The following is a 144,179-nucleotide window of genomic DNA, read 5'->3' as shown; positions in this document are numbered from 1 at the left end:
AGAACCGAGGCTGGTTCTGCAACTTACAGCTCATTTCCTTATAAAACTGCACTAATTCTACCGGAGACTTTTTCTGAAAAAAATTCTTTATTTTATTTAGTCATACCACATATTGACTTTCATTTACTACTGTTTACTGCTCTTTAGGGTATTTTGTGTGTGTGTGTTTGTGTGTGTATGTATATGTGTGTGTATATATATATATATATATATATATATATATATATATATATATATATATATATATATATATATATATGCACACACAGTACTGTGCAATCCACTAATATGGGCACCCTTTTAAATATGAGCAAAGAAGACTGTGATAAATTTTCTTAGGGTTAGATAATTTACCTAACCTACATCATCACAAGTTGGGTTTGGAAGGGTTTCAAGAAAAAGCCTCTACTCTCATCCAACAACAAACTCAAGCATCTTCAGTTTGCCAGACACTACTGGAAATTCAAATGGGATCGGGTTCTATGGTCAGATGAAACCAAAATAGAGCTTTTTGGCAATAAAGGCCAGAGGTGGTTTTGGTGCACACAGAGAGGTAGCCACATGGAAAATTACCTCATGCCTATGGTTAAATTTGGTGGTGGCTCTTTAATGTTTTGGATCTGTTTTTCTGCCAGAGGACCTGGACATTTTTGTAAGGATACATGGCATCATGGATTCTTTCAAATATCAACAGATATTAAATGAAAACCTGACTGCCTCTGCCTGAAAGCTTAAAATGGGCCATGGTTGGATCTTCCAGCAGGACAATGATCCAAAACATACATCAAAATCAACACAAAAATGGTTTACTGACCACAAAATCAGGGTCCTGCCATGACCATCCCAGTCCCCTGACTTGAAACCCATAGAAAACCTGTGGGGTGAACTGAAGAGGAGAGTCCACCAGCATGGACCTTGAAATTTGAAGGATCTGGAGAGATTCTGTATGAAGGAATGGTCTCAGATCCCTTGCCCTGTATCCTCCAACCGCATCAGGCATTATAGGAGAGGACTCAGCTGGTATCTTGACAAAGGGAGGTAGCACAAAGTATTGACTAAAAGGGTGCCAGGAATTGTTGCACACCTATATTTAACAAAGATATATATTTTTCTTTTTTTCTCTTGACCACCACCTGAACATGACGTAATAAAGTTAGATCATGACCCATTCCTAAAGCTCCTATTCAGATATTTTCAGTATATATATTAATAACTGTTTTACAATATTTGTGTAAATTATACCCTTTGCTTCTTTGGCAGGTGAGAAGAAGTTTGTGTGTCCCGAGTGCTCAAAGCGCTTCATGCGAAGTGACCACCTGGCCAAACACATAAAGACGCATCAGAAGAAGGGCAGCAGCGGCGCAGTGGTGGCAAGCGTGGAGACCTCTGCCTCCTCTGACAGCATCATCACCTCAGGAGCTACCACACTCATCCTCACCAACATCCAGCCAGGTACCGTACAGGGCCTCGCTACCGTTAACGCTACTGTTAACACGTCCAACTCGCAGGAGCTGCTCACTACAGCAGAGATCCCGCTTCAGCTAGTCACCGTCGCAGCCAGTGAACCTGCAGAGTGACGTGGACGCACAGGAGCTGTGCAACTAACACAGATGACTTTCTCAGTTGTCAGGAAAGAAACTGCTTCACAAGGATTCAAGTACACTTTTTATGAAACTGCCAAGGTTATGTTGCTTTGGGCATAGTGTCATTATTATCTTCTCCTGTCTCTTTTCCTGGATATCAGTTTGACCACAAGACTCCTCTCCCTCAAATTTATCCTGCTTTTTATACCCACACAGATTATTCTCATTTACGTAAATATATCCATTTACGTAAATGCACATATATAAAAATATATTTTACAAATATAGAATATCGATTTATGTTTGTCTGCAGTTTTTTTATGGCAAGAATGGAACAGAAGAAAAGCGTCGAAAGTGGTTTCCATAAAAAAAAAAAAAAAAAACACTGAAATGCCTTATTTTGTATCATACTCATGTTGTGTACAAAGGTAGAGTTGCTGACGAGCTTTAAAGCAACTGTTATGACATGGATTTGTTTGAATGGGAGTAACCTTTATAAAGGAAGCCAGGTCTGGTCAATGGGAGTGATGTTAATCTAATGTTGTGGCTAGTGTAGGGTATGTTGTGGCGTTAGTTGGCCGCACTATAAGGGAGGATGTTCAGGGTAGAACATTAGAATGAAGTGTGCCACTCTGGTGCTGGGCGTTATGAAGTTCTTCATGTCCAAATGTGTCTTTAATGTACGTGTTTCTGATGCTTTTCTCTGAAAACATGCATATATATATATATATATATATATATATATATATATATATATATATATATATATATATATATATATATATATATATATATATATATATATATATAAAATTTTTTCAATGTGGTCCTTTTTATTTTATTTAGTCCAATCAAGGCTCTGCGAAGCTTTTTCTCTTTAAACTGAAGCGTTGTGAAGAAACTTATAAAAATGAAAAACAATCAGTGTAATTAAAAACATTTTTTTTCTTCTTCAACCTCTTACAGTTGATCAGATGTTATGCATTTGTTAAGTCTTTTTGAGCAACACAATATTTATATGAGGCTTTGCATAGTAAATTGGTTTTGTGGTGTCTACATCTCTTCAATGAGCTTTTTATTATTATTATTATTTTTTTTATTTTTTTTTTTTAAATATGTATAATAATTCCAGTATGTCATTTTTTCTAAGACTGAACTATCTAAAGTGAATCATTATCAAAATCATTGGATATGTAATGGGCAGATTTGTGGTCTAGAAATTGGTGACATGTCAGTGTCGCATAAAGAGGATGTGATTCGTCTGGACGTGCCTGGAGTTTTATCTCTCTGGGTTGTGCGTGTGTAGAGCTGTACCACATGGTGATCCTTTAGGAATAAGGAGTGCTCGATTACAGGGGTGCTGTGCTGCCGGTGTTAAAGCTGTTTGGACCAAATTCAATCAAATCACTTTTAAAATGCTCAAGAGACAATGTCTGATACTTCAAACCACAATGTAACGACAAGAAATATCCAGTTTATTTTTAGGCCAGCCAGTTCTGTACAAGAAACACAGAATTTCAACCTGTATCGAGATTTCTAGCTGCATGATGGATCTGATGGGTTCTGCAGTAATTTGATTGACTTTGTTCTGATCTGCCATAGCCATGTTAGGAGGAGGCTGGGGTACTCCTGATTTAAGATCCTGCTCAAAGAGGAAAAATGTCCATTTCATGTGCAAATAGACTTGTTTATTATATATATATATATATATATATATATATATATATATATATATATATATATATATATATATATATATATATATAAAATATGTTATATACTCACAGTTTGATAATGAACTTTTTTTTATGAAGAGAGCATAACTCTTTTATATATTTCACAGGTTGCTGAAGGACATATTTTTTGCCCTCAGTATGCAGTTTGTTCTTCAAGCGATGGTGTAGGAGTATTTCCCTCTTTATCTCCAGGATTGTTTTGCACTTTCATATGATGGATTATTCCACATAATCCAGACATGAATTATGAGTTCACTTGCCAGTCTGTTTTTAGGAGTTTCAGCTATTAAGGATGAGAAATTTGAACATGCTAATGATGATCCATGCTAAACTACCCAACCTTGCTGAAACGGATAACGTTATACTTAAGTGTAATTGATGAAACACTATTTTGTTTTCTAAATAATATTTTTTTTTCTATTTCCTTCTATTTGCATTTTTAATATGTTGCCCTAGTTTGTGAGGTCAAATATAATTTCGTTCACTATAAATAGCATTGTAACGTTGCTTGTATTGTTATTTGGTCTTTTTTTTTTTTTTCCTGAAAAAGCTTCAAACTATTGTACAATGCCCACTTTTGAGGGCAGCTTTTTATTTCACACTAAAATGACTAAAAAGAAGTCTGGTTGTCAGGTCTCCTATTTTCTCTCCTATCTGAATTTATATGTTTCATATAAATTCAATTCATACATATTTATATGATAGCTTTTCATTAAATAGCAGGTTTTATTACAGAACATGAAATGAAGTGTTCATTATCACACACACACAGTAGGTGTTCTGTAGAGAACCAAGACTTTCCATGTAGGTGTTTTTAAAAAAAAAAAAAAAAAAAAAAAAAAATCTTTTTTTCTGTTCTTTTTTTTTTTTTTTTTTATAAAGCCTACAAGGATGCTATGATGTTCCTGTGCATTGTGGAATTTGTTTTTTTATGTCTCATCAATCTGACCCTATTTAGTGTGTGTGTGTGTGAGAGAGAGAGAGAGAGCGAGCGCGCAAGAGCGAGCGAGCGAGAGTGCGAACCCCCTGGGTATAATCCAGCAGATGTCACTACATCCACAGCTACAATGGAGGAGGCCAGTTGACCCTTCGACCACATTGTACCCTCAGGTGACCTGAGCTGATAAATCATCTTTTATAAAAGGTGAGAATATTATTGATATGATGAAGATCATGATTAGGAAATGGCTACGGTTAGAATGTTGGTAGAGGAGTGTAATCCTACATTTTGATTTACTTTGACATTATACATATGTTTCTTTCTGGATTATAATTCATCATGAACAAAATTAACAATGTACTTGACTCTCTTGATGATTTACGTTAATGAATAATTAATCTAATATTACAGACGATTTCCCTGGAAATACTTGAGAATAGTCCCCCCCCCATGGGCTCTATATCTGTGTCTTCATTCTTGATGAAGTTTTCATTTGGCATCTGCTTATAGTTCAAATGATGGTGAGTTTCTGAAGTCGTCACTAATATTCTGTCGCTCAGTGGGTGGTGTGTTCTGTATACTCTGCCTTTCCACAGGAAAAAAAAAAAGAAAAGAAATCAACCACTCCAGTATGAACAAAGCAGCACAAATGGTCCACGTTATCTTTTTCTTGGTGTGAAGGTTTGCTTGATTGAAAGTATGTCTACTAAAATCTTTTATCTGTCACATCAAAGTGCAAAGCACATGTTCCTGTATTAAAGTCAATTTGCCATAGATGTGATCCGGAGAAAAGCAGGTCTATGAATATTGAGAAAAGGACACGTCCATTCCCTGCCACCTTTCATTTGCATAATTTAATGAATTCAATTCATTGTAATGCAATATGGAGTGCACAGCGAACATGGAATGACAGTTTGAGTTAATGAAATGTGTTAACGGTATCATCATTTACTTGTATGTTAATTAGTCCAATTAATTTCCAGTGCACGGTAATCTGAATATTGTAATAGCGCTGTGCAGGCCTGCCGGAAGGGTGGTGGTGGTGGTGGTGGGGGGGGTAACAGTGAGGGGTAGAGATGAAGAAAAGGGTGATTCAGGGTTCATGAATCATAGCCTTACCTTTCCACTGCATGAGCACAACCATTACTGCAAAGTCTTCAAGAGTTTCCACTAACTACACTGTCTTCTATGGAGTAAAGAATCAACTGTTCGGAATATACACCAGCTCACATGGCCTTCACCTGCATTCTGACTGATAAGGCTCTTGCATCCCTACTCAGATAGGTGAATTTTGTGTTGTGAGTCCTTTTTTGCCTTGTGTGTTGTACAGTGTTTGCCTTTTCTTTTCCGATAGCGGAATGAGAGGCAGAATGCTGTATACCTCAATAAAGGCAGTGCCCACGGTGCGAGGAGATCGATTTCGGCCCTGCGTGGAGCCCTGACCACACAGCCATACTGATAAAGTGGAATTGCACCGGTGTGGATGGAGGAGTACAGGGAAGAGTTTCTGCTGGACTGGCCAGATAAAGGCTAGGACGTGAAGTAGGTAGGGCGAAGTGGTGGAAAACAGCCTCAACGGGTGAGGCATATAGGTAGGTGTCTGTAAATCTCACAACTGTTGTATTTGTTGATATTTTCAAGTAGTGTGTTGCTTCCTGACAACACAATATACTGAATGGTTGCCATATAGAAAAAGAAATCTGATGGAGTGTTACTGAAGAGGTTTGTTCCTGTCCAATTGTTTGGGCCTGCGGTCTCTTTCTAGTTCATGCGTTATCAAATCTTTCACATTTAAAGATTTCCATTAGGACCCAACAAGTCTTTTCTCGAGTCTTGTTAAGATGTTAACACTGGTGTTGTACAGTGTTTGTATAATACAGAAGAAAGCTGCTCAAGAGATCTGAACATAGGCCAGTGGAAGAAAATGGCAGGTTTTAATTTAAAAGTGAAAAAGCATTCAGCACCCCCAATTTTAGGTGTGATTTGGGATAGAGGGCTATAATTCCAATGGCCCACTTATATCTCTGAGACGTTATGAGGTTTGTGGTGGTAAATGGCTTTTGCATATTTCTCATTCGCTGGCCCACTCTTCCTGAATTGCAGAGTAATTGCACAGTCTCGTACTTTTTTCATTTCAAAACATGTGCAATATAAATAACTAGAAAGATTCCGTGAGCCAAGCAGAGAAATCATGGTATAATAGCATAAAGGCATTTTTGGCTGCTGTTTTTATGACACAGTTTGCTGTTTCTCAGTGTGGTGGGGGGGGCAAGAAAAATGTTTTATTTTTTATTATCTTTTGTATTTGGACCATTTAAAAAAGAAAAAAAAAACAAAAAACAACTGGTCCTCATGTATTTCACATTTAATCTATTGGCATCACTTTTTCAGTCCCTCTGCAATTTACTAAGATGACCAGCATTCAGTCAGACTGAAAGCGCCAACTGCTTTGCTGACTCTAAAGAATCATTGCTGTAATTTATGCACCATTTGAACGGGATCTTATTCAGAAACACCCCCAACTGCAATTCAAACTACGTAGCTTTGACATGCCTAGATTTTAACATGCTATTCACGCAAGGTCTATGTTATGTATGTCCGTGTTCTCTATGAGGCACTTAATCCAAAAGAGTTTTTGCTTAACTTGTGTTTTTGTGTGTGAATCACAATAAATAAATGTAATCAATTTCCATGAAACAGTTTAATTTCAGTTATTCAATGAATGACATTAAGTTAGCACAGGATTGTGTCAAAATGTTTAGTAATATAAGATGAAATGAATGTGTTAAGATTTATAATCATTTCTCTACGCATTTCTAAATTGTTCATAATGTGTGAATGGGTGTGTGCAATTGTGCCCTGTGATGGGATGTCCCCCACCCCCCCAGTCTTGTACCCCCAGACCCCTGGGATTGGCTCCAGGATCCCCTCAACCCTGCGTAGGATAAGTTTTACAGAAAATGGATGGATGGATAGACTTTTAGGTTGTTAAACTGTATTCTTTTTTTTTATGTTTGTTTTGTTTGGTTTTTTTTTTTTTGTCATTTTTGTGACTGGAAGATAATCTTTTTTTTTATCCTATAATTCTAACAATGAATGCAGTAATTTGGGGTATTTTGATATTGATTATATGTGTCTATTCTTAATTTATTGTTTAATGCAGTGTGCATTTATTGTAAGTTCAATACTGCTTAATTGGAAATATCTTCGTCAGATCAAATGACATTATGCATCAGAATAACAGTTTTGTTGTTCTAACTTTTTTCGGCCCACGCGAAGTGCTTGAGTTATAGAAGTTACACTGTCAGTTTGACACATTGATGGCACTGGAGCTGAAAGTTTCTCAGCCATGCTCTTCCATCTCTTCTATCTGTCTTTAGAAAGTGAAAGCTCTTGGCGTGTCTCTTACCCACTCGCTATGCATTCACAGCACACTCCTGCCCTTCATCAGCTGCAGAACACACACAAACACAATGAAGCAGATCATTTTCCATGTGTAAAGATAACTCTGCATGGATCAACTCAATAATCTGATATTCCCCTACTGCTGAATATGGCCAATTTTGCAGCAGGTCAGTGATCTCCCCCCACCCCCCCTCCCCCTTTTTTTTTCAAAATAGAGACAATTTAGTGACCACCTCTACACTGCCAGCAGGACTCAAGGAGGTGTGTGTGTGTGTGTGTGTGTTTGAAAATAGTGAAGCAGCGATATTGGAGGGTGAGAAAATAGATCTAGATAGAAGAGGATAGTGACATTGTGGTCAGGGTAATGTGCTACCTGAATGAGGTAAGGGGGCTATTTATGCAAATCATTCCCTCCAAACACAGAGCACATTGCTTTGGATTGTTTTTGTCCAAACGTTTTCACCCATTATTTGTCATCTGCATTTAACTGAGGCGTCTTTGTGGATGCAAGATGGAGAGATGTGGAATTTGAAAACAGGGGGAGCAGAAAAATAGAAAACACCCTGAGCTGAAATTGTTTGATGTGTTTTCTCTGGCCAATAGAGAGGTGTGTGATGCTCACAGGGTCTAATTAGGTGCTTTCTTGTTTCAGGGGAAATTGTAGGTTTGCATCTCTCTCTGCTCTTCCAAGGAGAAAAATTTAAATAATTTTATTCGTTGTCATTTTTTGTTTGTTTAAGAGTTTTAAAATGACATTTCATTGGCCCATTTAGGCTTTTTCATATGTTTCTTGCTGAACATCTATTCAAAATGGTGGTAATTCAAACGAATTCTAAATGGTGTGTTTAGATTTTTTTTTTAATTTAGATATATTTTAGAAATGTATTTCTTGTGTATGTAGAACTCATTAGTCGTTTAAATGTTTCTGTATTATACGCTCATTATCATATACTGCTATCTAAGTCTCACGGTTTATAAAGCTCTTCACTTTCCAAAATTATATACAGGTGCATCTCAAAAAATTTGAATATCGTGGAAAAGTAAATTTTTTCCATAATTTCATTCAAAAAGTGGAACTTTCATATATTCTAGATTCTTTACACATAAAGTGAAATATTTCAAGCCTTTTTTTTTTGTTTTGTTTTAATCTTGATGATTACGGCTTACAGCTCATGGAAATCAAAAATCCAGTATCTCAAAATATTATAATAAAGAATTTATAATACAGAAATGTTGACCTTCTGAAAAGTTTGTTAATTTATGCACTCAATGCTTGGTCCGGGCCAATCAAGCACAATAATACCACGGTCAAAAAAAACAGTTTCTAGTAGGTTTGACACTGTGGATAGGTGCCAAGTCAGTGCATTTTCCTGTCAACTTACAGCTATATAATGCTTGTTCATTTACATTTGCCTACCTAAAACCTCTGCATTACTTCCACCCTTCCTCACTGCAATCCTGTGAGCTGCCATTCACTGTGAGAGTTCAGACTCTGGGATTGATGAGAGATGTACTATCTGTTTTGCAGAAATGTATATTAACTGGCATGTGCCACTAAATCAAGGGATGGCAACAGCAGGTCCCCTTGGTGACAGTTGCCCACCCTCCCAACCCTCTGGAATGGCAGGTGTCTGGCTCTCTGTCTCCCCTGTCATACCTGTGTCAGGTCTGCCTCAGGTAATATGCAGAGGGGTGCCATGCCATCAATAGCACAGGTGATATACATATCATTTTCCTGGCTGACTGATTGAAAACTGTAATCTGGGTAGGACTGTCTCTCTGATTACAGCCATCCACATGAGGCAGAAAAAGCACTGAGGAAGTGCTGCAGCTGGATTCTGTGCTATGTCTAACGCCGCTGATGTGTTTTCCCTCTCTCCACATCCTTGAGAGGGCACTGCCCTGAAGGCCATTGCAATCTCCATCCCATTTGTACTCTGCTTACGTGTGTTGATGAGACACACCGTGCGCTCAGTGGTCAAACAGTGGCTGTCTGCAGGCATCTAACTCCTACATCTATCTGACTTCCAAGGTCACTGCACTCCCTGGTGAGAAAACACAAAATCCTCTGCAAAAAAAGGAGAGGAAACTTCTCCTAATACCTTGTTTTTTTTTTTTAGTTATGTTTCACTATTTTCTCTGACTAGCCATGATTACAGGCTAGGCCTCTTTACAGGAGTGACCCCTGCAGCAGTCTACACCCGAGCTCACAGATTGCTGCAAAGGCCAGCGAGTAAGTGGCTGGAAGAATGGGTGTTTTACATGAAGGAACACTTTTCTTTTGAAAGCCTGTCACATACACGCAATTGTCCCTCCTCACACATATGCACACTCTTTCAAAAGAGTGCCTTGAATCTGTTTTGTCAGGGATGTTTCTGACAAAGGCACACTGCCATCCCTGTAACCTTGTCTTTCACATTAGTCTTGTCTGTAAATGAGGGGAAATTTCGGTTTTGACAGTAGGGCGCTGCTCAGCAGACGATATGTAACACATTAGCGCATGTGCCGTAGCGCATTAGCATGGTTTCCTGTGGGAGAGGTGATGTGTTCAGGGCGATTGCTCCCGACACGCGTTACTGCACTTACATTGCGTTAGAACTGCCATCATTACCACTTCCTGCCCGTTCTCATGGCAACTCACGGTCATGCAGAGCAGCATTAGCAGGTATCGCCATGGTGAAATAAATACCATCAGACTCTGCTGAAAGAAGCTCTCTCCTCATTATCTAACTGGGTGCCTTTAAGTCAGTAAGACGGCTTAGTAATATAGAAAGTTGAGGTCTGAGTTATTTGTTTGTTTATTTAATGAAAATCCTGTTATAACCACTGTCAGTGATTGCTGAGGTTATTATCTCAGTTATTTAGGCCAAGATGGATGTTAAAACTATTGCATTGAGTAAAATTCTGTTTGGCCGTGCATCATTTCTGTGTCTTTTGATTATTTTTTTAAACTTGTCCTTCATTTTTTAATTATTTTTTTTAACCCACCAGGACCAATGATACAGCGCGTTCCTCTTTGTTTTAGTTGACAGACATCTATCAAGTTATCATACAAATATCTGGCACGTATATTTGACAAAGTATCTGCTGAAACTATTTATTCTTGTAAAGTAAGCATCAAATTAGTTTTTGACTCATGTTGTCCCGTCCACCCCTTCTTCTCCACCCTACCAAACCCCCCCATCCCCCCCTTCAGATTTTCTCGTCAAATTGTCTCCTCCACCCACTCTTGTCTCTCTCCTTGTTTTTGCCGTCCAAATGAGCGGCTTGGGAAATAAAGGAGAGGAACTTTACATTGTGCTGGAAAAGGAAGGAAAATTACGGGCAGTGTCAGATAATTGAGCTTGTCTTAAGAGACGCGCTAATAACAGGCGGAGACACGGAAGACGTGTCAGTCGGCGCGCGCGCTGACAGTCTCTCTCGGTCGCTGATGAGCTGTTTAGAGCGAAATTGTTCCACACAAACAGCGTCGTCATTACGAGCTGGCAAGGCACTCGCATGTGTGTGTACCCAATTCGGCTCGAACTGACAGAATCCAATTGACCGGGGGGACACATTCATGCACTTTTATTTTCTTTATCCTCGCCAACAATGCATATAATTACTGCGGCAAGTAAAACTGAAAATAGAATTTCGCAGCGTGCGGCGCGCGGCAAAAACAATGCGCGCGCTGTCAGCGCAAACCTCCGCGCGCCTGATGAAGCGGCCCGCTCAGTATTTACTCGCAGTTGGGGGGAAATGTTTCAGACTCAGACAGCCTCCCACTCTTTCTCTCTCTCTCTCTCTCACCTTCCTATCACAAGCCAGCAGCACATGCTAGCATTTGCTCACTCGCCCCTGCGCTCACGAGACTGACAAGCGCGGTAATGAAGAAGTAACGTTGTTAAGACGCAGCGTCCAAACTGCTCTTTTTCCATTTGCTCTGCGTTGTGTGTGTGTGTGTGTGTGTGTGTGTGTGTGTGTGTGTCAGGACGACACTTGTTCTTCTGAAAAGTTATTATTTTCTTATCGAATGTGAAACCACAATTGGTAACAGAGTGGGCTCTCTGTCCACCCCCTGCTGACCTTTGACCTGAATTCCCTACTGTTGGGTAAAATTAGTAGAAGGAGTGTTGTGCTTTCTAACGGGTATTCAATTTCAGTTTAATGTGGATTCCTATAACACTTTTGTCATACAGAAATTTGGATGTAAAGTAGATTTAGATCCCTATTGAGCAAACCAGACACAACAGTGATAAAGAAAAAACTTCCTAAAGACGACGCGAGGAAGAAACCTTGAGATCTAGGCTACCAGTCTCGAAAGGGAACTCGTCTAAGTCTCTGTGACACCGATTAGTAGGATTGTAAATTGTTACTCATTTATTATACTATATAGTCAAAAAGTACTGAGATTGTTGAAAGGATGTTCAGTATGTGGATCAGGGCCTTTACGATCACAGCAGAAGTTTAAAGGTAGTACAAGCTACAACATAGTCTACAGTAGGCGAGAGAATTTATCCAGTGCAGAATGGGCGAGTCCTGCATGTAGACTGTTTTATATGAGTGTAATCTTTAGGATATTCACGTGGGATCATACACGGCAAACTGCCAGCCCACTGGATTCCCTTACACAAAATCTCATCAGAATGGGTTTTCAAGAGTCCACTCAGTCAGTTAAAGATCCGGGATTTTTTTTTTTTTCAGTGTTCAATTCAGTGAATTGTTGTACATTTTCAGGAGAAAAAGGGTACTAAGCTGTACCTTTCCTTGTGGCTGGAGTTCCCTCAAAAAATCTCTTTTGTAGCTTTAGTATGTATATTTTACCTAGATAGGTGTTCAGAGTTTTACACTGAAAACTTATTTAATTTCTACCTTTAAAATGATCTATATAACTTAAATTATTTAAAGATACACTATATCCACATTTACAGGTGGACCAGCAACCAGGAAAGGTACAGCTTAGTACTGTTGTTTCTGAGAGTGCATCTTAATGGGATATTTCTCAGTTCGTTCTAGTTCCTGGGTTTTCAACTCCATCCTGGGGACCCACTACCCTGCATAGTAAACGTTTCTTCCTTCCCAAGGAAGGATCATTACAGAAGTCCATTAACTCCATCAAATCACCAATAATCCACAGACTATTACCTTGAGGTCACTATCAGAGACCACCATATTCTTCTAGAATATCTCAGGATCCCATTGGATCAGTCTTTGAATCTGTCACAGATCACCTGCTAAAATATTAGGACACTTTCGGTATAAACCTATATAGAAAGCACAAAAAGTCAAAGCATTGCGAGTCATTGTGAAACCATCAGACATAAGAGAATCCCGTGGTGGTTCTTTTTGCACATGCTTGGACTTTCTCTGTCTCTCAGCATGCAGCAGTTAGCTCCTTGAATCTGGTCAATTCAGTTTTATTGTCCTCTCATACATGTAGACTCAGAATCAAAATACAATACAATACAGAGCCAACGTGCATTTACATTCATCCCGTTGGCAGATGCTTTTATCCAAATGGATTTACAATTTAGGCAAGATACAATGCAAGTGCAGCACAGTTTATAAAAAAAAAAAAAAAAAAAAGTAGACAGAAGTGGATATGCAATTCCACCGAACAAGAGCACTATCAGTATAAACTATTCAGTGTAGTTTGTCCTTGTGTCCCTTCTTGTCTTTGCAAGGCCTATTCAAGTCCAACAATCCAAGGATCAATTTCTTTCATACAGCTTCTTTCAATAGTTTCATAGTGAGCATCTAGTTCAGTGAGTATGTGAGAAGTGTGTGCATGTGTGCGAGAGGACTCCTTGTCTTCCACTGCTACAATACAAGTTGACTGCTATCAAAAACGGAAATGTGTCTAGCCAGGGGGATGAGTGCTGCTCATCTCTCTCTCTCTCTCTCTCTCTCTCTCTCTCTCTCTCTCTCTCTCTCTCTCTCTGTCTGTGTGTGTGCTTTGTAGCACTAACAAGCCCTGCTCAGGCTCCAGCGAAGCGAGAAATTATAACCTCTCGGAGAGGCCTGGTGTAGATAAGCTGTAGTGTGTGTGGTTCTCCCACTCACAGAGGGATCAGATAAGCGCGAGTCCCGCAGAAGGCCGCCACTGCTCAGGCCTGCCTCTCTAAGGAGAGCGATGTCTAATCCCCATGCCTTTTTATTCACTTGCAAATCCTTCTGTCAACATAAATATTTATTAGAACCTCCCCAGACAGTGCTCAATAACTGCTTTATAAATTTGATCAGATTTGGGCCTTTCTCACTCATTTTCCCCATTGTGTCATCTGGCATGATCGGTAGGAAAGCTCATAAAGAATTTTTTTTGCAGTCATACAGATAGTGACTGGTTACATTTGCTTTAGTGTTTTGCCTTGTTCAACTAGAGTTTGTGTATTTCTTTTTGTGTATTTCCATAAACCTGGACAAGGGTATAGGATGTAGGTGATATTTACACACACAGTAAAAAAAAGAAAAGAAATATTATTGTTTATATAGTATATCTATTTTGAAGATAAGAATTTAATTTTAGTGCATCTGTTAGTCTCAGCTGATGGAATCATGTGAACCATATTTAGATCCTAGTATGTCAGTAATTACCAAAATGCAATTAAACAGGTCACTACATCTACCAGTGTCCCCAGAGAGTATTCAAGTGCATGGTGTATTTACCCTGAAAGCTGGATCTTATTTTTTATGAACTGGAAATCTACATATAATGGCGATAATCCTTCAAAGGCTGCAGGATTCATACACCCCTGAAAGGTAGTGAGCCTACTTTGTACACTTATAAATCTTACTGTTGCCAGCAGAATGGCTGATAATCACAGGCCTACACACCAGGCTCTCTCTCAGCCCCTTCTGCCTCTTTCTTTCTTTTTTTTTCTTTCTTTTTTTTGGCAGACGAGCCCAAATCAAGCTGTCAATTTCAGCAGTTTGTTTATGGAAATTACATGTTTGTTAACATGTGAGGGAAATGTGCTCTATGCTCGAGAGGCACAAGAGCCCAGAACAAACTCTCTCTCACAAATCACCTCTCTTGCAAGGCAGTAGGTGAGAACACTGACTAGGAGGGCTCTTTAATACACAATTATTTTAGAATATAGTGGGAAACAAAAGAGCCTAAAGAGGAAAGTCTGTCTTGTGTTTTGTTTTTTGTTTTTTTATCAGTATATAGTGTGCAGGTATTTATTTAATGCACCAAAAAATAATGATGCCCTTTTATTTAATTGTTGTAATATATTTATTAGTAGGACATCTTTTCTGTTCGAACCATTGGGAATAATTAATTTTGTTTTGTTAAATATACAGATGCACTAGAAGGAAATTATATTTATTATACTATAAACTATGTGTATTGCTAAATATTGGGATAATCTTTGTGAAATTCATGAAAAAGCAGATTTTTAAGACTAAATCAGGTATATTTCTGCAGTTATGTTTTCAATTATTTCACAGAATGAAAGAGAGCGGGATCAATTAGAGAGAAGACGAGGAGAAATCCATGTGGCAAATGGCCATCATACTGTACATACTGAGAAAGTGTGTGTGTGTGAGAGAGAGAGAAGGTTATGCCTGTACTGTAGCCAAGGAGTGTTCGAGAAAGAGCTACACGTCTTAACCATGTGTCCTCGGTATGACCAAATTCAAAAACAATTCTATCTCAAATGTGAAATTATTTGGCCCGACTTCAAAAAGCTGGAGAATGACACACAACTTAAGTATTTGCTTGGATAAAAAAAGAGACTGCCTCTCACTAGTGTCACGGGATATCGATGCCTGCCACAAAATTAGGGAAGAGTCGACCAAACAGTGAAGCGCTCATGAAATCACACACACACACACAACACACACCGCTCATAGCCCATAGACTGTATTTTACTGTTTTGTCATGAATGTGTGTGTGAATGTGAGAGAGTGTGAGAGAGTGCGAGCTTCTGTGATTCCACCTCTACCCTCAACAGGACAAGTGAAAGAACAGCACAGCACATGTTCTGCAAACTTTAGTTTGTAATACAAACAGATTTCTATGACGACAAATCATGCTTTGATTAAATCAATGAATGTTTTGTGCTTATTAATATATTTGACAGGCAGAGATGTTTCCATGTATTTTTTTGTCAGGTTAAACCTTAGACTTGCGATAATTAATGTGTTGGTATAATTATATACTCTACATACATCCCAGGGAAAGAAACAGGGTTTTGTTTGTGGTGTCATTCTCTGACAGCATGTTTTAAATCAGTTAGCATTCGGTGCTTCCGAGTCTGTCCGTGACGGTCATAGTTGCTGCTGAAGCGGCCGCTCACTAACATTATTATGACACCAGTGGCACCAGTTGCTTGTACAGTATATTTGCACATAGCTGTGTGTATGTGCATTAGATGCTTGTGCACCACCACCATGTGCAAATCTATTCAAACCTTAGTGATGTTTCTGTGAAGTGTGTGTGTGTGCGTGCGTGCGCGCACACATGTGTGATAAGTAATTCTGCTATATCTATGACAGTGTGTGTGACTTTATGAAGAATTGAGCACCACTGTAAAATAAGGCAGTTTCCCACTGCAGGTGAATCACCTGTCAGAGATGATCACAATACCCTGAAGATCCCTGTGCACTGAAACTGTCATCACACAATTACTCAGCCTATTACAGCTGTACCAAACACATCTCTCTCTCTCTCTCTCTCTCTCTCTCTCTCTCTCTCTCTCTCTCTCTCTCTCTCTCTCTCTCTCTCTCTCTCTCTCTCTCTCTCTCTCTCTCTCATTCATATATATACACACATTATTTCAACTGCTGCATATTCACCACTTACATGCCTCTTGCTTTCTCTCTCTGTCTCTGCTTTATGAAAAGATAAAGATCTGTGTGATCACGGCTGGGTCTTTGTATTCATGACAGGTTCAATTTTTCCATCTACCTGAACAGATTTCCCAAAACGTTCACCTGCCTTTATATTCAGATTTTTTTTTCTTCCAGCTTTACACATTGAAACTGTGTTCCCAGATACGTACATGATGTCCAAGGCAGCCATGAATTAAACATTAGGTTTCATTCTTTTTCTTTGTAAGATGGTGGAATTGTACCTCAGTTGAGTTCACATGTCTATTCAATATGCCTATTTTTCATGGACAGATTATATTAATAAGTGAAATTTTTTTAAGGGCTCCTTTTTTCTTGTTACTCTTTCAAATAGTAACAAAGGTTGTACTCTGTACATTTCAGTCCATGTTTTTTTTTCCTTCTGTTTTTCCTAATAAGGAATTCAGTTTTGTTTAATTAAAAATGATAGAATAGAATAAGCTTCCATCTTGTTTCTTTAAGTAGTGCAACTAGTTTTGACACCCTACAATTAATATTTGGTGAAGTCTCAACTGAAGAGAGTAACAGCATTAACAGAGTTCGACCTGTAGAGAGATCTCAGCATAAAATTTCTCAGACACTCCATAATGCACAAAATTTGAAGTCCCTTTTATTCATTAGTTGGCAGTTATGGATTGTTCACTGTTCACTTCAAACCACAGGTTTTCAATAGGGTTTCAAATTCCAGCGAATGAGATGGACATTGCAAAATGTTGTAAGGGGCTACAGTCTAGTTAAAAGATCCATCTCTGGCCAAATATTACCCTTCTGACAGAAGCAACCCAGATTTGGAATAAATTATTCTGGTACTTTTCAGAATTCTTACTGCCATTATTCTTTACAAGAGCTGTTGGACTACTCGGACTATTGGACCAAGTTTCTGACTGCTTGATGAAGTCCAGGTGCTTATATTTGTGGGTTACATTTACACGCAACCTGTCTAAACAACTTATAAGAAATGTTGTCTCATAGTTAAGCAAGAGTGAACTAAAATGTTTTATTCTGAAACTGTCTTGCTTGTGGCCTTCTTTGCTGTCTCACTGAGCAGGGAGGGAGGATTCACTTGTGTCCAATTTCTAGCAAAAGTTCTATAATGCCAAACATATTATGGCCAGGAATGGGAACATCTGAATGAGATGTTCAAAAACACATATGATCGAATCACGTGTGATTGTTAGGTGTCCGAATACTTTTGGTCATAGTGTTTTTTACTTGTATATCTTTTTATTTTAATTGACTTTTGCGAGTCAAGTTATCAATTGTATTGAAACCTCTTTTTTATGTGCAATCTTTCTGTATATTTAAACACCAGGAACATGACAAAGTTAACACTCATTTCCCAAAGACAGAGGAAGAAAATACTATTTTTATTATTATTATTTTTTAAGTTCTTGTAGGGGAATGTACAGTTAAAGACCCAGATGGGACCAGATAGGATCAATAAAGACCAGGAGTAAAGAGATGCAATCAATTGAAGAAAATTTTTACTGAAGAATAGTTTGCAGCTTCATCAGCAGGATTCAGTTTCAACACTCAGCTAGGAGTTCATAGTCCATTCTGTGTACACACTCATTACAGCCACAATAATACTCTCACACAATCACTATGCTAGACAATACATCAGGTTGAATGATTCTGATTGGTTAAGGCGTAGACAAACTTGGGAAATTTCCACATATGGGCTATGTCAGAAGAATTTCCTCATCGCTTATCTGGATGTCCAGTTGTCTCATCAGATGGTCAGTTCACCTCCTCTGTTCACCTCCGAAGGTCCTGTGAGCAAAGAGTGCTCACACACACACAGAGAGAGATACACAGCACTTCATGGTTGGATTTGATAGAGCCGGAAACTTTAAACAAAACATACTGATTAGATAACTAAGAATAGTCAATATTCACTTTAAGTCTCATAAGCTTGAAGAAGCCATTCAAATCATTTTATATTTTGAAAGATTAATATTGATTAGTAACCCATTACAAATCACTCAAATGATATATAGCTGCAATCAAAATTATTCAAACCCCATTGCAAATCAAGTTTACCGTCAACATTTACAGAATTACAGCTGTTTGCAACAAACAAATCAAACAAAAGCAATTGAAATATTTCGACACAATGAATGCTTCAAGTGGTTTCCCCAAATTCAACTGAAAATGCTAGTTATAATGATTTCTCCAGTTTTAAAATTGTTCAACCCTCTGAATAGTATCCATCACAACAGCACAAACATGTAAAACAAGTGTTGTTTCAAGCACACCTGATGCAACTAATCAAGGACTTCATTAGTTGTACCAGGTGTGCTTGAGCTGGAACACATGAAATACCTGAACTGGCTAGGGCAAGAAAATATATTATATACCTGGATAGGGCTGAAAAATCAGCCAGAAAAGTTTTGGGATTCTGTTCTGTGGAGCGATGAAACAAAACTGGAATTTTTCGGCATGACGGATCAGCGGTATGTCTGGAGGAAGGAGAATGAAGAAAGAACACTCTGTCCACAGTCAAGCATGGTGGAGGCTCGGTGATGCTCTGGGGCTGCTTTGCATCGTCTGGCACTGGAAACCTGAAGCGTGTGGGAGGGAAGATGGATTCATTGGAGTATCAGGAAATCCTAGGAGAAAATGCCATGCCGTCTGTGAGGAAGCTGAAGCTTGGGCGTCATTGGACCTTCCAACAGGACAATGATCCCAAGAATACTACAAATTTTACCAAGGCTCGGTTGCAGAAGTCGTCCTGGAAGATTCTATAGGGCCACTGAAGTCAGCTGACTTAAACGCCATAGAAAGTCTCTGGTGGGATTTGAAGAAGGCGGTTGCAGCACGCAAACCCAACAATATTACTGACCTGGAGGTCATTGCTCATGAGGAATGGGATAAGATTCCTCAGGAACGCTGCCAGAAGCTGGTGTCTGGCTATGCATCTCGTTTGCAGCAGGTCGTACCAGCAAAAGTGTGCTCTATGAAGTACTGAAGATGTTTGCTATGAAGGGGCTGGATAATTTTGAAACTGGAGAAATCATTATAAGTTGCATTTTCAGTTGAAGAGGCAGGGGATTCCAGAATCCACCCTTCATTCTTAAGAAAATGATTTTTGTTATATGAAAGGTAAATAGCTTCTCCAGTCATTTTGAGTAGGAAAAAATGTAATCATTGTGTGTAATATTTATTTTATTAAATTATTTTCTATAATTTTATAAAATCTAAAATCTATATTTTCAATAATTAATTTTATGGGGCAGCACAGTGGCACTGTGTTCAATCCTAATGCACAGATTACCGTCGATGTAGAATTTTGTATGGTCTCTCCATGTTCATGTGTGTTTTCCTTTTGATTCTCCAGTTTCCTCCCACCTCCCAAAAATGCCAGTAAGCAGATTGGGCTATGCTAAATTGCCCGTAGATGTAATTGAGTGTGCATGTGCTGTGTGATCGACTGTTGTACCATGTAGGGTGCATTCTCACTTCGTACCCAGTGCTCTGAGAATAAGCTCCAGATCCACCACAACCCTGAAAAGGATCAAACAGATACTGAAAATAAATAATTTATTCATTTTTTTTACTATTCTCTGGAAGGATGTCTGTACTAAATCACTGTCATTGACTAGGCTTCTCTTCAGCAACAAATAATTTGAGTGTGTATCTGTCCAGTACCTTGCTCTCCTATTAATGGGCCAGAAATACATGGGCACTCACCTGAGCTCATGATTGTACCCCAGATGCAGAAATGTTTTGCGTCAGTAAGTTGACAAAAAAAAGAAAGAAAAAGAGAGTGTGAGTCTAGCAGATTGAGTTTAACAAGCCAGATGGGTTGTAATTGTCTGCTTAATCCAATGTTTGTGAACTTTTATGCCTTTTATTATGGTTTGTTTTGCTTCTGTGTTACTCAGCCTGCAGATTCTAGCATCCCTCCCAGGGGACAGCCTGTGTGTTACACTTGCACCCACACACACACACACACACACACAATTGGCATGCATACAGGGTTATGCTGTGGCGCATGCCCAGTATTCCAGGTGTGTATCTATGGCTTATACACAATGCCTGCCATGCCAGGCCAGTTTTAGTGCCCACTGTAGAGGACTGCATACTGTGGTAACATATGGCTAATGTATTCACTTCACTTTCAGAGCCTATGCTTATAAGAATAGTACAAATAAGCTGATAGCATTCACTTACGTCATTGTATATTAGTCATGTTGTTAAAGGAAGTCTAGGTGCACAAGAAATTCATATCAATTGCTAGAGGTGATTAGCATTAGTATAGAGGGCTATAAGCTGTGTAGAACACTCATTACAGACATGTTTAAATGGTTCAGTAACTTTTTTTTATCACCTGCTTTTATCTCTCACTCTCCTATATCTGAACTTGTCCTCCAAATTTATTTCACAGCACATTTTTAAAAATTTCACTATGTCCCCTGCAGTAATAACGTACCTTCTAAAATGTCCCCTGTTAAACATAATGATGTCTGAGGAGAATTGACAGGTTAATACGAGCATAATACTCAGGTATGTGTTTCCTGGTTTTGATATACAGGAAGATTGCTTTGCACTTTAAGATAAAGGCAAGCACACCTGTCTAAATGATTGAAATGTAATTCAGCTTGCCATATGTCCTGGTGTTATATATGATTATATAGACTTTCAAATGATCAGTGATATAATTGAAAAGTTGATGGGAACGTGAGTGCATGTTTGATGTTTAAAAGTTCTTTCAGTTTACTTGGTGTACAGAGAGCGAAATCATATCACGTAAACGGTGAGTCTTATTCTAAACAAAACCTGAAATTAACCTCAGGCCAAAAAACAACTTTTGTTTGTGGTTGTACTCAGTACAACCGAACTCAGTCTGGTGTTTCAGTTTTGCCTAATGAGGAATTCAGTTACCGTTTAAACTAAAAAGAATCTCAAATAGTGTAAGCTTCCATCTTGTTTCCTTAAGTAGTGCAACTAGTTTTGACACCCCACAATTAATATTTGGTGAAGTCTCCCCTGGAGAGAAGAACAGCGCTGAGCCTGCTGAGGATGTTTATTTTCTTTTTTCTTCTTTTTTAGGGGGATGGGGGGGGGGGGGGGGTGATTAATTTCAAGGCAGTCACTGAATACAAAAGAGTTCATATACTGTATGCACAGTGCAGTGCCATATCTGCTAATGTGAGTGTGGTAGAACTTAATGTACTAGCTTTCATGTCCACTAAAGTATTTTTCTTTTTATTTTACCACATACTGGCTGTCTCTAAGGCTTGATTCAGTGGCTGGCCCCCTGCAGTAGTGTTAGCTCATTTATGGTAGTGTAAGTGTGAGTTTGAGAGGAGTGAAGGGGTTAATCCTCCACTCGGAGTCCAACGGCTGGCTTTGTCGCTCCACTCTTTATGTGCGTAATTGAGTCAGTTTAAACCGCACTTTTGTTTCTTTTCTTAGGTGTGTAATGAGTGAGATTGCTCCTTCACGCACCCAATCAGAAATAGCTAATCTGACCATATTGTTTGACAAGTGTGTTCCTTACTGCTCCCAGCTATGGAGATGTAATCTGAAACAATTATCCCAATTCCCTACGAACAGTATGGTGCAGGTAAGTAGCGTGTTTTTAACCTTCTTCAGGTTAAATTCAATGGCCTTTCCATTTCCTTCATTTTAAAAGTGAATTTTGAGAGTTAGAAGTTAGTTAAAGTTTGTATAATCAAAGTTTGAAAAGCACGCTGCTTTTTCATGCCAGTCTTCAGCACAGTGCTGCTGTTCATATTGGGTCTTTGGTTCCAGTTGGATTTTCAGATTCAGCCACTGCCGCTATATAGTATACTAAATTAAAGTTTACCATGCTTAATCCTTAAAACTTTAATTATTGGTAGCTTAGAAAGGTATCTAGCAGACAAGCAATAACTTGTGATAGCAGAAGTACCAGTCAGATCCTACATATGTTAACAGCTTTTATTTACTGACGGTAAGCAGCTTTTATTCAGTGTTATTTCAGTGAATTAATGCTCCAAAGAATGTTCAATTATATTCATAATTAAGGTAGTTTACTTTTTTTATTTACATCAGTAAATGAGATTGGAGTTATCTGCACATGAGAAAGTCTATAAGAGGCACAAAAATTTATTTTCTAAATACATTTTGCCACATAGTATTATTTACTATTATATTGTATGTATTCTACTATATCTTAGACATGTTGACGCACCTTGGCAGTCTCTTTTCCTAGTTTCTGTCTATCCACTGGGTGGGTACAGGGCTGCCTCCTTTCTTAATTCCATTGATGCACTCCCGTTACACTGTACTATAATTCAGGAATTCAGCTACAACTCTCTACAAAGTAGACTGATGGTGGCTTAACGTGTTCTTTTAACACACATGCACGCATACACAGACAGTGTTAAGCTGGACTCAAGGTTGTAGAGGACTGCCGTTCACCCAGGCCAAATTTTACTCCCTGTGGAGCCTTCAAATTTTATCACTCCTGGTATTTGTTCTCTATGGCAAATTAACAGCCTTCACTCTGCCGTTGGGTTTGGGAGACAAGACTTAAATTCTCAATAACTGCTCCAAATTTACTACTTTTCTATTTTTCACACAGCGGAATCAATACCAGGACTGAAGTAGAAGATATAAAAATTTATGGTATCTTACAATTTAATGGTTGAAAAGATGCAATTTGAAAGATCATAAATTGTGAAGGAGTGTACGCTCCATTGGGCTTGATTCAGTGCTTGCTGTTAGACCTTGATTTGCGAGTGTCTGCAAAGTGTGATTAACGAGGCGACGAGCCCGGGCCTCCGCTCACCATGCCACCGTTAATGCTCCTCATTAGAATAAATAAAATAAATTGACTGCAGCTCTGTGAAAACTCTGTAATGGTTAAAAATCAAAGAACATCGTCTGCTGGCGACGATTTAGCTCCTGGAGGCCTGTGGGCACTTCCATCATGTCGGCCATGACAGGACTGAGGGAAGGCTGCAGGGGCACACAGGGAGTGGAGAAATGCTGGCAGGGAGGAGAGAGGATTGTTTAGTTCACTGGTAATCATATGTCAGGGTGCTTTGTGCGCTAAAAACGTTTTGAGAAGAAGGGGGAGGCAGTATATTCGGTATTAATGCATAAAATTGCATTTCAAGCTGATAATCGGTTTGTGGAAAGGGTCCTGTGTGAAGATTGCTCTGGTGCTGTTGGGTGTTTTTATTTATTTATTTTTATAGCTGGGGCCTTGCGCTCTCTAATAGTCTTTTTCATGAGCTTTTTAGTTCTCTCTTCTGTGGTACATTTGCACAGGAAATGCACTTAAAGCATCTATGTAGATGTTCCTGTTTTAAACTGATGATAGTCTTGTCTGAGTTGTTGCTCACATTAGGAGACTATAGATTGATGTAAAAATGTGTCTTTCACACGACTGAAATGACAGACACATATAGGATGAAGGGTAATGTTTAGAATAGTCTTAGTGCAAGGAAACATGGTGTCCATCTATTGTTAGGAATACACTGTTGAAAATAAAATTTGAATATGATTTTATTTTTAATTCTAATGAGATGAAATTCCCAGTCAAATTTTCTTAGGATCGTTGTCCATTATTTTGTGCTCTCTATTTAAATATTATCCCAAAATGTGGCCAAACTATAGCCTAATTATATCCTATTGTAAGACAGATATGTCCTCATATTCAAACCTTTCACACATAGCTGATTACATGCAATTGTGCAGAAATAGTGAATCTTTTCTTTAATCTCTTGAAGTTCATGGTTTAAGTGCAACCTGATGAACATGATCATCTTTCTCTGCTCTTTAATCAATTTTATAATATTTTACCTGTATTCATTTACTTTCTTTCCTTCACCCAGTAGACTGCTTTTTTTGTTTTGTTTGAATGCTTGTTGATTGGTTTCTTGGATTAATTTTCTATCAAGTTGTTGAAATCAATGACCAGTGGAGCAGAAATGATATTTTCATTTTTCCTTATTAGTTGACTCCCAGTGACTGAGAGTTCAGGAGGTCATGTTCCCTATCAAATATAAGACTGATTGTTATTACACCGTTAATTATGTATGGATATATTTGTCTATAAATCAGATGAAATTGTTATAAATTGAAAATGCATAAAAAATTCCATAGAAAATAATCTCTAAGAGTATTTATAAAAAAATAAAAATAAAAAAAAGAACTTTTCCTTCAATCTATTCTGTTTATCTGGACAACTTTATTTTGAGCCGTTATATATTTATAGTTTCTATTATAAGAAATAATAAGTCAAATGTTCATACTTAAATAATTGAGGGAAAAAGTCACTTTAAACTTGATTTGTATTTACTAAAATATAAAAGTCTATTAAATCAGACTGAGAATTTCCAGGTTAGTAGTAAGGTTTAAAGTCCAAGAGATTTGCACAGTCAGTGTACACAGTCATAGGCAATTAAATCAAACTGTTTGCCCAGCCAGATTTGAGAATTCAACAGTGCTGTGGAATACTTTTTATTTTTATTTTTAAACGAACTAATATACTTCTATATACCTTTTGATATATTCATCTATAGAGTATTATAAGACTAAGGACCAACTGGGGTGAAATCAACTTGTTAGAAAACAATATCATGTACTGTGTAAATATTTCATTCCCACAAACAGAAGAACAAACTCGCTGTGCAGTTTGTGTTGCATTGTTTCATTACATTATTAATGTGCTTCGTCACTATAGAGCTTCCCCCCCCCCCATAAGAGGGGCTTTGTCCCAGTGGTAGGTATTTAAATGTGTATGGTTTAAGAGAAGTATTCATTTTCAGCCATGACAATTCACTATTACATACACATGCTGACCCAGTGAATATACAAGTGAACATCTCAGCTACACAGAATGGTCAGCTGCTGCTTTCAATTGTGCTAGGTCACTAACAAAACACCAATTCTGGGATTTAGTTATTCACTAAACCTGGTTTTAATCTCTGAACACACAGACATGCTTATAGCCTGTCCTCTCCTAACCACATATGCATGACCACAAATGCATTACGCATGAAACACATGCCTTCAGAAAAACTCCTACCTTTCCTACTCCCCATATTATCCCTTTCTCATCATCTCATTATCAGCTGAAGGAACACTGTACTTATTTAAACAAATATGCTAGTAGCCTTGTGTAACTTACTACTATGAATGCTTTCTGAAAATTAACACTGATGTTCAGCGGTTTACAATTAATCAGCACTGGAAAAAAAAAAATCATAAGTTTTTCCTCATTCCTGATTACAAAATAGTTTCTGTAGCCATGCTAATCATAAATGACCACAAAATCAGTGGGAGATATTGTTTTTATTAAATGCCCTGGTTACATGTCAGCAGTATTTCTGTTTCTGCACCACAATCTCATAATTATTCACTGGCATACTTTGAATGTTCACAGAAATATCTAGCCTCTAGAGTTCTAAGACTTGTTTATGAATAAATAAATATTCATATCAAAAGTGTGTGTGTGTGAGTGTGCGTTCATGCACACGTGACTTGAAAGTATCAAGGTGTTTATCTTGCTATATTTTGGTATATTTTGCTCTCCCACAACACATTTGTGTCCTAAATCTCGGACACAATTGCTTCAGAATTATGTACACAGGAGACTTTCAAACCCTGAAGTAATTACAGACTAATTCATTTGAAATGTAGGTGTTTGTGTTTTTGATTATTTCCCCTGATATTTCCTTTCAAAATCAGAACAATGTGCTCAGTGACTCGATTCTTTGTTTACACACTTTGTCATTAAACAGGCTGTAAATAAACTGTGTCCATTTACTAATGCCAGTCTGTGACTGAATAACTGAGTAGAACAAAACATAGGAGTTAAATCTGTATTAACGCTGATTAAATTATGGTTTAGCCTTTGTTGAATTTAGTATAATGACCTATACTTACTTCCATAGAGCAGGACTTTTCTTCAGTTATATAATTTCTGTAATTGTAGGAGGGCACTTTTCCTTGAATTAATTTGTGTGAACAAACTTCTAAGAGCCCACTATCTTCATATAAGGTTATTACTTCTTCTCAACTTTTGAGTCTTGAGAAAATGTAACGTGATTGTATTTTTTTTCAGTCAGTGATTTAATTTATACTGTTTTTGAAACACACAAGCATTATTCAGCACATGCTGTTGAAGGTATGAGGGCATGAAATGTCCAAAAAAAATTTGAGTTAGCTGATATGAGCAAATAAATATAACCTAGCAAGCGTGTCACTTAAATATTACAGATTATTACAGTTTATAGATAGAATTTTAGATCCCAAATATTATGCTTATAAAATAAGGATCGGTGTAACTTAAAATAAAACCAGTTTATGATTCACTGGATGAAGTTGGTGAAGTTGGCTTATTTTGGAGTCTTGTGACTTTTGCGAATCACAGTGTTTATTATGCGGGACACATTATTTAAAAAAAAAATGTGTGTGTGTGTGTGTGTATGTATATATATATATATATATATATATATATATATATATATATATATATATATATATATATATATATATATATATATATACGTACATACAGACATACCTTTTTTTTTCCAAGGAGCTCAAAAAAATAAGAAAAACAATTATATTGCAATTTTTCTATATATTTTTTGCTGATCATGCATGAATAATAACCTAAATGCATTTTTAAAATCTATTTAAATATGAAATGTTAAATATGACCTATTGTAATATATAGTCTTAGAATTTGTCCAGAAAGCATAGTGGATAGATATGTATTGCTATGTCACTGTCCTGCACTGCTGAGCATTGCTGTGTGCTTTCTGCTCCCTCATAGAGCTGAACATCATTTTAAAGCCTCTTTTACTGACATAGACTGCAGTGTAACAGTCTAGGGTGAAAGGGGAAGAGGGGTGTTGATGCAGAAAGGCCTGTGTTCTTATCGCACCTAGCTTCAAACGTTAACTATCATACTCGTGATCACAGTGAAATGGCAGCGCACCGGGGTGTGTGTGTGTGTGTGGGGGGGGGGGCCTCTTGGTGAGGGGGTGCAGGTCAGCAGTGCTGTGAATAGACCTCATCAACGAGGGCCACAGATCAAATCCTCGTATTACTCATGGCTCAGTCACCTCCACGACCCCGCCAATATTACACGCCTAACGCAATTATTTGCAATCAGCAAATGTGTGATTCATTATAAAAGATTTCTTACCCTGATATAATTTCCTATTGTTCACAGGGGGAAAGAGCCACACAAAAGACCTTTTTAAGTGTTATTGTGGAGAGTAGGCGCCTTTGTTTAAGACACTTTCATATTGCCACAGTTAAAGTCTGATTAAAGTTTGAAATGGTGAGATGAAAATGAGCTGGTGTAATGTAGCTGGTCTTGCTGAGAAGGAAGTGGCTGGTGTTCGAGTACCCAGTCTCTATGGGTCTGATTTGTAAATATACTCTTTTTTTTTTTTTTTGTGACAAAAATCATACTGTTTGTCTGTTCTTTTCACAGGTTATTTTTTAACCTGATTGTAGTGAATAGTACTACTGGGATCTAATCAATCTGTCTGAACCCTTTAACCGTTTTTAACAAAAGCATTCACTTATATAAAATGTGATGTTTGTGCAGAATTATGGTCAAAATTTTAAACTAAATCCAAGTAACTGTTGCTTCCCAGTTTGCGGCCATCAATACATTTATGTTCCTGGGATAATGAGCAAGATCCTTTATTTACAAACTTAAGTTAAAGTTTGAAAGCTGCTATCTGTATTGTTTTTGTATTTCTCATTAATGAGGAATAAATATCTGCCTCATTAGCATTTCCCAAGCGTTACCATACGTCATTTTTCTCGCTCTGCATATTTCTGCCTACCAGATAGTAATGTAATTAACCTAAACACGGTAGTAATTAATTGTATAAGTAGATGCACTTAAGCTGAAATATTTGCATATAACAACTCGGATTGTATTTTTGACTAAACTCTTGCTTATATGCTTATATATATATATATATATATATATATATATATATATATATATATATATATATATATATATATATATATATATATATATAATATAATATAATAATGTATTTCATTATTGAGATCTAAAGGCCTGTGACTTTCTCTCATGAAATGAAATATGTCTTGTGAATATGTATTAGTGAAACTTTTTAGAGCTTAGATGTCGAAGAATTCTGAATCACTAAACTCTTCTCGGAGATTATATAATCAATCAGTGCCATCTTGGTCTGGATGTTGTTGAAAATGTCTGGCTGTTTATCTTATTCAGTCTGAAAATCAGCAGAGGTATCTGATGGATTCATCAGTTCATTAACTTCCTAAAAGACTTTCTAACACACACATACCCACACACTGGTGGAGACATAAACTTGAGGGGACATTAAAACATTAAGTGCCAACATCAATGATCAGTTACACTTAGGCTAAAGACCACATGACAGGAGAAATGACTCTAATTAACCAGCTGCTCTGGTCGTGAGAGAGAGAGAGAGAGAGAGAACGAGAGAGAACTTCACAGTACAACTTCCACTGTAGTTGTTGCAAATATCCTTAAATGTGCATGTGATGTGATTATGGGAGACTAAGACAACAAGATGCAATACTGCATCTATACATAGTCAGGTGCCAGTTGTACAATACAGGTGCACTTTGTAGGTCTATTACTGAGTGTAAATGAGTGGCCACCAACACTGTTCCTGTAGATCAGCTAAAACTGGTGTTTAAGATTTTGGTTGGAGATGAAATCTGAAGGTAGATCTCAAGGAAGAGTGTTTGTGACCACTGGTGTGAATCTTCTGCTGTCTTACAGTTTATCAGTCACACTCTATCTTGTCCATCAATGCTACAGTCTCTAACCAACATAAAGTGTCTAATAAAGTGGCCAAGTAATGTACACCACCCAAATAATATCTGTTCTATGGTGTTGGTGCCTTTTATTGACGATCGGGGTAGAGAGGACGCAACAAATTGTGCATAGCAACAGATGGGCCACAGAGTGTAATAGTATTGCAAACTGTATGGTACTTGATGTGTATGTGTGGATCTGGATGTAAGATAGAATGCATGTGTTGAAGAGTGCACATGCTTGCCTTTCAGAGAGAGAGCAAGAGAGAGAGAGAGAGAAGTGTGTGTGTGTGTGTGTGTATGTGTGTGTGCGTGCGTGCGAGCGAGCGTGTGTGTCAAGGCCCAGTAATGCCCGCAGTGCCACGAGGACATGAGTGGGTGGGGATTGCCTGTCAGTAGAGCACTGGGAAAGATAACAATAAATGGCTAATAATGACACTTAATGAGCTTGATTAAGTTGATTTGTTATGGAAAAAAATGAGAGAGCAAAGGGGCGATGTAGGCAATGTAATAAGAGATTCATTTTAATAGATACAAATTCAGTGGGGTTTTGGAACACAATGGGACTGCATGGAAAATTAGCAGCAAGTACAAAGGGACACCAAATTAATTCTTTCACAGACATATTTTTCATAATTGCACCAACGAGGCTCATTACGCCGTATACCTGCCGTCGACGACAGACAGAATTTTGAAAGGGGGGTTAGCAAGCAAACTCGAGGGTGCAGTTCATGCTTTTGTCGTGAATTTTCTAAGCCAAACCACCACCTTCAGTTGAAGACAATGTTACATGTAATGACATTTTTACCTCTCTGAAGAACACATGTTCAGGCAGTGTCATTTTCACATATATAATTATGCTTTCTATGATCACAATGAATAGCTGCAGTTCTTTAAAATGTTTGATGACTGAATATGGATGTATGGAAACCTTGATCCACATTGTACATCACCAAGAACTTTGTGCTTTAGAAGCTTCTGACGCAAGTTTCAACAACTTCAAATGTTTCCACATGAACTTTCCTCTTTTGTGGAGTAAAATTTCATTGAAAAGGTTTGTTTATTAATTTATTTATTTCCCAGTCAAAACGAGAGGGTCTCAGCTCTTGGGAAGTTTAATTAAGAAAAAACCTGTTGAGAGAGATTTCTAATCAGCAGGCTGAGAATGAGAGTATTCAGAGCATTCTTCTCCAGGCAATCGTGTCTCTTCACACCAGTGTATTTGTGTGTGGGTGTATGTGTGTTTCGCCCATCTCCAGAGGGAAGCAGTTTAATTGAATACATTAAAGGAGAGAGGAGCCTGAGGCCTTATTTATTTCCTCTTTCTCTCTCAGACTTGTTTAAATGAGACCCGCCGCTGATGTGTGTGCCGTGCTGCTGTCCTTAGGGTGCTGTCCTGTGGGTGAGCACTTGCTTTGTTGCTCTGGCGAGCTGTGATATGCTTCTTGTTATCCAAAATCTTATTTATGAATGTTGCACCCTTGAGCAGGGAAACTGCAGTCACTCTGGCAGTCATTCAAGTGATAAGGCTTCATAATAGAGTGTCAGAATGCACAAATAGAAGAAACCAGCTGAAATAAACTTATACACGCTATCCCTTAATGTTGTTCCTTGGCTGCTTAATCGGGATCTCATCTTCTTACTGAAAAACGTAATATTACAGACCAATTCATTTTTAAAATCTCATGATTTTAAATTGATTAGATTTAAAATATTGCTTAGAATATGGCTTAAGAATGAGGCTTGGAAGTGACTTTAATCAGATAAAGTACTGTAAACCTTTAAAGTCCGTTTAAACCTTGTTAAATCCCTTAAAGTCCTGGTCTATTCAGTTATTCATCTTAAAACATATAATTTAGTAACAACTATAAACCAACTTTAGTTATTAGAGAATAATTTACTGCTGCTGTGGGAGACATGAGGATATGTACAGGTGTATCTCAAAAAATTAGAACATCGTGGAAAAGTTCATTTTTTATCAGTAATTTAATTCAAAAAGTGGAACTTTGATATATTCTAGATTCATTACACATAAAGGGAAATATTTCAAGCCTTTTTTTTGTTTTAATCTTGATGATTACGGCTTACAACTCATGAAAATTAAAAATCCAATATCTCAAAATATTAGAATAAAGAATTTATAATACAGAAATGTTGAACTTCTGAAAAGTATGTTAATTTATGCACTCAGTACTTGGTTATGGCTCCTTTTGCACAAATTACTGCATCAGTGCAGCGTGGTATGGAGGCAATCAGCCTGTGGCACTGCTGAGGTGTTCTGGAAGCCCAGGTTGCTTTGATAGCGGCCTTCAGCTCGTCTGTATTGTTGGTCTGGTGTCTCTCATAGATTCTCTAAGGGGTTCAGGTCAGGCGAGTCGGCTGGCCAATCAAGCCCAGTAATACCATGGTCAGAAAACCAGTTACTAGTAGTTTTGGCACTGTGGGCAGGTGCAATTCCTGCTGGAAAAAGAAATCTCCATAAAGCTTGTCAGCAGATGGAAGCATGAAGTGCTCTAAAGTCTCCTGGTAGACGCTGCACTGACTTGACATTGAAACTTTACACTGGACTTCAAGCAACTTGGATTCTGTGCCTGTCCGCTCTTCCTCCAGACTCTGGGACCTTGATTTCCAAATGAAATGCAAATTTTACTTTCATCTTCCCCATGATTGTGGTTGTGTGTACTGAACCAGAATGAGAGATTAAAGACTCAGGAAACCTTTGCAGGTGTTTTGAGTTAATTAGCTGATTAGAGCTCTTCTCAGGTCCACATTTCTGTATTATAAATTCTTTATTCTAATATTTTGAGATACTGGATTTTTGATTTCCATGAGCTGTAAGCTGTAATCATCAAGATTAAAACAAAAAAAGGCTTAAAATATTTCACTTTATGTTTAATGAATCTAGAATACATTTTACTGGGGGGAAAAATTAACTTTTCCACGATATTCTAATTTTCTGTGATGCGTGTGTGTGTGTGTGTGTAGCTTGTAACAGCTGTGGTGTGGAACTGCACACTGAATCTTGTACTTTGACAGTGACAGTAAAGGTATATGTATATTCAAGTTATGCTGGTGTGTGTGTGTGTGTGTGTGTGTGTGTGTGTGTGTGTGTGTGTACAGTTTGACATTAAATTTACAGCATCCAGCAGAATCCCTTATCAAGAGTGACTTACAGAAGTGCTTTATAGTCTCCAACAGAAACATATCCTCTTTCTAGTTCAGGGTCCAAGAATACCATCAAGGTAAAATCCCATCAGAGAGAGGTTTGTACAACAACAAAAAACACACACAAGCCTAGGGATTTTCTGTAAAAGTCATAGGCCTCATTGCAGGACAGCTGATTTCTGTTTTATCGTAAGGTCATTACTCATGAGCAACCTCTCTGGGTCCTTCACATTCATCACAGCTGAACACGAAACTTATTCACCAAACAACTGTGCATATTAATGAGCCCTTAAACTATTCATCTTATTGCTGTGAATTAATTCACGTCACACTGAGTTATGATTCTTTCTTCTCAGTCTAGTTTTTGTTTTTTTTTCTGAACTGTTTTGTACCCTTGAAAAGCTCATACATTGGTTTAATTTAAATTATTACCAGAGTATGATAAAATAATTTTTACTGTTTGGTTACAAAGGACTTGGTAACATTGTTTTAATACATTTCACACTTTTATTCGTTAAGTGCTTTTGTAGGTAATTAGTGAGTTAGACAATTAGTATGCAGCATATGTAGAGCTGTAATAATGCGGTGGTCTTCAGTCTCAGTCCTCTGATCGTTTCATGTTTGGCCTATTTTTACCAAACTGAATCAGCTCATCAGCTAATTATCAAGCCATTCATATCATGAATCAGATGTATCAGTGAAGATGGGGGAAACAGAAGTATGGGACTTGAGAGCCACTGTAATAATGCACTCATTAATGTATTTATTATTCTAATATAATCTGAGAGCTGCACAAGATGTTCTTCTGCAATAATATTGCTATATTGTGTCCTGTAATTGCGCCAAACACATACATTTGTGATCAGAGCTTGGGTGTGGTTAATACGTGGACATGCTTAACACGTTCCTAGAGGTTTCTGCAAGATTTCTATTTGCTTTCATGTTTACCAAAAAGATTCATGTGTAATTCAGCAGCCCATGTATTAGCATGTTACAAAGTGGCTTTTCAAACCACTAATGGCCAGTTCAGAGTGTCTGTCATCTTAAATAAACTAAAGGCGCAATCGTTCCACACAAAAACAAACCTGTCTTTCCCTATTTAAAAAGGAGCCTTTGAAAAAATCCATCACAGTGTCACTTCTCAGTTCCTTATGTGAGAGTGTCTAAAACACTATCATTTGAAGGTTTTAATCCTTATTTTAGTGTGGTAACAGCGGGCAGTTTTAAAATGAATGCAGTGATTAAGAGCGTATGTGCTGAGCATTTGGACAGCCAGGCTGTGGGATAATGAATGAAGATTCATGCTTTAGACCAACTTTTAATTTTTCCTCCGAATGTGCCTGATCTAGGCAACGTTTAATCACCCCCACTGACAGAACTGAGCGCTTTCATTTAACCTTGACTGAAGATCATGAATTCTAACGCTTTTAATTGGGTACATCATTTAACAGCATGAGCAGGGGAAATTCCTACAATTCAAAGCTGTGAGATTGACAGACAGGGGCAGTGAGGCCTGGCACAATTAAAGAAATCTGTATGCACTGCCCCTGTCACCACACACACACACACATGCTTTATGTGACTGTTTGATCACGATAACTTTATAGATTTCACCTTGTTTTGAGTAGGATGACTACATTAATGGATGAGGTCAGGTGAAATGGTAAGGAGGTAGGGGTTTTACACACACACACACACACACACACACACACACTCTCTCACTCACTCACTCACTCACTCACTCACTCACTCACTCACTCACTCACTACCTTTGGCCTCCAGGCAGTTACCATGTCTACAAGAATGTGACAGCAGAAACAACAATGGAACTCTTACACCATTATGTTTATTACCACTCTGTCACTCCTAATTGAAATGTTACCGAATGGTGCGAATGACAATGGCGTCTTTCGGAGACACTGAAGTCATCGCTGTCTCTGACCTCTTTGGAGACAATTGCCCCTTTTATGAGCAAAGCTGTATCAAGTGGCACACAGTGAAACGCATTTTAGACACCTAATTGTTTTCTTGCCTCCGACTCCACAGAGAGAGAAAATTAATCTGTGCGTCAGGCGTCTCCTCTGTGACAGAACCTAACCAACCACAGCATGTTTGGTTAAGGAACTAAGCTCCAGGGTTCAATTTCCTATTTGCCAATTACATTTTTTTTTTCCCGGGACAAAATTTAATGTATTATTTAAATTATCTTAGCTTTGGGATATTTTAGGGTTTTTAAACAATACATTACTTGTGGGATTTGGGGGAATGCAAGGTGGAATTGAATGAGTTCACTGTAGATTCCATGTAGATTAACTGGTGTGTTAAATGGTGACGCAGTTGAACGTTGCAGATATTCAGGATTACAAGGACTTTATAAACCTGAATAATGTGCTAGATATTTGTATAAATCACAAACCTTCATATCAAGATTCAAGTCCCAGATTGTAACTTAATTATTGATTTTAAATATAATTAATGTTGTAAAATATGAAACTATTAGTTAGGTATGTAGTTGAGGAATGTAAGGCTGGACCTGTCATTAGAGGTTTTATTCTATAAGTTTAACAGTTTATTTTTAGATCTCCTATACAGATACAACACTACATCTAAGTCATAGAACAATTCAATCATTGTGGTAGAAATTGTATGCAGAAAGTTCAAATAGAAATTCAGAATTACATTTAGAAAAACATGCTCTTGTATATTAGCTCTCTCTTACATTAGGTGTTATGCTTAGTTAGGTTACATACTGAACAGGTATGTATCGTAGAGGTCAAATTACCCTTACGGTCTGGATAATCCGGGAAAGAACTTGTCAGAATTAATTGAGCATAAGCCAAGATGCTTTGCTTGAACAGATGCTGTATCAGCCATACACGTGTTGTACGTGAAGGTGACTAGATCACAAGCCCATGTTATTCATTCACACAAACCAGCACAAATGTCTGAGTTTAAAACGGGAGGTACAGGTAATGAAGGCATTCCTTGGAAGAGTGCATGAAATCGTGCACACGTACTTTCATGACTGATTGACACTGCAAGGTTAGAGTACGGCATTAAATAAATGGTCCATGGAAGAGGAGGAGGCACTGTAAACGCTGACATCTATTTCAGGAGCCTCTACCAGGTAAGAGATGTCTTCTTATTCTTCAATCTAAGATCAACTAAAATCAGTCTGGGTCTGCAATGGGCGGTTATACATAACACCCAGTGTACTGTGTTGCAAGGTGAAGTATTTTGCCTATCTTCACTGAATGAAGTAAATGAGCAAAGAAGGGATAATTAGATGGTAGAAAAAAATAATTAATAAGACTTAACCGAGACTTGCTTTATGAATAATAGTCAAATAAATAAATATTACAGAGGACTATTTCTGCTAATTATAATAATACAGACCCTGGATATGCAGTTTGGTCCTAGTGGCCACCGTGCCAACAGTTCTACAGGTGTTTATTATAACCTGCTGTTTCTGATTTCACTAATCACTAATTAGGTTGTCTTTCCGAGAGCTTATTAGGGAATTCAACTTGTGCTGTGCAGAGTTGGAACAGCAACCAGTACGCACGGCAACCAGTTCAATTTGCTTTCAGCAGGCTATTAGGATATCAATATCAACATAACACATCTCCTATGGCTTGCGATTCATGAGAGAAGCTCCTGATGTAAGGATGTGCCAACGCTTTCCTACAGCCATTTCCAGGCTGAGCCAAATTGTCCTTGGAGAATAAGAAACTGCTCTATAACAGCCTGTCATGTTTCACAAATAAACAGCAAATATAGCCACTAAGACTGTAGCAAATATAACCACTATGATTGCTAATAAAGGAGTAGAAAAGAAATATACACCATAATTCTAACATGCCATAAACAAACAAAACTGTATTAATTAACAACTGTGAATTTCATGTATTCATAATTTCATTTATGAATTAAATATAGGAGATATTTGTGCATTATAGACACAGGCCTCTGGTTTAAATGTTCTGACTGAATCTAATTTGTTTGCTTGTTTGCATATCAGCATGTCTCTGTAAAACATGAATAAAATTGTATTATATGAATCAAACCACAATTCTCTTAGTGGGTCCAGTGAGGTTATGTGCGAGCAAATTAATGAGGTAAAAACTAATGAAGCTTATGAGAGCCAGCACATCACAGCTGAGAGACTCTCACACACTCTCCTCATAATGTATGGTCTCAATAAAATCAGTTCATTCCCCCAGTACACTCTTATGGCCTGATTAAATGTACACATTATAGCCTGCTACCTGGATGGGTTACAATTAGAGTAGTTCCTGACCCCGTCACACTCTGGTCAGAATATGCAAGGTATATCATATGCTCTTTGTCCTGTGGTCTACAGTGCAATGACCTCTACACACAGAGCTGAGACAGACATTACAGTGCATGTAACTCGGGCAAAGCAAAGCAAAATAAAAGATTAAGAAAATAAAAGAAGGTTTAAAACATTTCAGAAAACAACAGTTACATAAAAGATGGGGGGTGTGTGTGAAAGAAAGGTAAGCAGGAAACAAGAAAAGGGAAATTAAACAAGTAGAAAGAGAAATAAGGGGAAAATTTAAAAATAAATAAATAAATAAAACAAACATATGAATTCAAATGGAATTAATTAAAGAAAGATCAAACCTGAAATATGACCACTGCTATAAAGATTAAGTTTGAAATTAGAAGAAGAAGAAGAAGAAGAAGGAGACGAAGAATTATTTACGCTGAAAATATTGAAAATTGACAGTTATTCATGAGCACAATACCGGAGGTTACCAAATGACCTTTTTTGTGTACTGAAGCATCATATGATCCAAACAACACCTAATGGAGTTGCTGGTTTAAAAACAAATGATGAGAAGGTGCTGCTGTGAGGCCAACTATAACTCTAATATATCTACAAATGATAATGGCTGGTCTCCACCAACACCCAGTCAACACTTACTGAAGCCAGTGCAGAGTTTGTTTATATGGCTGGTTAGCCAGAATTAACCAATTATTTAAACATCACCATCTCAATGCCCTAGAGCTCTACCTCTCAAAGAAGGGGGGGTGGCTACATTGATGCAGGGTGACAGCAGCATGGAGCTGAGACATTGCTGGAAGGATAAATGGACTGAGCACCATGCCAGCATGTATTATGTGCTGTAAAAAAAAAGAGAAAAAAAAAAAAGCTGTTTCCGTCTACTAAACGATGTTTTAAAGCCTGAAGCAAGCCGAATGTATCCTGGAGTAGCTTCAGAAAAATGACAGAACACTAATTGGAATCTTATGAAGAATATGTTGCAAGTAGTACACCGTCTCTAAGAGTTGACCAAGGAAGTATGACAGCTTGATCACATGTCAAAAACAGCTGAACAAAATTTTCACATCTTTGTGCATGAATGACAATGACCACAAAGAAGGACTAAAACTCTTCCTTCAGAAGATTATAGGTTTTAATACTATATGCAATGTTTAAGGTGTTTAGGAGGCTCTGTATCACATTTTGTACTTGTAAGCCACTATACATAGGCCAACATAATATCATAAGCCACCATTTCCTAGGATACAATCAAAGATGTTATGATTACAGTGTTCAGTTACACTACCCTCTTTTACATACACACTCAAAAAGAAAAATAAGCTGGACTCCAGCACTGCATAACTGCCCTACTTGCTGTCAAAAATGCACTCTCCTTAACCTAATCAAAGGTTGAAATCTGAGGTAAAGCGGCTAATGGATTTTGCATTATGTGTGAATTACTGTTATTTTAATACAGTGTGTTCTTGGTGCATCCTTGGTAGCCATGACACTCCTGTCCAGTGTCCATCAATTTAGACAATACGAACTTTAAATGGCTGCACCATGTACCCTCACTCTCTTTCAGGTGCAATTACACTCACGACAACCTGGGATGCCTGTATTAGAGCTCCCTCCTCAGGAACAAAACAGGACTGCACTCATTTTCCCAAGCCGGAAATTGAGAAGATTTTAAAAAAAAAAAAGAAAAAAAAAAAGCCTCAGACTGTGTAAGACCAAGCCTAAGTGTGATTGGAAGGAAAAAAGATCTGAATGTTCCTTCACACTCTAAGAGTTCAGAGTAAAATACATGAAAACCCTTCTGTCTCAAATCCACTTTTTTAAAAGCTGAGAAACTTCTCTCACTGACTTCATATAGGAAAATTACAAACCAGTACACGATTACTGTCTTAACAAGCAGAAATCAGATTTCTGATTTCCTAATATTTTAAAATAATGAAATCATTACCACTATGAAATATTTCATATTTTAAATTCTAAACAGTATCCCTGATGAAGCTTTGCAAGTTCACAAGGAGTTTCATCCAGGATGCTTTTCATAAAGCACAAATTTGAAGTACAAATGACATTTTTAATGAAATTGGCTTATACAAGGTTATTTACTATATTTACAGTGATCTTAAGCATAAAAAATAAGCCTAAAACTATTTATTCAGACTAGTGGGTCTAGATTTTGGACTAGTAGTGTTAGTAGGCAGTTTAAGATGATGCCCAGGACTCCTAAGATAAATAGTGCCCTCCACTAATGTTAGCACCCATGCTAAATGAGCAAAGAAGGCTGTGAAAATTCTGTTTAAAAAAACCCCACAAAAATACTCTGCTCTCATGGATATCAAACAATTGCAAACAACACAGTTTTATAAAAATAGCAATAATAAAAACTTTGTTAAATATAGCTGAGCAGCTATTATTGGCTCCCCTATGAATTCGTATGAGAAAAATATATTTGAAGTATATTCCTATTGATATTTTTAAAAAAAATATTTAGTACACCTGGGTGATGAGGAACAGGAAATTGTTCAAACATGACTTCCTGTTTAACAGGGGTATAAATATGAGGTAACACATAACATCATTCATAACAATGGGTAAGACCAAGGAATATAGCTGTGATGTGCAGCAAAAGGTTGTTGAGCTTCACAAAATGGGAAGTGGCAATTAAGAAAATAGCACAAGCATTGAAAATGCCCATTTTTACCATCAGGGCAATCATTAAGAAGTTCCAGTCAACTGGAAATGTTATGAATCAACCTGGAATTGGACGTTTGTCTGTATTGTCTCAACGCACTGTGAAGAGGATAGTTCAAGTGAGCAAAAAATCTCCAAAGATCACAACTATGGAATTTCAGAAGTTAGTCGTGTCTTGGGGTCAGAAAGTCTCCAAAACTACAATCTGAAGACACCTACATCACCACAAGTTGTTTGGAAGGGTTTCAAGAAAAAAAGCCTCTACTCTCATTCAAAAACAAACTCAAGCATCTTCAGTTTGCCAGACACTACTGGAATTTCAAATGGGGTCGGGTTCTATGGTCAGATGAAACCAAAATAGAGCTTTTTGTCAATGAACACCAGAGGTGGTTTTGGCGCACACAGAGAGGTAGCCACATGGAAAATTACTTCATGCCCACGGTTAAATATGGTGGTGGTTCTTTAATGTTTTGGGGATCTTTTTCTGCCAGAGGACCTGGACATTTTGTTAGGACACATAGCATCATGGCCTCGAATATCAACAGATATTAAATGAAAACCTGATTGGCTCTGTCAAAAAGCTTAAAATGGTCAGTGGTTGGGTCTTCCAGCAGGACAATGATCCCAAACTTACATCAAAATCAACACAAAAATGGTTTACTGCCCACAAAACCAATGTCCTGCCATGGTCATCCCAGTCCACTGACTTGAAACCCATAGAAAACCTGTGGGGTGAACTGAAGAGGAGAGACCACCAGCATGGACCTCGAAATTTGAAGGATCTGGAGAGATGGTCTCAGATACCTTGTCATGTATTCTCCAACCTCATCAGGCATTATAGCAGAAGACTCAAAGCTGTTATCTTGGCAAAGGGAGATAGCACAAAGTATTGACTAAAAGGGTGCCAATAATTGTTGCATTTTTGTGCTTTTTGAACAAAAAATTAAACAATTAAGACAATTTTCACAGCCTTCTTTGCTCATATTTACCAAAGGTGCCAGTATTAGTGGAGGGCACTGTAACACCCTTCAGCACCACTAGCAGCAGTTGGATAATACGTTATAGCGCCATAAAATCCTACCTTAATCTCCAGGAGCGGCGGGTGGGGTTAGGGGACTCGGACCTCCTCCTCTTCCTCATGCAGGTAAGACCGTGTGGACTGCCGCCGCTCCATGAGCCTCATTTAGCGCTACGCTGCTTTTCTTAATTAGCGCCGCAAGGCCTCATTAAGTCCGCTCTAATGAATAAATATTGTATTTCATAGCCTGATTGCCAGATCGTCTCAATGCTCGAGCGTCGTAAACAATTATTTCCCTAAATATTCATCGCCCTAAAGTGGATGATCGTTTGGTATTTAATGCCAGTATTTTTCAAGTGCATCTTTATTATGCAAATTAAAATAGTTTTTTTGAAGCATTGGTTTCCTGCAGAACCCGAGCAGTCACACTGGGAAATACAAAAAAAACAAAAAAAACCCCTTGGATATTCTTTAAAGTATGACGCGAGATCACTCCGAATAAAGCCCACTGCCATTGAGGGTCTCAAAGCCTGTCTAGTATGAATAAACACGCCTGTTGAGAAAATTAAGTTCAGTAACATCACACAATTTAAAGCGTTCCCACCAACACCACATTCTTTGTCACATAAATGACAACGAGAGCGCAAGCCAGAGAGAATATGCTAGGGAAATGATTTACAGGTATAAAATTTCCCATTAGAGTCTGCTAATTATTTCCACACCATTAGTGGCAGCTCTCTAATGAAGGATCAGAGAAGGCGATGCAGTACATCAGTGCGCTCTAGCAAAAGCAGGACAAGTGAGGAGATGAAGCACTCTGCCTGCAAGGGACATGGAATAAAACTCAAACCTCCATTAGGAGTTTAAACACTCCAATAGAGTAGGGAGAAGCAAAAAATACACTCCACAAGCTCTGGTTTTAAAAATAAAAAGCTTTTATTGGTCAGAGGAATTGTGCTATGATTAACATTTGAAATGATTTACTCCTAAGGGAGCTACTGGCCTGCTTTACCTTTCAGAAGTCAGAAGCAGCCATGCCTGAAATTTCAACAACACTTTACAGTTCCCCAGTAATAAAAAGTTCAAGCTTAAAAAGATAAAATAAGCGAAATTACAGTACAATCACTAAAATGGCAAAAAAAAAAAGTCACTACAATCAACGATGAGCAACATTACATTTAAAACAATGTAAATGAACACCTCAGGCAGTCCATTAACAAGTGTCATAAGGCACAAATTTGCATAAAGAGAATAAAAAGGTCCTAAAGCAAATTCTTCAAAAAAAAAAAAAAAATTATAAAAAACAAAAAAAACCTTCCCAACAGAACCAAGACAATGAATGCAAGACATGGATTAAAATCAGCAGGATCAGTATTTTCACTCACTCTCCTCCAGCTCCTTCCTCAAGCTGCAGAGAAAAACAATTCCATGAATTTCAAGCAACATCTGAGTTGCACTGCAGCTCTTTCAATTGAGAATACATGTGGGCAATATGCAGGATAAAAAGCCTCAAACAAATAAATCATTACCTGTTCAGGTAAGCATGGACATTATCGAAGCCATGGTATTTAGCCAGGTACACAAGCACACCTGTAGCACAGCGCCCCTCTCTGGCCCTGCAGAAGCTGCAGTTACAAATGCCTCTGCATGGAGGACATTGCCACTCCTGGGGAAAATGATAAATAAACAGCCTCATTACTATGTGCATACATTTCCATTTAAAAGTAAACAATTCTGTTTACAGGAATAGTGGTGTCTGAAACATGTTAAACCAGAGGAACCTCAAAAGTTCAACCTTACATTTAAAAACCTTGCTCGCTTATATTGGAGATTAATGCAGACCCAAGCATGTACGTACCGGGTTCAAAAGTGCATCATGAACTTCCTCTCCATAACGGTTCCGCAGACAGGGACCACAAAACTGACCTCGGACTCCAACGCACTCAGGGTTACGACAATTGGTCTTGGTGTCAGTTGTCTTTTGACGACACTGGTGACAGGTGCTGCCCTGTGGGGGAAAAACAGACATCAGAACGTGTCCTTTCAAGATTAAGCCAATGCCACTACTGACCAGCATGACTTAAGGCCTCAAAAGTCAGGCAGAGGATAAATGAACTGCGGTACAAGTGTACATGTAAACTAGATCCATAAGGACCACTCACCGTGGCACGATTGTAGACCTTCTCCCGGACATTAGTGCAAATATTGTCCAGCTCCGCCCGAGTAATCTCCTCCACAGGTCTTACCACATGAGGGATGGTAAGGGTGCCGTTGTAGGTGCGCCGACGACGTGGCTCCTAAATATCCACAATTTTTTAATCAAATACTGATTATACTGAGAAAGGGATTGGAATTTTATCGAAAAACAATTCTGATTATTAACACCTCCCCCTCCCCAAGGCTCACCGGTTCTTCATCATCGTCATCACACCTGCGCACCAGGCTGAACCTGTCCTCAGGCTCTTCTTCTGGAGTGGGAGTCGGGGGGCCGTCTACCAGTGAACGGGAGCGTGTGTGAATCCGTGACAAACGCTCTGGGTTCTGCCTGCGAGTTCCAGGGGTTCCCAAAGAACGACGGGGAACACGGCGAGGCTAAAAGTGGGAAAGAAAACACACCAGTTAAATACAAAATTAAGACAAATATCCTACAAGCTTTCAGGGAGTAATTGCTGATGCTTACTGTATCACTCGCAGGAAGAGAGGTCTTCTTAGGGAAAAGTCCAGGGACTTTGTTCAACTCTGCCATTAGTTTAGCCAGCTACAAGACAAAAGTGACAATTCTTAAATTCTGCATCATTCTATAATCACTGATAAACAGTTCACAGTAGTATCTGCTGCATGTTAAAAAGTCTTTTAAAAAAAAATTTCAATACCAGACAATTAATCAAACACCACAAGAAAAATTAGCTTGGCCTGCTACCGATGACTTTTAATCAAAGCTTAATGGCAGCTTCTTGACACGTTTTCTTACCATAGCTTTGTTCTCTTTAATATTAAGTGCTCTCTTTGCTATGAAGTCCTCCTCTTCAGCATCTAATTGTCTGCCTTTGGCTTTAGGAGCAGGCTCAGGACTTGGAGATTTCTTCTGTGGAACATTTTTGGTGGGGTACTTCATGGCCACTCGAAGAGTGAAGGAGCGGCGAGTTTTCTTGGGGGGTTCTGAATCAGAGTCTGAATCCATTTTCTAAAGCAGCACAGAACAGTGAAGAGAAGGGATGGGGGAGAAGAAAGAATAAGCACCCAAGAAGTGAAACAGCATACAGAAACTGAAAATAACACTGCTGGTATGTGACGAACAGTAAATGGTAATTTTATTGCCACTCACCATGGCGCTCATCTCATTACTGCAGTCGCTTTCCTCAAAACCGCTGCAGCCTTCCTCCTCCGACACGGACTGGGTCTCTAAGAGTTTTTCCTGCCGAGCTGAGCTTCTCGTCTGCCTGAGAGGTCTTTTCTGTGAGGGAAATCTACATGTCAAAGTCTGTTCAATTAAGCTTTACTCAAGCTGCTTTCGTTTCGTCTGAGAAGGAGCGTTGCTTGAAGATACGATTTTAATCCTGTGTGAACATACAACATCTAGTTTCTACAATCTGGCAAGTAATCACCAGCACAAACTGAATTCCACCAAAGACTGAGCTTTATTAGTAAAAGGAGTCAAATAATAACCAGAGCTGGTTTGAGTATAGTGTTAGCATCACCCGTGTTAAGCTGAGTGCACACTGTACAATTAGTAATAGTCCTTTGCGACTGTTGCTTGTCAGACTGTACGAACACGATCCCCACTGTATGCCGTGTCACAGTGTAGGATCTCAGCAGTCATTAATGTCAGACTGTACGACGGTCACGACGAGAAAAGCGGGCGCACGCAACAAGACTCGTACTGAGTAGGAGAAGACAAACTACAGTACTGTGCCTCAAATCTTCTGAGATTGCCAGAATTTAATCGGAGGAAAAATGATCACAACGGCAGTTACTCGGCTGTTGGGGAACACGGTAAAAGTAGCCATAAAAGACTACAGATTTTGGCCTCAAATTATAGGAATCTTTCAGGATTCTCAAAATTTGTCTTCAGCGACTGAATTGTGGCCAAAATCGTACAGTGTGAATCCAGCTTTAGTCAACACCAACACACACATTCAGACTCTCAGTGCTCATGTGTGTTAAGTTTAATCACTTAAAGCATACACAACTGCACCTTTAAACACGTTAATGAATACTGCAGCGAGGTGAACTGAAACGTTTATTTTCAAATAAAAACCAACCACTAAAGTCCAGAAATAGCTACAGGCTTTAAATGTAGATATTGAAGTCTGATACCATTGATGCAAAACCATCAGATGCAAAGCTGTCACAGCTGTCCTCTGAGGAAGAGGTCTCCATGGGGACCAGGCCCAAGTTCCGGTAACTCCTCAGGTTCATTCTGGTAGAAGGGGGTGGGGCTTGCTGACGCTGTGGCGGGAAAAAGAATCAAAGGGAGTTGGTGAACACACGCCAATGATGGAGTTTGCCCTTTGCGGAAAGATACGGATTGCAAAGTAACTGATTACGTAGTAAAACAAGTTTATCAGGGCCTAGATGGTACTATCAGCAAACTCGAATAGAATAAAACTAGAAACATGCCGTGATTTAATTTGTACTGATTTTATTTGTGTTGCAATTTATTTAACATACAGACGACACGTTTCCACAAGCAATATCGGCTCTAATGCTCAAATCTACAGACTTGTAAAGGTTTTGGATGCTAACAATGTTTGTGCATTCATTCGGAAGGATACGGCCAACAAATATGCATTACTGAATACAAATCATTGAATGAACAATGTAACTTTTCTTTTAAAAAGCAAAACAAAAAAAACCCCTAAATAATAAGCTCGTGAAATAAACAATGCTTTAACTGAAACTGACCAAAAAAAACCCGGATCCAAATCGTTACATACCTGGGAGCGCATTGTCCTACTTTTCTGCCTTGTAGCTCTCACTGCACTGGTGTGAGTAAATATGAGAAGAGGGAAGTCTGCTACAGACTACACACTGTGGAAGTTCGCGGGAAAATTTCTGGGGGCGTGGACTTATTCGCGCCACCACGGAGTCCTGTAAGATGCCTAATAATTTTATAAATGACTACACCTAACGAACACACGAATCTTGTCTTTCCAAATACATGTCTCCAAGTTACGTGCTTCAAGATGAAAACACTAAATATTATTGAGAGCATATTAAAGATAATAAAGAAACATAGGTTTATGAAGGCGTCCTTTCAGGATCTTCTACGGTGGCGCCAAACGTGTTTATTAGTTTTACATAAGGGGCGTGACGAGCGACCAACATCCTTTACTTTGTAGTCTCTCTCACACACTCACACAGATACACAGATACACACTAGTCATTTTAAACCATTTTTATTTTGATGATACAATAGGATATGGTTGGCAAAGTTATATATAAAAAATATATAAAAATGCTATAACAAAACACAACCTGTCTGAAACCTGAGGCAAAAATAAACCTTAATTCATTTAGTAGTGGTAGTGGTGTTTGTGTGTGTGTGTGTGTGTGTGGATGGGTGGGTGTTTGTGTGTTTGTGCTCAACAACAGTCATATAATTCAAATCCCAAACAATATTAGTAGTTTAGAGCACTAAAACATTCGTATTTCTGGAGTGTCTTGTGGAAAAGACCCTTGTCACAAGCTGGAAACATATGGCTCACGAGGATTCAAGACCAGAGTCAATTATTGTAATAATAATAATAATAATAATAAAATAATTAGGTCCTTGGTCTGTTCTCAGGTCTAAGGCAGTAATTATATTCACACCCCCATTTTAAAAAGAACTGCAATTCACTTGATTGTAACATGCAGATAGACAGTACAGTATTGCTTTTTAATCTTTAAATACATTTCAGACACAGCCCCATATCCATATTCCATAGGTGTCATCATTGGATGATTTTGTTATATAATAAAAAAGACAAACATGAAATATTGAACCTCTTTACTGGCTCACACACCCCAGTTTAAAAACCAATGGTTAAAAGGTTGTGTTGTTAACATTCACAGATTTGACTGGGTCAAAGAGTATTAAATTGAGGTTTTTGGTTAGTTCAAGCTATTGTGCACAAAACTTCTGTTCATAATCCTTTGCTAACCAGTTCTTATTATACCAAAACCACGACTCCATCTGCTGATTCTGTTATTTGTACATCTTGTGAAAATGTTTTTTTTTTCCCTTTGGTGTAATAATTTAATTCCTCGATCCACATGCCCACATATATGCAGCATAAAAACCCTTAGCTCCGCCCACGCCCCCCTCTTCCTCCTTTTCGTGGACGGCCTCTAAGCTGTCTTTGGTCCTGCTGCTTAAGGTCCTGTTTGGGAGGCTTCTTGCGTTCTACTTTAATCCATCCTCCTTCTGCAGCTTTGGCATCCTCTTGCTCATCTTTCTGTTTTTCTCCTACTGTTGCTGGTGACAATCCTGGGATTATCTGCAATTGATTTTGTGGTACTACGTAGTTGGTACGGTGTCGTGCTCCTCTAGAGCTGCCATGATACGTATGACTGCCCCCTCTAAACATTCTGTGGTCTCCTCGACCAGTCACATTTATAGAGCTATAGGAGCTTTTTTTTTGGTAGCTGTACATGTGTCTACTGCTATGAGAACGGTCTCTCTCTGATGTGCTCTCAGAAGTCGTACTGGAGGGGCTGCTACCCTTTGACCCCAGGTGGATTGAGGACAGTTTGGTTGACAGTGTTGGAGAGGAGCTTCGGGAGTCGGCCAATTGTGAAAGTGGACTGCGACTGGGTGATCTTCGCACAGCAGAAGCATATGACGACTGATTACCGAAAGCGGACAGGAACTGTGGGAGGGTCATGCTGTCTGAGTGGTTGCTCTGAGTGGCACTGTGGCGCTCCTGAGCTTGGTCCTCTCTGAGCTGCTTTGATCTCAGACTGGAAATCCACTGAGGATCAACACCTGTGAGATAATTCAAAAGACAGTTGAGTGCAAAAATTTTTGTGTGTTTCACATATGTTCATTCAATATCACTAGTAACAAAAATAGTTTGTTTTAAGAAAAAGAGTATTTTTAAAATATGATATAAATATTCAATAATAACTACTCCCTTTGCTTTTATAACTGTCTTTCCTATCATCTCAACAGTTTTGGGTCCAGTAAGCTTTAATATACAGCTCTGAATATGTCTAGAAGTAAATGTCTGTTAAAATTATTTCATATGTCATTAACTGCCTTTCCATGACAAAAAGTCTTCTGTTGGTTCTGTTTATTTTGCATTGTTTTGAATTGGTGTCTTATTAATGAACACACCCACATTTCATTTGTAACATGTTTGAATTTTATTTTTAGTAGATACTTTGTAACATCATGGTACATTTTCCTATTTTTCACCTAGAAACCATACATACTTTTGCACTGAACTGTCCATTATACAGGCACCTTGTATCCAAAAGCACAGAGATCAATATAGTGTACTAGCACAAGTAAATTTTTTCTGTTTAACTGCAGAAAAATATGGCCAAAAACATGGCCAAAAGTTTGTGGACCCCTGACCATGACCATCACTTATATGTGGGCCTTCCCCAAACTGTTGCCACAAAGTTGGAAGCACACAATTGTATAGGATGTATTTGCATGCTGTAGCATTAAGATTTCCCATTGCTGGAACTAAGGGGCTGAGACCAAACCTGTTCCAGCATGACAACTCCCCTGTGAACAAAGCGAGGTCCATTAAGACATGATTTGATAAGGCTGGTGTGCAAGAAGTCAAGTGTCCTGCACTCATCCCTGACCTCAACCCCTCTGAACAACTTTGGGATGAACTGAAACACAGGCTGGCCCAGGCCTTCTCATTTGATACCATAGCCTGGCCTCACTAATACAGCTCTCTTGGCTGTATGAGCTCAAATCCCTATAGCCACATTCCAAAATCTAGTCAAAAGCCTTCTCAGAAGGCTGTTAAAAAAGGTGGACCAACTCCTTATTAATGCTGCTGGTTTTGAAATGGGATGTTCAGCAAGAACATATGGGTGTGATGGTCAGGTTTTTTGGCAATGTATTGTATAAACTTTATATTACCATGCTTTAGGAAAATGATGAGACAGTTGGTGAATGCCAAAAATAATTCAAAATTAGTTTTGTTATTTCCCCGCAAGTTGTACTAGGGTATAATAATTGATTTCAATTCTCTTTACCACTTCTGTTTCTATTTTCATTCATCATCGTAATTAAATCCAGACACTTAACATTACATACAACCTCTATATTAAGAGAACCTTGCTCTAATTTTTAACTCACAGTGTCTATGGTTCCAAAAAGTAAAGATTACTATTACCAGAGTTGGAAGCGCTCCTGTAGTCCCCGTCCCCATTTGTTGGTGCTGTTTCTATGAGCAACTCTACACCTCTGATTTCATCTACCGCACTGACCAGGCTCCACCGCACTGAGTGCACATGTCTTGTGCTCCTTGGAGACCTGACATCATTCTGATGAGACAATAAGCACAGGGTGGGTTATGCATAGATCCAAACAGGAACCAAGCCCTACAATCTTCTTCTAGTGCCCTACTGAATATTTGACATGCCTGGATAGATATATGGAGAAAAGTCCATACTTCACTTGATGTGGTTGAACAAGCTGTTGGTTTAATGGCTTAAATCAAACAATCCAAGTGAAGTGTAAGGGAAAGAGTGATTCTGGTTTGGTCCAGTAAAGAGGAGAGACATCTACATTCACTCTACTACAGATCCTGCCATTTTTAAAGTATATATCAGTGTATAGAGAAGCTAAAGCTTGAGCATGTTTGCAGAGATACGTTATGTTCCTTGCATGTCTTGTGCACATTTTATGTTTTTTTTGTGAATTTCAATTACCTCATAATTTACAATGCAGTCGACAGTCTGTTTGTCAGATATCCCAACAATCCATTTCTCCATTACAAATGGTGGCTGAGAAGAAAAAGTACATATGTTCATTCATCAGCTCACATCCTATACTGTGTTGTGCATTATAACCAATATGGACAAACAGAATGTACCTTGGTCATCTTTGAGACTTCCACATCTGGTCTGTTTGCATTAAACGTGACATCTCTGATATAGGTTAAAGCGACTTCATCTCCGTCAAGCTCCAAGTACATTTTCCATTTGCAGTCCTGCAAAAAGGCATATCGAAGACAGTCAGAAGCTGTGGTCAGTTATTAGCTTGTTTTTGCATTATCATTGTTTTTAATAGGCAGGAGCAGAAGCTACTTGTGTCACTTCCTGAAGGGCCTCAAGTACAATGAATAACAGGGATGGACAATACTGTGCAGGCACAGGCATAACGGTAGCAAAATAAAAAATACTGTGTATAACCTTTAGTGTGGCTGTGTCATATCTGGACAGCATGGTGGTGTAGCAGGTCACAGCTTCAGGGTCAATCCTGAGATTGTGGAGTCTGTGTGCTTGTAGGTTTCTCCAGTTTTCTCCCACTTTCCAAAAACACACCAGTAGGTGGATTACTATGTTAAAATTGCCCAAAGGTGTGAATGAGTGAGTGAATGTTTGTGTGCAATGGACTGGCATCCCATCCAGGCTGTATCCTGCCTCATATACAACGTTCCCAAGATAGAACCATGCATTGTGTATATACACACTCATTCCCACCTCATAATAATGAGTGACATTTATCAAATTTTATTCTACATGGATAATGTATTGTATGTTACCCAACATTTTTCCCAGTGCTAAAGAGCAGTACTTTGCTACCTTGCCCTATGTATGAGGAAATCTCCTCTCTTCATACACATGGAAGACTACAAACATGTGCATTTGTCAAATGTGGGTTCATGCCAGTTCAGTTGGTGAGTGAATGAAGGAGTGACAGCTAAAATGCTTTCTAAAATGCAAATATCCCATCGCACTACCACAAGTACGAATTTCATACTGCTCACGTAGAGGTTACTGTGCAGCCTGCAGAAAATCATACATAGGCCTACTGCATCGTATAGCTCTACAGAAGGAGTTAGTAAGCAGTATGAGTCGTTGGTTTGGTTTTGGTTATTGAGGATGGGCATTGTAACTGTTTAGCTATTTAAATATCTACATTTTAATATTAATAGTATTCAAATATCCAAACAAAAAATGTAAGAATTGTTTATTGTCATGTAACCAAATTTAACTGGAAAAGTCCAACAGAGATGGAAAGAATAAGCTGATGTAGCTTGTATATCCATTCATTTAATCGTTCATTCTTTCATCTTCAGTAACCGCTTTATCTTGGTCAAGGTTCTGGTGGATTTGAACCCTATTCCAGGCACCCGGAGCATGAGGTGGGAATCCACACTGTATAGGACACCAGTTCATCGCAGGACACTATGCACACATTTTCGCACTAAAAGGCAATTTAGAATCCACCTATTAGCATGTGGGAGGAAACTGGAGAACCTGGAGGAAACCCACACAGACATGGAGAGAGCATACACAGAAACTCCACACAGGCAGTAACCTGAGCTCACGATCAATCCAGGGCTGTTGGCAACAATGCAGTGGGTAGCACCACCATGCCACCCCATAGCTGGTATAGTATTTCCAAATAGAACTTTGCCTAGAAATGATAATTTCACTTGACATTAGATGTAATATTAGCTGTCCCAACATACTCTGTATCTGATACAACATACAATGTTGTTTGTCATTATGAATTTTTTTTGCTCCAAAACCCGATCAAAAAGCCAAGTACTGAAATGAGCTCAGAGATCGGCATATGTGAATAACCAGTATATCATCCAACCAAGCATATTGCTCATTAACTCCATCTAAATGACACTACGAAGAATTTTAGTGGAATAAACAAACCCTTGCAACAAAGGGAAAAAATCAGAACCAACCATGAAAGCCTCAATAAAAAAAAGACAAAATGTGCAAGTGAGCTTATAACATCCACTCTCGTTCCCATCATCAATGCAAATGTGCTCCTCATCACAGGACAGGTTACAATGTGCTGGCTGGCTTTGGACCCGGTGCACATGCTGACGGGGCAATAATGATTCCTCCATTCACCGGTCATTACTTAAAACACACTGCTCCTGTTGCAAGCCAATCTACTGTGTACTAAGATCAGAGGGGTACACATCACAGGAGAGCCAAAACACACATCTTTACATCCTCACAAGTGTGTGGTGTGAGTGTTAAAATGAGGAGTGTGCCATGGATGAGAGTGTGTGTGCTCTGAGGGTGTGTTATGTGTTTAGGACTGAGTATGTGTGTGTGTGTTTGCTGGATGGATCTCAAAGCAGCAGTGTCAAAGGTCCTGAGTGTGTGTATGTCAGAAGCCGTGTCTCGCTGTAAAGGTGCCAGACTCCTCCTCATTGGAACAGGCTGCTAGCGCCTTGGCCTGGCGCTGTTGGGCCTGGCCTAATCACACCAGCAGAAACAATGCGCCGTGATGGCGGCCAGCGCAGCGAGCGTCTAATGACGCCTCATACATAATTCAGCACCTTTCCCTCGACTCAGTGCTGATATCCTCATTAACAGCACACTCGCTGCCTGTCAGATGGCCAGTGCACAATCGCAGGCCCCTCATTTAGTCTTTGAGAAGTGCAGCTGCTACCATGACACCGCCAGAGAGAGAGAGAGAGTGAATGAGAGAAAGAGAGAGAGAGGGAGAGAGAGAGGAGAACAAGAGACAGAGAGAGGAAGAGAGAAAGAGAGAAAGAGAGAGAGGGCGGGGGAAGAGAGAGAAGGAGAGAGCGGGGAAAAGTGAGCAGAGCTGGTTTGTTTTATTTAGTCCAAAAGAACCTTCCAGTTTGTAAAAACAAGGCTGACACAGAGCCTGACACCAGGCAGGGGAAAATAATTAGCTCTCATTTTCTCAGCCTCCTGTTTCCTTCTCCCTGCTGAGTTTCCTCCCCACTAAACCACCACATGTCAGGAGAAATGGGAGGCAATTAGCAGCCTCGCTTCAGCCCTGCTGCACGCACTGAAAGGGGACTATTTATGATGGGACAATGAACAGCTGAAAGATTAAATAACATTTGCCTTTAAAAAAAAATAAATGACTTCTGGCTAAATGGGCCATTTTTGATTAAATTCAAGCAGCAAGTGGAGAAGCGGCCTTTCTCCCCTCTTTGAGACCTGAACAAAGCCTTCGCAAGCAAGAGGGGGTGGATGCTCTGTATCACTCTAGATAGAAGATTTATTTATCTTTTTTTCTGTTTATTTTTAAAGGAGGGAAGAAGAAAAAAAATCAATCTTGCAAACAAAAAAATGTGCTCAGTGAGACGGTGGTCAATAGCTGATGGGAGAATAACAGGCATCTTTACTTAAGGAAATGGCAACTTCAAGGTGAGTGTTGCCATCTTGACATCCTAAAGAGTCTCGGTTCTATACACTGATGACAAGTCATCACCCAGGGAACGAAAGACCTCAGTCTTCAGTGCAAATAACAATTCAGAATAATGAATGCAAAAACATATCTACGCACTATGTGTGGTGTGAGGTGAAAAATAAATGAAGTATGAATATGAATCAGCAGTTTTAAAACTCTGATATAGAGCTAAGGGCTTTCTAGCTGTAGACACCAAACATGTGTCTTTAGGCCTGGAACTTCTAAAGTTCCTATAAATATAGGACTTTGAAAATAAAACGTGCATGACCAAGCTTTGTTTTAAATTTAAAAAAAATTAAATACTTAAAAGTATTATTTTTAAGAAAAGACACAGATGAAATTTTGAAACATTAAAGTAGGGCTGAATTAACAAGGACTTGAGGATTCGACTAAGTGTACTTAGAGCTAATCAAGGATCTACAGTTTCTAATGTTGCGTTTTAATTCAAGTTGTATTGCACCATTTTTTATTTTTGCACCAGTTTCAAACATCTCAACAAGTCAAGAATTAAACCTCTTAATCTCTGATTGTCAGCAAGTCTATGTTTCTCTTGTGATCAATCATTATCAAATTATCATTTAGGAAATTTTGTGTACAATAAGACTAAATCCAGGATTAAATGGCATCTTAAACCATGCTTTCTTATGAACAAGGTTTGTTGCAATAAACAAGTGTGGTGCAAATGAATTAACAGACAAACGTTGGTATAATCCTTATTTGCACAAATGTGTCAAACAGTAGGTACTCTTAAGGCATTTGTTGTACCTTTGGACCTGTTCCTGGTTTCCAGTGATAACCAAATACCAGCTCCAGATTAACAGTCTTCCTCCAGCTTTTCTCCTCCTCTTCTCTGTCCCATTCATCCTGAGAGAGGACACAGGGAGATTTCAACAGGCAAAACCCTACTTACATCATTAACAGTATATTAAAAAATGTAGTTTCTTGGTAGAAAAACCCAGGTAAGGTTCGTGGTCACACAGAATAGGAAACAAGTTATAATAAGACACTACACAGTGAATGTTGAACAATTAAGGAAACACTTATTTACCAACACATTATCAAAGCCAATTAAGAAATTGATTTCAATTATTAACCGTAAATAACAAATCTATGCAAAACAGAGCTCTTAAACAAAACTGTCCATACCTTTGTTAACGGAGGGAAATGGAACAGCGCCAGATAATCATTTCTTAATTTTTCAATTTCAGCCTGGAAAAAAGAATGAATGTTGTCTCTCAGGAACATTATACACAATACATGATACAATTTGATACAAATACACTATTATTATGGAATATCTAATTTTCATGCACAGAGAATTTCATTTTTGGATGAGAAAGGCTTTGAACAACAACAAAAAACCCACATAACTGCAATATAGAAGGAATAAAACACTTCAGAATGTGCTGTTATAGGAAAATATTCAACGATGGGGTGGTGTAATTTTAAGAAGGGCAATTACCAGAGCAAAGTTGATTATTTTCCAGTAACCACAAATCCCGAAGTGTTCAGTTTCTCTTATTCCACAGAAATTTGCCAACTAGTAAATTTTTTATTAATTAAAGAATGACACATTGCACTTTTTTTCACGTTAATGTTGTGGAACATTTGAGAAACAAGTTAGCTCCCATGATCAGCTATAAACAATTGTCTTTGTTTTATACTTCTAAGAATCTGTATCCCTTTTCATCGTGTTATTATACCAAACGGCTTTCCATATCGTGCCCTTGTGCAGCAGTTTCACTACACTACCTTCAGGTGTATGATATGCCCTTTAGAGGAGATGCCCATATCTCTCATGTCTGCCTCAGAGAGGAGCAGCAGCCTGCGGCCAGTGATATGGTTCTTCTTGAAGACATCAGCATAGCGCTGCATCTCACAATCTACCCCACCTGCAACAAAACATCCACAAACACACACGTACAGCAGGAAATCGTACTTATACTACATGTACCGCTACCACTCTGACTGGTACGTATGAAAAGCTGGGAAGTATTTCTGAAACCAAAATGAAGAAGTAAATAATCATCTTATCAGAACTTCTTACCTGTCCCAAAAATCTGTGACATCCAGAAGTACTGTGAAATGGACGACCTTTTAGTAAATAAACCTGTTACAATTCTCAAGTCCTATGTTCTGCTGTGTTGAATAATTACTAACATTTGATCAATTTCTACAGGAAAATTGACATCTTTATACTATAGACATTACAGTTGAGATCAACCAAAAGATGCTCAGTGGATAGAAAAAAAAAGTTGAAGACCTTTATAAACACAATTTAAAAAGAGAGATGGAAAGTGTTGAACTTATATATTATTTTATATATTATATTATTTTGTTTATCCCATTTTGTACATATATTAATAATAATTTAAACTGATTAATATCTTGACATTTTGTGTTACTTGTGATGAAGAAACATGTGAAACTCATGGTTTGTCTTATTCACGTTGTCACTTACTTAAACTCACACATTTTATACTACTATCGGGACAAATATAAGCTATAGTAATTATTTAAAAAAAATCACTTAATATAAAATGACTATCAAATCAAAAGAGATGCCCTGGGTTGTCTAAAGAAGACGTGAACAGAACACAAGAGCTAAAACTGTCTGTACTGTCTTAATCAATTCAATATTGTAATGCACATTTAACACTGATACTGACCACATGCTCCTCTGTCCAGACGTGGATGGCCAGGTTCGGGAGCAGCTACAGAGAGAAAGAGAGAGTAATGCATACAAACAGTGAACTCTTATTACAGAATGGTTTGAATTTACTCTTGAATGCTATAATGTTAATGTTAATGCTATAATGAGTTTACTCATGAATGCTATAAAGCTAACATAAATTCCATCAATTCTTTAGGAAGCTAAAATGCATACAAAATATAATATGCAGCACTTTTGTATGAAATGTCCTAACAAACTCCAGGGGGACAAATGCATTAAAAGTTAAATGCCAGTCAAAACACAAATCGCATTATTAGCAGGTAAAATTATAGCAAAATAACACTGCTGTGCAAAAAGATGGTGAAGGAAATCAAAATGAATCAGTAATCCATGCATGGAGTATGTCAAACCTCTTACACGTGCATGAAAAAATATGGAGTGTGGGATGGAAAGAAAGAGAAAGCACAACTGTTGTGTTTTCCCACTGTGTAGCCAGATGGGCCCTCAACTCCCCCGTCTGTGTACGACACATATCAGAGGATGTAAACAAAATGATAATATTTTTTTAAAAAAAATAAAAAATCTGCCACACGTCAAAGCTCCATGACATACATTTGCCTAATTAGAGTGACATAACAGTGCATTTCGAGCAGACATCTTGTATTTCACAACTGGCTTGCATGGTTTTATAAGGATGGGAAGCAGATTGTTGACAAAGAAGAGATGGGATGAAGGGAGGCGTGGAGACAGTCAGCACAAATGACTCTGTAATTGAAATTCCTTTAAGAGCTCAGCAGAGTTCAGCAGGGTGCAGAGTGCACTCTGTCCTGCTGGTGTTATCCGAGAGAATATGGCCATGATTTGACCTTATGTTCAGATGACGCCACAGGAGCACATCCACACATCACGTCCTGAGATCACATTGAAACCTGAGCTTATTCCGGGGCACATCAATGCAACCCCAAAAGATTTTTGCCATTCCTGATCTAAAAAAGTTGCAGTTGCAGTGTATATGTGCTTTATAATGTGTGCTATGTATAGTCAGACACACTTGTCTCCTGAAATCATGTCATCTGAATCATCATACATTTATGTTTACCATTAAAACTCACAACACAAGAGCTTTATATTAGATTTATGCAAAGTATAAAAAGCAAAATATGGAAGTAAGAGAGTTTAAGCATATTTTTTGTGACAAAGTTTATTGCAAAAGGCAGAAAGAGACAGGATCAAAAAAAGAAAACAGAATATGAATAGAATGTCAAAGGAAAACACTGGATCTAAGATAAACTGCGAATACAAATGCAAAACCTTCTATAATATATATATTGTATGTGTGTATGTATGTATGTATATATGTGTGTATATATATATATATATATATATATATATATATATATATATATATATATATATATGAGAGTTCTAATGAATATATGTTCTACATTAATTTGTTTGTTAAATGCAAACGTTATCAAAGTCTGGGTAGGAATAATAATGTGATACCGCAAACAAGGGCACTCCAAGTACAAAACATAAAAGGAATAAATATTAGAATGTGAACATTTCATTGTGTGTTTTAATGAACAAAAGCAAAAAAATGACTTCATATTCATATCTGTGTATAGCTCATATGCGAGGTATTTACCCTAATAAACCATGCAGTTATTAGTATGCATTCTTTCAATTAGAGTGTAATGTATACAGTACATCTAAACTGCATCAAATCCATGAAAATTTGTAGGAACAAACGTGTTCAGCAACATATTAATGTTATGTTCTAGATTGTGTGAATTTTGTATATAAGGATTTTCTTTTAGATAATCCAAGAACGCAAAGACAGGTTTGCTTAGTCTTTTGTATCAAAGTTTCATAAAGTTTTACCAAAGGAAATCTCTCTCTCTCTCTCTCTCTCTCTCTCTCTCTCTCTCACACACACACACACACACACACACGCACACACTTTCTCTCACTCGCTAGCCTTTCTTGCCTATGTGAGTATCTCACAGCCTCAGTGCTCAAATTGGCCAATCTTAATGTCAGCAAAATGTCATGAATCTTCACTAGGCTGACACGCGGCTCGCTCGCCCCTCAGCACGCTGCTATACGTCCAGTTCATTTGCCATAAATTACATCCATAAGGACTCTGTAGGCGTAGGACCAGCAGGGCTAAGGCAGTCCATATGTAGGAGTGGGAAACAATTACTACTTTCACCTCTTAGCTCAGTCAGAGGTTTCTATATATGTTTATTCGTGTGTTTTGGAAAAAAAAAAAAAACAGTGTTATTATTAGAAAAATAAATCAGCAAAAAAGTGTAATAATTGCAATATCAGGACTACATAATAGATATTTCCTACAAATAGATCTAAAACCTTACAGACAACATTTGTTTTTAGAATTATGAGTAATATCGATCAGTGAGGAAAGCTGGTATAAGACCACAGTTTTTGAGGCCGGCTAATTAACCGAGAGGAGCTACTCCTAATCGCTGTCACTGTCATCGGACCAGCTAAAGGCAGCCATGCTGATTTTGTGTCCTTCTCGCATGGAACAGGTCTTGGAGGAATTCTGCGTGGCCTGCATGCTGACCTGCATGTCCGAGTGCAGGACAGGGACAGAGGGGGCATCCAGGCTGAACACGTCCTCGAAGCCTTTCATCACAGCCTGCAGAGCCAAAGCGCCCAGCTCTCCGTTACAGCATCCCCTTATCTCACACGATAGCTCAGAGCTCTTTGATTCCTCCATCTTAGTCTCAAAATATGACTCTGAACTTATCTTAGTGGCCAGGGGGGCAAAGAGCTGAGAGGAGAGCGGAAAAGGCAAGGGAGATAGAGAAAGTGGGAAAGGGGAGAGGATGGGAGAAAGGCAAAAATGAGACAAAATGAGATAGGAAATGGAAAGAGGGAGAGTAAATAGACAAGTAGACATAAACAAATAGCAAAACCAAACTCAAATACAAGATGGAAAAGGAAATTAGTGATTTTTTTTCATGATAGAGGAATGGTCATACAGAACAGCACCAGGTGAAATGTGAAAATGAGGAAACAAGTTTGTGCCACTAAACATTCATTCCTGTCTCCCTGTTTGTGCTCTGCAAGCATTCTGTAGCAGGCCATGTGAACACATCCAGATTAATATCTGTCAGCATGCTGTGTAGAGCAGCAACACAAACCAAACTGAACGATTCTTTTCACAATACATTTACCTCCTGCCTTAAACGGAGTGAGTGCATGAGAGTGCATGTGTATGAGAAAAGTGGCAGGTGATGATGTGAAAAAAGAGTGAGAAAGCAAGAGAGAGAGAGAGAGAGAGAGAGAGAGAGAGAGAGAGAGAGAGAGAGAGAGAGAGGACTCACTGGAGTGTTGGATTGCTCTATGAGTTTCTTCTCCCACATCTTGAGGCGGCGCTCTCTCTCCTTCAGCTCCTGCTCTTTAGAGCTCAGGTCCCTCTCCAGCTTCTTCAAGCGATCCAGAGTCGCCTCGATCTCACGCCTTTACACGGGGAAACATTACACAAATACCTCAATCTTCATATCACACTATTTCACTATTTCACAGAGACCAACCTGCACACCAATTCAACAATCACAGGGTCCACAAGTCTTTATAACCTACTGTTTTATTGTAATACCAACATTTTTGTTATTCAAGAATGCATTATTCCTATTATTTATTATTATATTATTATAATAACCTTTCAGCACACACTTTTGTTAAAGTGGTTGAAATGAATTTAATTTAATTGGTAGTACCACACATATACCTTGTTTTAGTTTTAATTTCAATTCAATGTTATTTTATTCTATTTTCATAGTGCTTTTTACAATAGACCTGGTTATAAAGCAGGTTTACAGAAATCTGGATATAGATTTAGATCCCTAATGAGCAAACCAGAAGTGACAATGGCAAGGAAAATCTCCCTAACTCATCCTCTTTTGAGTGACACAGAACAGTGTCTTATTGGCTTACTCCTGATATTTGAGTATTGAGTAGGCATTACTGCCATTACTGTTTTTAATAGGCCAGATTATTGTTTCATTAATAATAGTGAGTAGTGATTTTATCTTGTAAAATATGATAGAATTTGACAAAAAGAACTTGTCTTTCATAATAACAGGTCTTAGTAGTATTTGTCAGTCTCATTATTTCCACTACTGAGCATAATTTGACCACTGCGATCACCAAAAAAGCCACCAGAGGGGGCAGTGGGTAGGCTGCAAAATTTTGTCCCACGGCAGTTATTTATAAAGAAGCATGTGACGCAACTCGGACCTCCCACACAGTGCCCTCCAACCAGGCTTCCACTCCAACTCCAAACTTCCCATGTAATTGCTTTCCTTGCTTGTCACTTACTCGACAATCACACACGGAATTTCACATTCACATGCGCCCTTAGCTTACTTGTTTTCCAGACATCACATTTGCTACTTTTATTTTCTCGCCTTCTGTAGGAAGGACCTGAAAGACGGGAATCTCTTGTTCTGCTCTGGGGCCTGTTTCAGCTGATCTTAATATAGGTCTAACATCACACACCCAGAATCCTCCACAGCTGTCTGTAGCAGCACCAAAACACTGAAGCCCCAGACTGCATGGTGGGAATGCTTCATACTGACCATGCTTTACTCCCACCAAATATAAGCCTATCTTAATACTCATCTGCCATCCTATAGTTAACGTTTATATATGAAATTCAGCTATCACAATATGCAGTGCAGCCAGTAAGTAATTAAACAGAGACATCATTTTCATTTCGATTCTGTGCTCCATTTAGTATATTAGATTTGTAATGGAAGAATGACTACATGAATTTAAATTGTAGATTGACAGGTTTATACTTCCCCAGTTTCACGGAGTCCAAGGATCCCAATTCCCTGACATCCCAAATAAGGTAATGAAGGAACCAATATTTAAATTCTCTGTTATTTCTTCTTGATTGTAGTTGTGACCTCAGATCCCTTAAAACTAATTATATGTTATGAGTGTTAAAATACAGTAGGAGCAAATTAAGAATGTAGACATGAGTGTGTGTTAATAATAAATGTAAAGAAAACTTTTCTGCAGTAATATTGTCCTAATTAAAGACACTTTCAGAATATTTTGAGAGACTGGTGCATGATCATGAGAAACTTCAATAAAATTTTGTCTTTATTTTATCTTCAGATAGCTAAAACAGCTATAAACAAATATAATACTTGCATGTATTACTGTGAATTAAAATGTGATGTTCAGGGCTAGTAAATCTCCTAACCCTGCAAAATACCCTGACTTGCCCTGAAAGTGCATATTTAATGCAAACGCTTATTCATTGCTAATTTGCTCAGTTGAAAGAAAAAAAAAACTTACATGAAACTATACCAATACTAAACTATTCTGTCATAAATCAGCTTGAGCATTTTTTGCAAGTGTTATCAACATTGCAGATCAGATCAACAGTAAATAAGGGCCTAATATGTTAGTGATAAATACTGATATTAAATAAAGCTGTTGTGTTTAATAATAAGTAAACACCAGAGCTGGATCTTGAGCAGTTCACATTCCATTACTCTGGTACATGTGCATGCATGACTATATACTGCATATGTGTGTGTGTGTGTGTGTGTGTGTGTGTGTGTGTGTGTGTGTGTGTGTGTGTGTGTGTGTATGCGTGTATGTGTGTGTGTGTGGATGTACAAAACCTTACCTCCACTCTGCTTTGTTTTGCAGAAAGGAGTTGCACTGGTCAGAGAGCTGGCTGTCATTGCACATGGCCTCTAGGATTGACAGGATCTCTTTAAATAAGGGTCTTTTCTACAACAGAACAAAAACATATATCACTGCATATTCAAAAATGCATTACCCTTTCACTGCAACTTTTCTAAAAGACCAGAAATTAAACAATCAGGTGGAATGAGTAGAATTTAACTGTGTTTCTAATTTACACAGAACTGTTGGTTTATCACTATGTAAGTGTGTTTTGTAGGACTATTAGTGACTGTAATTCATCTATCGCTATGCACAATTTGCCTGCCAGATATTATTTGTGGATCATTTAGAGTACAACAGAGACAGTGATGTGGTAGTATATCAGGTTTAGCAGCATTGCTAGGATTAGGGGTTTTTTTTTAAAAGAAGAAGGAAAGGAAAAAAAAACAGAAATCACTACAGTGTTTCAGGAAACCCCACCAAACAAAAATATTCAGCAAGCAGTGTCCTGTGATCAAAACTAACATTGATATGAATAACTGTGCAGGGAAAATGATCTCTAGTGTCTAACTGCACACCTAAAAGGGTTTCCAACCAATTTTATGCATAACTTTAGGCCAATAAGTCTATAAACTTGTTTGTGCTAATTTTGGCACCCAGTTGGCTAGCAGTCATGCATTACTGCAATGATTCAAAATGACAGAATAGTCCGTAACTATTAAATGCCCCTTTAAATATATCAATGCATCATCATTTGGCTGTGAAAATAGATCCTTGGTGAATCACATGCAGCGTTAATATCCAAGACATGACGAAACAAGTCATCATAAGAAGAAATGGAATGGTCTGAAGCACTTTCTAGCTGAAAACAGCTACAAGAAATATTCGTACACAGCCTATAAACAGCCTTTTATTACACGATTAAAAGTTCACTGTCATGTTTAATTGTGAATCTGAAATTAAATAAATAAATGAACCAAAACTGGCTCGTACTGCGCTTATTGACTGGCGGGATGAAGGCTGAGCCAGTCTATTTATCATCTTCACTGAACTGGGTGTGGAAGTGTTTGAGGAGATATGTGACCTGACAAACCGAAGCCTGATGGCAGGATGACAGAGGCCTCCTGGATTCTGGGAGTTTATCATTTCATTCAAATGATATGAAACATTCAAAAGCTTACAAAGTCAGGGCACATCTTAATAAGGATGACTTACTCCTCTTTGGTTCTTAGTGTTTGCTCTGCTACATGTGGAACTGACAGGATTAACACTAACATAAAGATAATAACTGAAGACATTGTATTGTGACTTGTTTGCATTATATTTTATTAAAAGTTTATTGCAGGGCATCCATGCACTATCATAAATCATAACATGAATAAATTGTGTTTGCAGAAACAGATACTGTGTTCTGGAGAGTAAACACAATCTTGTTCGTGACTAATGACTGAATTCTTACCATTGGTTCTGTTTCCCAGCATTTCCTCATCAGGTTTGCAAAACTGGCAGGACAGCTGCTGGGAATAGTCAATCTCTGCAACACACACACACACACACACTACATTACCATCCTATCCACTTTACAACACACAAGCTACAAAGAGCTCAGAACATGGAAGAGAGAATATCACTCTGCAGCAAACAAGGTTTGGTGAGTTTCAGTGTGATCAGTGTGAGTGAATGCAAGTACTGTATTTCTGATCACATAAAAATCAATTATAGAGAAACAAAGAGCTGAGTTCTGTAAATTGTAAATGATTAGTTATGGTTTACCTCATTCTTCTCCACAACCAGCCAAGCCACTTGCAGCCCTTCTAACCCTTTGAAAGGAATCTCACGAGTCAGCATCTCCCACAGAACCTAACACACACACACACACACACACAAACAGAAATAGATATTGTTCTGAAATTTACATTATCAATTATAATGTGTAGTTATAAAAGCTGCACAAATGCCTTTGAGTGTTGATTTTGACCAAAGCTGGGTTTTTCTATCTAGAACATTCTTTGACAATTCTTACGTTAAGAACACATACAAATATATTTTATGTTAGGCAGATAAAGAGCCAGATTAACAATTTATAACTTTAACAGCTGTAGGTTAGGAATAAAGGTGGGTATAAAAACAGACAATTAAATTAGATGCTAATTTATTTTCCAGTCTATTGATGTCTTTCAGTGGAAGTGAAATGGAATATTTCAATACAATTTTCTCCTTTTTTACTTCTGGTGTTACAGAGACTATTAAATGCTAGTACTTTACTTGTGATTGAGATACATGCAAAAGAGAAACCTATTTCAGTTCAGAATTGTGTGTAATCAAGTTTGACCATGTGAAGGGTCCCCCCACACACACACACACACGCACACACAAAACCACACACACATACAGAGAGAGAGAGAGAGAGAGAGAGAGAGAGAGAGAGAGAGACTCACCACTCCATAAGAGTATGTATCACATGTTTCAGAAACAGGAAGGCTCTGAATGACTTCCGGTGCCATCCAGGGGAAGGTACCCACCAGAGACATGTGTGTGGTATGGGAGTGAAATTTAGATGCTCCAAAATCACAGATCTATAATCACATGGACAGATTTATACAAATGTTAAGTCTCAGTGTATGCATGGTAAAACCCATTAATGTATCAAGGAATGGAGCTTGAGAAATACCTTGAGAACTTTGTCTGCTGTCATGACCACTATAAAGAAAGACACCATGTGCAGGTAAGAAAACTTCCTGTTGTAAATAGGCTTCTATTATTGTTGGCCAGGTTTTTAGAATCATAGGAACTTTCTATAACCACTTAAACTAAAGTCTAGACTCACATTCATTGCTTGTGTCTACTGTGCATAGTTTCCCAATAAGCTATACAAAACAATTCATAGTAGTGACTGAATCATATATTTTAAGATGAATTACTTAAAACCAGTCTGGGAAAAACTCATGAGAATTGGCAAAAGTACCATTTCGGGACTTGAGATCCCGGTGGATAACTTTGACCGGGGCCTCTGCATGTAAATAATGCATTCCTGCAGTAAACAAGAGAGAAATTACTGAAGCTATAATTAAGTACAACATAAGCTTTCACAATTTTCAGAATTTATGTTGCTAATTAATACTTATTTATTGATTAAAACTCCTAGTGATTATCCAAATCTATCATTTTACATATTGAGTTTCTAATAAATAATGTCTTTTTTTTGTAAATAGCTCCAGCTACATTCTGCTGCATGTGTATGTTTGTGTGTACCTTTAGCCATCTCTGTTGCCCAGGTCATGATCTGTCTCATGCTGATTTCTTTGCTTGCATCACTTGATAGATACTCATATAATGACCCTCCACTGGCATACTCTGAAATAAATGTCATAAATGAAAGGCAAAATATTTAATGGAATGTGTTTTTAAACTCAAAACAATGGGCCTAAGCTGTAAAAACAGCAATCTGATACCACATCTTTTATTTAAAAGTCTAATTCTACCCATTCAGAGAGACATTGCTGTATCAAATGCTGACCACACAATATTGCTAAATGTCTCAAAGTGTTTGAAGGAGAACACTGATCACTCAGAATCATTATGTCAGTATACAGGGCTCGTGTTAAGCTCATATTTCCATGAAGGCGTGAGAGTGACCCCTACTGTCCAGTGCCTTTCCCATGGGAATATGGCCAGTTCATATGTCCAAGCTTCCCCCCTTATGTAAATATACATAATATATAATATGGTGAAAGTTATATAACACCATGCAGCAATTATTCTCTCAGAGGAAATCATAGTTTATTGCAAATCCTCTATAACAATATGAAGAGGAATCATCTACTATAAAGGCCACAACACATTAAAAAAAAAACATAATGTAATGCCAAATTGAAATAGCCACATAAACTCATGGTTACATGTACACTGCATAATATGTCATCTAGCATTGTATGTTCATTAGTAGAGCTGAACTTTCAAGTGCTAACAGAAATCAAACACGAACATCATAAAATGTGGCATTTATGTTAAGGTTTAATTATATATATATATATATATATATATATATATATATATATATATATATATATATATATATATATAAAGGCACTGCAAGAAAACCTTAAATATAAAGAATCATATATCACAGAAAATTCACTGATGTCACAACAGTTTTCTCTCTTGTGGACTTTGAATTCTTTCACAAAACGTATCCTCCCTACCCTTTATCATGAATTCCTAGATGACATGCCCTACCCATTTCTGGAAAGTCCTTTTTATTGGCATGTGATCAGACTATTAACATATATTGCATTTGACTAAAATACAGAAACTTCATGAATGTTTCAAATTTTATTTGTATGAAATTTATAAGCCATATCCCACATACGCCATTTTATATACAGAAGCGAGAGAATCAGATAAATTGTTTATTAAACACTGAGCTTTGACTAGGCTATTGATATTACTGAAATATAATGGGATGGGAGATTTATAACCCTGCTGATGAAACTGGAAAGACAAGATGCCAGCCAGGCCGGCTGTAAACGTCTCTCCTTTACCTGGTGCTAATTAGGTTGGTCTTTGATAAATAGAGATGGCAGTTCCCTGACAACCCATACTCCATCTACATACTATAGCCTTCCTACTGCTGCACTGATCACATAACAAACCTAGTCTGATAGTCTTTCAAATAAAAAGATGAACATTATATAATGCTCTACCAATAGCTGTGCAAGGCCAAGCCATTCATTTTACTGACAAAGCTAAATAATGTCAGACAGAACACAGGATTTAAACGTCTCTGGTATACTTGCTAAGATTAGGATGTATAGTTTCTTCAGGTTATAGAGAATTATTGTAATACAGAAGTCTGGCTTCAGTAATAGGACAATATTCCTACCATCTCAGGACCAAGTACTTCACAACATTGCAGCATTTGGCAAATGCTTTATATTTATCTCATTTATACAACTGAGCAGTTGAGGGTTAAGAGCCTTGCTCAGGGGCCCAGCAGTGGCAGTGCTGGGATTTGAACTTATGAATAGTTGTCCAACATCTTAACCACTGAGCTACCACTGCCCCATAATATAACTTTAATATAACAATATCAATTATCAACAAGCCTAATGTGTCTACTTCAGAGGTTAGTAGTTATTTTCTATTTTTATGTCATTATTTGGTGCAGGCCACTGAATAAGAGAAATAAAAAAGTCTGACAGTCTAATATGTTTAATAAACTGAAAATTATAACCGACCATCTTGGTGCCTTGACAAGTTACACAAACCCAACAATGCTGACTAACTAGTGATGAATGTAATCAAATGGTCTGTGATTAACAGTTGTTGACTTAGAAAGCAATAAAAAACTTATGAAACTTATTGAGCAAATATTGACATTCAGACATGGCCACAGGTTTATTATTATATATGTATATGATGTCAGTGTTTTTAAAATTATTATTCTGATGAAAATAAGTCATATCGTGAAATAAACGATAGTCATAATGAAGACTCAAAGTAGAAAAAGACTGCAAGGCATAAGAGCTTGTGTAAAAACAGACCTGTGACGATTCCATAGTTTGGGGCCTCAAGAATTGCGCCATAGAACTGGATGATATTTCGATGGCTGAGTACACTCAAGATCTCTGCCTGTGACAGATGAGGCAACAAATAAGAACCAAAAATAAAACACATTGTGACAAACAAGAAAATGATTTTCCATTGGTAACTATCAGAGGGCAGATTTTGACATATTCTGTGCGACTTACAGATTTTGTAACAGTTATTATAACCAAATCATCCTGTGATATCTGATACTTATTAGGTTTCTAACAAAACTTTATTGTAACATCATTTTATGTGTTATATTTGTTTATGAGAAAGGCATGCTGTGTGAGTTGCTGCATGCTGTATGATATTCAGATTTTATTAATAAGCCAGTGTTAGGGATGGCAAGACATCAGGGGCTTCTATGCAGCTCAAAATATTTACAATACTGCTGATATATACGAGTAACCGGAAATCAAACTAATGCTTTACTTACATCCTTGTATCAAAGTTACAGAGTTATTTTGTGTGACCAATGTGTTCATGTAACGTTTTTTTCACATTTTAAACTGCAGATTTTTCAACTGAATTACAAGGATCCAAGTGATACAAAAAAATGACATAGTCGGAGCTAAAATTAAAACATTAAAAAAAAGAAATGACAAAATGACAAATCCATCACTTCAAAGTAATTTGAAGCCAAACATAGTTCTCACCTGAGATTAATATGATTTAATTATGTGATAATTTTCTTTTAAAGACACAGTGCATGCATTTCTAAGATCACAAATGAAACTCTCAGCACCACACACACCCTCTTCAGAGCAAGGGGGAAGCATATTCGAGGCTGGTGCATAGCACCAGGCGCTACATGCAGAGAGGCAATTAAAATGATTATCACACTGACAATTAAAACGCGAATATGAAAAGCACAGGCAATTACGTCGCCCACCTCTTTCTCAATCTTCAGCAGCTTTTTCACCGCCACTTCTTTGTCCTGCGAGATCCAGCAGGCACGGTACACACTGCCAAAGCTCCCGCCGCCACAGTTCTCGTAGAAGTGGATGTCATCAAATTTGATTTGAACGAAGGAGGCGCCAAGAGACGCCATGGCATAATGACACTTTTAAAACACTCTGCTCTCCTGTACAGGCAGTGAGTAGGCAGAAAAAGAGGGGATAGAAATGGGCAAATTAGAGATGAAGTTGATTTGAGTCCCTGTGTGCAGTGACATCCAGGTCTGAGCTGCTCTTGTGTCTACTTTTGTACCATTGTAGAGTGATACAGATAAAGATATACACTCATCCACCCACCATCTCATACACACTCGCTCACATACACTCACACAAACACACACACACAGTTAGAGTTACAGGCAGTATGAGCTCACTGTGCACTGAGTAGCATGTTTGAATCTAGTATCATTGGCTGTCTCGACTGCAGTGGATGTTTTTGCCAGCGGGGAGGGGTGTAATTCCAAATCTGAGTCTGAGGAAGACTGTTTTATGTGACAGTAAATGTAGGTGACTGTGTGTTTTAGAATGAGAGCAGCCTGAACTACTATATGTATTTGTGCAGGCATGTGATAGTCCTCATCCATGCAAGTGCTTTACAGCACATTCCTCCTATGCCCCCTCCTTCAGCCACCCACAGACTAAGTGTGTGAGTCAGATTCAGTCCTATACAGCACACAGGCTCTTGGCCCTGGTTTAGGCTTGAGGTATTCCTGGCATTCAGCCTGTTACACGCTCGTGTCAAACACAGTGCATGAATTTCCGAGATCACCAGTCACCATGGGGAACCTGATACTGTTCTAGAACATTCCCAACCACTCCAGATCAGCTTCAAATAAAAATCACACTCCTGTCTATTCACTCTATTTATATACATTTTGGTTCTTTGATTCCACAGGTTACACACTTGGTAACTTGAATCATTTGACCAGAATCAATCCTATCTGAGAGTTCCACCTAATATGATTCATCTTAAATGAATGTTTTTTTTTTTCTTCAAAAAAGCATTTATCTAGCTAACTAAGAAAAGTGAATATAATGATATCAGACAATACTGTACATAGTGGAGTCAGTGATGTAAAAATGTTAATTTATGCCATTAATTTAAAGCTGCAGTTTGTAACTCTTCGGAGAGATTATAGACCTGTAATAATCATGTAATTTAGAAGTTCACATAAAAACTGTGATTCACAAAATCTGAAATCTGACTGATTTCTTTGTTTCAGGTTTCTGTTTACATGTTTCTGTTTAAGAAATGAAAGAACAAAGGTGCTCAACTGTGCACTTGCAAAAAAAACTTGAAGGAATGCAAGGGGTGAAAAACAAGAATAGGTGAACTGATAAAGAATAACATATTATAAAACATCACATTAATTATTAATGATTTGAAGCCCAGCTTTATCACTTGTCACTGAGCATAACAGATTTGCATATAATAAACCTAACAAGGTCTGATTGCACACTGGATTAGAACCAAGCAGGGCTTAGTTTTTAAAATAAATTGCAGTACAAATGTGGTTGTTAAATGGTAGAACAAGTGTCACATTTCACTCTCTGATCTTATGATCTTAACTTTATGATGCTTTTGGGAGACTGAGTCCAGAACATTACTGCACGTCTACATAACATGGTTAAATGGTGATGCTTTAGCGTATACAAGATTTAATAACCTCTACTCGTCTGAAAAGGCTGTCCACTAGATTGTGGCTGTGTGGCTGTGGGTATTTGTGCGCATTCAGCCACAAGAACATTAATTAGATCAGGCACTAATGCAGGGTGAGAAGGCCTGATGCGCAGTCGGTGCTCCTGTTCACCCCAAAGGTGTTCAGTGGAGTTGAGGTCAAGGCTGTCAGTGCAGTTCCACTCCAACCTTGGCAAACCACATATTCACAAAGTTTGATTTGAGCACAGCATTGTCATACTGGAATATTTTGGACTAGAAAATTTAGTTCCAGTAAAGGGAAATCGTAATACTATGCTACAGCATACAAATGACATTCTAGACAATTGCGTGCTTCCAACTTTGGGGCAACAGTTTGGGGAAGGCCAACATACATGTGTGATGGTCAGGTCTTCACAAACTTTGGCCATATAGTTGCCAAACACTATCAAGTTAGTAGCTTCAGAGTTTCACATATAATGCTTGATATCCGTGTTCACAAAGTCATCGGGTACAAATGTCAAATGTCCCCCATTTCATATACACATGAAGAAAAAGTTTCAGTATTGGGGATAGTCTATCACTTGGTATTGGATCAAAAGGAAAATCAGTGATATCACTATACCTTAAAGATTATTCTTAAGGATTATGTAGCTTGTAATATCTGGTTATGAGATGAGCAAACAGAGCATTCATCTGGATAAACTGCGGTTGGTGAGCTGCTTTCACGTTACACAGCAGTGATGAGGGCATGAGAGTGTTAGAGGCAGAGGCACACAATCTCTCTCTCTCTCTCTCTCTCTCTCTCTCTCTCTCTGTCTCTCTCTCCTTGCAAGTCTATATTTAGGGCTGCTATTCAACAGCATGGGCCGCTCCACACATCCTGGATAAAGGAGAGGACAGAGCGAGCATTACACTGTGTCTACTAAACCACTATATCAGAGGTCAAGGGGAAACCTCGCTATACATAGGCTACACTTTATTCTGACACAACTGCAAAACATCCTTGAAAGTAATAAGTCCACATACCCTACATTTACTGGGCACTGTGCTACTGCTTGCAGTTATTTACGTCCAAGACTCATACTCAAAAGTTATTATTAGCCCAAATAACGTCATCCGGATGCAATGTGCCTGCGTAATTTAGCATAAGGTAGAGACAAGGCCAAATAAATGTACACAAAAAGAAAAGAAAAGGAAAAAGGGGGGGGGGGGGGTCAGAGTTTTCTGGAATGCGCACACTGTACCAAGCGCAGTCACGTGACTGAAAGTGGAAAAAAGAAAGTAAAAGCTCCCAATATGGTCCTGATGCTCTGTCTCAGCGACCCCACCACCGACAAAGCCTCCAAATCCCCTGGCACACGCCTTATAAACCTGAGAAATGAATTTGTGTCCAACTGAAACATTACACATTTTAATAAACTGTCAGGGACAACAAGTCTGTCTCGCGGTATATCTTCAGTATAGCGTGTTTCTCTGTGTAGCAGAACGGGTAAATAATTCTGCTGTAACCATGGTGTAGGCTATCTAAAGGCCTGTCGCACATTAAATCCAATAGTAATGGAGTCTAGGAGACTATCGACTACAATGTTATTTAACATTACACAGCATTGGCAGGGATATATGTATCCTTACAAGTGTACTTGTGGCCTTAAAGTAACGTTTGCGAGGCTGTAAGTATACTTTACAAGTGAGTAAACACTTTTTAGCCAATTGCTAATAAATTCAAGTGACATACAGAGGTGCACGAGCTTGACACACACATGTTACAACCGAGGCTATGTTTAAACTAACAAGAATCTTTTTAAAAGGTGATATTAAATAGTATTTAGTGCATATGTTTAATGCCATGCGATTAGACGTTGCCCCATATATCAACTGTGACCGATGAATACAACGTCACTTCCTGAACAGAAAAGCCGCACGAAAGCGCTATTAGGGCTATTTGAAATATACTTATTTTTACTAACACACGAGAGGGTCAAACAAATGGTTGCATACCAGGTGTTGTTTCTCCGCACCCTGTCCGCTCTTTAGGCTGAATGGACGTGTATGACGGAGGTAAAGGTCGGCAAGGAGCTTGTGACACTCGCGACTCGCCTTTCCGCCGGGAATTCACGTGTTGCACAACTACTTTCATCTGCCAATGTCTAGAAACAGCGGTGGCTCCCTCTTTTACACACACACACACACACAAACACACACACACACGCACACACACACACACACACAAACACACGCACACACACACACACACACACACACACACACACACACACACACAAACCGTCTCACACGTGACAACAGCGCCGCCTGGTGGACAGAAACGATATGTACACCTGTACGTGATTGTCCACCAGTTACTCACTGTAGTCCATCTGTTGTGTCACCCTCCTATATTCCCTCCATCAGTGGAAAAGGACCATTACAGAACTAATGTCAGCAATGTCACTGACATGGTTGTGGTTTGTGTATGGTGCTGATACAAGTGTACAGCAATGTTTCTGGGATTCTTTTAAACACTTCACTGCTATTGCTGAGTTGACAATCAACGAAAAGTATCCCATCAACATCATTTCCTACAGTCTATAGCTTCTTATAACTTTAATAATCTCAAAACTCTACAATGTGTTACAAGTGGCCAATGAGGTCAAAACCAGGGCCATAACCTGGCCTGGGCATTGGGAGGTGTAACCCTGAAGATTTTTTCTTAAGTCGGTCTGTCACTATGTAACTGAACGTCAGTAAAAGAAGATGGCGATGTTGTAATTTTATATCTTCAGGGAATGGAAGCGAGACCAGTCAGACAGGGTTTACTGGAAAATACGTGGAATATCGGCTGACAGAACTCAATTCTGCCAAATGCTAGCTCATAGTCAATGTGAGGAAAAATTAATATACACAGATTAATTTTTTTTAAACCAATAAATGGGTTGAAACTGAAACAGTAACAACCTCTTATGCTGAGCAGGAAAACAAGGTGTGTAAATGTCTATATGAGTTTTAGCTTACATGAACATGATATGAGCAGAGTATAAGGAAAGATAACGTACTTTGCATGGCACTGTAGCAGTTAAACCCATACAGTGAGAACTTAGCTGTGCCTCCCCTTGGCTAGCGACACCAAACTAACCTAGTTAGAAAAGTTCGGTCTGGTAGTTCTACAGTGACAACACCTGAGGCAAGTTTTATGATAAATCCAACTTTTTCCCAATCATATCATACATTGACACGCTCTAAAATGACTGAAAGAACTATGAGTTTCACTTTGTAGTGTATTTTTGTAGGTTTGATAGGTTTTGAAAGTAACTTGAAAGTAAAGCAATTAATAATCTGATTACTTTTTAACATGCAGTAATCAGTAATCAAATTGAACTTTTAAAGTAAATTTAAACTTTTAAAGTGAACTTTTTTTGAGTAACTTACCCAACACTGTATCTATCCAAAAAATACATATGTACAGTATTATATGCCAAGGAACAATTTTTGTCAATAAGGAGAACATAAATGATTGAGATTATTCAGATTGGCAAATAGGCCTTCTTTTAATAGACTTCAAATATTTACAAAATGCATACATCCCTCAGTAAACACTCCAATTATTTACACAGTGCAGTCCACATATAACAGTTAAAAGTTCGAACAGAGCTTATCCACAGACTTCTAAAATGTGCTCGGGGTCTTTCAATTTAATGTTGAACTAATTTCATGCTGAGGTGCAAATGAAGTAACACTTAATATTGCATCAGATGCACAACATCAACAAACTCTATCATTCAAAACAACTTGTGTGCAAAAATAATAGAACACACCTTCAATGCAACATTCATCACGAGATCATCTGCAATTCAACAAGCTTATTGACACTCCACCAAACAGAACAGTACAAGTAATAAACAGATAGTTCCTCCAGATTCCTCCTTAAAACCTTTTATGTTTTAGTAGGCAGGCCAGTCTTGTATCATTTTTGATGGATCTGAAAACATTTACCGGACAACACCTCAGCATGTCAGAAAAATATACTATGTACATAAAGGTACAAAAAACTGCAAAAGATTGTCTTGGATAATTCCTCATGTGCTAAAATGAAAACAGCATCCTACAAATGGCACATATAATTTCACTGTGGGTATGCTTTCGGTTTCCGCTGATCATGGGAAGAAGAGGTCTGTAGGCTTTTCATATACACTCACTGGCCACTTTAATAGGAATAGCTGTACAGCTGTTCAGTCATGCAATCTAATCACATAGTCATGTAACAGCAGTGCAATGCATAACATTCATCTGTATAATTTTATGCATTGTGCTACCTGACTGGCTGATTGGATAATTATGAATAAGCAGGTGTACAGCTGTTCCTATTAAAGTGGCCAGTGAGTATATACAGGTAGCTTATCCACTGGAAGGAGTGAAGCAGTGTATGTAGTCCTTTGATGAGCAGGGCTCAGGGGCGTCGGGGCTCCAGCTTGTGAGAAAGTTGGGACAGAGTACGTTGGTTGTCAATCACACTGATTTGTCGCACATAGAGCCGAACATCCTGGTGGTTCTTGGTAGCTTGAGGTGCTTCATGGTCTACAAACATGATAAAATGACACAAAGGGAGTGCAAGTTACTTTGGGTGTGTTTTGTTTATATTCATGTTATAATTTAACTGCTAATACGTTAAGATGGCAAATGCCATTTGTCATTATAATTATATGTAATTATGGAAAGTTATAATTATAATATTATATAGATATATAATTTAAAAGACCCTACTGGCTGTCATAATACATAATGTTAACTGATTCACACAGTGGTGAAAAAGAAGAACGGGGGTTTCAGAATTACCAACACATACCAACACAGCCACAACCTACTAACCCAAATTACAAAAGAACAGCATATGTATTGCACATAACCTGCTGAATAACCAACTAAACTGGAAATATATGTTCTTCATGCTGTGGACTTACTGAAGGGCTGACTTCTGCAGTATCTTATTATCCGGACTGTGTTGGCAATCATTCGCTGAAAAGTATATAAACAATGTAATATTCTAACACAGCTCCATTGAAATGTAATATATTATGAACTCTTTACATTCTGTACTTATTATTCAATTATTCATATTAATACATGTCATTCAGTAACTACTATGGATATTGTAGTGACTACAGAGAAAGTTACTGGAAGGATTTATAGTTAGAAGAGCAATAGCTCATGGCTCGTAGGAGTTTAAATGGTTAAATGTTCTTAAATATAATTATTTACAGATTAACTACAAAAAAACTCACCATTTTCTCAAAATTCACCAAACTGTCAACAAAAGTCTTGTTGCCCTCATGAGTAAACGTCATATCTGACAGGAATATAAAATCAGAAATTAAACAATAACAAACAATTATAGTCCTTTTTAGCTTAATAACCTCATATATGCTCATGTAATGCACAGTTATAACATAACCCTACATATGTTTTGTTATAACCCTGTCTCTATTATAATCTGCTCTGTGAGTTGTTTGCTTACTTCAGATTTTTGATAAACTGGAATTGAGTGTTAAAAGCAGTTTGGCCTACTTTACACCCACCTTTAATCAGTAAAGGCATGAAGGGTATGATGGGTGGGTCCAGCTTAGCGACGGTGAGGCGGTATGCTCTGTGGTTCCTAGAGGGGTCCTGAAACGTTCACAGAAGGACAGAGAAAGTGTGAGGAAGTGAATGAGAGATGCAATTTGCTTAATACTGTTTCCATATTTACTTTAAATGATGTAAGATTTTAGCTTACCATCAAGTTTTCATACTCTACATAAACCTTTTTAAACTTGCTGGGCAGTTTCTATAAGGAGCAAAGAGTAAAATACTTTAACGGTTTATTTTTCCTAAATGGCAGATGCTCACAGAGTTACCAATTTAGATGTGTGTATGAGTTCTTATAACATGTGCATCACACACACAAAACACATATGTACTGCTATTACATACTGATTTGAGGAAGTTCAAAACTGACTCCAGTGTATAACGATGATGATGATGATGATGTAAAATCTTACCTCCCATGTCTGACTGAGCCGGCTGACTGCTGGATTACTTAATCCCATAATAATAGCAAAGAACGAGTTCAGATTCCTAAACTCTTTACAACTAAGAAAGAGAAAGATAGAGAAACATACACATTATTTTAGCTAACTAGTACATTTTTGGATATGTACCAAAATAATAACTTATACTTATAAAGTAATTGTGCTACATTCTTGTGATTTCAATATTGAAAAAATAATGAGCATTCTACTCATTATCATAGAGCCCTAGTGTCTTTTTAACGCTTATGAATCATGAAACTTTGTCCTAAATAAAAAGCAAATTAATATGAGTCTTACTGGGCAGCAATTTTGATGAATTTCTTGAGCAACTGGACGCGTTTGCTGAGGGTGGAGCAGAGACACACCTCCGTCACCACCCAGAGCTGGATCTCATTGAACCGGCGCAGAAAGAGATCTAGATTCGCCGTAGCCTTTTTAAAGTGCTGCCGGCCAAATGTGTGGTAAATCAACTCGTGCTGAAAGAAAGCAGAGTGAATATCATCAGTCCTGCTGAAAGAAACACAGTGTGTGTGAGTGTGAGTGCGTGTGTGTTTGTGTGTTTGTGTGAGACATTGTCACTAGTTTGGCCCACACTCTGTCTGGTTCATTATAGTCTCTGAATAACTGCAGTGAGCTGTTACATGTCTCACTTCAAACACTGTATATTTGTGGTTTTCCATTGGTAGAATGAGCTACACCTGTTTATCTTGCATCTCTTAAAGTATCATCTCACTACTGTGGACTTCTGTGAGCTCTTGGTAATGTGATCCTATTGCACTCTCTTGTGTTATGCCTTACTATTTACCAATGTTATTTATAGTCTCTTATTTTGTAACATTTTTTTTTTCCTTGAATGAATAAATGTAAATGTGTGCATGTGTACCTCATGCACACAGTTGAAGAGTTCCCATTCATAAAGGGTCATCTGGTAGGCCACCTCTTTGGAGCTCATTAGCTCAAGGGTGGACATGGAGCCAGCAGACGGTCCCTCTTGCTCTGGTAGTGGAGTCTGCACAGTAAAGCATAATAACCACATAACAATAGGCTTGTACACCTGTACACCCACAAAAGATGTTGCTTTATAGACATCTTTAGACCATGAGTACTTGTTTTTGAAGTGTTTGATGTGTTTTCTTTAGAAAGTTATGTTTATATTGCTAAACTTGGTTTCACTTTATACATACACTTTATGCAAACTCCTGTAAATTTACAGCATTTATCCATCTATCCATTTTCCATACCACATATCCAATACAGGGATGTGTGGAGCCTGGACCCTATCCCAGGGAACTTTGGGCACAAGGCGGTTTGACACCCTGGACGGGGATGCCCAACCCATCACAGGGCACAACTGCACACACATTCCCACACTACGGACAATTTGGACATGCCAATCAGCCTACAGCGCCTACAGACTTGGGACAGGGGGAGGAAACCAGAGTATCCGGAGGAAACCCCCAAAGAACGGGGTGAACATGCAAGCTCTGTGCACACAAGGCGGAGGGAGGATTCAAACCCCCAACCCCCCGAGGCGTGAGGCAAACGTGCTAACCACTAAGCCACCGTTGTATTATTGAGCAGGGTTGTACTGTAAACGATTGGTCAGTTAAAGCATTCAGAGTTAAATACCAGAAAAAGCAATGCATAATGGGATATCTAGCATTTTAAGATAGATATCGCTTTGAGTCAACATCGGAAAATTTTAACGACTATTTTAGGCAAACACACACCCTCTTTGAGTTCAGTTTTATACATTAGTAAAAACTTTGATTTAGGCTAGTAAAGCACTGAAATTGGTCTTTTAGTGAAAGTTCATTCAATGGTAGAGGTGTTTGAATTAGTGCAAGCTAGTTGAGGGAATTGATGACTCAGTTAAGCCATGTTTGAGTCCCTTGAGCAAGACCCTTAATCTTCAACTAGCCAGTTGTATCCTGCCTCAGTTATAAATTGCTTTGGTTAAAAGCGTCAGTCAAGTACGAAAATGGAGTGAATTATATTTTATGTTCAATTTACAGTATATAATACTGGAAACAAAGTGATATACAGTAATAAGTACAGTGATTACCCATAAATATAAAAATATGTGCTGTAAATTTACAGAGTTTTCCTGAAAATTCTGCTGCCGCTAAATTACTATAAATCTTACAGGAAATCGCAGGACTGCTAGAAATCAACAATGTAAGTTACTTTGGAAAAAGAAAGTCTGCCAAATGAATGTGTGTGTGTGTGTGTGTGTGTATTTGCTCCTGACTCCTTTACCAGTGAGTTAATCTGTTCCCTGGAGCAGACAAACAGACGACCATTAATACTGAGGGAGGAGAAGATGGACACTTCATTGGGCTTCAGCACCACTTTATCTGAAAAAAAAGAAAAGAAACATCTTATTAAATTCTCACGGCCCCTAGTCTAATCAGTGACTACCTCTATCATTATCAGTGGTGCCAAAAATCCCTGGTCATGGTTTTGAGTCTAAATATAGTGCGTTATTATTGTTTTGGAGCACTCTTTTCCTGACGTGGAGCCGAGGAGTGTGTGTTCTCCTGCCTGGTTGCCATAACAGAGTGGTTGCTGTTCTATAATAACCCTGAGCCCTCACTTCTGAGCCGCACATCTTTACCATCACAAACCTCTAAATGTGACAGTTATGCTGTAATACATCTGTGTAGCAACCAGGTGTAGACACATGCGCCAAACAATGGCTTCACCAACTACATCAGAATCTCTATGACAAAAATAATGTAATCGTACCATAGTAAACAGTAGTAGATTTGCAGATTTATGTGTGTGTGTGTGTGTGTGTGTGTGTGTGTGTGTGTGTGTGTGTGTTTGTGTGTGTATGTGTGGTGGTTATGAAGGTCAGTATTAGGCCACAATGGAAAAGCCTGTCTCCTCTCCAGCAGCCACAGTGGTCCGCAGAATTTTATACAATGCAGCGACAGTGATGCGCTTCTGAAAATAAAGCATTCGTAAGGCAAACTGCCAGAGGTCACACACTTAGAGAACATTAACATAGCTATTCATCAAACACACTAGAAAATTAAAGTGGTATAATGAAGCACTGACCAAGTTTAAATAAACATTTTTTTTTCCACAAGAGGTGAATCGATTCTCAAAATGACTAATAAAAAGAAATAGACTGTGCATAGATAAATATGGGTGTGTATGTTCTCACCACCAGCTGAGCTAAGGTGAACGACGAGAAGGTCGTCTTGTGAGCCCAGTTTATCTGATACAGCAGACACAACCTCTCTGACAGAGGCAGACACAGGCACTCGGATGGTGGTGTAGGTGTGGTCGCTACAGTACACCTTAAACAGAACTGCATGTAAAAAACACAGTAGTGGTTAAATGCATGGACAAGCAAGAGTCTGATGAGCCAATGTTTTTTGTTTAACACTCTTAATTACCATCAGCTGTTCAACACTTCGAACATTACTGACTCTGCCATCCAGGGGTTAAACTGGGGATTTATAATGTGGGACAGCCCTGCTTCTTTCAAGGTATTTGATGTTTTACCTAATCAACTGCATATTTTTTGAAAGATAAACGTTTTTGAAATTTTGAAATTGATCCATGCAATACGTTCCAAAAAAGTTGGGACGAGGCAATTTAGGACTAATAATGATGTGACAATTTGAAATAAGAAGGTGATGTGAAAGGTGATATATGGAGCCTCCAAAAAAGACAAGGATGGGTCAAGGCTCGCCAATCTGCCAACAGATGCATCAGCAATATTCCAAGACTTTGAGAACAACATTCCCCAAATACAAATTGGTAGGATTTTGGGCATTTCACCTTCTACAGTGCACAATATAATTTAAAGATTCGAGGAATTGGGTCAAATCTTGGTGCATAAAGGCCAGGGCCGAAAACTACTTCTGAATGCGCGTGATCTCCGTTCCCTCAGACGTCACTGTCTTAAAAACCGTCATGAGTCTGTAATGGATATCCTGACATGGGCTCGGGAATACTTTGGTAAACCTTTTTCAGTCAACACCATTTGCCGCTGCATCCACAGATGCAAGTTAAGGCTTTACTATGCAAAGCAGAAGTCACACATCAACACTGTCCACAAGTGCCGCCGACTTCTCTGGGCTCGGTCTCAGTTGAGATGAACAGTAGCACAGTGGAATCATGTTTTGTGGTCTGATGAATCAACATTTCAAATAGTTTTCGGACAAAACAGCCGTCGTGTTCTCCGGGCCAAAGAGGAAAAGGACCATCCAAGCTGTTATAAGCGTCAGGTCCAAAATCCAGCGTCTGTCATGGAATTTGGGTGTGTCAGTGCCCATGGCATGGGTAACTTGCACATCTGTGAGAGAACCATTAATGCAGAAAGATATGTACACATTTTGGAGCAACATACGCTGCCATCCAGAGCATGACAACGCCAAACCACATTCCGCCCGGATTACAAGCACGTAGTTGCGTAAGCAGAGAGTGCGGGTGTTAGCATGGCCTGCCTGCAGTCCTGACCTGTCTCTGATTCAGAATTTGTGGCACATTGTGAAGCACAAAATAAGGGAACGAAGGCCCTGTACAATTTCATTCAGCTGAAGAAATGCATATTGGATGAATGGGGGAAAATTCCACTTGCTAAACTTAACCAACTGGTGTCTTCAGTTCCCAAACACTTAATAAGTGTTATTTAAAAAAAAAAAGGTGCTTTTACACAGTGGAAAACAGTCAACTGTCCCAACTTTTGTGGAGTGTGTTGCAGTCATCAGATTTGAGATATAAAAAAATAATAATAATAATTAAATTCACAAAGTAAAATATCAAATAATGTGTTAATAATGTGTTATCAGTATAGTACAGGGTGAATTGAATTTTCAAATGACTCTTTTTGTTTGTTTTTTGCATTTTCCATACTGTCCCAACTTTTTTTCGGAATTGGGGTTGTATATATATATATATATATATATATATATATATATATATATATATATATATATATATATATATATTTATTTATTTATTTATTTATTTATATATTATATATGTGTGTGTGTGTGTGTGTGTGTGTGTGTGTGTGTGTGTGTGTGTGTAAGGCAAATGCAGGAAATGTTGTATGAAGCAATGATGCCTTCAAAAATAATGCAACTTTAAAAAACTTCTATAAAGGGTCAACAACAACAGTAAACTAAATAAAAGTCAGTATTTGGTAAGACAACCCTTTGTGTTTAAAAAGGCATCAGTAGTCTCAGGTACACTCTGTGCAGTTTTATAAGGAAATTGATAGTTTTTCTAAGCATCCCAGAGAATCTGCCACAGTTTTTCTGGAGACAGTGACTGTCCTACTTGCTTCTGTGTATCCAGGTAAACTCTGACAGTATTCTTTTATTGTGTCTGAATAGTAGTCTATTAGGTTATATGTCACTTTCTTTACTAACATACAAATGTTGTTCTGTAAAATAAAAATCTTTATTTTTTCTGAAAAAAATTGTAGATCTAAAAAATTTTTTTTTTCACATACACATACAAACACATACATTTAAAATATATTTACACACACAAACACACACACACACACACACACACACATATATATATATATATATATATATATATATATATATGTGTGTGTGTGTGTGTAAGTAATTTGTGTAAGTAATTTAAACAAAAAATAAATAGTTGAATAATTACTGCTTTAAGGCAGAGTTAAACCCCTACCATGCAAGATTTAAATACAATTCAAAGTCAGGGATACTTACTCTCATCTGTACTTTTGATTGGCTGTCGTTTCTGCAGTTTCTCATCTCCCATGCTGAACTGGCGAAGTAGCACTTTGTGCTGAGAGCAGAGGGATTAAACATAAACTACTGCAGACATATGTAACAACGTAAATCACTCTGTTCTTTCACAGATACACTATTATTTCCTCACCTTTTTCTGAGAAGGATTCGCATCATCTGAGCTGAAAATAAAAACGAACGGATTCAACATGGTGAATACTGAATTAATAGCTTTCATCATGGCCTCTTAAAAACATTTTAAACCCTGACCAATGGCAACCAGAGGAAGAATAAAGTCTTACTTCTGTTTGAGGACAGATTCCAGCTCAGGGAGCTGATCTTTGAGTGCAGGAATACATTTGGCATCTTCAGATACTGACATGTAAAAATCCTGCACCATAAACAATAAAATAAACTCAGCATCATGCAAAGAGAATCCACACATAGATAATCCACAGATCTGCTTAGATCTGCTACAGATCTAACAGATCCACAGATCTGCTACAGTTGTGTGCAAAAGTTTGCATTTGCTTTCTGGTTGATTTAATGTGTTAAGATTACAGCAGTTGGACATAAACCAGCATTTACATTTATTAGTTCAAAAGTTTGAATCCCTCTTATCAACACTGCAAGCCATAATTCAGAAATGGAAGAAACATAGATAAGAGCACTTACAGAGAGTGGGGAAAAAATAACTTGGGGGTGGGTGGGGGGGGGGGGGGGGGGGGGGGTAGTGCCTGAGAGACTCTCGGAAAGCCGAAACAAATAGCATAAGGCATTTAAAAGCCATTAGTCACAAGTGGAATAAAAGCCCACATTTGATTTCATTCAGAAATATAATTTTGATGGTTCTACTCTTAATAATCCTGACATTTTTTCATACTTTTGATAATGAAGTCCAATTTGAAGTGTCTTGGTGATTTCACCATATTGAAGTAAACTTTTGCACTCAACTGTATGTTTAATCAAGCTACATTTTTTGAAGAATTTTTTTTTTAAAAAACAGCAGGAAATGGAATGTCATCATTATAATGTATTTCAAGCCAATGATGAAAATGATACCCTGAAAATCTAAATGGTGCACTTAAGTGTAATATAGACGTATCGTTTACTGAAACTGATGCAGAATCCTTTATTCAGATTTCTGATTGAAATGTGAGCTGATACATTGCCCTTGTTGTTTATGTGCTGAAGGAGACCTGGAGGAAGGCCAGAGAGCTCTCCTCCTCCTGCAGGTGGGGGGTGTTAATGGCAGCCCACTGCAGCACCAGACGAATGACTCTGCGCTTGTTGTTCAGAGCGTAGTCCAGCCTCTCCTGATCACTGCCTTGAGACGCCTGCGCCTGGTAGGTTCACTGAGGTTAAGGACACATTGTACAATACAGCACCTGACCTGGATACAGCTGATGAAAAACTTCCAGAAGTTTCTCCATACCATACATTGCATCGTTTAAAGGAAAAGAATGGTCCAATTTGTGCTACAGAAATCATGATTATGGTATTGAGAAAGACAAGTAAAGAAATAAAATGCACAGTAGGAGGAATTTCAGAGAGGACTAAGATGTACACTTAGGCACTTAGTAAAGATGGCGCGAGCAGGAGAACGAGATCAAAAAGATATATTAAAGAAAGGGTCAAATAGGGTAAAGGTTACAGAGGTAAAGGATATTGGGCCATGAGGAGTGGACACAGTTGCTTATTGGGTATAAATACACAGTGCATAAGCACAAAGTCATCCAACGCTGGATCTGCAGAGCAATAGAAAGATAACACATAGACAAATGGAAAAACAGTAAGAGAAGAAGAAAAAAGATCTCTATCACATTTCACAATGTCCAGTAAAGGTCAGGCCAGAATACTAAGCACATGGCTTGGTCTGCATTAGATCAGTGGCTGTGTTTAGTACTAAATATAGACGTGTCCAAACTGGACTCACTCTCTCATCCTTCACCTAACCAATCTCATTGGAGAGAAAATGCTGCAGGATACACATTAAACAGTTTACCTGTCAATTGTAACCATGAACCTTGCTGCATTAGATGTTGATGTGATTGAGATTCACTGATAGATATGAGCTGACTTCTAATTTCTATTGACTGCTTCAGTAAAGTATGTGCGATTGCCTCGGACAAAAATGTCTACACGGTTCCCTAAACTGAGAATACAATTGAAAGCTGTTTACTTGATATTCTAATGAATGTCAACACACACTTGATATTTTAATGAATGCTTAAGGGCAACTGATGTTACAGTCAATAATCATTTATGCTAACATCCTTTAAGAAAAAGACTAATTAGGTGTGTACATTGTTATTGTTTCATATATTGCTCTATATATAGCTCTAAAGCTTTTACTTTCATCAGACAGCAGTGACTGCAGTTGGAGCATGTGAGCATAGATATTAGATGTATTTACAATATTTGTTTATTATATTTTGAATATAATTTATTATATTTTATAATTGGCATCATTTTTTTTATTGCTGTCCTTTTTTCACTGGAATTTAATCTCTCTCTCTCTCTCTCTCTCTCTCTCTCACACACACACACACACACACACACACACACACACACACACATAAGCCCATCTCTCTGACTGTCTCGTCATCAGAGTTACTGTTAATGCAGCAGTTTTAACTTGCATCATTTCATCACATATTTTAATACAACTACCCTTAGACCGCCATTATGAGTAAGTTTCCAGCCAAATTGTAGTGTGTGGTAATTGCACATATATTATGGGTACAGTACATTTGACTTATGTTGAGGTATTCTTTATGCAAAGACTGTTATTTTCCTTCTGTTTTAATTCATTTGAGGTAAACTGTTAAAAGTGGCATATACATGTTTAGCTCACAACATTTTCCAGATGAAGGTAAGTAATGAAGAATCCTCTGTACTTATGTTGCATATTGTATCTTATATCACGACACTGTTGAATTTATAATTCTGCTTGCTCAGAGGGAACTGGTTCATTTTCTATAACAGCAAGACTCAGACAAGGTTAATATTAATGCACTTATTCTAATGCATTTTTGTTTCTATAATAACAACTTACAGCAATCTGTATGGAGGACATGTGTAATTGTTGATTTGGTTGTTTAAGTTGTAAGGTTGAGTTTTCTAAGTTTTTTTGAGTTTTGGAATTTCTCACTATCATGCAAAGCTGCATTTTTGTCTTATTTACCTCAAGGAAAATAAAGAGAGGAAACAAAGCAATGCTGGTGAGGGAACGATTGTTTATAGCTGTGATAACAGGAACTTATGTTGCAACACCAATTCCAAAAAAGTTGGGACGCGGTGGAAAATGTAAATAATAACAGAATGCAATGATATGCAAATCTCATAAACCCATATGTTATTCACAATAGAACATAAAAATTCATATCAAATGTTTAAACTGAGGACGTGTAACATTGTAAGGAAAAAATAAGGTCATTTTGAATTTGATGGCTGCAACATGTCTCAAAAATGTTGGGACGAGGGAAACAAAAGGCGGGAAATGTAAGGGTTACTAAAAAGAAACAGCTGGAGGAACATTTGGCTTCTAATTAGGTTAATTGGCAACAGGTCAGTAACATGATTGGGTATAAAAAGAGTATCTTAGAGAGACAGAGTCTCTCAGAAGTAAGTATGGCACGGCAAACTGTGTTCACAGACAATGAGTTCTGGAGGTGTTTCTGAGCCCATGCAGTGATTTCCATTACAGAATCATGCCTGTTTTTAATGCAGTGCCGCCTGAGCACCCGAAGATCACAGGCATGCAATATTGACTTTCACCCTCGTCCCTTGCGCACAGATATTTCTCCAGATTCTCAGAATCTTTTGATGATATTATGTACTGTAGATGATGAGATATTGATAGTCTTCACAATTTTACATTGAGGAACATTATTCTGAAATTGTTCCACAAATTGTAGATGCCATTTTTCGCAGATAGGTGAACCTCTGCCCATCTTTACTTCTAAAAGACTCTGCCTCGCTAAGATACTCTTTTTATACTCAGGCATATTACTTACCTGTCACTAATTAACCTCCAGCTGTTTTTTTTAAACAACCCTCACTTTTCCAGCCTTTTGTTGCCCCGTCCCAACTTTTTTGAGACGTGTTGCGGTCATCAAATTCAAAATTACCATATTTATTTCTTATAATAGTACATTTCCTCAGTTTTTAATATATTTTCTATGTTCTATTGTGAATAACATGTGGGTTTATGAGATTTGCATATCATTACATTCTGTTTTTATTTACATTTTACACAGCGTCCCAACTTTTTTGGAATTGGGAATGTACTTTAACTCTTTTAACCAGAGTCCTAAAAATGGAATTTCCTCCTGTTTTGGGGTGCCTGTGTTCAGCATTGAATTTATTTGTGATGTGACACTTTACAGTAGTAGTTAATCCCTCATTTGAAAGTAGACACTTGGGGCTTTAAGAATTTTCAGTATGTCATAAGTATTCTTTTTTCCCCCTAGCCTACTGGGTTTAAATATTTTCATTTTATTGTGGCAGTTGTAAAAGTGTTTTACTATCGTCAAGCTTTAGTCATACTGTCCGTTTTATGGCTGTACCAATGTTATTGTGGAGCGGTGTGAATTGTTTCACCAGCAGGGGGCTCACGCCCCTCACAACAGTGTCCTCACTAATCCTATAACAGACTTGCAGCGACAAAATAATTCATTTGTTTATACCGATTGAAAATGTCTGATAAGTTGATTGATTTATAGGTGTTCCACTATATGAAACATAACTATACATTGATCAAATGTATGACGTTTTAATAGTTGGAGCTGAGATGTGCTGTTATAAAAAAAATCATCAGCTATGGGGTCCACTTCACCTCAGGCACCATCACACCACCCTTTAAAAGATTTTTCAAAGTATATTGTATATATAACAGCACACACCATTAAGCTTTATTCCTTACTTGTGATGAAAGTACCTGACTCTGTATATTTGGAATCGAGTTTCATGGTCTCTAGGAAGTGTTCGAGAATCTTCTCTGGAGTTCCGGACATCACAGTGTATCTACAGCACACAATGTTAAATAAACATTCATTGTCTTCACAAAGCAAGCAGTAATAACATCTGATAAACTACAGATACACACACATAGTGAAAGAATCATTAATTAAGGAGAGAATCAGAAAGACTGAGATAAAGAGGTGGTGATGGGGTCATACTTGAGTGGTGAGGAGCCTGCATGGCTGGAGCTTCTGACGCTGCTCTTTTCAAGAACTAAAACATCTGCTTCATGTTCCTTCAAACGCACTGTATTTGCCTCTACATCCTACAGAAAAACACACAGACACACACAGGCCCTATCTTCACAATTACATAAATAAGGGGAAAAAAGTATGACTGGTTACTGCCAATATACAGACATGTACAACAGTAGAATCACACACACACACACACACACACACACACACACACACACACACACACACACACACACACACACACACACAGAATGCTGAATAGTGGGATCAGCATGCTGGATTAGTATTGTTGTGAGACAGAAGTGTAGTCAGCAGATTAACTGATCCTGGGATCTACCACACACAAATACACACACACACACACACACACATACACACACACACACACAACTGCACACAAGACTGCCCTGTGTAACTATCGAAATGTAAAAATGTTAGAGTAAGGTATAGTATCACTATTGCATATCAAGACACTAACAGACACTAGCCGATATCTGATTTGTGCATTAGAGTGTTGACTCACTTTAGAGTACAAGATACCTCAACATTTTCTATTAAGTTTGAAGCAACACAGAACTTGTTGCAATATTTCAAAAGCTCCAACAGAGGGAGAATTTATTTGAGCAGTAAACTAGTCAGAATATATATATATATATATATATATATATATATATATATATATATATATATATATATATATATATGACTTATTGCAAGTTGCCAGTAAATTACCAAAACCTGCCTCTCAATTTCTCATAAAAACCTTTGCAATACACACACACACACACACACACACACACACACACACTCAGACACTGCTTTGCTTTTCCTGAGCCGAGGCTCCTATTGTCTAAGCAAAGAGGATTTTCCTGTGTCAGAGTCAACATACTGCAAATGACATGTAAAGGAGGGAGAGACAAAAACAGAAAAAAAGAGGGAGAAATACACCCAAAAGTTATTATTGAACACCAGGCACTAAGTACCACAAGTACACCAAAGAGTATGTTACTTGAACACAGAAAACAAATAGTATTCTAAATATGTTCTCACCCTGAGGATCCTGTTAAAATCCTCTTTGTCCACCCTCAGGAAGTGGCAGTTGTCCTCTCGCAGGACGATGGAGGCTGCACGCGGTGCATCATTTACCAGAGCAAGTTTCCCAAAATCATCCCCCTCATGCAGTGTGCAAACCACACCCTGCACACACACACACACACACACACACACACACACACACACAAACACACACACACAGCAGACACACCATCATCACTGACAGCTCAGAAATGCCATTTCAGGTTTTATTAAACTTACACAGAAATCACAGTAACAGCCTGTATATGATATAATACTTAATAATAATATCATAATAAATCCTAAAAGAGATTAGTGATAGGTTAGAAAAGAAATAACAGAAATATAATGTTAATGTCGGATGATCTCACCTTTCCATAAATAACCACATTAACTGAACCCTTTAGGATGATGTACCACGAGGTTCCTTCCTCTCCCTGATTAAACACTGACAATGAAAGAATTCAAATACAACCATGTAAAAAGAAAACGAAGAGTGAGACAGACATACATATTCAGTATATAATCATTGTCACACTAATTTGGCTTTAAACTAATAAAGGGTGCACACAGAATTCTGCTCAACCAGGTCCAGTTTAGCTACTCACATACTGTTCCTGCTTTTGCATGGGACTCAAAAATGAGGACGCCTGCTAACTCCCTTTTAACCTGAAAACACATCAAACACAAAGAAAACCCTTATGGTAACCTAGGGTGTGTTTTCATAACCTATATCTCATTATCCATGTTAATATTTTCATAAACAATTACTTGCAATTCAAGGTAGGGAAATCTTTGGTTAATCTACTGTATCAAGGTTTTTACTCCTCCTCATTTGAAGCAGTCCTCTGCAGAACTTGGTTTAAAAAAAACAACAACTACATTTACTGTATTAGACAGACAGACTGAAGCCTGCCTAGGAGATCGAATGTGTTTGTTCTACTCTTCATCTGATAGTGATAAGCATGCTCTACTGTAAGTCCTAGGAATTAAGGCCATTTGATCATAATGAATTTGTTTTCCTCATCTCCTCGAGCCACATTAGGACCAACATTATAGAATGGATTATATACGGTATAAAATAGGTATTATGAAAATATAAAATGTATTTTCTGATTATTTTCCACAGCTTCTTACTTGAATTATTAAATTGCAGTTTTATGTTATTGTTCAGTGCGATTCAGTCAGAAAAATTTAAAGGTTTATACTGTATTATATTGTGTGACCTGACTGCCCATTGCCAGACCACTCATAGGAAGACTAGAGGTACATTACTGTAATTTCCTAATGCAGCATGTGCACTTACTGTTGTAGAAAGGTGAGATAAGGCTTTTATATGTAGCAGTTCCTCATAAATAATCTCTAAATCATCTACTGTCCTTTGGCCAGGCCTGGAAAAAAGAGTGAAAGATATGTATATCACTTTTGTAACTAGAATTAGCATAGAAGGTATCATAAAACAGAGTTTTAAGACATCAAAAAATATGCTCATAGATTATTTAATTACAAAGAAATAAACAATGAACAATCAACTTTTGGCCCCACGACACGTGTTTTTTAACCCAAACTTAAAATGCCATTTCCTTTAGTGATGTACTGCATGTTACTCAACTTGTGTCTAATCAGCACTACTTAAAAAAGATCTAATTAGGAAGCATGCCAAGACAAGAGTGTATATTAATCAGTTCAATTTCACAGCAGTTCTATTCATAGCTGTGCCCTTGGGAGGAAATACAATGACAGTACAGCTTTAGAGGTCACTCCTATTTCTGTGGCAGGGACATACTGTTTTCGAAGGATCATGCGCATGTGGGCGTCAGGGCCCATCTGAGACAGGAAGAGGAGGGTGTCCTGCAGTTCCTCCTCACTCTCTTTCTTTTCCTCTTCATTTGGGAGTGGCGCATCTTCCTGCTCATCATCCAGGAAGCGATAGAACAGGTACTTATCCTGGAAATTCAGCTCCTGATCAACTGCACCACAATACAGACCAGCATTATTCAATGAAGAGGGAACACACACACACACACACACACACACACACACACACACACACACACACACACACACACACACTGACAGCACCATAACATATGCTGTGCTGATTGTGTGTGTTCTATTGATTTGCACAGAAAGGAAATAAAGGTTCAATTAGGATTCTTCTCATGCAGCAAAGAAGCCAGTGCTAGCTCTGGACTGGAGTGTATGCCAAGTGCATGCCCACAGAGAGCGACAAAGCCTTTAAAGTATGCCTGCCTCATTCAGCAAGTGGAACATCAGCTCAGTTCCAGTCATACAGCTCTTTCACACTGAGACAAATGTGTGTGATTAGACTGTAGTTACCTGTGATAATTTATAACCAGATTTAATAGTGGACAAAAATACACAAACATGAAGCAAGGCATTTAGTATAATTATAAAATTCAAAAAATATTATAATATACTTATAAAAGTTATTAAATAAAATAAACTCAGGTAATAAGGGATATTTTGAGCTTAAACACAGCATCCTCCCCACCATTTTCTCCCTAATTTAGTCTTTGCCAATTCCCATCCACCAGCCAGCTCTCCCCTATCATATGACAGCTACAAGGGTGAAGGGTGAAGTATAGCAGGTGCTACCTCTGAGACACATGAAGTCAGCCAAGCATCTTTTCAAACTTTTCAAACATGCATCATCACAGTGTAGTGTTACACACTCAGAGGAAAGCGCTATCCACCCTCTTCCACGTACATGAGCTCGCAGATGTCACTCTGACTAGTTAGTGACAAGTGCCTAGTGTTAATGACAGAAGAGAGAGAGTACGCCATCTCTCCCACCCACACAGCATGTCAAACGTATGCTAGCCTATCACTTCAGCCACACTAACAGCATTTTTCACAGATCAGAAGTTTGGTTTTGAAGGTTCGGTTTTGAAAAAAATTGGTTTCAAAATGACTGGTACCACCGCAATTTGGTGAAGCACTTCCAGAGAGAATAACAGCACTGAGCCTCCTCCTGTAAAGGCTTTTGTGTGCACTCGTTTGAGCTGAATATTTCAAGCTATTTTATATTCTTAGGTTGATTTGTATGTACACTGAAAGCCATTCAGTGCAGCACCCAGTACAGGTTGACTCATTCCCTCTATTTAATTGAGTAATGGCATCTCCCAAAACTTGTATATTATTTAAGTTCAATTAACTTGGTGCTCATGTAGACTGTATTTAAAGAACTAAGTTCACTTGTGGACAACTTGACATTCATATAGTGTAGTTTATAGTTTATTGAATAGGACTCGAACTTGGGTCGCGGTAGCGAAAGGACCGCATGCTAGCCACTAGTCCACCAGGGAACATGTGTGCATAAATAATTAAGTTCACTTAACTTGGTGTTCATTTCAAGTGTACTTAAATAAAGGGTGTCCCAAAAGTCTCCACTGAGAGTCATCTCGCTTACTCATGATGAACCGAAGAGACAAAGAGGACCGGCTTTTGAAACGATCCAATAATCATTGCATTAGTTCTCTTGTTGCCAGGCGGAACTCCTTGCCTGGCCAATCACGTTGAAGAAAGACCAGAGTGAAGTATTTTAATAAATCATGGTTTTGGTTTCACAACACTTGAAATCTTAAGTTTATGCATTTTGTATGTAAATAAGTTAAACAAACATAGATTTTTGATTAATGGGTCTAAAACGCAACATTCTAAGTAGCGTTTGGTCGCAATTATTTGATTGTTTAAGTAAAGATAACTTTCGGGTTTACAATGTATGTTCGGGATCATTATCTTGCTATGCAATCCATGTACAGTGAAGTCTTAACCTCCTGGCAGAGCTAACTAAATTTCCAAAAATATCCTGGTCAGCTTTTATAAGTTTCACTGTTCACCACCAGCTGCATAACAGCCCCAAGGCACCAGTGATCCATAACCATATTTTACAATGGGGATCAGCTGCTTTTCCTTGTATCCCTTTTCACCAAACCTGCCAGTGATGTCTATGGCTAAAAAGGTACATTTGGTCTCATCTAAACACACACAGACCATTCTTGACTTTTGGGGGTTACAAATTTTCAACAGACATTTGAACCTTTTTTATGGTTGCTGAGTAGTATTTTAAAGCGTATATTTATTTTTATATCCACAACTTAGAAAACAGAATTGGTAAAGGCAACAATGATGTTTCTGGATACTGAGGGTGGCATTATTGCACATCGTGTAACGGTGCACAAGTCTGTCATGCCAACTATGTACAAAATCTGGCTTGTTGTAGGGAAAGTTGTAGGTAAGTTGTAGGGAAAGCCAAACAGAGAATACTAATATAAATATTAAGAATGGTGTGTATTGCACAAGAGTCTATGACACTATAACTGACCGTGGTTGAGTACTCCTTCCTCCAGCAACACCTGCCACATCCCAACAGCCTGAACCCGTGTGTGTACACAGGAACTCTGCTGCATCTGCCAGTCAACCAGCTCTGTGCCTACACAACACCGCCTACACACACACACACACACACACACACACACACACACAAAGCACCTTTCATAGACTGAGCAGTAACAAAATGCCTCTGTGAATGTGTCAAACAGCATTAGTCAACTAGACAAGAATGGTGCTGCTCCTCTGATGCTCACTTGTAAGTCTTTAGGTGGTACTTCCTGTCTCGGATCATGTGAGGTGCTTGGGTGAGGATGGCGTTCCTTAGCACTTTACCTGCACGCATGATCTTCTCAGATGGAACCTACAAATTCACAAATATCTGTATCACCACAGGGAAGTGCATTCTTCTGCACATTAACATACTTCTCACAGTAAACTTTCTGTTTTCTGAGTGTAGCTTGGTTCTGCTCTTTAAAAAGAGGAAGGTGATCATTTCAGTGGCAGTGTGCCTTGATGTAAATAAACTATAAAACATAATAGCAAGCCTTCCTCAGAGGAACAGATGAAAAGGCACTCTGATTGCAATTATTAATTGCATTAGTGCTTTACAATATGTAGTGATTTCAATTAGGTTTTGCTGGGCTGTTATTCAGCAGTTACCGTGATTGTGTGGGTTAAAGCCATTAGGAACATTGTTCAAAAACAGATCCATTTCTGAGCTCAAGCAGTGCAATGTTTTGTGGGTTAAATAAATAAATAATAATTAAGCAGGTGTTTTCAGATACCAAAATTAATCAAACAGTGTATGAATTTCCATGTTCCTAAAATTCACCCTTAGATAAATGGTCCTTCAGTGGGGTTCTTTGTACAGTTAAGGGTTCTTAGCGTACTAAAAGAGTTTTAGTTTGAAAGCTTTTCCAATAGGGAAACACTCTGTTGTGAGGGTCTACATAAAACCTTTAAGGGATCCCCCAGAGGGACTGAACAACCCTTAAGGGTTATAGGTTTGACTTTTTTCCCAGAGTGTTGGTGTTTTTGACACATGTATAATAGTCAACTTTGAAATGAATTTGTAAAACCATAGTGTTTGCATATTTATCAGTTTGTTCTGTTAAAAAGAGAACCAACGTAGAATCTTACATAGCATCTTAGCTACTCTGTCCAATTAAATAAAATGGAATTGGTCCAAATCTTGGACTAGCTCACATTTTAGTGTCAGTGTCAACACATTTCAATCTTTAAACGTGGTAAATGTGGCACTAAGCTTTAAAGTGATTGAAAATTTACACTGCCTCACTGCATGAGCTTTTACTGTTGTATTTACTTTTAAAGTGCATAACATATATCGAAGGATTTCCCATTCATGAAAAGGTTACATTTCCTCTGTAATAGTGGGAGTGGAGGCCCTGCAGGCACATTAGCATGTGCTGAGCTGCAGGAGACAATCCCCTTCTGTCTCTGGGAGCCAAAGAGGAACCGTTCCCCCCGACAGACATGCCCTGTTCACATGCCAGCACATTTTTAACACCATCCCACTTTCAATTAAGCATTATCCCTTACAAACCATCGCTCCAAATTCTTTCAGTTATGCATAACAGTACGTAGGGGTGTGACGATATGGCTTATCATACTGTATTGTTCAATATGAGGCTACATCTGCAGACTGCCTCATTTATAATCAGGCAAATGTTTTAACAAATGCTACATATTTACATATTTTCAGCAGATTAGAGATTGACTCTGCTTCCAATTGACTTAATATTGAACTGTAATTTATTTTAATTCAGTATTTACTTGAATATATTATGTTGCAAACTTAATTATGAAAACAAAAGAAAATTATGAATGAGAAGTATGTTCATACCTTATTCAGGTGTCTGGTCATTGATCCTAGGGAGTTACCCAGATTCTCTTTGTCAGGCATTCCTATAAATAGGTAAAAAGCAACTGAATTTACAGAAGGCATTAAGAAAATGCACAGCCACATGAGATCCATCTCTATCTTTAATAGAAATTGTCTACCATAACAGTTTAAATAGCACACCAATGAGACTGTAGCAAAAATGTAAAGGACAGCTCATAAATACATCACGATAGAGAGACAGCTGCTGGGAATTCATGGCGAGTATGTGAGGATGTGTGTACTCTGTAGAGGCACATCCTGAGGGAGGTCAGGAAAAGAGACTTGATCTTCACTTAAGGTTACAACAGTAAGCACCGCTCCTTCAGGACAAACAGTCCATTTACAGCATCCGGCCCTCTAATACTCTTATCTTTCGCGAAGCACACCCTTTCTCTCAGCTGACACATGGCTCTTTTTATAGACTTTGAAAAACACTGCTAAAAATATTCAAGAAAGACATGTGTCGGCGAGATAATAGCATTTCCACCTTTTATTCTGATCATCTTTGCATTTGAAGTAAAAATGCAAAAAACCTCCTAGCCAGAGGAAATTTGTTCTTTGCTTAAAAGTTTCTCTTTGATATCTCAAGAGATTTACTAGTGATTTTCACTTGTGTTTCATTAAGGCATTAACTTTATCACAGAAAAAAAAATCTTAAAAAAGATCCTTAGGAGAAATTGATTGAGAAGAAAAAGCCTGATTAAAGTAAAAAAAAAAAAAAAAAGTAAAAGTGAAACTTTTGAGTTAAAGGAGTATTGAAATCTCCTCCACACATACATAAATACATTTAAAATGCTTTTTAAAATGTATTCTGAACATACTGCGATACTGAATTAAAACCTGTATATGAGTAGGTATATACATACATATGTATCTGTATTACTAGGTCTAAATTACTAGCTTACTTGACATCTAGTTTACCCCTCTTCTGGTATATTTACAAATACTAGACTATATACTTCAAAATATCAAAAATATACTATGGACATCTTTTGAAATACTGTGTATCTGACATGATAGTATATCGAACGCAAACTGAACATCACTGCAAATATAGAATAGTATGGTTGAGGTAAATATAGCTCAACCTTGTAGTATATTTGAATGAACTCATTACACTTTTTTGACTTTGTTGACATACTGAAACTCACAGAGATGCGTGATACTGCTAAGCTTTTGGCTCAGGAGAAGAAAAAAAACATAGAGACAAGAGACTTTAGCAGAAGTCTTCTTTTCTTTCTATTTGATGTCTTTGCTGTCTAGGAGAAACTATAGAGATAATAACAAAATCTGCTTTTAGATTTTTTTTCCCTATGGACCGACCTGCGCTGTGTATTTTGACATTAAGCATTTGTTTTCATAATTTTAGGCTGTTTTTATTAAACAATTTTGTCAAATGACCAAAATCAATGTTATCTTTAAGAATCAGCTATATTCTGATGCAAGCATCTTTAATATAAAAATACCATTTCTAAAAGAGAGAGTAAACTCACTGTCAGCACTGGGCCCACTCTCCATTGCACCATAGGGAGGGGCCAGGAGACCAGCCATGCACTGACGATACTTCTGAAGACACAACAACACACAACAAGGAAAAGAAAGAGAAACGAATGAGTGGGCCATGACTATGCAATTATACTGTCATAAAAACATCTATCCAAGTGTGGTAGAAACAGATGGCACCTTTTTATAGGTTCAAAACTCCATCATGGGCCTTAGAATAGAAATTAACATGTACCAACACTCATTGAGTCTCATACACACACACACACACACACACACACACACACACACACACACACACACACACACACACACGCACACACGCACAACACGCACACATAGTTAGGTAAGAGCTGTGCCTTGATGAGAAGCAGTGGTGCCAGATTAGACCACTATAAGCTGAACACTGCACACTTATTGCATAAATAATTTGCAATGGGTACCAACCTGAGAGAGGTGTGCTAACACATGTCTTCCTATAAAGCAATCCCATTTTTGATCTGTTTTGAACATCATCATAGCAGCCCAATGTAACAGAAATCACTACAGGACAAGTTCTATGTCACTTTTAATTGGCTACTATATATTACTAGGGAGAAATCAGAGAGCACAGCCAAGCCACTGATGTGTTACAAAGAAGTTACGCTGCACATGCAGAAAAATATTACCATTGCGGATTACATTATATGAGATTAGATTCGTTTAGATTAGATTAGACTGGATTGGATTAGTCTATACATCTGCATATACTAGATCTATACTGAACTGGGATGCCCTTAAGGCACCCTTTCATCCTGCTACATTTTCAGAGGCAGTGTGTAGGTGTGTGCTGTGTTTGGCAATGGTCAGAGGCTTAGAAGAGTAAGAAGAGATGATGTATCTGTATAATGCAACCTAGTATTGTGGTCCATGAATGCTTATAATCCCTCTAATCTGGTCTATTTGAGAATCAGAGGGAATTACAGAGGATAACAAACTCAAAAGCCCACAAAATCAAAGCCCAACACACACTTAAACAAACCCACTATGTTCAGGAAACCAAAAAAATTATCTCTGTTGAAGCTTCATCTTTTTGTCATGTACATCTGTATATGGAGAAAACCACTCTCTGTGACTGTATTGAGCCATTGCCATCAGACAATGTCTGGTACTTGGCTCAACAACAGAACAGTGCAGTTCTCAGAGGCTCAAAGCTGGAGTCAGTGGCAGCAGAGTGGTGACGTAACAATTGATGTTAGGTTAATGAAAATGACATTTCTATCTGCATCAGATCACTCTGTGGGGTTAGGAATGAGACAGAATAATGGCAAGTACATTACCACAAGATGAATTCATATGGAGATCTAAAGAGAAATGAGGTTTTAGAGATGTACTGAATTAAACCCAAGAAAACAAAACCTATGAGCAATACAGGAAGAGTCTCGATGTAATTATTTTTCTTGATTTTCCAGAATTACTATGAAAGTCTATTTTCCGTATTTTCTGTATAGTTTACGTTCCAAATCATGCTTGTACAAACATTGGTTGAAATAGTCACAATTTCAAGCTTCAGCACCAGCTAGTTTCTCTAATACATGATCCTGGTATATGTATTAAGCAGCGTTCATCTGAGGAAGAATTCATTTGCATTTCACAGTGAATACTGCACCCTGTCAGGACTGATCATTGTCAGAAGCAGTCTAAAAAACGAATCAAGCAGATATAAGTGAATATCTGTTATCTGCAAGCCAGATCTACAGTTCAGCATTAATAAGCATGGTGAGTAATGCCATACACTGCTGGGTCCATTAGTCAATACAGACACCTGGGACGTTATAGCAGGCTTAATATTTCTCCCCCTAGGAGCAGGGGCTCTAACGAGAGTCAGACTGTGTGTGTGTGTGTGTGTGTGTGTGTGTGTGTGTGTGTGTGTGTGTGTGTGTGTGTGCGTGTGTGTGTGGGCCACCTATCATAATTATACTAAAAGCAAATTGATTTGTTTTACAGCATTACACAAAGCCAGATTTCATAAAATATGGAATACGATGATGGATGCTAATGGTTATCCAATATCCCGGGATGTGATTCCATGCTGAGAGTTTCTTCAGTGGCAACTAATTAAAAATGGCACACTACTGCCATTCACACACAGTTATCTATCTTAATCATTAACGTTTGTCTCTAGTTCTATATTCAAATCATTGTCTGATATACAGGTTATGTAGTTATATATTTCATTGGAGGAGATGAATCCTTCAACAGTTATTAAGTTTAATAGTGTTAGAGTCCATTATGCTATTCGTTTCAGCACTCTTCACCCATTATATTTCAATGTGCAGATGAATCTGTACACTTCATAAAGCCATTTGAAGCCTACATATTCTTGACCTGGCTTCCACACTATATAAAATACAGACTGCACAAGAAATTGCTGCTTTAACCTATGACTTTTACCACATTTTGAAATTGTCAGTTATTTCCTAAATATTTCCTTTAATATGTTGATTGTTCTAAAATGTTATTATTAGTCCCATATTATGCTTACTGTATTTATTCTTTTAAAAAAATCCTAAGGGTGGTACAACGCACCAGTTTGGTTCCCAACACTTGTGATTGAAGGAAGACTATTATAAATATTTCCCTGATGGCACTCAATGTAAAAATCTCAACCCTCAGTAATGTCAAAGCCAATACAGTTCTACATTTATTTGCGAAAGCAATATTCTACGGCATGTAAATAACATATTCTTATTCAAACCATGTTCTGAATGGGCAAAAAATGGTCGAAATCAATAATAATGTTCTGAGGATGATAAACATTCATATAACACATCCATAATCCATAAACACTCATTGCAGCTTCCAAGAGCTTGAGCATGGCCGATGCAGCTAGGTGATTATGGAGCCTCAAAGACACTAATAATTTCACTCCAAATAAAAGATGCTATGTGATGTCCAGTCTCACTGCACAAGATACTGGAGTGCCAGTAATCACAGATTAGATCGAGCACAAAACGATTATTGAGTTAATCCAACTCAATAACTTCATTAGAAGTGTCTACAACATGTATATTTAACTCAAATGTGCCATAATTTCTGCATCACCTATACTTCCAAAATAAAATAAACTGCCATATTTTACTTTTCATCAATTACTAGACTTATTTCATAGATGCCACATATACATAAAATCTTCTATCTAAAAGATTTTTTAGTCAATAAGAGAGGGCTGCTCTATGTAAAGTCTGTCATTTGTCTATGTGCTTCTACTTGCTACCACAAACAAATTAATATAATTACTGGAAGTCATTCTTCAGTGCATTGATCAGTACTCTAGTGATTCTTCTGCAGAAACAAAAAGACAGGAAAAGCAGACTAATATGGATTGTGAAATACTCATAATTACTTAAGAGCTGAGATGTGCTCTTCTGCTCTGAAGGCTACACAGATGGACTTAAACCATCTGCCAAATATGAAGCAGAAGAAACATAAATTAAGGATAGGAGTTCTGCATCTCCATGACAACCACAGCCCTCTGTGTAGATACTGCAAAAAAAAAAAAAAAAGAAGAAGAAGAAACCTCTCCCAGGTCCTGCACATTAACATCACAGCTTTTACAGTGAAAAGGAAATTAAAGCAAAGAAGTTGGCAGAAATACCTCAGCCATGTTATACAAAAGGGCTGGAGGTGCAGTCAGTCTAAACCTCAAAACTGAATCTAGTTGTGTAACTAGCTGTGCTGCTAATTTCTTCTTCAAACTCAACTGTATGGCTATTCTAAATAATAAAAGCTTTCAGATCAGAACAGAATGCATGATTTGATTCGGGCAAAGTTATTATCACAGATTATCTTCAAAGGTGAGCTAAAGTGGTGCAGCAACAATAATTGAATGATTTTGGATCGCGCTTAATGACAACCTAGGTGTAAAGTGTGATTCAAGAAGCCAGCTGTGTTACAATCTCACTCTCTCATTGATGAGGAAATCTAGTTCCTGTATACATACACATCTCATCAGCATTCTCCAGTCCAGCGGCTGATCTGTTCACCCAGATTACAAAATACAACATTTTCTCTTTCCTTCTCTCAAATGTATATGATCCATGACTAAGCATTCTCACCAACAACACACTTTTACACTTGGAGTGTAAAAACATGTTGAAATTCAAAATATGACATCAGAGAGGGGTGACAGAGATCGATAGAGACAGAACAGAATCTTACCTACAATGGAGTAAACCACATAAGTGCAGGGATTCGGAGACCTTCCCTGCTGGTGCTCTCTCTCTGCATCCTTTCCTGCTCTCAGTTCCAATCACAAAGTGAACCTGTGCATTACAGTACTAGTTCCCTGTTGGCTCTTCTTTCCCTTGCACTAAAGCATATATTTCTGAGAGAGCTCCTAAGGGATGGATGTGAAGCAAACAGACAACAGGATGTGTGTGTGTGTGTGTGTGTGTGTGTGTGTGTGTGTGTGTGTGTGTGTGTGTGTGTGTGTGTGAGTGTGTGTGTGAGAGAGAGAGAGAGAGTGAGAGAGAGAGCGAGAGGGAGAGATGCCCAGGGTCCTGTTCTTTGCTCCAAGGTCCCACTGAGTAGCAAGCTGACTGCAGCGCATGTGCGTGAGTGTGTGTGCTCTCTGTAGAGAGTGAGCACTCATCTAAGCATGATGATGATTGGAGTACTCTAATTGCCTAGCAACCACTCCCGAGTCTTTGGGAGGGGTCAGTTACTGGTCCATTCCAGACTCACACACACATAACCATACTCGCACCTCCATATTTTAGACATTGTAAATTCAGGACTCCTGTGTTAGCTAGACCAAATCATAAACTGTTTTAAATGTCTGATTTTGATATCCACATTGAAAAAAATTATAACATTTGAAAGATGTGATGACAACAAGCTTTTAAAGAGGTCTCAATCCTGAGGGGTGTTGCAGTGATTATGGAGTTAGTCCAGGACACAGTCACAGCATGTCAAGGGGAGTAGTGCAATGGCAACAGAGATCTTCCATCCATCCATCCACACATTTTCCATACTGCTTATCCTACACAGGGCCGGGGGGACGACTCTATCCCAGGGATCTCGGGGCAAAAGGTGGAGGACAAACTGGACAATCTCACATACACATTCACACATCACAGACAATTTGGAAAATACAAATCAGCATATGACTTTGGACTGAGGGAGGAGACTGGAGTACCCAGAAGAAACCCCCAAAAGCACAGGGAGAACATGCAAGCTCTGCACACACAGGGCGTGGGCGGGATTCGAAACCCCCAACCCTAGAGTTGCGAGGCAAATGTGCTAGCCACTAAGCCACCATGCCCCCCCAACAGACATCAAAGGTTTAGCAACTCTCTGCTAATAAAGAAAAAAGGTTATGTATTGCTGTGATTGCCAGGGAAGAAAGAGTATACCATCCTTCACAGCCATGATTATATAGCCAATTTTACTACAGATAGCTGTGGTTGCACAAGCACTTAAACTCACAATCTCCTGACAATAGGGCATATGCTTTTCCGTTGCACCACTCGGGAGCAACCACTTTGCTGTTTGCAAAATGATGGTGCTGTTTGAATTTCACTCCTGGCATTGAAACACTTAGGCCAGGATGCAGAATCAATTAGGTGATCTGGTTTTTGGATGGCGCCTAGTGTGGTTAGCACAATCCATACTGTAAGATACGTGTAAATCACCGCTGCAAAACCTATCCTGTGTACCAGAGTTGCACGTTAGACCTGAGGCCAAAGAAGCCCTGGAGATAAGGGCACAGGTCTCAGAAACTAGAAATCAGCAGAGCCAAATGGACTGGCACCATATACCTTCCATCAGCCTCGTGAACACCCATGAAAAACAGAGGGGTGCCAACTGGACACTTTACAGCCAAAAACATTGCACATTGGCCAGCTACTACATTAAAACAGTGCAGTCTGATAATAATATTCCATTGTCAGACTCCAAGCTTTTTTGGTTCAGGGACTTTCAAATTTCACACCCACCAAGTTTGCCACTCCAACAGGCCCATTTCCTGTTGGACAGAGGTGCAACTGAAAGAATAGACCTTGCTAATCAGAAGAAGGGGTTCTTCAATTCAACATACTTCCTACTTCAGAATAAGGATTGTGGTTGTTGTCCAATTTTAGACTTGCCCTCCAGTATCAACCATCAGATTATTCAGTTATTTATTCTGTCACAAGGCTGGTTTATATCAGAGGATCTGCACTAATGCTTTTTGAGGATTGCCTTCCAAGGGCAGGCATTCCAATTAAATCAATTACTAGGGTAACTGATCGGTCTCTGGACTCTGCCTTGCACGAATCCTACACAGATGGGCCCATGTACACATGCTGTCAAGACAGCGCATGCACCCGAGAGACTGACATTTGCATTCAGATATTGTGCCCTAGAGCTAGAAAATGTTTGGTAGGACACAGGTGGACCTGGGGTATATGCCTAAATTCATATATATATATATATATATATATATATATATATATATATATATATATATATATATATATATACTTTTGTTAAACTCCTGACAAAAGTATGAAATGAAAACTGATAAGCATTCCTTGTTATGTCCAGTACTTGCCCTATGGCACTATGTCGACCAGATAGCAGAGAGCCAATCATCAGATCATCTGCCATGAAGGAAAGACAAGAGGAGCTCCGTTGTCTATAGTAAATAGAGACTGGCCCACTGGGTAGTGGATGTCTTATCCACAGATGCCCAGCCCCTACCATGACTCGAAGAGGACTACCTCTGCCTCATGGGCATTACTTAGACGTGTGGTCCAGAAAGCCTGTGCTGCTGCTACCTGGGCATCACAGGTTCTACAAAGTTAACATCACCCTTTCTATATGTGTGATTGCAGTGGTCATCTCTGAACACTTTTCCAGTCAGTCCTAGTGTGGGTCAGTTAGACATAGAACTGGCCCAAGGTTACAAGAATCACTTGGGTAAACTAGGTGACTGGGTTATCCAAGTGATTCTCGCCACCCCTGGCAGTTAAGAGGGGTGAAATAGAATGCTTATTGCATACAGTATGTAACTGTGCTTCTAAGAACACCTGATAAACACTGACTTCATTGACTATGTATATTAATTAATTGAGGAACTCTAAGTAAAGTGAACTTAAGCTGAACCTGCCATCACAAGGCAAGAGTGAGGAGATTTGTTACCTCATTACCAAGAGGGGGTGCTGTCTTACAATGCTAACAGACTCAAATTACACATTATACTCAAGTTTACCTGAAATTGGAGATGATCATAAAAAAGACATGGCAACATCTTCCCAGTTAGCAAACAAAGTCATTGAGACAAAGTCATTATGATGAAAAATCAGAGTGTGAATGTAATCGAAGTCAACTGTAATATACTGTATGCATAATGCTGAAGAGTGTCAATCAGAAAAACTAAAGCACATGGTCTGGCCTTGAACGTACAGTAAATGCTGAAAAAGACAAGAATTGTATGTTTGGACATGCTGGTCCTCATGGCTGCATTAGAGTAGAAAGTGAGGTGGACTGCACATAGTAAGTACACTGTCCATTTGCTCACATTAAAGCCTCACTTTGCCTCTATAAAGGTTTTATAGCTGACAGAGCCATGCAGCTTCAAAAGGAAGATCTCTCATTCAAAGACAACACAATAACCAATCAGATGCCGCCAGCTTTGAAATAGAAATGAGTTATTTGACATACAAACAGGTGCTGCGGTTTTTTTTTTTTTTTTTTTTTTGTCAGATCCTCTTTCTTTTGCTAGACGAGGAGCATTTTGCTAATGCATGTTTGTGTGGCTCTTTAAATGAATGAGAACGTGTCTGTGTGTGTGTCCCCTCTGCATGATCAGTAGAGTATTTCCAATTATAAATGTGCATTGATCATAGCAGGGGCATTCTGCCTGAAGGTCCTGTCAAAATTACACTCATTATATAACTGGTAGGATGAATGCTTGTACAGAAACTTTTGTGTATGCTAAAATGACTACACTCCAGTTGCTTTCCAAAACAGTCTATCAGACATATGTATTTCAAAATGCATATATAAACCCCATAGATTTAGATAATGTACCATTTGAATGAAAAGGCTGTGAAATAAAAGAGCTCACTTCATACAAGATGAATAACAAGAAAAAGAATTAAGGAAATACTTAATCGTTATGGATGGCCAGAGATTAATAAAAGTAAAACAGGTAAACAATAGGTCTGTTATATTAGGATTGGTGGGACACAAACACATAGTATGCATCGCCTTCCAAGTGAAATTAAAAATAACATTCATTACATAGCACTCCACTAAATTGAACTTGAAATATTCTTTATTGTATCTGAAGGGTAGAGAAAAATAGATGAAGTAGCTTAATTTAGACTTAAGAAGACTAATATCCTTCTTTGAAATGAGACTCAAAGCTGCTAATAAAGCATTACTAATATACGGTAGCTTTTCATTAGCATGATTAGCTACACTTTCATTTTTCTAATTCAAAGTTTTCTTTGAACAAGTTTAAGCAATCCTATCTGATTACATTGAAATGGGAAATGTATTAAATGCACTAATTTCCTGCTCATACCGAAACTTAAAGCACTGAAAATAAAATCTATACCAGTCATTCAAACTTACATTAAAAATAATAATAATAATGGCACAATGAATTTAAAAGTGAACTTCTCCAAACTAATGTGGCTGCTACTTTGTTATATGTGTCTTGTATTGGTGGGTTCTTTATTGTACTTAAGGTTTGTTCTTAACAATTGTATATAAACAGACTGATGTCAAATTATGTATGATAGTGTGTGCTTAAAAAACAAACAAAAAAAAAAAACAAAAACAAAAAAACTTTAAAATGATGTAAGATATTCACTTGGATCATTTCTTATTTCTTTGTAAGCTGGATGACGGATGATGTGAGAAGCTCAGAGCAACACAACCTGATCACGCCCACATCAGCAAGCGCTGGCTGAGATCTTAATTTACATCGTCCTTCTTTTCATATAAGACAACTCTAGTGCTCGTGTGTCCATAGAAGAGGAGATAATGAAGGCAAGCCTTTATAGTAGTGTGTGTTTTTGTGTGTGTGTGTGTGTGTGTGTGTGTGTGTGTGTGTGTGTGTGTGTGTGTGTGTGTGTGTGTGTGTGAGATAGTGTGTTGTTATAAGGATAAGGATCTGGACTTGTGTGGGAGGTACAGGGATTGTACTATGACAGTGCTGGCCAAGCCTACAGTCATTGCGTCCACATATAAACAGAGTGTCTCTGCCACTTCCTATATTAGTCAGCGTTCCCTGAACTCTGACTATAATAATACAACATAGTCAGACATGCAAACACCCAAACTTATGTGGAACAGTGACTGCATATATCTCTCACATTAACACCCTCACCCACCCACACACCCACCCACACACCCACCCACACACCCATACACACAAACTAAGAATGAAGACATACATGGTTAACTAAAAAGAAAAAAGAGAGAAAAGAAAAGAGAGAACTTGTTTCCTAGCAATAGATTTGGCCAAATCTTGTAATAAACAGCACACCCTGTATTTGAGGAATCTTGTAACAATTTACAATGTAATGCAATACTTTTTTAACATCCTTTATGTGTAGAACCTCACAATATATTACACTTCCAGACTTGTTGAACATATATAATGAATAGAGAAATCATTAAAAGTCTAGTGACTTAAGAAATACAAAAAAAAAAACTTTATTAAACTTGAAAAAAGGCCCAATTTAATTAATTACTCTAATTAGGTACTTGTAGCACAGCACATAGCACACATGTACCTTATACAGTTAATATTAGCAGCATCTTTGAATGTTTAATCTATAGGTTTAACGACTTTACCTTCCAAGAGCCTTAAAGCACTCCCATTAGGACCTAAGCACGAGCAGTTAATAGTGATCTGGTCTTAGTAGATCAGTATTTATTTTCACATTTAACAGTCAGTCTATGTTACTCTGGGTTGGTTTAGTAAAAGCTAGAGCAGCATCTATTGTAACAGTGACATGTGTGGTTCTGATTGTTGGTTAAATTTCCTTCACTGGGTTAATGTTGTGGAGTTTTGCATGATCTCCTTGTGTCCACGTGGGTTTCTTCTGGTTCTCCAGTTCCCTCCCAAAAACATGCCTATAGGTGCACTGACAATTCTAAATTACCTATACCTGTTAGTATGAGTATGTGTGCATGGTGTTATTAGGTAGAGCCCTGTCTTCTCTGAGCTGGTGATAAATGACTAATAGAGATCCATTAGCATGAAAACATTCATCTTCTTATTACAGGGAATAACAAAAATGTGCAAATTTATCAAATTTATTTCATAAACTGAACTTACTCAAACTGTCCTAATTGGTTTGTATCCTAAAGTTGTTTCTGCATTATATTGGGTGATTTAATTAAACACAAGTCTGAGGCTTAGTCTGAGAAAGACTGTGAAAGAACAGTCAAGAGCAGCCGTGAATACTAGCCTCATAATTAGTCTCAGCCTCATGTTTCGCCCACGGACCGTCTGATGGCCTTAACTATCTGGCCACAACTAACATAATCTTGTCATCTCACTGGCTATCAGCATCTCAGAGTGTACACACTTCCAGACACCATATGCTGGAGTAAATTATATGAGCTTTGTGGAGAAAAATATAATCACTGATTGGAAAACGTTTGTGAGATTCACAGCCTTCTTTAAAGGTTAAAAGTTAACAACAGAACAGTTCCCACCCAACACTAAACCACTGATTGTGGTTGGTCATTTGCAATGTCAGACAAATAGCCCTTTCTATGAAAGTAAGCAGTCCATGGTCAAGTACGGTACCATATCTACTACCCAATTCTCAAACTAGACCACTCTTCTTTTTTTATTACAATGAAGGATGCTTTAAACTCATCAAAAGCACCAATAGAAACTTCACAAAATCAGACTATCCCATCATAATTCACCCAGTCTGATGTCCAACCTCCCTAATGTACCACTGAATCCATACGTGCAAGTATTAATATTACACATAGAATAAATGTAAAAGGTCTGTTCTTCACCTCACCTCACACTCGAGCCTGAGTACTGCTGGTACTCCTCATAATTTACTTTCCCTCTTGTTCACAGATTTATGAAACAAAGATCCATAACAACCTGCAGTCTGACGCACAACACCAAGAGAGTGGCACAATCTCCTTAGAGAGACGGCTTCCTGTCCCAGAGGAAGCAGAGTGATGGACTCTCAACTCTCGTTCACATCGCTTCCCTCCAGGCTCATATCCAGCCCTGGGCCTGACCAAAAACTTAGGAAACGTTCCCTGGGGCACTGCTTTCCCTACATTGTTGTGTTATTGAGATTTAAAGTCTTTTATGACCAACAAAACCAGACAAACCTTTAAGTTTTGGGGAAAGATTTATTTATAAAAAAGGAAAGCAGCAGGAGTGTAAGTAATGAGGCAGCTTATGCAGTTCCTGGTTTTAATCAAGTCACTCTGGGAGAAGTTTAATCATATTATAAGCGAGCGAGACAACGAGAGGTGTCCAACCAGCGCCACAAACTTCTGGCAGATTCAGCAAGAAGCACTACAGTGCGTCTTTAAAATATCTGCAAAATGGACTGTTCATACATTAAAAAAAAAGTGTGTGTGCAGAAGGTACTGTATATATGTTGCGGAAATTTTTTATTTTAATGAATATTTAGATGACCCCTATGGGCTGGTTGTTTTTACTACCTTCATATTGTAGCTCACATTTGAATCTGTTTTTATGATTCTGTTGTTTTGTTGCACCGTCACATTACTACCTTTTTATGTTTGGGTTTAGAAACAAAGCTATATTCTTGTGTAACACTTATTTCCAATTAACGAGTCATTCCCAATGAGTAGTGAATTTAACATGGTTGTAAACTGGATTTAAATGTTTATTTAACAGTTTAAAGTACCTGAGCACTGGGGACTCCAGCATCCTCATATTTTCTGGAGATTTCATTGTTTTTCTTTGTACAAATATTTACATGAGGTCTTGTGGCATTATTGTTGTTGTTTTTTTCTAATGCACCTGGCAGTGTTTAAATTATGCATAGCCCTAATAATGATGTTTGTTTTGTTTGTGTGTATCCCTTATTAAAAAGGTACGCATGAAAACACATTTCAGTGTATTTGAGTTTTCTATTCCGTTATATGCAAACAGGGTCTGTTGTACTACTTTGCATATTTATTAGCACTGGAAGATGCCCCAAGAATGAATGAGTGAGAATAATATACAGTACATATTGTACCAAACTCATGAAGGATATGACAACGTTTCTTTTACAAAATACTCCCCTCTGCTGGTCAGTGGTACAACAGACAAAGCAAAGCACAAAAAAATCTTCCAGCAATACTGTATGCCATTGCTCCAAAAGACACTGTTTACTTGCCTAAACAGAACCCAGTGTCTGCACATGCATATATAAGGTACAGCAGGAGTTCTTATTTATTTTAAGCCTTTTTATTCTTGAATGTTCCATTCATTGAACACATTAGAGCCAGGCTAACATTATACATAGGTTTGCATTACAAATTTGGATTAATAATTATTTTTAAAAATCAATAATAAATATAATAGCTTTAATAATTGTTGCTTATGATTTCCAGAACTATAATGAAATAAAACAAATTGCGTTTCCCTGGCTACGCTTTGCGGATTCCACTTTGAGAACCAGTGATGTAGAGTATTTCACATACGAATAATCTGAATAAAAATGTACAGTATTATTAGAATGTATTTACTACATGGATGTGTAACTCAGTGAGAGCTCTCTTACCTCCCACAGGCTTCTGAACTCCCTCTGCTCGATGCGCAGCAGCTCACTGAATTCTCGGGTTACAATCGTGGCGTGACGCGGTGTATTGTCCAAAACGGACTCCCCAAATGCTGTGCCGATGCCCAGTGTGCAAATGGTAACTGCATCCTTAAAGGGATGTAGAGCAGGAAGGAACACAGTCTGCATGAGTAAACACTTAAAGGCCATCAGGAAAAAAAAATGTCTGGCGCTAGCCTCCTTTCCAGGCAGGAGGCAAGCTCTTAAATCACTGTACTGTCCTACATTAAGGTTAAAAAGGTTAAAGTGCGGCTCAAACTGCAACGAGGGGGAAAAGAGTGAGAGAGAGATGGAAAGAGTGAGAGTCTTATTTGGCAGAAACATGAAGGCATTGATTATTTATGGTTGGAAGTATCAATACAGTTTGCATTTTCTCTCAGAAGTAGTGCCGTATCTATTTCTGTGGTTGCTTTTACTGTAAAACTCATCTGGTTTAGAGTGCAAACATTTTGAAATCAAAATTTTTATACGCGAGACAAAGTGCAGCTTGCAGGGCCGTAGCTGGAACACACTGAATGAAAGACATTCACATTTCATGGGGTTTGAGAGATACAAAGACTATTTTATAATGTAGAAATTCGATATGTCAAAACAACCTTGACATCAAGCAGGCTATAACCCAATCCTATACTGAGTAAACTGTCAATAAATAATAGATCCACTTTATAATGTATATGTATAGCATATCAAATATATATATATATATATATATATATATATATATATATATATATATATATATATATATATATATATATATATATTGTCTGCATCCATAATCATATCTATCTGAAATAATGTTCAAGAATAATAATCATCATCATCATCATCATCATCATCATCATCGTCATAACATATGCTGATGTTATTATAATGTGATTGGCTTTTTAATTTCAAATACAAGATTAGCAAACAGAATCTTTAAGAATATAGATTTTGGAGGAGCACAATGTGCAACTCTTATAAGGCAGGAAAAAAGATTCAAGCATTATATGTAAACGATATCTAAGAGGACAGGTATTCCTCACAAAACACATTCAAGAGCAGAAAATGTGCAACGTTTTACCTGATGGTTGGCCGTTTCAGAGACTTTAACATCAAGCGAGCCAGAAAGGACAGCGTACCAACTAGTGCCGATATCACCCTGTCTGTACACTACAGCACGGAATGCAAAGTGAATAGACAACAGAGTTAAGAGTCATGATAGTCAAGACAAGCATCTTCTTGTTTCTTTTCTCATGCTTGTAATTTCTAGTAGAATAGAAGCATTATAAACTGCATGGTTGCATGTGCTGGAGTCTGTGGATATGTTTGCTGTGTCTGAATGTATGATATGACCTACATGTGATGCCTTTTTCCAGGCACTCATAGAAGCCACATAGACAGATCTGCTGTAGCATGGTGGGGTGGAACTTCTCAAAAGCTTTCACGCGCTTCAGACGGGCCATGATGATGTCCACGTCTTCTCCAGAGCGCTCCTCTGGTCTATACAACACAAGAAAACACAATATCATGCTATCATTATTATTATGCCAAACATAATATATCATCACTGACTGATTTTCTGTAGAGACGTCATATTTTACTGACATAGTATACAGTATATACACATTATACACATTATATATACTGACATATACTCGGGAAGGCCAGAAGGATGCACTGTCAATTCACATACAATGGAAACGCCAACATTTCATAATATGTTATTGCCATAATATGTATGGTAATAACATGACATTTTTCCTCCATTGCCAGGAACAGAATTCAAATCAAGGCCGTCATCTAGCTAAATCAACCTCGAAGACAGAATTGGTGTTTAAAGGCCAATAAGGTATGGGAGCAAAAAAAGATTTCATTCTTAATAATAAAATTTAAACACTGTTGAATTCATAGTACTGAGATATATTACTTTGAAAACCGGTGTAAGATCATTTGTTTTAATTGGCAGTGGTGGCTTGGTGGTTAAGGCTCTGGGTTACTGGTCAGAAGTTCGGGGGTTCAAGCCCCAGCACTACCAAGCTGCCACTGTTGGGCCCTTGAAGAAAGGCCCTTAACCCTCTCTGCTCCAAGGATGCTATATCATGGCTGACTCTGTGCTCTGACCCTAACATGCTGGGATAGACAAGAAATTTTTTTTTAAACATTTTAAAATTCAGGCTTGTTTGCCTTTTACTATGCCTAGGATACTTAACTTGTATTTTTTCAAAGATAATTTTGCAAACTGAAGTTAAGTACTGGAATAAACAACCTGCACACAGTTTTTTTTATATCTGAAAAGTGAATTACTGAATCTGAATCTCTGAGCACTCAATGGTTCATTCAAAAGAAATAAATACAGGTGTGCTTTTGCTTATTTCGAATTTTCTCTCCAATTTGGTCATCAGCTAATTCCCAATCACCAGCATCTTTTACAACTGCTGCATCACTGGACAGCGTAACACACTCGGAGGAAAGCAGCATACCCTCTTCCGCATGCATGAGCTCACAGATGCCCATGATTGGCTAGTGCCTCTGTGATTGGCAGGGGAGAGAAAGTAAACCCATCCATCCCACCCAGAGAGCTCGGCCAAGTTTGCTCCCTTGGCTCCTGGCCATGGATAAGTTTGTTTTCCAAAATAAACCTTAATAGTACATGTCTGATTCTATACTTTATGCTTATGGCACTGGATGTGGAAGCTGAGATTACAAATATCTCATTGACTGCTGACTGTTCACTTAACCTATGGGAATTGATTCAGATATCTTCCAAACAAAATATAACAATATGGGTTTATATTATAGTAGTTTTTTAAAACATGGGTTGTAGGATATGTAGCATGAGACAGTGCTCTCTGTGTGTGTGTGTGTGTGTGTGTGTGTGTGTGTGTGTGTGTGTGTGTGTGTGTGTGTATGTGTGTGTGTGTGTGTGTGTGTGTGTGTGTGTGTGTGTGTGTGTGTGTGTGTGTGTGTGTGTGTGTGTGTGTGTGTGTGTGTGTGTGTGTGTGTGTGTGCGTGTGTGTGTCTGTGTGTGTAAGACTTTAAGCTCAATGAGTTGATTGTGTTGGACAGTTGCCCTGTGGGTCTGGGCCTGAATAGAGACAAACACTGAAATAGAACCATAAAACCATAAAAACCAGGCTCAGTCATCCAATCATAACTTCCAAGATGCTAGAACACACACAAAAGACACATGTAGTAAAAAACAAAAGCCAACAGAAACTAAAATACATTTAGGAATACACTGTTTCCCACTTTTAAATCCATATCAACGTTTTACTGCTTAACGCCTCAGCTTATTACTCAGTTATTCATCGGAAAGAATGCCATTCAGTAACTACTGTAAAAGACACTGGTACAATATATCCTTTTTTTAACTCATGAGTCATTATTTAGTTAAAGACAGGCTTGCTGGCCCCACTGATGGACGTTGCTTTGCTGCAATGCATCCTGCATGCAGAATGAACAGACGATAAAAGAACACATGCACACACAAACAAAGTATAATGTAAGTACCATAGATCATTAAATCTAATCTGCTGATATAAATCTGCCATATGACCTTCACCAGATACTACATACAAATACTACAGAGGCTATACTATAGGGCTGTTCAACCAGCAGTTTGTTAAAATATCAAATAAGATTTTATTGAAAAAGTATCAGTCTAACTGGTAGAAAGGTCTGAGAAACTGTAATCTAGTCTACATGAGTGCAGGGGTGCAAGTTGTAAACAAGCAGTTTGGGGATAGTGGAAGGCAGCAAAAAAAAGCCAGCAAGTAGTAAAGTGCTGCTCTTAACAGTTGCCTAGTTCGCCTATATGGCAAGCATGGCCTTGGCCCAGAGCAAGATTTAGGTGATCAATACCTAGTTATACTATTTCTCTTAGCATTACAACTACACAAACAAAATATTACGTTTTCAACAGTTTAGAAAAAAAGTGGGCAAATGTCAGTAGTCTTGACAATGAATAAACCTTGTAAAGAGGGGCTCACAGGTGAATTACACATGAGCAAACTGCCATCCTTTCATCTGTGTACGCAAGTATGTTTATTAAAGCGGAACTAAAGTCCCATTTACTATGCAAACACATCTGGCACAGTGCGTCACGTCACCATGAACACCACATTCTAACCCTGATCTCAGAACAGCTTCCCGTCGTGTAACATGAATACCACATTAGCTGACTAAACGTTTTGGGGAAAAGTCAACTGTTACCCTTTTTTTGGCTTCTATCTATGGAGACTTCAGCCATATCAGAACAATTTTGCTTTAAATCAACTCTTTCACTAATATTGTCACAGTTAGTAATTAGAGACATGACAGTTCTCTTTACCACATTGTAATTTATAACGTGAATTACCTCAGATACAGACCATGTTGAGTAGCTACAGTGCAACCCTTAGATGACTGACAGTGAATGTTTTGTCTTTGTTCGCAAACACATTCGAATTGACATAGGAAGAAAAATTATATTCTTGTCATAATGCAGGCTGTTTATGTTTATCTGAGGGCATGTGCAGCCATACTGGGTGAAGCATGTACCACTCTCAGTCCTTTTTCTACACAGTCCTTAGGACAAAGAATAACTTCACAACTGTGTATCCTTGCATCACGGAGCCAATTCTCGCTCAAGATATCTAACAAAGGCTATGGAATTTATTCTAGCAGTGACATTTGCATCTGGAGTCTGTTGTCACTGACTATAATGATGATCATTTTCTCTCAAAATGAGAACCAAAGAACCGTAAAGCAAAATTATGTGTAGATGAAAACTCAATAAAACCATAAAAATAATTTTAAGAACTTTGGTGCCTTGTTAAGAAACCAACGGTAGATTACACAGTAGAAAAGGATGGAAAACACTGTGTAAGAACACTGTTCAGAATAGATATGAATCTGTCTAAAAACTAAATAAAAAATACTATCGTGGTCTCAGAGGGTTTGTCATAAAGGGCAATTCCTGCAATATTAACTATATACATAGCCTAAATCTTGTTGTGAATCATTTCTCATTGTTGCACAAAGTCTTACTGGAGGTAATGAAATAAAATAAAATTTGAGAATTGAAGGTAGGGTTGGCCTATATGATGATATAATAATATAAATCTAATAACAATATTGTAAAAACTTATGTCTCCATAGGATTCTGGGATATCGTGGATAGTGTGATATCTTTTTATATCTTTTTAAATGCTTTTCTAAAAAATAATTGCAAACTGATTGAAAGCAACTGATGTTAAAATTCTTTTCTTAGTCTTTTATATTGTAAAATTGTCACAATCTCGCCTGCAGATGGTGCTGCGGCAGCGACATGCACGGAGAGCCGGAGGGCGCGAGCGTGCACGAACCAGAGTGAGTACACGCTCGTGGATTGCGTATGAACTATGGAGACTTTGTTTATAATTGTTTCTGTTCTGTCTCCTCCTTGTTTAGTCATCGGTTGTTTTTCGAGGGTGTGTATTAATTGTTACCAGCTGTCAGCGTTTAAGGTAAATTACATTGGTTATTTAAACGCCTCCTGTTGCTGCACACTTTGCGCAGTATTAAATGTGTTAATGCGTAAAGCTGTGACAGAGTGTATAGATGTCGATACGGTTAAGGTTCCACGTCCTGTTCTCGTTTCATGCCACGATTCCAGATTAATGTTTAGGCAACGTTTTGTGTTTGACCTTAGTTCGAGAAATAAATGTATAGACGCCAAGGATATGTGAGCTACCTTGATGCTAAGTGGTCGGGTTTTCGTGCCATGTGTTTGTTCCCTGTTTTGAACCTAGTCTCATGTTTAGTACCTCCAAGAGGGCTTTGGCTGAATGTGCCTTGTGATGACGTCATATGACGCATATTGGCCAAAATATGCAGAAAATCTGTGGTAATTTTGAAAAATTGCAAGCTCCAAGCTCCAAGATAGGTTGTGTGCCTTGAGGTTATCTATGGCAGGCCTGCTGCTCATATTACAATCCTCTATGATGTCCTACAATTCAAATGCTCTCCTAGCTGCTTACTTGGCCTGTTGTAGGTTGCAGTATATATAAGCAGCACATATACTAAAATTGGAACGATACAGAGATTAGCATGGCCCCTGCGCAAGGATGACATGCAAAACCGTGAAGTGTAGGATGCAGTGCATAGAGGGTTTTTTGTTTGTTTGTTTAAAATAAAATAAAAAAAAATTCATGACAGAAAAATTAATACTCAATGATTTTCCTGAGCTGCTATGAGTCACCTTGACAATCTCGTAATAGTATTTCTCAGTTAGTGCTGGCTCAGAGCTGTTGGCTTGGATTTGGCTGGAAAACAATGATTGGCATGAGCCACAGACAATCAGAAATGAGAGAGTGAGAGACTCCAATATAATACTACAAGAGGAAAAATATTTTCAGAGGTAATGGGGTTTCGACTTTTTTCTTGCTGAACAAGTGAGGCATTTATTTGATCTCTAAATTGATATGAACCTCTTGTTGGGGCATTTTCATCATTAGCCAGTTTTTGCTAATCAGCTAGCGGTACCAGGGTGTGTTTGATGAGTTATTTGTATTTCTGCATTTTAAGCTCAGTTAACCTAAGCAAGAGCAAGTCGATCGATATGTCTGTTTGCTATTGGTGTGTGTAATTCTGATCAAACTGCATCTATTTATCCTCTAAACAGCTTTAGCTGGTGCACATACACATACACAACTAGTGGCCAGGGCATTTGTGTGTTGTCCTGTACTTCCTGCATTGCAATAATACTAAATAACACGCTAGTACACCTACAGTGTTATTGTTATTGATCCATCTTATTAAGTGCATAGAATGCAGTTTTACACTTGTTGCCTTGAATTTTCATTTAATGTGAATTACTTGCAGCCACCAGATCCATGCAATGCACAAGGACACAGAACAATATGTTATTCTTTTGTCAAGGGCATTCTTAAAGGCTATCTGAAATTTTGGAAGACATTTTGCTAATAAGTATTAATTTCCCCATATGTATGGAGACTTTTGGGATAACCTGTAGTCATAGCTCTTTAGTAAACACCTACCTCATCAGTAGTCACTACCCCTTGGCGTAGTCTACTCCACTATTTATCACCCCTGATTATCTGAGGGTTATGAGTGGATTGTCCACTAATCGTAGGGTTGGCGGTTCGATTCCCGGCACATATGACTCCACATTCCGAAGTGTCCTTAGGCAAGACACTGAACCCCAGGTTGCTCCCAATGGCAAGCTAGCACCTTGCATGGCAGCTCTGATACCATTGGTGTGTGAGTGTGTGTGTGAAGGGGTGAATGAGAACCAGTGTAAAGCGTTTTGGAACCACTAAGGTTCCAGACCATTTACCATTACTATGTTTGATGTTATCACTACTTGTGATATTATTTTATCACTATTTGTGATGTCACAACATCTTGTCTAAAATATAGCTATCAATCCACCCATTTTCCATACTGTGTATCCTACACAGGGGGTCTGGAGCCTATCCCAGGGAACTCTGGGCACAAGGCAGTGGACACTCTAGGGCACAATCTCACCCATAGTAGGGCTCAATCACACACACAAACACACACACACACACACATTTGCACAATTTGGAAAAGCCAATCACAGTACAGCATATGTCTTTGGACTGCAGAGGAAAGCAGAGTACCTGGAGGAAACCCCCGAAGCACAGCGAGAACATGCAAACTCCTTGCACACAGGACAGAAGCGGGATTCGAACCTCCAACCCCGGAGGGCCGAGGCAGCAGTGTTTTTAGCTATCTAATAAAATTCAACCGTCAAGATTCCTGTCACTCTGTTTTGTTAGAAAACAGGTAAAGATCAATTCGGTATAGACAAAAAATATTCCGGAGGGAATTCAGAAAAAAAAAGTGATGTGTCTACAGGAAGATGGAGGGTTTTGGCCCTGTGCCCAGTGATCTGAGGAAGGGGCGAGGGCATCTGAGGCGTGGCCTTCCTCTCTACATCCTTCTGTAAAACTGCGCATGTATTGATTTCTCAGGGATTATATATCCATTAAAGCTGACCACGGATGGGTCGGAGCTCATTAAGCTGGCAAAATGAGCGCTGCGTTTGCTATAAGCACATTAGGGAAGCTACAGTAGACGATAATCGTGTAATAAAACAATAAAACTGGGCTGTGTCTCAGGACTATATGACGGACAGCCAGCTTGTGTGTAAAAGCCCGGAGTCAAAGTTTAAATGAGACAGCTCATATTGAGAACTGAATACAGACCCACACCTTGATGAGGCAGTAAGACAATGACAGCAGAAAGAAACCTGGGTGAAGGTAAAATCCCGAGTGCAGCAGACAGACCTTGCTTTACAGCTTGAACATGAATGAGTCTGCAGTATTACTGTCACTGCCACTCTGCCTCAGGTTATAGCCTACATGTCCCTTTAAACACCACTTCCTGGTTGGTTTTTACTCTCAGCAGTATCCTAAACACGAAAATATACAAAATAAGGAATGTAGCACAAGTAGCAGCAAATAAATAAATAAATAAATAATAAATAGACTAAATCATGACTCGTAAGGTGTGCGACGTCGATAGGTGTGAGCTATGGATAAAAGACGTTATAGTCTGAGTGCATCCTAAAACCGACACACTGCTCTAAACCTCCCCTGACACAAATATGTGTTTTGGTCAAATATTAGTAGCGCAACTGTTACATTATTTCTTATTAATAACGCATAGGCTAGCAGAATAACGTTAGCTGTATATTATGCCTCACACATACACAGTCATACTGTACACTCACACACACACACACACACACACACACGGTCGACCTGACAAAGCGCGAAGCACATGGAAAAACCACCGTGCTAAAAAATAAAATAAATAAAATAAAAAATCTATCAAAGTGGCCCTGCAGATGCAGCTTACCGCTTGTCGAGACAGGCTATCCATTCTGCAGATGCGGAGGAATGAGCAGAGGTGTGAGCTGCTACCATCTTTGGAGAGATCATGGAGAGACAGGAGCCGTGTACACACTCGGTAACGGTTCACTTTGTAGGCATTGCTTCAGTTAGCGCCCAGTGCTGCACTGTGCTCTCTCACTCACATCTGGGCAGGAGAAATTCTCTACTAGTCTCTCAGCTACCTTGTAGATACGCCCATAAACCATTTCATCAGGTTCACCCACCACAGGAGTGCGTTTTACACACACACACACACACACACACACACACACACATACATACATACATATATACATATATATATATATATATATATATATATATATATATATATATATATATATATATATATATATATATATAGCTACAATATCTAGACTTATAAATTTATTACTATGCACAATGTGTCATCTCTGTTCACCCTGTTTATCACTAGACAAGGACCACCGTATGTACTGTATTATTGTATTATGTTATTTGGGTGATGGATCCTTCTCAGCCACGTGTGGTGCTGGGACAAGTGTCATCCTGTAGTCAGAAATTGACCACTGATATGTTAGAGGATGATTACCATTGTCATCTTCTTCATCTTCAGCAACTGCTTTATCCTGGTTAGGGTGATAATGGATCTGGAGCCTTTCATGGGAACAATGGGCATCAGGCAGGAATACACCATGCATGCAACATTGCACGGCATCGCACACATACTCACACAATCATTCACACATAGGGTCTATTTTGAGCTGCCAATCTACTGTACCTTCAGGCATGTTTTTGAGGGGTAGGAGGAAACTGTAGAGCCTGGAGGAAACCTAGACAAAAACCCACCAGTGGATGAATGACATTACCTTAAATTATGCATAAGATAACTGTACCGCTTACACAGTGTTCCAACAAGGAGGGAGTGTCTAATAATCTAAGAACACTCCGTGTTTAAAACCCTCCTGTAATGCTGCTCATACTAGCACTGCACAATACCCTATGCCACGTTTATATCAGTATCACTGCTGTCAGAATGATCAACCACCCAGAACAGTGGTCCAGTGGTGGTCCTTTTTCACTGATGGATTGAGTAGGGGGTGACAAATTGTGCACTGAAACAGATGGGAGATATATATATATATATATATATATATATATATATATATATATATATATATATATATATATATATATATATATATATATATATATATTATATGATTACATGGCCAGGCAGTGAAAGTACTAGGTAGGTGTATCTAATAAATGAGTGGTGCCCCAGTGCTGACTCACACTTACCAATTTCATCTGGCCACCATATCACTGTGGGATTAATATATCTGAGTGTGAATGCTGGCAGACAGCTCAGGCTTGATTAGGCCATATCTCTGGCATGATATTTAACACAATTCAGAGCATAACAAGAAGTGGGCAAAACATGTATATCAGAAATAAAATATAAAGGTTGTATTGAATATAAAAGGTTATAAGTAACAGTTACATAACATCTGTTAGGACATGAGTACAGCGCTGTTTGGGGTGCTGTTTAGTTTGGCATTGTACAGTGTTGTCTGTTTGATCATGGTTTGAGGAGCTGGATTGCTTGAGGGAAGGATGATGTTACAGTCTGCCTGATAAGGCATGGATGCTCTGAAAAATAGTCCATGGGAGTGGTGGGAGGGGTAATCTGCAATGCTAGTGGCTTTGCAGATGCAGCATATTAAGTGTCCTGGATGAAAGCAAGAGTCACTGAGGCAGGACATTGCCTGAATTTTTCAGCACTGATATGATGGTGGCAAAACACAGCACCTAGCCTCAGGGAGATGTCTATAAGGCTCCAGCAAGCTGATCAACACATTCTCAGACCACATGTATGTCGTATAGTCATATAGTAGTTGTGTTTTTCTGATGTCATTTGTGGACAGACAGTGGTCTTTTGAGGAGGATGTGTGATATTTCTCACACAATAATTGTTCTGTGCTTCATATTGTGTGTAGAAGTCATTCATATGATTTCTGCTTGTAGTCTGTGATAGATGTCCATATGGCTAGAAGGCCGTATTACATACGTACAGAGTGTATGTTTGGTATTCATAAAGTGATCTGGCTTATAATTCAATTATTCAACTTAAACCTAATAATTCAGTAACAAATGTACCGACTGTACCGGATCTCACAGAGGTTGTGATTGTTGAAGTCAAAAACGATTGATTTTGCTGCAGCTTTTTTCTAAATTTGCGATGTAACTTGGAGAAGTTTTTTTTTTTTTTAGTTTTTTTTTGCGGAAAACTAAATTGAATTGGTGAAATTGCAAATGCACGAAATTTGTCTTTCACTGAAATTTTATGTCTTTCACGGTGATGTTTGTTGGTAAAAAAGACTTTTGGCTGTACTCATGTTCAACGCTTTGGTTGAATTCGCATTGTGATGACATCCCATGATGCGTCTTGGCACAAATCTGTGGGAAATCTGCAGTAATTTTTAAAAAATTTGCAAGCTTCAAAGAATATTGCGGAGTTTTCTTGATTTTGTGTTAATTTCTGTGATAGCATAATCCTGGAAGGACTGACTATAAGATTATTTCATATCTCCAGTGAAACAAACAAACAAGAAAGGTAAGCAGTTATTGAAATGACAAATGTAAATCTAGACTAAGAGTTTTACCTGAAAAATCATGCCAACAGCCGCTTATGTGACATTTAAGAATATTTACACAAAAGGACTCTCAAAGCACTAGACTTTAATGACTCATATTCCAAAAGGGAACCTTTTAATTAAATAGATTCAGAGAACATGAACAGGTAACTCCAATCCTGGAGGTCGACAGCACTAACATAGTTCAGTTCACCTACTTAGGCTTTTCTATGAACTAGTTTTAATAAACCAGGGCAAATATGCAAATGGTCAGTGCTTTGGCTGTCCATGACTGGAGTCACTTGTATTAAATAAATATATTATGCAGGTGTGTCAAGTGTAGTGAATAGTACTGTTCTTTATTTCATGTCAGGCACAGAGATGTGTATGGCAGACTGCAGCCGACCTGCTGTTCTACTCCTCCCACACACTGTTCAGTGAGGCATGAGACTAACACAATGCAGAGGAAACAGACAGCTGCAGCCAGGTGCAACATAACCAAATAAATGCTAATATTTCACCTTCAGTTTTCCTATTAGTTATAGTTTACATACACATACTCATATAAGGTTTGTGATCACTACTGTTGAATTAAGTAAAGGACTGATCACACGGTTAATATTACATCATCATTATATATATATATATATATATATATATATATATATATATATATATATATATATATATATATAACATATATAAATATAAACATATATATAAATATAAACATATATATAATTATTTATAACACACACACACACACACACACACACACACATATATATATATATATATATATATATATATATATATATATATATATATATATATATATATATGTTATAAATAATTGAAAAACAAGATAAGACTTTAAATAAAGGATTGGTCAAATAAAGGATTGGTTGTTGGTAAATACCTGATAATTTTTGTTGTTGTTGTTTCTTGTTAAACTTCATCTATAAATAATTATAGCAGTGTATACTGAAAAAGTGTCCATTTGCAGACTGTATAGATCTGTACAGAATATGTGTGGTATAAAAAGTTTCAGATTGTGTATCACTGATGTAATATACTGTATTATGTAATTATGTAATATACTGTGCTGTTGAAGTTTCATTGACCAACTGTAATTGATTAAATTCCTATAAGAGCATGGCTCTGACAGTAGTGCCAACTGCAAGGCAAATCACAGGTTTATATTAACGCACTCATTCTATGTTATTGTTTCTATAGTAACAATTTACATAGGGATTTGTATAGCACTACTGTATTCAGCATTAATGTCAGCACTTTGTAACAGTCAGAGGTACTCCACAGTGCATTACTGACCTTCTTCACACATACTCTCCTACCAGGACACTAAGATCCTGTAACTAACTTCTTTTAACTGTCCCTCGTTGACGTACTAATACAAAGGGTGATCTAGCCTTTTCTGTGGTTAGTCTCTGGAATAGTCTTCCCCTTCATGTGAGGTCTGCTCCGTCTTTAACTATTCTTAAATCTTCTCTTAAAATTTTTTTTTTTTCTTATGTCCTATGATGTTATTTAATGTGATGTTACATGATGTTCTGTACAGCACTACTTGACTTGAGAGGTAAAGCTGTAACTTTATGTTTTCTGAAAAGTATTCAGGATGGGTGGAGGGGTTGTGGGTTCTTTGTAACACAAGAAGCGGCATTTTTAAAATCTTAACTTCAAGAGATAGAAAAACAAGAGACTGGTGAGGGAATTACTGTTTGTAGCTGCTGTAAGGTAAGTGATAAAGAATTAGTTCCTTGGATGTTAATTGTAACATTAACTGTAAATGGATTAACAAAAAAAGCATGATGTGTTCAAGTTCAAGTGGTTTTTATTGTCATTTCAACCGTATACAGCTGGAGCAGTACACAGTGAAACGAAACAACATTCCTCCAGGACCATGGTGCTACATAAAACAGCACACTAACCACATGAGACGACACAGAACTAAATAAGACCTACACATTCTACACAAAGTGCACGTGCAAACACCACAAGATACTATGTAACTACTAAAACAGGACAATAGGCAGAGTAAGTGACAGTGTAGCGCTGAACAGTACACAGTTCTAGAGAGGAAGTGTCAGATATAACATGTAGTGCAAAAGATATGTGCCAAAGAGTATCAATATAATTTAAAAATGGGATAAATGTAAACTACATGTTATGACTTAGTATTAAGGAGTTTAGCTTATACCAAATATGGGCATAGCAGTTATTGCAGTAGCAGCCAGGTAAAGTGTATAATAGTGACAAGAAATTAAATATTATATTTTTATAAATACAGTAGCAGCAAAAAATGCAATAGAGCCAATGCGGGAATGTGCAAATATTGCAATGGGAGTGGGATGGTGTTCAGTTCAGAGTGTGTGTGTGTGTGTGTGTGTGTGTGTCAGTTCAGTCTCTGAGTATAAAGGAGTCTCATGGAGGAGTCTATCCGCTGCAGGGTCTTGCAATCTGATAAGGTGCAATTTCCGAACCAGACAGTGATGCAGCTGCTCAAGATGCTCTCAAATGTGTCTGTATTTAATAAATAAAAAATTGTTAGTGTTGGCAAAATGGTAGTGGTATAAGAGGAATAAAACAATTCGGGGCATGCTGTTGTTGTTTCAATGCGTCTGGCTGCATCACACCATCCCATTACTGATGATTGTTTCTATGACAAAATGCCCAATTGTGTTTTATTCCTTGCATATTCATAATATAAGGAGAACTAATCAGTTCAAATAGTAAAGACATAGGAAAAGACAATGTGTGAGTGGTAGTCAGAGCTGTGTAAGGATTTAGTCTCTCTGAAGCATCATGTGACAGATTTGCGGTAGGTATTGCAGGAGTTGTGTGTGCTGGCACAAGTAATTGGAAAACAGTTTTGTTCTGTGTGAGCTGTGTGAGCTCCAGACATTGAGATGCTGAGCAGTGGTGGCACTGAGTCTCATTATTAATGTGTCCACTCAGCAACCCGGAGGTACTCATTTCTGCAGAGAAAATAAAGGACAGACACAAAGAGATAGTGAGAAAAAGACGGCAGTGTTTCCTGCTGACTTTGAACTTCCTACTAAAGCTACGTCAGTTATGTGCAAAAAGCAAAGCGTCCCACACAGATCTCATTTAACACAGCTTTCTGGCAACTCTTAAACAGAAATTTGGTGGAGATAAAGATAAATGGCTTCTGTGAACTACTGTCTTGGTTTTAATCATTTCTCACTCAGACTCAGTGCTTACTGAAGCTCACTTGCAAAACAACAGTCAAATACAAAGTCTGAGCATTGCATCCTTTGTCTCTTAAGTAACTAATTTTAATAAAAGTCTCATCTCAGTTATTGTCCATGTCAGCTACTGCATTAGATACACCTTCTTGTGTTTTTGAGAATTGCTCTGCATCATTTCACATTCTCTACTTAAAGAGGCATTACAGCAGGGACTGGACATGACTGCCCTGTAAATTCCTGTAAAATGTTTGCTTTTTCTAGATTTAGGATTTTGACCCACAGATTTCCAGGGCCGCCTGCACAGGATCCAGGATCTAGATTTTTTTTCTGGAACACTCCTGCTTATATGCAAAAATATGCGATAGGTATTCTGTCATTTTCCTCTCAGGTACTTTTAGGTACGGATTAAGTGAAACATTGTGCCAGACATAATTTGTCCAGTAGGTGGCGGCATATCTGTGGATTATTCTAAAATTACAGAATGATGAGAAGACCATTACTGTAAGCAGGTATTGTTGTTCAAGTAAATTATTTCTGTTTGTGGAATTCCTTACTTCATTTATAATATTTATAAATTCATTTAATTAGTTTATTCATATTGTTTATAACTTACTACTAATAAAAAACCGCTACAAATATTATTGTGAAATATTTTGTCTTCACATTTCGACAACCCTACAACACAGTTCGATCAATTTATTGTTATTGAATAGACTAATTAAATCATTAAATACAATAGAATAATTGAATAGAATTATTGGCACCCTTTAAGTGAATAAAAGGAAATGTATCAAATAAACGTTACACTTTGTATGAGCTTTTTAGTATAAGCTAGTATTTTCTTGCCAAAACAAACAAAATGGGTGACAAATGAAAAAACAAAACACAACACAAAATCTCTTCATATGGTATTGGGGCACCATGAGTGACCAGAACCACTTCAGTGCGCCGTGGCATAATATCTACCAGTGTTACTGTACTTAAGGGATAAAAGTACAGTCGTACTTGACTGTTCAAAAGACTGGTGTTTTGATGGTGATGAAGGTGGAGAGCACTGTCTCACATGAAAATCTCCCACAAGTGTTTAACTTTGGCATCTGGTGACTATGAAGGCCACAGCATATGATTTACATCAATTTCATACTCCTCAAACTATTCAGTGAGCCCTCATGCCCTGGTTCATCATGGATTCATTCATAGAGGTGATCAGTAGTAGAAGAAGCTGTTTTTCCTTTATCACATGTCACATTTTAAACAGTTTTTCTTTTATCAAACATATGTGACACAATTATTGATCAAAGAATAGCTAAGCTCCTACAAAAATGTTTATATAACTGCTCAGTCAGTATCTCCCAGAAACGATATTGTTGCCACTGAGTAAATATGAGATTGCACAAATTTCTTTATCATCCATCATCAAGGCAGAAAGAGCTTTCAACACACACCTCAGATGATTGTTGATCTGCATGGGTCAGGTATTGAATATTTTAAAATATATGCAGTTAAAATATTACAAAGCACAATCAGGGCTATGATAAAAACAAATATTCAAAAGGAAATGATTTAATGAACAGATTTCATGTAAAGGCATGGAGTAGTGAAAACTCTGATTTTATCAGAAATTCTAACACTGTAAACAACAAAAAAAACATGTCTAGGTTTGTGACCTTCAGTATAGAGAATCTCATATATATATACAAGGGTTTCAATCATGTGAAACATTATCATACAAAGAAACAGACACAGAAACTACTGATGTATGCCACAGGCTGGTAATAAGGACACAAAAAGAAGCTGTTTGTGACCTCATATGTCACACACATAATGAAAGTGTAATTTTATACTTCTACAGTTTAGTACTGGTAACATGGCTCTCAGTTTATTAGCTTCACTACTTTTCTTAGGAGGTGTAGTTACAGTTTTTAATGCAAAAACAACTATATTGTGTAATGGAATACTGGCACTTATGACTACAGCCAATTCACAAGGAATGACGGTTTCATTTGAACTATGACAGAAACCCATCATCTACTGCTTGTCATTTGACCTTAGAATGGATGGCTGGGGGGGTTATGAACAATAAATAAGGAATTGTGATTATATTTGTTAATATTTTTTTTAAAAATCAAATCAATCAATAAATAAATAAATAAAGTTGAAATTTGTTTCAATCTTTAGCTGTCCAGTTTTGGTGAACCTGTACCCACTGTAGCTTCAGATTGCGGCTTGTAGTGGTTGTTTGAGTTACCATAGCCTTCCTGTCAGATCAAACAAGTTTGGCCATTTTCCTCTGATCTCTCTCATCTTACTCAGACGTTTTCACTTGTCACATATTAATCGTAATGAAGGTTAGGACGGATGCAAATAAAGATAAGAGTTTAATGAGAGAGATACAGGCAGACAAATCCAAAATACAAGACAATAGCAAGGTCAGTAAACAGGCAAAGGGTCAGGTGATTGGCAAACAGGCATAAACTGATCAAGGCTAGAATCGAGAACAAGATCAAGCCCCTGTTCAGTGTTTTTGAGTGAGTAGATACCTGGTGATTGACTATTGTTATTTTATGAATTACTTGACCAGGTAATTTAATTTTCAAAGCAGGTTTTGCTCTGCTTTGGTACCTTTCTCTAGGTTTATTGATGGGGCTGGAAGAGTCTCATTAAAGGTCTAATAATTCATTTGAGAATTCATGGGCTTGTTTCAGAGAAACCGAAATGGAAGACTGAAAATTGTTATAAGGCTCATGATGAGCCTTTTGAGTAGCAGAACTGGCATCAGATCCATTTTATACTAGACCCAAATATCTGTATAATTATGAATGAATGTATAATGCTATTTTATTTTTGTTCTCTTTCAGCCTTTGGAGTTTTATATTAAAGTTCTTTTATGCTCTAAAAAACGAATAAGGGAGACTTATTTTGTGAAGGAATTGCTTGTAGTGAAGATCTTATTGGCCGGCTGTGCTGGAAGGCAAATAAAAGATGAATTCCATTTAGAAGAGAAAGAGAACCCTAGACAGGGGGTGTGAATTTGTGTAAGGAAGAAGGAGATGATGAGTGCTATATTTAGCATGGACGATTTTAATCTTGGAGTCCAGGGTAGTTTCTTATTTCATTGCAGGACATCCTGTATTACTTTGTGATATCTTGTACCTTAGTGCAAAAAATGCACCTTTTATGCTACTAACCCACTGACAAGGAAAAGTACAGTTTGGTACCTTTATTTCTGAGAGTACATGAAAGCAGTGATCCCGTCACGCTCATATACACAATCAGCTCAGCTACTTATCCTAAAGAGGGAGACTGAAGAAAAAGCAGATCACCCAGAACCCTTGCCTTTTGTCATCTTTAGAGTCACAGATTGAGTATACAATGGGGCAGTGGTGGCTTAATGGTTGAGGCTCTGGGTTACTGATCGGAAGGTTGGGGGTTCTTCTGCCACTATTGGACCCTTAACCCTCTCTGCTTCAGGGGTGCCATATCATGGCTAACCTTGCGCTCTGACCCCAACCTCCTAACATGCTGGGATATGTGAAGAAAAAGAATTTATCTGTGCTGTAATGTATATGTGACCAATAAAGACTCATTATACAGAGACGGAGGGGGCAGGGGTTAGCCTGTCAACAGTGTGCTTAACAAAACAATAATACTCCTGGGAAATGAGGGCAGAGGACGGTCTGTCATTAATAATTGTCTGTCTGCATTTCAGACTGAAGTTACTAGGAGATGTGTAGGAGGCATGCAGTGTAACCGGAGCCATCCATGCATAAAGTTATACAGACTCTAGAGCTAAAGATTAGGCTTTTATGCTGTAATCAGTGATCAGTTTTGCATTGACATCTTTATCAACAACAAGGAAAAACAATTCAAGTCACACCTACGGCAATCTTGATGAATATATTTGGAATGCATTTGTCATTTTACTTATTATATGTCATTTACATAGTACATGGCTAGTAAATTGGCATGAGTAAAGTGTTTATAGGACTGTGATGAGCCTCAAGCCAGTCATAAATAAAGTGACATTTCTAACTAAAGTCATATGCACAATCAATGTAATCATCTCCTAACTCTTGGCAGAACACTGGGGAAATATGCCTATAATTTTGTTGTGCCATGAGCTATGAGATGATTACATCAGTTGTGTACGTGAGGAAGACTGAATGGTTGTGTGAAGTGGAGCTCATCAGATAACTCTGGGTCCAGTCAAACCGGAATGAAAGAGCAGATATCTGCCGGAAATGCCACAAGACCCAAACTCATCTGTGGAAATAACTTGTGTGCAACTTAGAAGTAGACATTGCAGACATATACTTCCCATGCTGTATTTGAAGTAACTACATGAATAAAAACCAAATAGGGAAAGACTCTTTTTTAATTTTGAAATGTTTTCTTCCAAATTATATTGAATTTTAAACCTACAGTGTATTGTATGTTTGCAGTAAATCATTATGTTCTCTTTAAATGTGCTTTCCAAAACACATTTTGTCCAAGTTAATATTAGTTTAATTGTTGTGAATTCAAAGTTTTAAAATAAAAATGTATACAGGGGCATTCTTGGCATGGTAAAAAACACTAAAATGGCAGGACATGCATTAGTAAAATAGATCACCATCTGCTTCAGCATTGTCTGCCAAGTTTTCCTTTGAAAAAAATAAAAGCTGTTACACAGAGGAACAGTATGTTTTCTATGTTATGTCTATTTATTACTATAATTAGTTTACATATCCAAAGGTTTTAGGTTTCATAGTTTAAAATACATTAAGGCATTAAGTAGTAATTAAGTTATTTTTTACCTGTCTAATAATAGATGTCATCAAATCTTTGGCAAGTATAAGAGTGGTACTGTGGGTAGTATTGCTGTCTCACAGCTACAGGGACCCTGGCTCAATCCTGAACTCTGGTTACTGTCTGTTTCACATGTTTGCATGGATTTTATCTGGGGTCTCGAGTTTCCTTCCATCTTCCAAATGTGAATGTGTGTGCCCTGGTACCCTATAAAGGGTGTATTCCTAGGGTGCTTCTGGCTCAGTGTTCCCAGGATAAGCTCTGGCTCCATTTTGACCCTTAACAAGATAAAGTTATTACTAAAGATGAATGAATAAAAGTCTATTAGTGTATAAGCATGACACAACAAGGTCATGATCTCATATGCATAAATGCCAGACATTCTGTATATCTATAGAGGAATACACATACACCCTACACACCCAATATATTAATTGCTATACATCAATGCACCATTTACAAAGACACAACATGTTTTTTAAAGCCATCAGAATGCCAGACCATTCTACAACCCTAGCCTTCAGGAATGCCTTTGACAAAAGAAGAACATGCTGAAATTCTCATAACTAGATCAGGAAGCTGTAGCTGTAGCAAGGTCACGCTGGACTTTAACAGGAAACACGGCAAGCACATTATACATGACTCTGTTGCCAAACTGGGAGCCCAAGTTGGGAAAGACGATCCTGTACGTGTTTATAAAGAACTGGCAATAAGGATGGGACACCCTGTAGTTTGACACAGAATGGGTTTCTTTTTGATCCCATCGTTTCCGGTTATATTACTTCGTTACAATACTACATAAGTTCAGTGTGTGTGTGTATGTGTGTGTGTGCATGTGCGTGTGTGTGTGCTTGTGTGTGTGTGTGTGTGTGTGTGTGTGTGTGTGTGTGTGTGTGTTTGTGTGTCCCAGTATCTCAAAAGCAAGTAGGTCACAGTTGCAGGAGTGATGTGGCAGTTGAAGTGTTTAGTAACCTCCAGCTCTTCATTCCCACATGTCTGACTTTTATTTCTAACAGATCTCAAATCTGGCAAGTGGCTTGCCTTATTCAATCAGTTAGATGTGTATGAGCTGCTTATGTACCAGCTTTTTAACTCGTGTATTGCACAAATCAGATGAAGCTATGAAATGCATGCTATCATTACTGTAAGGGCTATTCACTTTTAGACTGTAAGTTGTACAAAACTACCCCAGTGCTGTACACACACCTTTTTTCTGGAGTTTTTAAAAAGATATATTCTTTCATGCTTTCGAATACAGTGCTTTCAGAACTAATTAAGCTTACAAAGTAGAGATGCTAGTGCAATCATACTTGATGTGTAAAGTGTATATGTTCTAATCATTTTGTGATGCTTTTGTGTCATACATCTGCTTTTGATTTGCACTATTGTAGATTTTTGCAGCGAAACCCAGCAGCCTTCATTATGTTTTTTTTTTGTCGAAAAAGTGGTCTCTTACATAATGTGCTGCTTTCTTTACTGACATACAAACATTTTTCCGTAACATTTAATTTTGTGTTGGGAATCTAATATATGTTTGGGAATCTAATATATATATATATATATATATATATATATATATATATATATATATATATATATATATATATATATATATATATATATTCCAATTCCTAAAAAAGTGTTCATTTCCCCTATGTATGGAGACTTTTGGGACACCCTGTTTCTGTGCTGTTCCCTGTGTCTGTGTTGGTTTCTTCTGGGTTCTCTGGTTATCTCCCACGCCCCAAAAACATGCAGGTAGGTGGGTTGGCTATGCTAAATTAGGTGCGAATGAATGTGTACGATGGACTCGGGTGAATTCCAGGGTGAATTCTCCCGGCTTGTTCTGGACTTTGGCTGCACAGCCACTGCAAACCTTGACTTGGATAAAGCAGTTACTGAAGATGAACGAATGAACGTTGAACTGTAAAGCAACCCTAAAGCCAACACAGTAATGCAATTTTGTGGCTATTCATTCATGAAACCAATCAGATTTATTCTATAAATGCAGCTTTGTATAGGAGATGTCACACGTAGTACCATTAGTTAGTTCTTGCCCCCTCTTTGCCCCTATAACTGAACACACCACTTTGGTGTTTGAGTTTATACAAGGTATACACGGAGCGTATTGCACGTTTTCCCGGACATTTGTTGAGTTATGGAAGTAAGAGAGAACTGATTTGTCAGCGGCGCGCGCTCGGGCAAGGGGGGTTGGGAATTTTACAAGCGGTCCTGGAATGCAAGCGTGCACGCGCCCGCCTCTGACGCGCGCGTAACACACGAGCACGAGCGGTGGCGGAGCTGCGAGAGGTCTGGAGTTTTCTTTTTTTTTTTTTCGAGGAGGGAGAAACAACGATGGCGGGGAAGAAATGACAAGTTTGAAAGTGTGTGTTACACCGGGAACACCGGGAAAAGTCCACCGGCACTCCGGAACAAAGCACCTTTGCTGAAGGTAAGAGTGTGCGCGCGTGTGACGCCCGTTTAATTAATATTTTTTAAACAGTTTCTTTTGTTGAGATTTCCGACTTGGCTTTTTCCTGTGAGACTCGACTTAAAAAAAAAAACCCTTGAGGCTGTTCAGACCGCTTAAGGAAAAGATTCCCACTGAGACTTTGTGTTTTTAAAAAGGCCATTGTTTACAGGGTTTAATTTCTCAGCTGTAGTTTGTGTAAAAAAAAAAAACCCCACACACGTTATTAAACAAGGAACACGTAAACAATAACGCCAGAGGACGGTGTGATAATAATAATAACAGTAACAGTGTAGTGAGTTGAAGTTAAATATGTCGCTAGCCTAGCCAGACTGGAGGACTCTAGGTTACTGTTTAACAATGGACTACAAAACTGACTAGAGCTAGGAGTTAGCACACAAGTTATGTGACACTGTTCCTCCATCTACAGGGAATTTGCCTCTTTTTTTCAGATGTCCGCCGCCTGCTTGGTCTGAAACAATGCCCCGGAGAAATGGATTCGTGCGAGTAAGATAAAACACATCAGCTACACATAGCCTACTAATCCGAATTGGGATCCGCGTTTTTCCTCCTTCAGATCCCAAGGGAACGTGTGTGTGTGTGTGTGTGTGAGAGAGAAATATGATCCGAACCGACGGCAAAGGCGAGAGGACTCTGAGGAGCGCGTCTCCTCACAGAAACGCGTACAAAGCGGACTTCCACGCCATCAAGTGCTCCTTCGATGGCACCAAGTCCGACATCGCGTCCAAGTCCTGTGCTAATGGCTCCTCCGCCGAGCCCCGTGACGACATAGCCAGGGGACGAAACTTTGGCAACAGGGTCAACAAGATCAAGAATATCTTCCTACAGATGGACAGCCAGCAACAGCAGGAGAACCAGGATGGAAAAGCCACAATGAAGGCAGACACGCCTCCGATCTCCTCGCCACCGAAATTCCCAGTCAGCGGCACGCACAAAACCACCAGCTCGACCAGCTTGGATCCACAGAGCGACAGGACCCCAAAAGGGGAGGACCCTGAGATCGACAAAGCGGCCTTGGCGGAGAAGTTTTCTGTGACTAGAAAACTGTTTGAGAAGGGTATAAAGGAACAGACTACAGTAGAGAGGCAAGCCCCAGGCAGGGCCTCTGGACGCAATTCCCAGGGTAATGTGTGTGAAGAAAGGAGAGCAAGCAGGAAAGCTGTAGGATCATCTGAAAATACCAACAATGGCATTATTAAAACAGACTGCAACCCTGCCTCGCCAGAAAGCAAGGATGCTGATGACTCGAAGCAGGTCAGTCGATTATTAAATGCAGGACCTATATCGAGAAGACTAGAGAGTTTTATGGCAGATAGCGATAATGAAGAATCAGCGAGAACATCAGCTAAAACACCAGAGAAGGTGTGTAGCCCTACAGAAAGGTCAGGACCCGTGTCTCCTGTACAAGACACCGCTCACAAACCAACTTCACCTTTTAATGAACACTTCCAGAAACCAACCTCCCCCTATAATCATTCGAAACCGGTTCACTCTCCGACTTCACCAACAAGTAACTTGGCATCAAAATCTAGCTCGTCAGAGTCTCAAGCATCTTCTAAGCCCACCTCCCCTACCACAAAAGGCAGTGATGAGACCTGCGTCCCCACTTCCAGACATCCGTCCTCATCAGCTGATGGTTTTAATAAATCTTGCACAGGCACTGAGGAAACCAAACCCACCACTGATTCTCCTAGAGATCAAAAGTCTTCAGCTTTTATCAGCAGTTTTCACAACAGAGTCAAGGGTCCAGAGGTGGCTAAGCGCGAATCCGTTACGTTGCGGAGTTCATCTGTAGACACGTTACCTCCTCAGTCCCCGCCGAGCTTGGGTGCTACAGGGGCAGGAATGGTCCGTGCAGAGCTAGTCAGGGTTCAGAACGAATCGTCAGAAAGCGAGGAGAATGAGGAGGACTGTGTATTTGAAGAGCTGAAGCTCAAAAGGGAGCTCAGTCCTGACGCACAGAGAGGAGGTCTGACCAGAGTAGCTTCAATTCCATCGTCTCAAGATGACCTTCAGAACATCACAGAGGCCAAGCAACAGGAAAAGGTAGTTTCTCAGGAGGAACAGAGAGCAGAGCTGGTAAAGCAGGAGAGTGACAAACAGTGTGATGAAGACGAGGAGGAAGAGAGTGATCAAAGTGAATGTGGAAATACGTCACCGGTGTTTTATAGTTTTGAAAATGCCGCATTTGTGGATGATAAGGAGACCGGGCCTGCTCCGAAGGAAGAAGAAGAAGAGGAGGAGGAGGAGGAGGAAGAAGAGGAAGATGATGATGATGATCAGGACTATGAGGAGTATGAAGAAATTACTGGTCTCTCAGAGGATGAAGAATGTTCACCCAAGAGGAAGATACGCTTCTCTAGCGCCCCAATACAGGTAAGCAAGAAAGTTTTAATATAAAAACAAACAAAACGAAAACTGTAAATGCTTAGGTGACTTTAGTTTGGGCTGGGCATTATGATAATGTAATATAAATATTAAGATAAATTGCACTTTTTATCTTTAAAAAAAAAAAGTTACTCTTCAGTCAGCTGATTTGGTCAAGTTCTGTACATTTTTGAAGCTTTAAACAAACTTTGGTAAAATTTTTCATCTTTGAACTGTCAATTTTTTTTTAAATTGTCAATAATATTTTTTAATTTTATTTTTCCTCACTTTTTGTGTTTGTTTTTTGTAGGCATTAAATGAACATTATTTTAAATGAAACAACTGTTTTTCTGGCAGATGTTTGCGAACCTACATTGTAATGCACACCGTATATCGTCTTATCATGATATGATATTTCTGTCATATTGCCCAACCCTAAACTTACTTTCTCTCTCTCTCTCTCTCTCTCTCTCTCTCTCTCTCTCTCTCTCTCTCTCTCTCTCTCTCTCATGGAAATATGTCTGTCCATCATGCTTGATTCATAGAATGCTTGTGCGCTGGTGTATTAGCATGAAGTGTCAAGAGGAATCACAAGATTATTCTTAATTGATTAGCGGGTCTACATTCATTGTCCTCCTATTTCTAGGTTTCTACATTCCCTAAAGACATCTTGAACATAAAGTGCACTGTAAAATACCAACATATGCAGAGTGCAGTGCATGGCTGATTCCCTCTGCCACACCTCCTGTTGATAGAAGGCCCAGTATTGTACTTCCCCTGTCCTGGTGGAATTTTCCTCTCTGTTTCTCTGTTACAACTGAACAACTCTGTTCTTGCTCACATTCCATGGCTGGGCAAGTTTAAAAAAAAGAGAAGAAATAAATAAATTGACACTGGCTGTTAATGATCAACTTTGGTCTCTGCTTGTCGCCAACGGTTGGAAGAATTACTAAAGGCAGCAGTGTGTGTGTGATACCAAACTACAAGTAGGTACCTGTACCTGGAGCAGGCATTCCACACTACAAACAGGCGTGGCTGAGGTGTTTGTGTCTCTCTTTGTGTGTATGGTAGGACTTGGCTATCTTTCCATCTCATCTTTACTGCGACGGAAGTATGAAAAACACCATTCTCTGGGTGCTCTGCTTTAAACAGGTTGTGAGTAGGAGTGGACTGTATGGCAAAAAATATAATGATACTTGAGACTTTACTTTAGTTGTGATTTAGGTAGGCTGCAAAAACCCGTTAAAGTCACAAATGAATTTAATCTGCCGTATTTTACTATGAGTACCAATAGTCAGTTAGTGTTGTAAAAGTACTGCAAAGTCAGCTCTCAAAAGCGCTCTTGAATTCTCAAATCTGATTGGTCGGAAAGTCTACAACAGCACTACCCTGACAGTAGTGCCAGCTGTCATTCAAATCGCAGGATCGTATTAATGCACTCGTTCTGTTATTTTTTCTATAGTTACAGCTTATTCGCAGGAACTTGTATGACTGTGAATCTCTCCATAAGACAACATTTACTGAACGTTTATGGAAGGAGCCTCCAGTGTCAGCACTTTGTAAATGTCAGGGGTGTCTTCAGGATAGAGGAGTTTGTGCTTTTTGGTTGCTTGGTAACAAGAATGTGGGGTTTTTTTGACTTTGAGTGAGGAAAAGGAGAGTTTGGTGAGGAAAGGACTATCTATAGCTGTTTTAATGTAAGTGATCTAACTTGTGTGGGGATGTTCCACAACAGTAAACGTAACTTTAAATAAAAAATATTTAAAATTACCATGTACTTTAATAAATAAAGGTTTATACCACAATTGTTGTGTTTAATAAACAAAGCATTTTTGATACTAGAACAAATCAAAAACTTTGTGTTGACATAACAGTTCTCTATGGTACTTCAGAGGCAACTGTATATTAATTCTGTGTAAAGCACTTCTTGGAGCATAGTAGGTTGATACTTCAGTTTTCTTCTCACAGGCTTCATGACATGGATCAGAGGCTGGACTGAGGTCAGCTTAAGCCCGCCTGAGATGAAGTGTTTACGACATGACAATGTGTTAATAGGGTGTGGTTTAAGGAAGCCTCTGTTTTACTCCTCATAATAAACATCATCTTAGTCAACTCCTTACACAGCCGATGAAATGCAGCTCTTCTGCACTCAATTTGATCTCTCTGACATTGTGAAACAGGGAGCATTCTTGTGCCAACATGAGAGTTGGTTTTGTCTATCATGCAGTCTCTTAGTTTGATGGACTGTAAACACTGTTTCATCATTAGTTATGTTTGCTCTGAACATGTTTTAGTAGCATTTGAGTGCAGGCTAACAAGCAAGATGAGAGAATAAGGCCTAGTGCATGCTAGCTCTGCAGTTAGTATATGTAAATAGCTTGAGATAATGTTTAGCCATACTTTAGTAAATTTTCTGGCCAAATCAGTGGGGAGGCTGAAAGTCCAGAAAGCCCAGATAATGTCTAAAATAGTCTTTAAATCCTCAGCAGCTCTGGTGTTGGCTGACAGCTGAGATAAAGAGTACTGTACTCCTAAATATACTAACCATTCCAGGAATTTTATGAAAAGGCCATGATGGTCATATTAAGATGACTGTCAGGATAAAACTACAGACCGAAGCAGAATAGCAAACATGCGTTTTTTTTTTAGAAAGTGGCAAAGTAGCATACCCAAGTCCTCAAAAAGTGTCTGAAGAAAGACACACACCTTGAGGCAAAAAAAGAATGACAGACACCTCGCGGCACAAAGTTTTGAATGCTTTAAAAAAGAAATTCAGATGCACTCGTTTTAAAACACAGCCAAAATGTCTATAATCATTTAAGTACAACTAGCCAGCATTAATTAGTCAAGGGTCAGTCAGACATCTTGGAATATGCATATTCTCCCCTCTGCCTTTGCACATGCCTACAAATTGTATTATGTCTACAATGAATGGAAAAAAATAAAATAAAAACAGCACACTGATTTTCTTTCTCTCTGTGTCTCTCTCATTCTCTTTCTCCCTCTCTCTTTCATTCTCCCTCTTTCTCATTCTCCCGCTCTCTCACACACACATTCTCTCTCATTCTCCCTCTCTCTCATTCTCCCTCTCTCACACTCTCATTCTCTCTCTCTCTTTCTCCCTCTCTCTCTCACACACACATTCTCCCTCTCTCTCTCTTTCTCCCTCTCTCTCTCACACACACATTCTCCCTCTCTCTCTCTTTCTCCCTCCCTCTCTCTCTCTCTCTCAGTGCTTCAGAAGTTCAGTGTTTAACTATGTCGAGGAAACCCTGATTACTGTAGGATCAGGCAATTTTGCTTCTGTTATTACCTCTGAATAATCTTGGATTGTGTGTATATGTGTGCAGAGCAGAACTGAAAGCTCTCTTTGTTAAATATTTGACAGTTAGGATTGTTGATACAGGCAACATGGCTGTGGTTCATTTAAATGGATTATATATATATATATATATATATATATATATATATATATATATATATATATATATATATATAAGGAAGGGGAATTTTTTATTATTTTGCTGAGTGGAAATGATATTTCTGTATTTTTCTAGCCACACTGCATTACTGAGACAGACCTAATTAATTAAGTGTGCACATTTTAATGCTCGAGAACAGTTCTGGAATGAATCAAGATGCATTTGATGCATGTTGAAAGTCTGGCGATTCAGAACTAGAAAGGAACATAATGAGAGACTGAAGTCCGAGTTGATGTGGTAGTCGGTGTGGTTAGCACTGTGTGTTCTATTGATATAATGTAAACAAGATTTTGACATATTGCTCTCTATTCCAGGACCAATCCACCAGAGAAAGAGGTATAAGATCTAGATAACCTGTGCATTGAGCTATAACAGAACAAAAAAGGTGGGGTGGCTGAGGATGTTCATGGTCTGTGTCTGGAATGTGTCTTAATGGTTTATCTGATGTGCTTTGTAGTACTGGAGCTGTGAGTTTGTGTTAGTGATGCACCACTCCCTTTAAAAAAAATATATGTATGGAATAAAACAAGGTGGTGCATGTTGTTGTAGGAAAATAGTGAACAATGGGGTGGTGTGATGACCCTGACGTTGATTATTTTCATACAAGAGCACACACTATGTTGTTCCTCTGTGTACCACTTTCCATTTTTTAAAATCTTTTACAGAACAACACATTGTACGTTTTATCTGTTTACAGTTGTGGAATGTCAGTGAATCAAGTTAGTTCCTGTTATCACTTACATTATAACAGCTATAAACAGTCATTCCCTTACCAGTCTTTCTTTTTTCTTTATTTTTTTCCCTCTTGAAGTTACAAAAAACTATAATACAAAAGTGCTGCTCGTCATGTTACTGAGAAACTTCCCAACACGGAAATCCCTCCGTCCGGAAGACTTTCCATTGTCGGAAAACTTACTTCTAGTTGTGCCTCTTGGACAGTTTCAGTATGCTGACACTGGAGACTCTTTCCAAAAATGCAAAATAAACTCGCCTTATATGGAGCGTCTACCATAAGGTCCCTGTGTAGGTTCTATCTATAGAAACAATAATATACCAGAATGCGTGCATTGATATAAACCTTGTAAAGTGATTTGCCTTGTAGCCATCACTACTATCAGAACTGCTGTTATATAAAAATACTCAGTATCATTTGGCCAGTCCGAATGAAGAATTCAACAATGCTGTGTTACAAGATGTTGTTAGCATTCAATACAGGAATGATCTGATACTGACTTATTGTAATTGGGCCTACTACCTTCAAACTGTCTGTTTCTGAGAGAAGCGAGATCGGTGTCGTCACTTGTCAGTAAAGATGATGCACTGATCACATTTTGTTCTTTTAATGATCCAATGGTTGTTTCAGGGTGCGGTGTACTGGCCTCTTCAGTCTTTGATACTGATCCTATATCAACATTTGTTTAGTAACCAAATTAATTATGTACAGTGCAAAGCATCAGGTGCATAATGACAGCATCCTTTAAGATAATCTGTGCCCTGTGTCCACATGTGTGATCCGTGTTGACTCGGTAAATACGACACTCGGGCAAACCCTGAAAAGCATCATTGAATCCAGCATTTCAGTCCAGAGGGTTTGTCCTGGGATAGTGTTAATGTGCAATCCCATTTCAGATAATGACTCTACATGTAACTCTGGGTTGCATAGCATATAAAAACACTCAAAAGCAGTTCTGTCTGCCTCACTGTTTGGTCTCTCTTTCTTTCTTTTTTTAAAATCATTTATTTGGCTTTGAGCCATCTCTGAGATCTCCTGTGCACTTTTTTTTTTTTTTTTTTTTTTTTTTTTAACCCACACACAGCGAGTGAGAGAGCACAAGCTCAACAGGCTGCTGGTGTTGCATTCAGTTTCAGAATTGATAATTAGCAGGATAAAGGTTGTGTAAAGTGTATTCTTCCTGTTTAGAGAAAGGGTGTACATGAGCAAGTCAGGGTTTGGTTCATTCAAATGATGCAGCTTCAAATAAAAGAGCCATTATTATGATTGTCGGAGATCATTAGTGCTACATCTCAAGAACGAGTAATTGAATGTTTTTAGGATTTATATGGAATTGTCATCATAACCAGCAGATGAACTGATTTAGACTTTGGAATTGATCCAAAGTAGGGTCAAGGTCAAATGTCTGAAATAGTATTTTTCAATAGCTTCCTTCGTGTTTGAAGTATATTTTAAGGGTACTTTCAGGCACACAAATAAGTAAGTAGAAGAGGTAGACTTGCTGGCAGCAGGGGCATCCCCGTCAGTGCCGTTGGCATAGAGTTGTACTTGTCTACTAGGGTTAAGTTTAGTTGTAGGCACAGCATTAGTTAGCTTTATTAATAATTCTTAATATATCATGGTCATTACTATAGAGCTCAAAATGGCAGAACTACACCTCATCTAGTCTTAACTCCGCCCACTATATACACTTGAGAAAATTTGTCCACTCTAAAGCCACATAAAAGCCTGTCCTTACATGTTTGTGCGCGCGCGCACACACACACACACACACACACACACACATTGTAACAGTAGGTGCACATAGCCAAGAATACAAACTACCTCTGAAAATGTCCTCAGGCCTGACAAACAGAAGGTTGGACCTGCTGATCAGGAATGAGGTGTCTGTGTTAGTGCTCCAGTGCCATATCACACACACAGCAGACTTTCAGTAGAGCAGACAGGCATGGTGTGTTTATTTGTCTGTGTGTGTATGGGTTAGGTCTATGCTGTAACTGTGAACAGGTACTCAGCTGTGCTTTTCTGAGTCTTTGTCATCTTCTTCCATCATCAGATTCCTTTGATTTTTCGAATGTTTTCAAAACTTTCCCAAATGTCTCTATTCCTACCTCCACCCTTTCTTTTCTGGGAGAGAGGAAACAGAAGTGGGGCAATTGTTCCACTTCCACTGTGGCTCACTAATGTTATCTTTTCCATTTCCCTATCTCTGCTCCATCCTGTGGAATGTAGCTCAGCCCTCGTCTCTCTCTCTATGTCTACCAGTTTCTGTGTTTGGTCTAAACACCTGGACTAGTGGCGTAGGAGGTGCTAGTGTGAATTCATATCTCTTTATTCTGCTCCTGCTGTTTGAATTCTCACTTCTGATTTGAATGCTCTAGTCTCTTACACAGTGCAATAACTTAGAGCAAGTTGACCAGTTATGCTTTTGTCTTTTTATTCTTTGTCTTTGGAGTCTGTTATGCATTTGATTTCTTACACAATTTCAGGTGTGTTCTTCCTGTATTAACAAGGATTTACCCAAATAAAGGTGTGCACAATGGTGTAGGTTTGGTTTCCGGGGTGGAGTGGACACTTCAAGCACATTTCCAACAAGGTTTCTTAACCTTCTGAGGAAATGAAAACTCCCCAAATGAACCTGAGCATGAGCAACACAGTGCCTGAGAGTTTGTATTGCTTGGTGGCGTGGATAAGACGTTAATGTTATGTTTTTGAAAACAGGTGCACAAGGCATGCAACCAAGCAGCAGTCATGACTCACAAAGCGCAAAGTCATGCTTCAAAACTTGGCCAGAAGCAGCGTGCCACACGTGTACAAAACATTCTCCCATGAAGATTTGGTTTCACCGCTTATATAAAACAAAACCATTACGGAAGTGTTCCTTTATTTTAGTCATGCTGCACCACCTTTGATCTAAAATATGTTTTTTGGAAATGTAGGGGTTCTACAAAACCTACATTTGGCTAAACAGCAATTTTTAGTTTGGAAAGCTCAATAGCTCCTGGTTTGCAAATACAGAAATACCCACTCTGGAGCAGCAACTAAAAAATTGACCTGGAACTACAGACGTACCTTCTGACTTTTTATCTCCTGGTACGTATCTATAAAACAAACATTGCAAACCTTTTTTGTTTGTTTGCTCATTTTTTTTCCCCAAGTGTGTCCATTTGTTAGTTCTCTCCCTGTAGCTAGCTCTCTCATATAAAGCGACAGCTACAAACCATCGAGGGTGAAGGCTAACACATGCTTCCTCTGAAGCACATGAAGCCATCCACTTCAACTTTTCAAACTGCTGCTCGTGCTGTGCCACAGTGCAGCTGAACACTCGGATTAATGCATTAACTGCCCTGCTCCGCATACACGAGCTCACAGATGCCCATGATTGATTAATGTTCTTGTTCTTAACAGAGACAGAGCAATGCCACCCTTGCTAACCCGAGAGCACAGCCAATTACACTCATGGATGGTGATGTCTTGTGGTGGTGTAAAGATTTGAACTCGCAATCCTGACAAAAGCAAACGTTCTTAAAATTAGTGCTGAGAAAATGGTCTATGCTGAGTAAAGTGGGTAAAACATATCCCTTTATGGCTGTGTATGTCTGCTTTATAGATGCAGGATTATCATTATTTTGATTGCTGCAATATGACATTACACAATCTACTGACTGTGAACATGAATTTACACACACAAGCTTAATCTTATGTCTCTTTCTGTCTTGTCATTTTGAAAAAGCAGCACCGATAGAGATTTGGCGCCAGGGGAATTTTGTCGCACTCTGCAATGTGACAAGACTAGTGTTTCAAAAGATGCAGCGATAGGCTCTATGCCAGTGGTCACCAACCCTGTTCCTGGAGATCTACCTTCCTGAAGACTGTAGCTCCAACAATAATCGTGCCCACCTGACCATCGAATCAGTGCCTTAAGAAGTTCTTGATCAACTAAAACAGTTGTTAGATTTTGGTTGGAGATGAAACCTGCAGGAAGGTAGATCTCCAGGAAGAGGGTTGGTGACCACCGCTCTACGCACTTTGCAGAGGCAAGTTTGCAAGCAGGTCAAGAATGAAAGATTAATACGTTTTCATTTTAGTGAAAAATGTTTTTATTTTAGTGACTATGTTGCTGAAATAGTGATGTATTCAGCTGTTGTGTGAAATGTGTGTGTTTGTGTGTGTGTGTGTCTTACATTACTGTAATGAAATGAAAAATGTCAGGCTGAACATTAGCAAGATAAGGATGGAGGACACACACACAGAGGAAACCAACCAGACATTATTAGTGACCAGACTTCTGTTCATTTATTATATTGTCTAATCTTTTTAGTTGTTATGCTTTTAATCTGATCAAATTCTATAGGTCCTGGTAGAACGATCAGGGGGAAAAATGCACAGTCCAGTATCCGGTTATCTAAACCTAAACCATTTTGATGTACAGACACTGAAAAGTCTCATTCCAGAAGCTAACTGTGTACAGCTCCTAGACCTCCTGTTTGGGTTGATGTGGCCGTCTGCACTGTAAACAATGTAACCGGGTGTCCTGGGCTCACATTTATCAATTATATGTGCATATACTGGGTCACATTTACCACTCTTTTTAGTAAAGGTTTGTCTAAATGTTTGCGTAATCATTGTAGGAGACATTCCAGATCAGTCACTTATCTCTGTCTGAAATGTGCCAGTAATAAGAAATCCAAGCACTGACTCAGGATCTTGTTGTCGGCCGAATTAGTGCAGGCTCTGAAGTGTTGCACAGGATTAAAAGATAATGGTGTGGCAAATTGGAACTAACTTAAAAGCCAGCTTTCTTCCTGTGAAAAAATCTTTATACTGGTCTCTAAATAGCTGTTCCCGCCTATGTGCTAACTCTTCCAGATATAAGTTTTGCCATTTGCACAGCCTCGGCTTACGGTTACCGTATGGGCAGAGACACTTCCAAACAGGTATCAATAGGAATTCTTTGAACTGAAATGTAGTTTTCCACTCCATAGTACAGTATTCATGGATAGATCCAAAATGAATAGCAGTGTATCAGCAGCAGTATTGTCTGGAGATCAACAATATGGCGTACATACTCCAGAACAGAGCTCTATCTTCACAGCCGAGGCCCGAACGCTGCGACTGGAAAACATTAAGCAGGATCGAGGACGAAACTTCTTAATTGCTTCAGACTCAAAGCCTTCAAGCGCTTGAATCCATGGAGACGCATCATCCCATAATCATAAACATTTATACATCAATTACAGAAGAAGGATTTCAACATTATCCTCTGCTGGGTGCCGGGACACATTGGTTTGGCGGGAAATGAAACCGCAGATATGGATGAAAAGGAGGCATTAAATTTGGAGATCTCGGAATGTCTGATACCAGCCTCTGACTCGTAGAGTTAATAAACTCGTAGACCACCAATAAGTGGCAATCAGAATGGAATGAATGAAACAGCAATAAATTATACGAAATAAACCCCAGGATCCAGAGAAAGTACTCTCAAAATTTTCAATCTAGGCATGACCAGATAATGTTTACCAGATGCCGACTGGGCCATTCAAGACTAACACATGTTTACTGACCTGAGAACAGTCATACAAGATCCTCCTGTATACCCTACCAAAGCACATTTTACTGAACTGTAAAACTTTTGGAATTATCAGACAAGGCTTTTATTCAGATGCTTGTTTAATAGATCTGAACCATCTGAACAGATTTTACAGGTTTTTTTTTAAGTGTCTTTAATTTAATATTGTAAATGTTTATTGATTAGCCTTTGTTTGCCATGTGCATAGCCTGGTTGCTGACATGGCATTAAAACTAACTAACTAAATAAATGGTTACCATATGCGCAGTCCATCCTCCTTTTATATGGTGACATGTCTTCTTAACTAGACAACTAGTTCTTTTTGTCCTAAAATGGATTTTAACATTTCTTTAAAGCCATTAAAATGAAGCATGACAAACGATTAACTTTGTGTGTGTAAATAAAGTAAATAAGTGTACAGCCTAATTTGTATATTAAAATGCAGAAAAATTATATGATTTGAAGTTGATCAGTCTTTTTATGCACAAATGTACACACTCAGGAGCATGAGTAGGATAGAAACGGTTGTCGGAATTTGCAGGAATTTCTTGAATACCTAATTTCTTGGGTAAATGCCGATGCAAGCAATTTACAAATAAGTCCATTCGAATCCAAGTTTTGACCATGCGTATTAAGACCTTGGGAGCTTTCACATAGAAGAATTACTTCTGAACTATGGCTCTATTGCACAATTCCATATGTCAGTGTTGTGCATGTGGGTCTTTTTTAGGGGGCCAAGCACCAAAGGTGCATATCTTTTTTTTTTTTTTTTTCCTGCTACTGTGAAATTTGGCACAATCATGTTTCTCTGTGTGTAGCACTGAAAGTGGTTATCTTCCACACCTGCATTTCAATTAAAAGTAACATACTTTTAATTGAAACCATGACTATAGTAACTCCCCACATGAATGGTAATTTTTATGGCATATTCTGGAATGCCACAGCAGTTTCCACTATTAAACAAATCTGACTGTTTTACTTGAAATGCTCATGGTTGTATTGTGATTGTCTATTAGCATAAAACCAAGCATAAGGAATGTAAAGGTTTTGTTTTCTCCATTGGAAATGCCAGTCAGACTTTACAACCGTGTGTGTGTTTATGAGAGAGCGAAAGAGATAGAGACGCAAAGATTGAGATTTGGATGGAGAGGTTACGATCAAGACAGAGCATGAGACAGTGAGAGAATGATCACGATTGAGACAGGGAGGCCATGAGTGAACAGAGAGAGTGTGTAAGTGCTATCATGAGCAGAGAGACCGTGATCGTAACAGAGACCGTGATCGAGACAGAGAGACTATGATAGCAACAGAGTGGTAGTGATCGAGACCGCAGACTGTGATCAAAACCGAGTGAGAGCCCATGATTGAGGCACAGGAAGAGAGTCCAAGGTCAAAACAGTATTAGAGACAGACAGTGCTTGAGACAGAGTGTGATTAACACAGAGAGAGACCATGATCAAGAAAGATAGACTGAGATCGAGACACAGGGAGTGTGAGAGAGTGAGAATTAGACACAGAGGAGAGAGAGAGATGGAGAGCGCGGATGATCGAGACAGATGGTGGGGGGAGAGAGCGAGAGAGAGACCAAGGTCAAGACAGAGGAAGACCAAGCGAGAGAGAGACACCAAGGTCAAAACTGAGAGACTGTGATCAAGATGGAGACAGACCATAATTGAGAGAGAGAGAGAGGATGATCGAGACAGATGTGGGGTGGGGGGTGAGAGAGAGAGAGAGAGAGACCAAGATCAAAACAGAGAGAGACTGACATCAGTGTACAGTATAGCTCTCCCATTTTCTCACGTTTCAGCTTTTTGTTTTTGTAGCACTGTTAATGCTGGCTCTGCCTCTCAGAGCAGCATTGCCCTGGTCAGCCTCACTCTTACTTTGTGTGCGTGTGCGTGTGTGTGTGTGGCC

At 38.4% G+C, this 144,179-nt stretch overlaps 5 protein-coding genes and 1 non-coding gene across 15 annotated transcripts in view; 3 read left to right on the top strand and 3 right to left on the bottom strand.

The window, feature by feature from the left end:
• The window catches only part of sp3a (sp3a transcription factor), a 10,587-nt gene extending 6,648 nt beyond the window's left edge, over positions 1-3,939 (top strand). For all 5 annotated transcript variants that reach the window (XM_017470562.3, XM_017470561.3, XM_017470563.3 and 2 more), the window contains one exon: positions 1,261-3,939. In XM_017470562.3, coding sequence (XP_017326051.1) covers positions 1,261-1,577 — 317 coding nt within the window. In that variant the 3' untranslated portion in view covers positions 1,578-3,939. The remainder of the gene's footprint in view (positions 1-1,260) is intronic.
• A 37,464-nt stretch (positions 3,940-41,403) lies between these two features.
• cdca7a (cell division cycle associated 7a) lies at positions 41,404-45,535 on the bottom strand. The gene is made up of 10 exons (XM_017469126.3): positions 45,427-45,535; positions 44,807-44,938; positions 43,815-43,943; positions 43,461-43,673; positions 43,170-43,247; positions 42,896-43,081; positions 42,652-42,786; positions 42,348-42,497; positions 42,019-42,155; positions 41,404-41,897 (listed from the first exon to the last, which is right to left on the bottom strand). Exons 1-10 carry the CDS (start codon positions 45,436-45,438, stop codon positions 41,867-41,869), a joined length of 1,203 nt encoding a protein of 400 aa, XP_017324615.1. The 5' UTR covers positions 45,439-45,535; the 3' UTR covers positions 41,404-41,866.
• Positions 45,536-45,872: 337 nt separating this feature from the next.
• map3k20a (mitogen-activated protein kinase kinase kinase 20a) lies at positions 45,873-71,683 on the bottom strand. 5 transcript variants are annotated; one of them, XM_047155976.2, is made up of 21 exons: positions 71,428-71,683; positions 70,052-70,309; positions 67,706-67,897; positions 66,768-66,855; positions 64,477-64,578; positions 64,190-64,255; positions 63,896-63,924; positions 63,663-63,800; positions 62,998-63,084; positions 62,684-62,758; positions 61,223-61,329; positions 58,899-59,034; positions 55,538-55,582; positions 54,916-54,946; positions 54,621-54,760; positions 54,015-54,077; positions 53,634-53,732; positions 49,537-49,653; positions 49,373-49,447; positions 48,835-48,985; positions 45,873-47,459 (listed from the first exon to the last, which is right to left on the bottom strand). In XM_047155976.2, the coding sequence occupies exons 3-21, from the start codon at positions 67,862-67,864 to the stop codon at positions 46,777-46,779; spliced, it is 2,391 nt and encodes a 796-aa protein (XP_047011932.1). In that variant the 5' UTR covers positions 67,865-67,897; positions 70,052-70,309; positions 71,428-71,683; the 3' UTR covers positions 45,873-46,776. The 5 variants fall into 5 exon arrangements, with proteins under 5 accessions (XP_047011932.1, XP_017325743.1, XP_047011933.1 ...); XM_017470254.3 differs by lacking the exon at positions 70,052-70,309; XM_047155977.2 differs by lacking the exons at positions 64,477-64,578; positions 66,768-66,855; positions 67,706-67,897; positions 70,052-70,309; positions 71,428-71,683 and having other exon boundaries at positions 63,896-63,962; positions 64,190-64,242.
• Positions 71,684-72,937: 1,254 nt separating this feature from the next.
• Positions 72,938-117,208, bottom strand: rapgef4a (Rap guanine nucleotide exchange factor 4a). Of its 2 annotated transcripts, XM_017470250.3 has the most exons (30): positions 116,956-117,201; positions 109,445-109,587; positions 109,169-109,257; positions 108,046-108,192; positions 95,272-95,344; positions 93,740-93,801; positions 92,130-92,236; positions 91,868-91,989; positions 89,306-89,489; positions 88,826-88,910; positions 88,128-88,188; positions 87,891-87,967; positions 87,496-87,642; positions 86,407-86,513; positions 86,166-86,251; positions 82,893-82,971; positions 82,423-82,573; positions 81,526-81,614; positions 81,375-81,405; positions 81,203-81,281; positions 78,661-78,807; positions 77,748-77,845; positions 76,372-76,497; positions 75,786-75,964; positions 75,459-75,549; positions 75,194-75,244; positions 74,997-75,084; positions 74,703-74,767; positions 74,382-74,436; positions 72,938-73,998 (listed from the first exon to the last, which is right to left on the bottom strand). In XM_017470250.3, exons 1-30 carry the CDS (start codon positions 117,036-117,038, stop codon positions 73,871-73,873), a joined length of 3,030 nt encoding a protein of 1,009 aa, XP_017325739.1. In that variant the 5' UTR covers positions 117,039-117,201; the 3' UTR covers positions 72,938-73,870. The 2 variants fall into 2 exon arrangements, with proteins under 2 accessions (XP_017325739.1, XP_053537014.1); XM_053681039.1 differs by lacking the exons at positions 72,938-73,998; positions 74,382-74,436; positions 74,703-74,767; ... (8 more) ...; positions 81,375-81,405; positions 81,526-81,614 and having other exon boundaries at positions 82,440-82,971; positions 86,151-86,251; positions 116,956-117,208.
• On the top strand, positions 114,107-114,208 carry LOC124628282 (U6 spliceosomal RNA). The gene has a single exon (XR_006982730.1). It is a non-coding gene; the product is annotated as a U6 spliceosomal RNA (small nuclear RNA).
• Positions 117,209-129,885: 12,677 nt separating the features above from the next.
• Positions 129,886-144,179, top strand: part of ppp1r9ala (protein phosphatase 1 regulatory subunit 9A-like A) — a 36,813-nt gene continuing 22,519 nt past the window's right edge. Inside the window, exons 1-2 of the mRNA XM_017469441.3 lie at positions 129,886-130,075; positions 130,546-132,490. Coding sequence (XP_017324930.1) covers positions 130,715-132,490 — 1,776 coding nt within the window. The 5' untranslated portion in view covers positions 129,886-130,075; positions 130,546-130,714. The remainder of the gene's footprint in view (positions 130,076-130,545; positions 132,491-144,179) is intronic.

Source organism: Ictalurus punctatus, chromosome 6 (genome assembly GCF_001660625.3).
Source record: "Ictalurus punctatus breed USDA103 chromosome 6, Coco_2.0, whole genome shotgun sequence".
Lineage (NCBI taxonomy): Eukaryota > Metazoa > Chordata > Actinopteri > Siluriformes > Ictaluridae > Ictalurus > Ictalurus punctatus.
This window is presented reverse-complemented; position numbering and strand designations above follow the sequence as displayed.

Bases quoted from the DNA above. Each gene is read 5' to 3' on its own strand.
- cdca7a (XM_017469126.3), bottom strand. The intron at 43,944-44,806 runs GTATCAGACTTC...TTTCCCTCACAG, and splicing joins CTGATGGTTTTGCATCAATG to AAAAGACCTCTCAGGCAGAC. The intron at 41,898-42,018 runs GTAATGATTTAT...TTTTCTCTGCAG, and splicing joins GTCCATGCTTACCTGAACAG to CTTGAGGAAGGAGCTGGAGG.
- map3k20a (XM_047155976.2), bottom strand. From the start codon at position 67,864: ATGGCGTCTCTTGGCGCCTCCTTCGTTCAAATCAAATTTGATGACATC. The intron at 63,085-63,662 runs GTGAGTCTCTCT...TGTGTGTGTTAG, and splicing joins ATACATACTCTTATGGAGTG to GTTCTGTGGGAGATGCTGAC. The intron at 49,448-49,536 runs GTACATTCTGTT...TTTTCTTCTCAG, and splicing joins AAGTCTCAAAGATGACCAAG to CCACCATTTGTAATGGAGAA.
- rapgef4a (XM_017470250.3), bottom strand. From the start codon at position 117,038: ATGATCTCTCCAAAGATGGTAGCAGCTCACACCTCTGCTCATTCCTCC. The intron at 86,514-87,495 runs GTGAGAACATAT...GTTTTTCTGTAG, and splicing joins ATTTTAACAGGATCCTCAGG to GATGTAGAGGCAAATACAGT. The intron at 86,252-86,406 runs GTATGACCCCAT...TGTGTGCTGTAG, and splicing joins GCAGGCTCCTCACCACTCAA to ATACACTGTGATGTCCGGAA.